This window comes from Carex rostrata, chromosome 19 (assembly GCF_964058835.1).
Source record: "Carex rostrata chromosome 19, lpCarRost1.2, whole genome shotgun sequence".
Lineage (NCBI taxonomy): Eukaryota > Viridiplantae > Streptophyta > Magnoliopsida > Poales > Cyperaceae > Carex > Carex rostrata.
In genome coordinates, this window is record NC_135936.1 from 1,286,268 (window position 1) to 1,430,446 (window position 144,179).

The 144,179-nt window shown below is 34.2% G+C and overlaps 9 protein-coding genes and 2 long non-coding RNA genes across 14 annotated transcripts; 5 read left to right on the top strand and 6 right to left on the bottom strand.

Annotated features, from left to right (window-relative positions):
• Nucleotides 1–6,541: 6,541 nt before the first annotated feature.
• LOC144571672 (uncharacterized) lies at nt 6,542–8,084 on the top strand. Its single transcript, XR_013517555.1, has 3 exons — nt 6,542–6,883; nt 7,328–7,467; nt 7,555–8,084. It is a non-coding gene; the product is annotated as an uncharacterized LOC144571672 (long non-coding RNA).
• A 16,378-nt stretch (nt 8,085–24,462) lies between these two features.
• LOC144572059 (stearoyl-[acyl-carrier-protein] 9-desaturase 5, chloroplastic-like) lies at nt 24,463–27,848 on the bottom strand. Its single transcript, XM_078321470.1, has 4 exons — nt 27,636–27,848; nt 25,618–26,119; nt 25,167–25,295; nt 24,463–24,927 (listed from the first exon to the last, which is right to left on the bottom strand). The coding sequence occupies exons 1-4, from the start codon at nt 27,752–27,754 to the stop codon at nt 24,496–24,498; spliced, it is 1,182 nt and encodes a 393-aa protein (XP_078177596.1). The 5' UTR covers nt 27,755–27,848; the 3' UTR covers nt 24,463–24,495.
• Nucleotides 27,849–39,577: 11,729 nt separating this feature from the next.
• On the top strand, nt 39,578–41,481 carry RABA5A (RAB GTPase homolog A5A). The gene is made up of 2 exons (XM_078321022.1): nt 39,578–40,102; nt 40,897–41,481. Exons 1-2 carry the CDS (start codon nt 39,745–39,747, stop codon nt 41,226–41,228), a joined length of 690 nt encoding a protein of 229 aa, XP_078177148.1. The 5' UTR covers nt 39,578–39,744; the 3' UTR covers nt 41,229–41,481.
• Nucleotides 41,482–43,806: 2,325 nt separating this feature from the next.
• On the top strand, nt 43,807–46,191 carry LOC144571834 (zinc finger BED domain-containing protein RICESLEEPER 3-like). The gene is made up of 2 exons (XM_078321213.1): nt 43,807–44,577; nt 46,117–46,191. The coding sequence occupies exons 1-2, from the start codon at nt 43,808–43,810 to the stop codon at nt 46,124–46,126; spliced, it is 780 nt and encodes a 259-aa protein (XP_078177339.1). The 5' UTR covers nt 43,807; the 3' UTR covers nt 46,127–46,191.
• A 7,798-nt stretch (nt 46,192–53,989) lies between these two features.
• LOC144571915 (uncharacterized) lies at nt 53,990–54,667 on the bottom strand. The gene has a single exon (XM_078321311.1). The coding sequence runs from the start codon at nt 54,665–54,667 to the stop codon at nt 53,990–53,992; it is 678 nt and encodes a 225-aa protein (XP_078177437.1).
• Nucleotides 54,668–55,954: 1,287 nt separating this feature from the next.
• LOC144571413 (TATA-box-binding protein 2-like) lies at nt 55,955–61,546 on the top strand. Its single transcript, XM_078320697.1, has 9 exons — nt 55,955–56,252; nt 56,454–56,541; nt 56,690–56,761; nt 57,194–57,244; nt 57,347–57,391; nt 57,841–57,936; nt 58,168–58,269; nt 59,807–59,873; nt 61,270–61,546. Exons 1-9 carry the CDS (start codon nt 56,206–56,208, stop codon nt 61,293–61,295), a joined length of 594 nt encoding a protein of 197 aa, XP_078176823.1. The 5' UTR covers nt 55,955–56,205; the 3' UTR covers nt 61,296–61,546.
• Nucleotides 61,547–64,332: 2,786 nt separating this feature from the next.
• On the top strand, nt 64,333–73,670 carry LOC144571278 (ABC transporter G family member 39). Its single transcript, XM_078320511.1, has 24 exons — nt 64,333–64,853; nt 64,961–65,081; nt 65,202–65,290; nt 65,386–65,470; nt 65,766–65,925; nt 66,162–66,238; nt 66,368–66,418; nt 66,506–66,596; nt 67,150–67,451; nt 67,550–67,831; nt 68,056–68,372; nt 68,503–68,663; nt 68,893–68,999; nt 69,312–69,477; nt 69,555–69,665; nt 69,795–69,907; nt 70,258–70,590; nt 70,718–71,008; nt 71,323–71,406; nt 71,494–71,627; nt 71,732–71,959; nt 72,380–72,551; nt 72,663–72,917; nt 73,167–73,670. The coding sequence occupies exons 1-24, from the start codon at nt 64,507–64,509 to the stop codon at nt 73,422–73,424; spliced, it is 4,335 nt and encodes a 1,444-aa protein (XP_078176637.1). The 5' UTR covers nt 64,333–64,506; the 3' UTR covers nt 73,425–73,670.
• Nucleotides 73,671–74,242: 572 nt separating this feature from the next.
• On the bottom strand, nt 74,243–80,267 carry DBP1 (DNA-binding protein phosphatase 1). 3 transcript variants are annotated; one of them, XM_078320745.1, is made up of 5 exons: nt 79,870–80,267; nt 77,596–77,811; nt 76,636–76,847; nt 75,219–75,602; nt 74,243–74,721 (listed from the first exon to the last, which is right to left on the bottom strand). In XM_078320745.1, the coding sequence occupies exons 1-5, from the start codon at nt 79,954–79,956 to the stop codon at nt 74,544–74,546; spliced, it is 1,077 nt and encodes a 358-aa protein (XP_078176871.1). In that variant the 5' UTR covers nt 79,957–80,267; the 3' UTR covers nt 74,243–74,543. The 3 variants fall into 3 exon arrangements, with proteins under 3 accessions (XP_078176871.1, XP_078176873.1, XP_078176874.1); XM_078320747.1 differs by having other exon boundaries at nt 77,596–77,808; nt 79,870–80,265; XM_078320748.1 differs by lacking the exon at nt 79,870–80,267 and having other exon boundaries at nt 77,547–77,680.
• Nucleotides 80,268–86,633: 6,366 nt separating this feature from the next.
• On the bottom strand, nt 86,634–88,242 carry LOC144571361 (uncharacterized). Its single transcript, XR_013517493.1, has 2 exons — nt 88,195–88,242; nt 86,634–86,810 (listed from the first exon to the last, which is right to left on the bottom strand). It is a non-coding gene; the product is annotated as an uncharacterized LOC144571361 (long non-coding RNA).
• Nucleotides 88,243–94,695: 6,453 nt separating this feature from the next.
• LOC144571414 (auxin-responsive protein IAA1-like) lies at nt 94,696–98,178 on the bottom strand. 2 transcript variants are annotated; one of them, XM_078320698.1, is made up of 5 exons: nt 97,798–98,178; nt 96,572–96,753; nt 95,921–96,035; nt 95,478–95,539; nt 94,696–95,152 (listed from the first exon to the last, which is right to left on the bottom strand). In XM_078320698.1, the coding sequence occupies exons 1-5, from the start codon at nt 98,064–98,066 to the stop codon at nt 95,133–95,135; spliced, it is 648 nt and encodes a 215-aa protein (XP_078176824.1). In that variant the 5' UTR covers nt 98,067–98,178; the 3' UTR covers nt 94,696–95,132. The 2 variants fall into 2 exon arrangements, with proteins under 2 accessions (XP_078176824.1, XP_078176825.1); XM_078320699.1 differs by lacking the exon at nt 95,478–95,539 and having other exon boundaries at nt 97,798–98,177.
• Nucleotides 98,179–111,691: 13,513 nt separating this feature from the next.
• On the bottom strand, nt 111,692–116,533 carry LOC144571345 (palmitoyl-acyl carrier protein thioesterase, chloroplastic-like). Its single transcript, XM_078320611.1, has 7 exons — nt 116,243–116,533; nt 115,133–115,638; nt 114,630–114,763; nt 114,150–114,263; nt 113,600–113,783; nt 113,099–113,167; nt 111,692–112,264 (listed from the first exon to the last, which is right to left on the bottom strand). Exons 2-7 carry the CDS (start codon nt 115,613–115,615, stop codon nt 111,992–111,994), a joined length of 1,257 nt encoding a protein of 418 aa, XP_078176737.1. The 5' UTR covers nt 115,616–115,638; nt 116,243–116,533; the 3' UTR covers nt 111,692–111,991.
• Nucleotides 116,534–144,179: the final 27,646 nt, after the last annotated feature.

The following is a 144,179-nucleotide window of genomic DNA, read 5'->3' on the forward strand; positions in this document are numbered from 1 at the left end:
CAGATTAATGAATGGTTGGAACTTGGAACTGTAGGGTCTGCTTTGAGATTTGTGTCACATAAAAAGAACGGTTCATATTTATGACTTTCACCTCAGGTACTGGGGTGATACGGATTCGGGATTTCTTTTTTCCTTGAGACCACGCAGTACACTTGTTAAATTAAATAAGAAAAACGACAAAGACATACAATAATTGAAAAGAGCCGACATTTTCATTTTTATCCATTTTTAAAAGGGACGTGATATGAGTACCCGCACTCTCATACCCCCATTATCCCCTCAATTTTATTTATTCAATCTCATCCACATTCTCATGATCTATAAGGAATTTTGCGAATCTAAAACCACGAACTTCTTCTACGCAATTTTATCTTTCAAATGAGATCCATGATGACATACTTTCGAGCTCGTCATCACACAAGTATTTATACCTCGTCATTTAAGTATTTATACCTAGTATTTTTCACATATGACACTGCTGACATTTAAAAGTATTAATATCAAGTATTACAAGTATTTATACCTATGCACGGAAGTATTTATACCTATGTGGTAAACTATTTTTGTTAGAGAAAGGTTGACGCAAGGACGATTAGGAAAATGTGATGCGGAGATGCGGGGTCCAAGATTGGGGATAAATACTTACAAATATATGTATAAATACTTGCACGATGAGGTATAAATACTTGCACAATGAGGTATAAATACTTGTGTGACGATAAATCCGAAAGTACGTCATCATGGATCTCATTTGAAAGATAAAATTGCGTAGAATACATTCGTGATTTTAGATTCGCAAAATTCCTCATAGAACGTGAGAAATGTGGAAGATATTGAAAAAAAGAAAAAAAAAACCATCTCTAAAAACGTGTCTGATTTTTCTCCCATGTAGTTTGAGTGGTCCCTCTATATAGTTATATCAAGTTAGACATGCAAGTATTAATATCTTAATTTGCAAGTATTAATTTATTATCTTCCAAGTATTTATACCCATGAATTTAATTAAACTTGAAAGATCACAGTGTTGTGAATAAATTTAATTAAACTAGTTAGTTAAGTTATTTTATGAGAAGTTAAAATCTGTTTAAGAGATGAGGGTACAATGCGGGTACTGGAGTGTGGGGATTGAAATAATTATTCTTTTTAAAAATATTTTAATAAAAATAACCAAGGTTCGATGAAAATTTTAAAAATCCTCTTCCCTGAATAAAAATTTGGAAGAGCGGAATAAATCTGTGTCCCCGAATAAAAATTCGGAAGAGCGGAATAAATCTACGGTCTGGCCCTTTTTAATCCGAAATTTTAAATGATTAAATAAATTTTTTAATTTAACGATCGTTCATAAATTATCTGACCGATTAAAACAAATCTAAAATTTCAAAATACATAATTAGTTATAAATAAAAAACTCATTACAATTCCATTGAATCATTTAGAAAAGAAATTTAAAATTTGATTTGTATTAATAAATAAATAATTGAATTCTAATTAAAAGTATAATTATACGAAATTATTCGTAAAATAAAATATAGAATTTATAAAACTCGTTCATTTAGGATATTTAGAGAATTAATTGAATATATATAATTATATAAAAGGAAATCGAATTATTAGAATCTTAAATTGAGAAATAAATATACGAATTATATGTACAAAGATATGATTTATTTAATTATTTACATAATTTTTTCTTATTTTTAATAGGTTAGAAATTTAAATAATTTTTTTTTTGTAATATGTATATGCCTTCAATATAGTTGCCGATTTTTTTATTTATATCCAAAATTTAAATTAAATTTTAAAAATTAACCGAACCGGATTTCAAATTTTAAAACTACCCAAACCGCTAAACGGTTAACTGGACCCTAGGTTCGGTTAACGGTTTAGCGGACCAAGGGTTCGGTTAACCGTTTAGCGGACCAAGGGTTCGGTTAACCGTTTAGCGGACCAAGGGTTTGGGTTCGGTTAACCGTTTAGCGGACCAAGGGTTCGGTTAACGGTTTAGCGGACCAACAGTATGGATTTGTTGGTTCGCTGAACCGTTAACCGAACCCAAATTTTTTTTTTTTTTTTTTTTTTTTTTTTACTTTTTTTTAAAACAGAAAATTTTGAATTTTTCTATTGAAAATATACATGAAAATTCGTATTTAGATTTATCAAATTTACACCAAAAATTTTTGTAAATCAAATATGAAATTTAAAATTATAGAAAAATACACATACACATACACATACACATACACATACACGTATACATATACATATACATATACATATACATAAATAATATACGGTTACCAATTTTTTTTTTTTTTTACTTGTTTTTAAAACAGAAAATTTTTAATTTTTTTATTTTTCTATTGAAAATATACATGAAAATTCGTATTTAGATTTATCAAATTTACACCAAAAAAATTTGTAAATCAAATATGAAATTTAAAATTATAGAAAAATACACATATACATATACATATACATCTACATATACATATACATATACATATACATATACATATTATATATGAAATTTAAAATAATATGTATATGAATATTTATATGTATATGTGTATGTGTATGTGTATTTTTCTATAATTTTAAATTTCATATTTGATTTACAAATTTTTTTGGTGTAAATTTGATAAATCTAAATACGAATTTTCATGTATATTTTCAATAGAAAAATTAAAAAATTAAAAATTTTATGTTTTAAAAAAAAGTAAAATAAAAAAAAATTGGTAACCGTATATTATTTATGTATATGTATATGTATATGTATATGTATACGTGTATGTATATGTGTATGTGTATGTGTATGTGTATGTGTATGTGTATGTGTATTTTTCTATAATTTTAAATTTCATATTTGATTTACAAAATTTTTTGGTGTAAATTTGATAAATCTAAATACGAATTTTCATGTATATTTTCAATAGAAAAATAAAAAAATTAAAAATTTTCTGTTTTAAAAAAAAGTAAAAAAAAAAAAATTGGTAACCGTATATTATTTATGTATATGTATATGTATATGTATATGTATATGTATACGTGTATGTGTATGTGTGTGTGTATGTGTATGTGTATTTGTATTTTTCTATAATTTTAAATTTCATATTTGATTTACAAAATTTTTTGGTGTAAATTTGATAAATCTAAATACGAATTTTCATGTATATTTTCAATAGAAAAAAAAAAAAAATTTCTGTTTTAAAAAAAAGTAAAAAAAGTAAAAAAAAAAAAAAAAAAAAAAAAAAAAATTGGGTTCGGTTAACGGTTCAGCGAACCAACGAATCCATACTGTTGGTCCGCTAAACCGTTAACCGAACCCTTGGTCCGCTAAACGGTTAACCGAACCCAAACCCTTGGTCCGCTAAACGGTTAACCGAACCCTTGGTCCGCTAAACCGTTAACCGAACCTAGGGTCCGGTTAACCGTTTAGCGGTTTGGGTAGTTTTAAAATTTGAAATCCGGTTCGGTTAATTTTTAAAATTTAATTTAAATTTTGGATATAAATAAAAAAATCGGATATAGTTGTGTTAGCAATTTGTAATGGTTAATCATAAGAAAAAATGTTGTTCAACAAAGACAAGTTCCATTTTAAATCAATTTATTTGTTTGTTGAATTTTGATTTTAATGAATTTATTATTGCCGGTTTGATTTATTTGTTTGTCGTATTGTTGTTTTCAAATTTATTTTGTTTTTTTGAACTAAAACTATAAAAACATAATAAAACATAACGAAACTAAAACTATAAAAACATAATAAAATATAACTAAACTAAAACTATAAAAAAAAACTATCTATCCTTGATCTTCTAGGCTGTCCCCTAGCCATCATGCGTTGAAACAAAAATTTAGACATACTATAATTGACTACAAAACGCTCATTGCAGTAAGGCGCAATGATGTGTTATTAGGTCATGTACCAAATTTAGTTTCGGATAAGAGAATATAATATATATTAGAGGCATGTTTATTTCTCAATATATATGCCAGTGTACTTACAGTATCTTATATTTAATATTAGATTATTATTAAAGTCTTTTCAATTCATTTTTAGTTCGAAAATTGAATTTCAAACCAATATATAATTTTTAATACGCAGGACAATGTCTGAATTATTAGACTAGACATAACCTGCATGAAGTCATATACTTTGGTTTTCATTTTACCAAGAATTTTTAAGGAAAAACTGAATGAAGTGAAATTTGATAGACTAGACTACTTTAGTTTTCATATACTTTTGTAACGAATTTTTGATTTATAACTAATTATGTATTTCGAAATTTTAGATTCGTTTTAATCGGTCAGATAATTTATGAACGATCGTTAAATTAAAAATTTAATTTAATCATTTAAAATTTTGGATTAAAAAGGGCTGGACTGCTGATTTATTCTGCTTTTCCGAATTTTTATTCGGGGACGCGGATTTATTCCGTTCTTCCGAATTTTTATCCGGGGATGCGGATTTTTTCCGCATTTTAGACATTTTTAAAATTTTCATCAGACCTTAGTTATTTTTATTAAAATATTTTTAAAAATGAATAAAAATAAAAATATCGGACTTAAGAGCATGCACTATAGATCGAAGTGTCATCCCTCGATGATTTGTCCATGCCACCACATAACCAGACAGCAACGTGGTCGATCAGCTTGGTAACAAAATTGGACACTTGCAGAATTTTATTTATTTATAGAAATTCGGTAAATATTATTTTGAAAACAAATTGATGACTTCTTATTTTTTATATTACAGACGAAACCGAATATTCAGACGTCTAAGACAATGCTGTACAATATGATGTGTTTATATATTTTGACATAATTTGGACCTCAAGCTCGCCGCTGCGATACTCGCTAATTAAAACCATGATAGATTTCGTCACTTATATGCGATTCGGTAAATATCCGCTTATGTGAAAAAGATCATCAACGTTTATAATCACGGGCGGAGTCTTGACTATAGTTGATGTCGTTTTCAAAGTAAGTCCACCTGCATACAATATGATGTCGTTTTCAAAGTAGGGGCTCATTTGGGAGAAAAATATATTAATTTTCTGTCTATAACACTTGCCAAAATCAGTCCCTTTGAGCAGCCACGTTTTTTCTTTTCCTTTGGCCGAAACTTTGAAGGGAGGCTCTCATCTCTCATCTCTCATCTCTTATCTCTTATTGCTAGGTGGTTGGATCTAAGTTCTAAACTTCACATCCATCTATTTAAGAGGTGTGCTAGTTTGTTGTTTAGGTTCAAGGTGAACCAAGAGGTGGAGAGGCGCTTCAATCGAAGAGGTTGTTTCCAAGAGGTCTAGAAAGGAAATCGACTTTCCTCTAATCAAGAGATTTGACAATCTCTTTAGGTATAAATTATTATCTCTTCTTGTATAAGAAATGAATAAATTTATTTATTTTTATTTAGTACACATTAGGTGCTTAATGAAACTATTAAGAAGTTTTTTGTTTGCTATTGTCATATAAATAACGTCATTTGTGTATTGAGTCAAGTGGTGATAGAAAAAATTTTAAATTCTCACCACATAGGCATACGCATGAAATTCTTACATGTACAGTCTTCCATTGTGTTCTATGGCCCCCACTGCATTTTGTCTCTGTGAAGCCGTGGCATATGCATGGAAATAGGCTGTGTTATTGTCTCCCTCAAGTTGCTACTTCGTTTTGGCTCTCTGTTTCCATAGCTCTTCTTCATACGCTGCTAGATTAGTGTATCTCCTTTTAATTAACGCTTTGGTTCTTTTTTCTATCTGTGTTGGAGACCGTCTCTCTTATACTTTGTCACACCAGCCTATGAAATCTCTGCATACACCAATCTGTCTCTTGATGTTTCCTATTCGATCTCTTGTCCATTTTGTTATTTGTGTCTGTATTTTCCCCAACTTCTGCATACAACTGGTGTATTAAATGCCTGTCGTTTATCATCAACTTCTGCATACAATATGATGTCGTCTTCAAAGTAAGTCGCAGGTGGACCCCGCATGCATCTTCGCATTGACCTTCCCCAATAGTTCATGCGTCAACCTTTCTCTAACAAAAATAGTTGACCATGTAGATATAAATACTTCAGTGCATAGGTATAAATACTTGTAATACTTGATATTAATACTTTTAAATATCAGCAGTGTCATATGTGTAAAATATTAGGTATAAATACTTAAATGATGAGGTATAAATACTTGCGTGATGACGAACTAGAAAGTATGTCATTATGGATCTCATTTGAAAGATAAAATTGCATAGAAGATGTTCGTCGTTTTAGATTCACAAAATTTCTTATAGATCATGAGAAATATGAACGAGATTGAACAAATAAAATTGAGAGAATAATGAAGAGATTGAGAGTAGGATGACAATTATCAAGGCCCCATTACCTAAGAATTCGGCTTTTTAGATTGGTTTTAACTTTTAATTCGTTTTTTTTGTTATTTTTCATTTGGCTGTGACGGTTGTAAACCGCAAAAAATATTTTGGCTGACTCAATTTTGTTCAGTGTGTACCGAACCTATGGACTGCCCAGACTTATTAGAGCATCTCTTAGATCTTCTGAATGAATCGTAAAATTTTAATAAATTTACATTTAAATTTTGATCAAATCCGATCATGGACAGCTCATCTTGTCTGATTCATCCTCTCTCCTTCCCGCCACCTACTCGGAGCGGTCCTCGTTCGGTCGTTCCCACTGTACACCAAACCCTAACCCTAGCCGCCTCACTAACCCCTCACTAGCCGTCTAGCCGCAACCTTAATCCCAGCCTTAACACTAGCTGTTATGCAATTAAAACCCTAACTGTAACCCTAGCTTTCGTCAAAGTGATGTCTCTTCTATGAAAGATCTAGAACGAGAGACTCCTAAGTGCGTGATTCGCAGTATGTGGTAAGATTAATTTGTTCCTTTTGAAATATTATTTCTATTCTGGTAATTATCGGAAATGTCAAAATGTATCTCACGCATGTCATGTGCATGCTCTTCTTGGAAGAGTTTATCTTGAAATGAATATATTAGGTCAGTCAGATAGGAATCCATCCAGGATAGTACTGAATCTTGCATATTATTTCAAAAGCGCACTAGTCTGGACTAGATTTTATTCCCCGTTAACAGGGAAGATTTCTATGCCATTTTGTTTCTTGCAATATTACTGTTGTTACATCAAGTGCTATGCCATGACTTCAATAAATCCTCGAAGAAGATGACAATATTGTTGGGAGTAGTTAAAGAAAGCACAAATAATACTTTGAATATATTTCCCGGTAAGTTTTTAGTATTATTTTTTGTATGAGCAAACATGCCAATACTGGGTTGCCAATCTCTTGTGAACAGGTTAAATAAGAAGAAATTTTTTTAAAGAAATGGTGTGAACACTTTCATCTTCACCTTGCAATTTACGAACAATGGTCATTCCGGTAAGTTGTGGGACCAGATCTCTGATGTAGTCGACTTGCCGGCAATCCCGATACAAGGTACATTTTCCTTCGTTCCTCAGCATTAATTATTGTATTAGCTGCAGACTTATCCCTGTGTAATACCTGCTTTTGTCCAACATTCAGGAACAACAAAATGAACCCGTGGCATTTTAAGAAGTTTAGAAGGGTGATTCAGATATAAATTTGGCATTATTGTAACTCAAATTCGTCTCAGCCTATTCATACTTAGATTTAAGATCTCATGTTCTTTCAAATATTCATGTTATTCACTGATTTTGTAGAAGCACTTTATCTCACATTACAAATTCAATTTACTTGATAGATGGCTTTCTATCATTTTAGGGAGCTTGTTGATTTTTGCAGTATCACCGAGCCAACCTTCCGAAACATTAGGCTGTGTAACAAATTTTTCAACATTTGCCAGAAATGCTACCGACAAAAAATGTAGATTATCTCAGAATTAAAAAATATGTAATGTAATAGTAATATGAAGTGTTTAAAATAACAAAATTGGAACCTTTTGGTTAAAATTCCCCCCATTTATTCTACACAAGTGCTGTTTTAAATTTGAAGTTTTTGATTTGATTTTTTTTTTTTAATTTTGTCATAGCCATATATATAAATATTTGGGTAAAAGGTGGAGCATTCTATGGTTTCGGCATCTCTCATGTATTTTTTATATGAAATAGGTTTGATCGATCCTCAACGTCCAAGTATCTTTTCCAAATGCACCTGCATGTAGATGGTTTCATGAGAGAAATTGGAATCATAATATTGATGCAATGATCCTAGTAGTTTTCATATCAAATGTGCTACTCATTGGCTCATTGCTACATGTGATTGTCTTAAATCTTTCAACCATCTTGGTAATATTTGTCAAACCCATACTTGCTTATTGAGTATCATCCTTATTCGGAAAAAAATAGCTTTTTTAGACTCAGTGCCTTGCTTTGAAATCACAAAACTTGTTTAGACCAAAATTGAGTCTTGTTGTGATATAATTGAAAGAGATCCAGACCAAAATTTCATGCAAAAGCTCTTCAACAATAACAATAAGACTAATACATGGCATTTATGCTGTAATCTTGCCAAAAGCAAGAAACCTATATAAGATCCAATTTTTCTCTTCACTTGGTTGTTCAACTAAGGCTTTTGTGACTAATTAAAAGCAAGAAACCTCTATAAGATCCAATTTGAAATGTCCTTGCTTTAAATATTCAAATTCTCTACATTCTGTACTAGTACCTTCTTTTCCTTGTACTGTTTAATACTTGAAATGTCTTCTTTTCTTAGTCCTTTCAGGTTCTTTGTATTGCTTCTTTGTTCTGTTTGATTGGATTTTATTCTTGCTTAGACCTGAAGGGAATTAAAGGAACATTGTAATTATTTATAACTCCTTGTGGGATATGCTTGGTAACACTTTGGATGCATGAGATAACACTATTCCTGGAATAAATATGCTATTACTGAACCTAAGGCAATCCAAACAAAGAAGTGCTATTGCGAGTAGCTCAGGAACTGTAATGTTCTTAGAGCATCTCCATCGGCTTTCAAATACAATTGCAAATCTGACGTGGCATGGATGTCACAATTGCAAAACCTGCTTTCACCGATGGAGAGGAACATCCAATTTTGCAAGCTTTCATAATTTGAAAGCTTGCAAAAGCCTTTCATTTCGCTGAATTCCACCTTGTCGCTCCATCCAATCTATCTTTCATCTCCCAGACTCCCCTCTTCCTCTCTCAGCTAAAATTAAAATTCACAGGTGCACACCTCCAAGAATTTCCTCTCCCCCTTCCTGGTCATGCCACCACCTCCAATCTCCCCCCCCCTCCGCATCGCCACCGCCTTCGCTCTTCCTCGTTCCCCGTTCCCCGCATCTGATTTTTCACTTCAGATTTATGCTCTTTTAATTTCTCAATTCGCATCCAAGTTCGGACATTACTTGTAAACGAACCCTACGAAATTATCCACTCCAGAAACAACGGGAACGAGCAAGCGCGAGACCGAGAGAGAGAGCGAGAGAGCGAGAGAGAGAGATGAACTACGAGATCTGAATTGCCGGGGATGCGTGATGCGGCTTTAGGTGCACTGGTTGTTGCAGCAGCACCTCCATCTGGCGGAGCCTACCGTATTGGTGGCGTCAGCTATGTTCAGGTATATCTAACTTTAGTCTTTTCAGTGGTGATTTTTTTTATTCATTAAAATTTCCAAGCAAGTATTTTATTGACACGCATGCTGCATGTGGACTCATCAATTTCTCAAGAAACCAAATTATGATGCTGGACAAGTAGATTGATCTAGCAAAGTTATTGTTACTTTATAAAGCAGATAATAAATCAAGAACTTTGGAAGTGTATTTTACTATTTTACTTTGGCCCTACCTGTTATATATAAATTGATCCATCAGCAATTATGTGTTGCTGAGATCAATTGGGATTAATATTCGTTTCTATGACTGACGATAAGTAAATCTTTGCCAGTACAAATTTATCAACCAGTCTTTCCCAATAATATGAATTCCTGAAACAATTGAAGAATGTCATATTTACACGAGAAATTACTTGGACCGTTGCAGCATATATTTTTATCAGTAACTTAAATTTATCAAACTGTCCCCACTCCCTTATTTATACTCTACAGTCGTACCAACAATGAATAAGTATTTTTCACCAATGGTTTTAAGATGTAAATAATGATGGTTTTAAGATGTAAAAAGACCCATAGCACAGCACTGACTGTGCTATGGCTTTTTGCTCATCCCTTTTTTTTATCGGTTCTCAGGTTTTCTATACATGTCATGATACTTATTTCATGCAGCTATATTCTAAAATGGATTTGCTACATGTTTCATAATTTTTTATGATTTTATGCATATTTAATTCACTTCTTTTAACGTTAGGTGTTCATTGTTTTTGCACAATGTTCACCATCTTACATACTTCACAATTTTAGTACAGCAAATTGGTTCTTTGTTTTTGAATGGAACTTCACAGCTTTACATTTTAGTATCAAGTATACTATGTAACAAAATATCAATATTTAATTCTATCTAACATTTGAGTTAACACCAATGCTAATAACAGCATAGATGTCCATTCACACTTCACAGATAATTTCAAAATATGAATTTTATTCTGGTCACACAATTGACTGTTTTCTGATATTTTTCAGATCCTAACTATTTTCATTACTCCTATTAATTAGTTTGTCCAAATAATCTATAAAAATTCTAATTCCCTTTCCAATCTTTTGTTCAGTTTTGCTGGTAAACAAGTTTATTTAAAAATTAGACAATTCGGTTGTACCGGGCACGATACTAAGCAGTGTCAATTGTCAATAGTAAAATAGTAAATGCAGAATTAATAATCAGTCCAGAAATGACTTCCTTGAAGCGTCAACCGTCAAACTGATCTTGTTTTTTTTTTCTCTGCAGAAATTCCCAAGAACTTATTTAACGTCAACCGTCGAATCTATTATGGTATTATGGTAAGTAATATCGCTTGTTAGTGGCACCAAATTCAAGCCTGACCTAAAGCAGCTTGAATCAAGCCCCTCCAGGTTTTTATTTAACTTTGATATATATTTTAGAAGGGTATTCTCATGCATGTGTGTTATACTACCATTCCTTTGAATGAGAAATTTAGAAATGAACTACTATTTTTAGGTGGAAAAGAAAGAGAAATCAATTGAAAGATTGAAATTGTTGATGTGTTACTATTTAAACAACTTATCAATTTCACTGTTCGTGTTGTTTAAATAGTGCTTTGGTTTAATATGGGAAATGCTGAGTGTGGTACCCTTTTAGATGTAAATATCCAAGATGTAAATACCCTTTTAGATGTAAATATCTAAACAATATATTTGATTTCCATATTGGTATGAGCTTATAATAATTCAATAGTTCTTACATGAGGTTCTAAACTTTACAAATTCTAACAAGGATTGAATCACTCTGTACTAAGACAGGATCATAAACCCGTCGGGTTTGGTACTGATACAGCCAGAGAGGAACTGGTACTGGTAGTTTTGAAACATTGGCATATAAATTTTGATGAATTAATTTATGGTACAAACTACAAAGCTGCCTGAGATTGGTCCAGTCCTTCAGAAGATGTCAAAGTGGCATTGAGAAACAGAAGACCTTCGGCACATCTTCATGCACACCGCTACCAGAAGTTCAGTCAAGATTATGGAAGTCAATTCCTGACCAATTAAGCTAAATTTTTTGTTCTTCTTTATTCCTTTATTTGTTGTAGTATTAATCTGTTGCACTTATCCTAAACTTTGTAATAAGCTCCAAATAAGTCGTTGATCTTAAATATGAATGGAATTGAAATCTAGTTATTTCAAATGCTGTTGTTGCTATTATCTGTTTTAGATGGAAGCATTGTATTTTGTCTGTTTCATGGAGAGGAGAGAGAGCGAGAATTGTTTTTTTTTTTTTTTTTTTTTTTTTTTTTTTTCTGTTTCATGGAGATCAGAGGAGAGAGAGAGTGAGGGAGAGGGAGAGTATCGTGGAGAGGAGAGAGAGAGGGAGGGAGAGGGAGAGCGTATCCTAGATAGGAAGGAGCTAGATATCTCAACTATTGTGGAGAGGAGAGAGAGGGAGGGGTTTTACGTTGTTTGATTTTAGTATCTCATCAGTAGACGAAAAAAAACGAAAATATCGTTGACGTGGCATAAATGCAATTGCATGGATGTAGAGAATTTGAAATTACGTTTGGAGTTAATTTCATTTGACAGTTATTTTTTATTTGCAATTACATCTCAATTACATGAATGGAGATGCTCTTACTAACTCTACCAAAAGCTGGAATATCAAAAGTTGTTTGCTCTTCCAGTAAATAAAAAATAAAAAAAGCGGACTTGGTGCAGATTCCCCGTTAATATTTACTTCATCTGCTTGGTTTATTTGCATCTGCCAAAATATAAACAAAAGCAAAAAAAGATGAAGAGGCTTGATTGATAAAAATTGAAATCATGAAATATGACACAAGCCGAAAATATAAGGAGGTCGAATCAATCAAAATTGGAATCATCAGAAGTACTAGACACGTTTAACAATATAAGAAAATTCCTTTTTATAATTCTATTGCAATACAATTGCATAAAAAATAAATTTCCTACAATTTTCTATTCACATAGAAATAATCCATTCGGAGAAGTAAGAAACAAAAAAATACAGCAGAAAAGTATCAGAAAATAAAGACACTTGTAAGAACACATCTGCTCTAAAGAGCTCACATATATTTTAAAGTAAAGATGTTGTCCTCTTGAATCTGTCTCTCTAATAACCTTCCTTTTTTGTTTCCTATGTGGTCAAAACCCACCCTCTTCAATCTTTTCTTAAAAAGAAAAAAAAAAATTAAACACAACTCAAAACCCACCCTCTTCAATCTTCTTTTAAAAAGAAAAACAAAATTCAACACAACTCAAAACCCACCCTGTTCTTCTCCTCTACTGCTCGCCACTAGCTATGCACGCCGACGGTTGTGATGGCGGTCGAGACCCGGCGAGGGGAGCGTGGTGCACTGTTGAGATCCGGCGAGGGGAGCGTGGTGCACCGTCGAGATCCGATGAGGAGAGCGTGATGCATCGTCGAGATCCGACGAGGAGAGAGTGGTGCATCGTCAAGATTCGGCAGGGAGAGCGTGGTGCACCATTTGAGGGGGTCCATGCTAACCCAGCGAAGGTTGTCACAGTGGAACATATGAATATTTTATTAGTTAGATATGAATACTTTATTTGTTAGATATGCATACTTCATATTAGATATAAATACTTCTTGGAAGAGGTGGGGTGAGAGAGATGAATCTGACTTTTGAATGTTGAATTGTATAAATTATTTCGAACATGTATGAATATATACTTCATTTGTTAGATATGAATACTTCGTTTGTTAGATATGCATTCATGTTATTAGATATGAATATTTCTTAGAAGAGGTGTTAAAGAAGAAGGGTCTGACTTTGAATTGTATAAATTATTTCAAACATGTATGAATACTTCATTTGTTAGATATGCATTCATGTTGTTAGATATGAATATTTCTTAGAAGAGGTGTTCAAGAAGAAGGGTCTAACTTTGAATTTTGAATTGTATAAATTATTTCAAACATGTATGAATACTTCGTAATCGTCAGTATGAATACTTCATTTGTTTAGATATGAATACTTCTTTAGTTAGATATGAATAATATATAGATTCGATGTAGTGGTCCCCAATCTTGGCAAATGTCGCTTTCAGACAGTTGCGGTCCCCAATCTAGGCTGTCACAAGACGTCAACGGTCCCCCTGGTCGTTACTGGTTCCCTCCAGCTTGTGTTTACATATGACGAATGGTTCTGATAATAAGTATGAATACTATACATTCGTAGGTATGAATACTATACGTTTTGACTATTAACTCAGAGTATAAATACCCCCATATCAGATGTTGAAGTCTGTTAGTGGTCCCCTGTCGAAAATTATTTGTCTTTTAGTGCGGAGGACGTTTAGGGGACTGATATGGGGTACTATTAGTCGTAACCTATATTTTATCATGTAAGCCTTTCGAAGGATCATATTTAGACCAAGTATAAAATTAAATGTTTAAGGCCATTGCACTGAGGCCCAATTAATTTATCGCCTATCTTTATGTCGAATATTGCGTCTCTGGGCTTTTTAAACTGGGTGCCTATAAACCTACTTTTAATTAAGAAAGAAAAAACAAACATGATTATGATTTGAGTAAACTTTTCTAGATTTACTAGTGAATAGCTGAAACTGAAAGCACAAGTGCGTAATCATTAGTTATTTCACTAGTTTCTTCAGTGTCATCATCCTCCCTCTAATAAATCTGATAAGGTTGTGATAGAAAAACAAGTTTGATAATAACCTTAATTAGCAGTAATTTAATGACATGTAAGACTCAACTGCACATTGAGCGATTCAAATCATTAATTCGTAACAATCATCTCGGTCAAAGTGTTTTTTTCTTCTGTCTTTTTTTTTTTGTCCTCCCGTTAATTGCGAGTGAAAATTTTCCTCTACTATTTCTAGGCAAGTTTTCTTTTGAAGAAAACCATGGAAATTTGGAATGTGCCTTCGGTTTATCTTCTCTTGCTTTTGAAATCGGATATGACATCCGAAAAAAAAAGAAAAAAAATTCGGATATGACCAATAATCCATGTCCAAGTGGCTGGCATTTATTGACAAGGAACAAATTAATAATTAAATAAGCTGCCGGGCCACAGAGTGAATCACACACTGGACAAAAATATCCGTGGATCATAGGAAAATATCTTGCATCTACAATTAAAAAAGAAAGAGCCATAAATGGTCTTTTTTCACTCTCTATTCCATTCTCCATTTCCTGAAGAATAAAACAACCACTATTTTGTTTCCGCAAAGGTAATACATGTACCATTTTAGCACCAAATCAGAAGACTTGAGTTTTAAACTGAACACACGTATATTCAGAAGTCCTATGTTCAATCAGCTTGTTTCAATACTAAAATTCTCTTTTAGTATTTTCTATTTGTATGAGCACACGAGTTTTGTATTATTGTTAAATTTATCCTACTTTAACGGGTATAATACTGACATACTGTTAAATTTTTTTAAGTAAAAATATTGTTGTTAATTTATTTTAAAATAGGAATAGAAAAAAATAATATCCGTTCACCGTCCAAATTTTATGGTAAAGACGGGGAGTCCTTTCATATATATATATGTGCCGGATTATATATTTTTGACATTTAGAGTTATTACATAACTGATTAAGATGATCTCCGGAGTATGCGTATCTAATTTTGCCATTGTACATTTATACTTCTCTCGGAAATAAAAGTCTCGAAGGTGGCCTCTTCTTTAAAATAGTTGTTGGGATAGTTAGACATCATTTAATAGAATATATACTGAAAAGAATATCTCAGAGTAATTAAGCTATTTAAAAAGAATCCATCACACCATCAGTATATCAGAGTAATTACTGGTTTTATTGGCTTGTATGTGCGCCAATAGTTAAAGGGGAAAATAGAACGACCAGTCTCTTTTCTTGTATGTCCAACATTTTCCAAATATTGTTCAAAAAAAGAAGCGGTTCCCCCACACACATACACACGCTAACTAAACATATATATAATATGCAGGGGCAGATGCAAGCCAAAGAGAGACCCCTAATTTTAATTATGTATACTATAATTTAATAGAATTTTAATATTTTTTATATAGTTAAGCTCCTCATAAAATGTTAAAAGTGTGTTTGTAGCTCAGTAATTAGAATTCTCCTTTGTAGTTGTATTCAAATTTTAACTGCCATACATTCAGTATCTTACATTTCAACCCTCCAATCTAAATTTTCTACTTAAACGGTTTCTACCCCGTTGGGAAAATGAAGTACAAACAACACTAATAGCACGTTTGGCGGTGAATAAGGCAAAAATGAAATTAGAAAATTCCAAAGGTTCTGCCACAATCAATTGGTCACATCACAGTGTGGGTTTGCTTGATGATCAATCAATGCTGTCTATAATGAAGTAGACAATTAATGCCGTTGCATCTTACTCTTCAAATAATGTAGTATAGACGATGAGACATACTGTCCTCAGCCTCTGTATATAATATAATAATTCTTGCAAAGAAAACGGATTTAAGACCCTGTAGGACCATTTGCCTCCATGACGGGTCTAAGTGGGTCCCAATCGTATAACCCAAAACGAGGAAGAAGTGGGTCTGTGAGTGGAGTGAGCATTGTTGGAATTAATTTCTTCATTTCTGTAATTAACACAAATGGTGTTGGTTTGAAGACAATTAACGGGTCCAGCCCGTTTTGCTTTTAGCATCGGCAGGAAACTCAAACCGTTGGCATTGATGCCTTTTGCTATCGGTAGAAAAAGTCAGCCGTTGGCTTTTGACTTTGATTGCTATCGGTAGAAGGAAACAAACCGATGGTAATTTGGTTCTAATTAAAGCTGCTGCCTCATTGCTATCGGAAATCAAAGTGAACCGAATCAACCGATGGTGCCTATTTCATAAGGCGCTTAATTGAAGCAGGTCTTTTTTTGGTATTTCTTATATCGGACAAGAATACCAAGCCGATGGTGATTTAATTGTTATGCTTTAATTAAAAAGGGTAAGCCGTAACTTCCAGAGACTGGGTCACTTCGTTGTTTTGAATTGAGCAGCTTCTGTTTGTCTTTGCCTCTCCGCTTAGTCTTATATCTAGGATTTGTTCTCTTCTTCTTAAAACTTGTAAGAGAGTGTATGAGAGAGTACTATTGAGAATTTCTAATCTTTTTATACTTGTAAGACTCTTTGATTTAGTGGATTTGTGCTGTGTGTTTCCGTAATTTTTTTTCGAAAGGGTTTCCACGTAAAATTTTGTGTCATCTCTAATTTCTTGTGCTTGCTTGCTTATTGTCTTAATTTCTTGTGTGATTTTTCATTTATTTGCTTACCTCATATTCTGTGTGTACTCAACAAGTGATATTAGAGCTTATTGAAGCTCAACAAGTGGTAATTATATAAGTTGAATCATATTCTGTGTGCACGATCGGACGGATGCCTCCACTGTCATGAATCATTATAACCATTTGTCCATTTGATTTGTAGTGCTAATTATATAAGTTGAAGACGTCTAAATCTATGATTTTCTTAGAAATTAAAAAAAAATCAAATGATTGTTTTTTCTTTTGAAAAATAGATGGAATCACGACATTTACCAATGGTGCTGTTCCACCAAGAAATCAAGCTGTTTTCGATTGGTCAAAAATAGTTTTCAAGCAATTATTGTGCCCAGGATGGAGTTTAATGGTCTGAAAAATACTGATGGATGTGGTTTCAGAAACCTTAAATATTTAATTTTCGATTGGCTTCACCTGGTGGAACCGTACATTGGTGCAGTTCCATTTATTTGAATCAAAGAGAAAAACAATAAATTTATTTTTCCGAAGAATTAAATATTTAATTTCTAAAAATAAAGATCCTAAATCTATACTCATTTTTACTTCCTGTTATATATTTTATGGTTATTTTCTTTTTTTCAAGGCTTTATATTGAGTAAATTAAGCTAGCGTGTACTATGCTTACCGAGAAGGCTTGATGAGAGTAAATATAAAATCTATCGGATTGACTTCAAACGACGAATTCAAACAGTTGAAACCGATCTACTTTATGAGTGATGCGTGTACATGCAAATTTTTCAAAATTTCAAATTTATTTAGTACAAAATCAAGTGATAAGAAAATGAAGGTGTATGAGTTATTTTGATGCATCAATTTTCATTATTTTTTTACTGCTTAACTTTGTATTACATGAATTTAAAATTTTTGGATCTATACCACACTCATAGAGTAGGTCAGTTTCAAGAATTTGAATTCATAATTTGAAGTCAATTCGATAGATTTGGAGTTATGCTCACCAAGTGATCTTCTTGTTGAGTGTAGTGCACTCTAGCCATACTCGCTTATATTTTATGGTTATTTTCATTGAATAAAAAGGATTAATCATTGATTAAGAAATTTTAGTTGTGTGTAGCACAACAGGTCTCCCAAAAATACAGTTCAATTAGGCTCCAACATTGATGATAACGAAGAGTTTACACATCACCCAAGTCTCAGATACCTAATAACTCAAATGTAGCAGTTAATGCACAGCCACGTTTGTAAGGTATTGGTTAGTTAATTCTGAGATTTGGAATACAGATAGTCCGTATCTTGATATAATTTCAATCTCTGATTCTATCGCGACCAAATCCTATCAAAAAAGCTACCAAATCTTACCTGAAATCAATAGAAACCCACATGATTTGTCAAGTGTCATGGTATGAATCAGAACAAATGCAGAAAGTAATTAAGCATGATATGGGGCCCCGTCTGTCCCCAGTACACCACGCAGAAGCAATTGCCTTCAATATCATCCAAGATGAAAGTTCCTATAGTTTCCCAAGAAAATTAAAATTATTTTTCTTCAGAACACCAATACCAAACATTATATAAATTGACTAGTTGTAAAATTATTTCTCTCTTCAGAACATCACAATACCATATATAAATTGACTAGTTGTAAAATACATGAAATTGCATCGAAATACAAAATATAATAAACCAGGCATGCAAGGGTATCAATTGTTTGGTCAATTGGAAAACGACATGTGCACTCAAGTGTAATGGGGGCATGGGCATTATGGACCTGGACCGCTAGAATGAAACCCTACTGCTGAAATGGATTTGGTGACTTCAACTTCACCCAGAAGGTCAATGGACTCAAATGCTAAGACTCCTGTATTGCATAACGGACGAGTTCAGCCTGACTCAGCAGGCTTCCGAATCTTTCTTCCTAAAGGACCTAGCACAACTTGTACTATTCTACACAAATTCACTCAGGGTGCAAGTAGGACAGCCGTTAAGAGTGTGGCGCTAGAACAATACAGGGTTGTTTACTTATCATCGACGTACTCGATACTACACAACACAGGGATTCAGTCTGTACACCACCGAGTGTTGTGGAAGCTCAAGGTACCAATAAAGGTCAGGGTATTTATATGATTACTGCTGATAGAGAGGATTCTTACTTAGGAGAACTTAATTATACGAGGCTATCAGATAAACATAGGGTGTAAGCTATGCAGCGGTGTCAATGTGGAGACATTGGGACATAACATGTGGTCCTGCCCATTCGCCAAGAGATTCTGGCAGGGACTATGTGCCCAAATTAATGTACCCACACGGATGGAGCAAAACGTTGAGGACGCATGGCTCCTGAGATGTATAACATTACAGGGAAGGACTAGGCATCGATGGGACATGGCCTGGGCGGGAGGATGTTGGACGCTATGGAAAGAAAGGAACATAAGAACTTTTCCTGGGCGGGAGGATGTTGGACGCTATGGAAAGAAAGAAAGGACTAGGCTATCCTTGATGAAGGAACACATGAAATGCAAACGGTCACTGAAGGAACAGAAGGCCAGAATGATTCTCTGCCGCCACAGAATTCTGACATGCACGCAGGAGAAGGTTCGGAGCATCCACCTCGAATCACATGCCAAATGCAATCGGGAAAGGGTCAAAAAAGACAAAATAGAACTCAGCCGCCTCAAACACGAGGCACCTCGCGTTGGGCTCGTTTTAACTCAGAGGGGAAAGTTGATGGGCTTCCGGCGCTTGGTCCAAAAACAGCTATAAAAAATAAAAGGAAATTAGTCCGTATGGGCCAACGACAGCTAGAGTTAATTAGAGAGACAACCTCTCAGGATTTAATTAATGGGCCTACAACATCTGGGCTATGTGCCCCTCCCAGACAGAAAAGAAGAATTGCGGCCCCTCGCAATAGAGCAAAGCAACCGAAACAGAGAGCAAGCATTAATCTTGATCCAGAGGGATTTGTTCAGGTAGAGGTTGACTATGAACACCGCTTGGCCATTGCTGCCGCCTGTGGCTCAAGCCTGACAATGGTGACAAGAGCTTTACAAGAAGATAATGAAAACAGAAGAATCCCAAGGAAAGAGAAACACCAGCTCAATGAATCCCAAGCCAATCTGACAGAACCGGAAAATATGGGCGACCTCCAATTCAGTTTTGATCCGAGCTCAAGCGATGAGCTCTCGGATAGTGAGTGTTAATTAACTGCTATCTGCAGTTTTTTAAAGTCGTGTTGTTTCCTTGTTTTCAATGAATTTTAAAAAATTCAAGTTACTTTCATGGAATGTAAGAGGTTTGGGGAATTTAGAAAAATGTTTGGTGGCAAGAAAAGTGCTTAGGGAAGCACGTGTAGATGTGGTTTGTATTCAAGAGACTAAATGGAATACATTTGATCTTAATTACGTTTCATCTCTTCTCCCTTCTTTCTTTGAAAGACGGTGTGTTTATTCCCGAGCTATTGGGTCGTCGGGAGGTTGTCTAATAACTTGGCGGAGGAGTTTTGCTTTAAGATCCTCCTGGGCTACAAGGCATACCATCACAGCAGTCCTGACAAATTTAAATTCGGGTCAGCAATTTGCAGTGACTAATGTGTATGGTCCCACTCCTGATGAAGAAAAAGGAGGTTTTATACAGGAAATAAAAAAACTTGCAGAATTGGTCAAGGACCCATGGTTGATGGCAGGCGACTTTAATCTTGTTAGGTGGTTAACTGATAGGAATGGAGATATGCGGGGGATCAGCCTAATGTGCGCTTTCAATGACGTAATTAGTGAATTAGCACTGTTTGATATCCCTCTGAAGAATAGACAGTTCACTTGGTCCAGTAAGCGACCGGTCCCTTCTTTCTCAAAACTAGACCGGGTTTTCGCAACACCTCACTGGACCTCACACTTCCCTCATCTTGTTGTAACTGCAATGGAAGTTATCATATCAGACCATGCACCTCTTATTTTAACATGCAAGCAAATTCAAAGAAGTGGCAAACCATATAGGCTTGAGACCTTTTGGTTTCGATTTGAAGAAGTAAGGCAGAAGATAAAAGAAATATGGGGAAAAGAAAGTCAAGGCCGAATGGGGGAAAATGGGAATTTCTCTAAAAAAATGAAGGTTATGCATAGAGAGCTTAGACAGTGGCACAATACCAACTACAGCCACATGGAGCAACAACTCCAAAATTGCAAGAAGTCAATCAGTTTTTTTGACCAACTAGAAGAGAAAAGAACTCTATCTAAGGAGGAATTCACTCTCAGACAACACATCAGAGAGAGGGCCTACTACCTCTCATCCTTGGCAGAGACTAAGTGGAGTCAAAGAGCGAGGTGTCGATGGTTGGCCGAGGGCGACAACAATACCCGTTTTTTTCACGGCTTTGCGTCTTCTAGAATGAGAAGGAATATGGTGCTATCTTTGATGCATAATGGGTCTACCATAACAGATCCAGAGGCAATCAAGACCACTTTTCTAGACCATATGCAAAGCCTGCTTGGTACCGAAGCCCCTGTGCAGGAGTTTGATCCAATAAAGTTATACCCATCTAGCGAGCACATTGCAGGTATACAATCTGATTTTTCATTGCAGGAAATAGAGGCTGCAGTTGCTCAGCTTGCCAAGAACAAGGCCTCAGGCCCAGACGGACTGCCAAATGAATTTGCACAGACCTATTGGCCCGAGATCAAGGAGGAAGTCGTCTACCTGGTTCAGGGCTTTGGCAAAGGAGAAGTCAACCTACAGCCCTATAACCAAGCCAACCTCATCATGATTCCGAAGAAGGAGACCATACAAGGGGTTCAAGATTTTCGCCCAATAAGCATCATAAATCTCATCCCAAAAATCATCTCTAAACTACTGGCCACAAGATTATCAAGGATTCTCCCTGAACTGATATCACCTCGACAAACAGCATTCATTAGGGGGCGACAAATTTCAGAAAATTTTGTCACAACAAGAGAGATGCTCCAACACATTGCTCACTCTAAGGCCCCGGCAGTTTTCCTCAAAATCGACTTTGCAAAAGCCTTCGATTCGATCAATTGGTCTTTCTTGCTAAAGGTGCTGCAAGCGCGAGGCTTTCCACCTAGATGGATAAAATGGATCAGTCAACTGCTCGAAACTGCCTCGTCAAGAGTGATAATAAATGGGGACTCAACAAGGTTCTTTCCTCACAAGCGGGGCCTACGTCAAGGGGACCCCCTTTCACCTTTGTTATTCATTCTAGCGGTTGATGTTTTGCAAAGTATGATACGATCAATTAATGAATCGTTACATGCGCAAATCACAACAAAGCTGCAGGAACCAATCATTGCTCTCCAATATGCCGACGATACGGCCATACTAGCAACAGCCGACCTTACCACCTTGATCTCTTTAAAATTGTTCCTTCGTATCTTTGCTGCAATTTCAGGTCTGAAAATCAACTATTCCAAAAGCTCTTTCATCCCCCTAAATCTCACATATGAGCAAAGGAAGATAGCTCAATGGGTACTTGGCTGTGAGCAAACTAAGTTTCCGATTAACTATTTGGGAATGCCATTAACAATCAAAAGGCTGACAAGAGGCGACTTCATGCCTCTCATAGAAAAAATTGAGAAAAGGCTACAAGGGTGGCAAGGCAAGCTTATCTCAAGAGGAGGTAGATTGCAGCTCATTAATTCGGTACTTGCTGCCATTCCGATTTACCATATGACGTGTTTTGTGCTACCAAAATGGGTTATCAACAGAATTGACCGAATCAGAAGAAGGTTTTTGTGGGGTAAATTAGAGGGTCAAGGCAGGGGCATTTCTCTAATCAATTGGGACCTAGTTTGCACCCCAAGGAGAGTGGGTGGTCTAGGGGCGCCTAACTTGGAGATTCGAAACATCTCTCTCGTTCTAAGGTGGTGGTGGAAGGCATACACAGACTTTGAACACCTCTGGGCTAATACAGTGAAGGGTCTCAGATTAATAGGCACTCAAACGGATGGTCCAAAAATCTGGATTGTTGGCGGCTCTTTTTTCTGGCAGCAATTGATCAAGCTATCCCACATTTTCATCTGGAGTACCAACTGGAAAGTAGGTACTGGTACGCAAATCTCCTTCTGGTACGATGCTTGGCAAGACACCCCACTGAGATGCCTAAAGGATGGCCTACCTAGACCGTTTTTTCAGAGAATTTCCTTAAGAGATGCAGAGCCCATAATCAATGATCTATCTCCCGAAACAATTCCATGGCAGACTTTCACAACAGAACCAGATACACTGCTGTGGAATTGGACAAATTCGGGCACCTATTCAGCAAGCTCATTCTATAGGGTACGCTCAATAGAAGCTTTGGTAACTTGGGAATTCAATGAAATCTGGCACAGTCACGTACCAGCAAAGGTCAGGTTCTTTGTATACCTCCTTTTGAATGATCGAATTCTGACTCATGAAATCATGCTCAGAAGACACATGAACTGCGAGGGGAAATGTGTGTTGTGTAATACATGCGATCTGAAGACTTCTGAACATCTTTTCTTTTCATGTTCCTATGCAACAAGAGTCTGGGAAGAGGTTGAAGAAAATATGGGACTCAAATTATTACGCAGGGGAGAATCTGTTTGTCAGACATGGGAGGCATCAAGAACAAATTGCAAAACATTAAGCAAAGGGGAATGGTCAGCAAGATTCATGAGTGTGATATGGGGGCTATGGAAACAACGAAACGAGAAAGTCTTTCGCAATAAGAATCTACCACCTAGACTGCTGGCTCAAAGGGTTATAGAAGAGGGATCCTTATGGATAAAATTTTGTAAAGGGGCTGTCAGAAAAACAGGGATAGGCTAACAGTTAGATGCTTCACTGCATACTGTGCTTGATAGAATTTAGAAAAGAAGGATCTTTTTGCTTAATTTACACGATAGAAGTGGTAATTTAGGCAATTTGATAAGAGATGTAATCGGGTCCTCCACTGCATATTGTGCATGGAGAGCATCAGTTCAATACACCACTTAGTAGCTTCTACTAAGTTTTTCAAAAAAAAAAAAAGAACTTTTCCTGGGACGAGTAAGACAATGGGAATATTAATAGATGAATCCACAATCGATTTGAACTAGGAACTATTTGTATAGAAACAGGAGTGTTAGAGGGTTGCTAGATTAGGCGAGAGCGTCTGTGCACTCCTTGCAGCGTTATTTACTAAATAGCTTAAATTTCAAATAGTTAAGGTGTATTGTAAATACTTTTTCTTAAATATATTTCGTTGCCGACAACTTCAAAAGAAAAATTGTCTAAAATGCAATAAATGATACAACAACATGATCAGGTCCATATTAATTAGGGTAATTGTTAGATATCACATTGTACTTCCACATTAAAAACAACAACAGACGTACAACATTTAAACACAAAAAATAAATGCTGATTAATAAATAATCAGTGGACTAGACTATTTTTTTTTTGAAAACTTGGTAGTAGCTACCAAGGTTCGTGAGAAGAAATCGAACTCTCGATCTTTGGATATAACAACTCTAGGACATTTTTCTAACCAATTGTACTACCTCCCCTTTCTCGACTATTTTGCACATGAAAATTACAACAAATTAACACATGATACAAACGCAAAATAAAAGTGCTGGTTATCTGCAAACCCTTTCGCCCTCTCTACTTTATATTTTATTTTATTTTTTTCCATTTTCTACTAGCTTCAGAGTACGACCTCTCTCCCATGAATCCAGCTAAACTGCACGGTCTTCCTCTCCTTGGCACGGCTCTGAGCCCTCTCCTCAAGCCTCCGAATCCTGGGGGCAAGGGTACACACATAATCCTGTGCTCTTCTGCCTTCACCAGAGAGGCCCACAAGGTCCCCGACCTCCCATTGCGCCACTAGGAATTCGAGAATATCGGCATGGTCCTTGGCAGTGTAGACTTGGAGGCGCTGCGCCACCATTGAGAAATGCTTGAAGAGGTCGTGGTCACGGCCATCGTGCATCAAGTGTGCTGGCATCACAATTTTCTTTTGCATCATGTTTGCCAGGGCTAGAATTGTGCTGTCAGGGTCAATCTCAAGCAGCTTCTTCACAATCTTTGTGTACGCTGTCTCATGACGCTTCTCGTCTGATGCAATTGTCCCACATATCTACAACAAAAGTTTGATTGATTTTATTTCATGAGCTGCTCACATAAATAAAATTATATAAGAACGGCACAATTGTATGTAAGGCTATTCATTCTACTTGTACTGGTACCTAATTGGGTACTGTGACAGTATTATTATTATTATATGTCGCAAACATGTACTAAAATGAAACTAGCGTGGCAATCAATGATCAGATGCCAAAAGAATATATATCTTAATTTACACATTTCAAATAGTACCTGAGCGAGCTTAAGGTCCCCATATTCTTTGGCACGGCGGGCAGTGTTGCTATGGGAAATGAATGTGGCTCTTTCTTGGAATGAGGTATATATAAAACCCAGGTATGGGTTGTGCTCTACCCTAAATGCCTGTGAAGCAAAACAATGTTGAGTATGTATGCATGGCTGCAGCTAAAAATACTTCCGCGTAAAATTCTGATGGTTCATTTAATCTTTTCTCACAATGGTTGGTTTTTGTTTATTGGCTTTCTTACTGGACTTATGTTTTATGTGTTCAATTTAATTTTCCAGGTTCTAACTATAAGCTTTTCATAAAGGACAGAGAACAAATTGCCATACCCATCAAAGTTTCACCAAATAAGCAATCAATACGCTACTGGTATGACCTATCCAGATCAATTCAAGATACTACAATTGTATGGAGATAATACAAAACCATGTAATTCTGTACCATTCCGGCACCAATCAGATATTGGATTGTCTTCTCAATCATCTTCATGTCCACACGGCCCGTTAGATACAGGTACTTATTCAACAAATCACCATGCCTGTTCTCCTCAGCAGACCAGCCACGGGACCAGATTGCCCAGGTCGTCGGGCTCACACCAGTATCATCCCTAACCGCATCCATGGTGTTCAGCAGTTTCTGGTAAGTTGGCAGTGCTTCCTCAGTTATCATGTTTCCAACCAGGCATACAAAATAATCATCTGGAATTTCTTTTGCCTGCATCTGAACCTCCCGCACTTCATCATAGAATTCGTCAGTGGAAGGCTCTGGAAGGAAGTCTTGTGGCTGCCAGCATTTTTCCACCGGCTTGAGAAGTGGCAAGATGTTTTCTCTGGCCCAGGGCTCGAGGTTATTGAAGATCTCGATCTTCTCTGGAGGCATGGAGTAAGAAACTTGCATGTGTACCTTCTGTGGAGAGCTCAACGGCTTTTCCCCAGTTTGAACCCTTGAAAAGGAAGAAGTTATTTTATAAGAACCAGTGGACTGAAATTTCTTTAGCCTCTCTTTTATTCTGTTATGTTATTTTTCTTAGCTCTTTAGTGTTCAATTGCAGTCTGAGGTATAATAACTAGCAAGGGTTGACTTAAGACAATTGGATCACTTGAGTCCCAAATTTTATGCAGTTGGCCTCAAACTGCAAGTAACCCATAAATTTTCTGCAACTATCACAAATTCTGACACCTAATTGACTAAAATATAGAGTTAATTGCTTTAAAATGTGGTAGTGAGGAAATAGATCTTTTTTTTTTCAAATAAGTTCCTAATATTTGAGGTATATAACTATATATGCAATGCACAGATAATAAACTTCCCCAAAATGAACTGGTGAAATATTAGACAGATGAACAACTCCAATTTTTGACACTAACGGGTGCTACTTATTAGATACTGTAAGATTCTAAATAAAGTATAGCTCGCCAAGACTTTTGAGTAATGGGAGTCAAAAATATAAAAATATATAAGAAAAATAAATTTCAATGACATAAATTTGTTTTAATAAATTAAATATTAATAATTTCAACATTTACATACTTCAAGTAGAAAAGTTTCAATAGTTCCAAGTTCTACACATTGTACAATGCTCATTTAAAAAAAAAAAAAAGAATGGGGGTCAAAAATATAAATCTTCATAAAAAATATGGGGTCAATTTATGGTACCCATAGCAATTTACTATAAAATATATAACAAAATTATATGGTGATAACTTATTTTTGAAAAAATATGGGGATCAATTGACCCCCTATTTGATTCATGTACCTCTGCCTCTGCTTGCCAGACAAATTAAACAAGGAGGCAATAAATATAACAAACTATCTCAGTTAATGCTACTAAGTGATCATAACGGCAAGCAGCTAGAAATAAATGATTTGATCATTCTTCAAATGTCTTGCTTTGTAAAAATTAAACATTACATATAAATACGTAAATAGAAGAAAATATCTTCTTTCAGGGTTCAATGTTGACCTGTTACTCAACTGAAGCCGAATTGTTATTCGGTATGATAAAAACATTTTTGTACTTTCCCCTCACTTCAGAAAATTTAGGTTATCCAATTCAAGTGAACAACTGGAAGTCTGGAACTACATTTATAAGAGAGAGATAGAGATTCACATTCTGATAAAGACGGATAATCAACAGACAACAGAAAAAATTATAATTTTAATGAACAACACCTCACCAGTCACCACCCCCTCCCCCTCCCACCACCACCACCACCACCACCAAAAAAAAAAAAGGAAGCCTATTAAAATCCAATGAAGTAACATTGAAAGTAAACTAGGGAGACAGACAACACTCCCGGATTGAAGTAACATTTCAGTAACCGCTAGTTGATGACATCCACATTAACAGAAGGACTAAAAAACAAACAAAAAAAAACTCACCAAAACCAAAACTGACGATGAACAATTAGCATTTAGCAACTGTAACATAGAAAGGAAAAAAAGGAAAGGGAGCTCACTTTGTAACTATATCCGCCATGGAAACCTTGAGAAGGCTGAATCTCCTTTTTTTGTAGCTTATGAGTGGTGGAGAGGAAAAGGAAATGAACAGCATTTTTGAAGCCACTTGAAACGCCATTGTTGGTGCTGCTCTGTTCTACAGACAGAGAGAGATGTAGAAAGAGGCAGTAGCCAGTAGATGGATTTAAATAATGGCATGAGCGCAGTATGGAGGCAAGTAGGGGTGAGTACATTGCTCATAACTCGCTCATTTATTAATTCGCTTAAACTCGCTCATTAACAACTCGAGCATGAGCATGCTCCAACTTGCTCATTTAGAATTTGCCACATCTAATCCCTGCCACATTCAATCCAAAGTAAATTTCTGCCACATTAGCCTTACCTCATTAAATTCTGTGTAATATTCATAATTTCTGCCATGATAGCTGTTGGATTTTTATTAGTGTTGTTGTTAGTTTCGGTTGGATTATTCTATTTTTGTAATATGTTGATTGTTGTCTATTGATGCTACTGTGAAAGTATTACACTTTGTTGGATGATATTATTGATTTTTGTTATATTCTATTGTTGTTTGTAGGACGATAGCTGTGAAAGTATCACTGTTGAAGTATTGATTATACTATTGATTTTTGTTGAATTTTTATTATATTTTATTTAAATGAATTATGACAATTTATTAAGTTTTAGTACTCATAACTCGTGAGCCGCTCACAACTCGCTCATTTCCGACTCGCTCATTTATCAACTCGGTTAAATTCGCTCATTTACTAAATGAGCATATTCTAACTCGCTCATGCTCGCTCATTAATCACCTCTAGAGGCAAGCCCAACTAAAATTCTAAAGGGAGAAATTACTGATTTGCCCTTGTATTTATCTTTTATATTTGAATATTTATTTTTCTTTTTAGATTTGTTTTTTTAGTGACAGTTCAAGAATGAGAGAAGAACCGAAACACAATTTTTCTTATTTGGTTTTCTACATCCAGCGCCAAAACCAAGTACATCAAGAAAATATATTAAAACATATGGTACCTACAGATAGTGGCTACAATTTTGCCTATCCCTTTGAAAATCATTAAGAAATATACTCATAGCCCATAGGAGATGCACTCATTGGGACACATAACACCGGGAATTTTTTTTTCATAGAAATTAAGAAAAAGGTAAAGAGAGAAACAGAAAGAGTGCATGGTTTGTAATACTGGTAGAAAGATCAGTATAGATTCTACCGATTCTAATAATCAAAACAGTTAGAATAGGTAGAAATTCTACCTATCTAAACTTCATTTCAAACAAATCTGTAGCAATTCCTGTTGCTGCGAACATATAGGAGAAATAAAAACAATAAGTTAGGATCGGTAGAATTTCTACCTATTCTAACTGTTTTGATAGTTTAGATAGGTAAAATTTCTACTTATCTTAACTATTTTGATTATTAGAATTGATAGAATCTGTACAGATCTTTCTACCAATATTACAAACAATGCACTCTTTTTGTTTCTCTCTCTTCCTTTTTTTTTTAATTTCTATGAAAAAAAAAATTCCCATAACACCTCAAGTGACTTCTTGCTTTTTGCCTTTTCTTTACCGTTGCATTTATTTTCATTTGTACTTCTTTACCGTTGAATTTCTTTCTACTTGAAGCATATAGTTCCACGTAGTGTATTAAAAACGGTCTGGTCCAAATTCGGTCGGGCCACGGGTTGGCGGGGTCACACAAGTCCGGTTTTTTGAGGTCAATCCAAATCCGTGCTCAACCGTTGGTTTTCACGCTTCACTGTTCGGTACGGTCCATTTTTTTTTTAAAAAAAAAAAAATCTGGTTTGGTGTGTGTGTGTGTGTTTTTTTTTTTTTTGGGGGGGTGGGCGGAATAAGTAGTCATTTTTTTCAAAAAGAATTTGAATTCTAGGGGTGGGGGTTGGAGAAGGTTTAGCACAGGTTGGGGTGGGTTGGAAGGAGTTAGGTCCGGTTTGGAGCGGGTTTAGTCCGGTCCGGTCCGGGTTCGGTCCACGGGTTGGCTCAAAAAACTTAAACCGAGTCCTTCCTAAATCCATACCTAGCAAAGGAACGGTCCAATCCGGTCCGGTACAGATCCGGTTCACAGATTGAATTGGCCAGTTCAGTCCTGGACCGGGCGGGTTTTATCACAACACTAGTTCCACGGCTTGTTAGTCCAAGAATGTATATATATAGATATACCTTTGTAATATGTAATGTAAGATATATGAGATACATTTTCATCAATAATACAATTCATTCAATTATTCCATTATTTCATAATACTTACTTTTAGATGAATAACACAACTATCCCGGTTTTCAAATATTTGACAAGACTATATCTAGTTTTTGAAATCTTGTTTTCAGAATTTTGATTAAACTTATGCGTTCAGATAACAGAAAAAGAAAAACCGATACGAATGCATTCCGATTATCGGATCTGTTTCTTCGTCCTGTTCTTAGAAAAGAAATTCAAACACGCATGAGTTGATCAGTCAAAATTACCGAATGGATGAGTTTAGTTCTTAGGCATAGTCTTGTCAAACTTTCAAAAAACAAGCTGATAGTTGTGTTATTCATTTAAAACTTTCAGTATTTAATTCTACAGTGTTAGTGTTAGGATCTATTGTAGTGGTAGTGTAATTCACTTCCAATCTTGACAAGTAACACAAGCAAATAATTACATACATAACACATATATGATGTTGTGAGAACTTATGAAATGTGGTGAATGCATATATAATAGAATTTGGCTAGTATAACATTAGTGTCATTTCAATCTATATAACACTAATTTTAAAACCTATCAAATTGACTTCAAACGGTGAATCCAAATCGTTCAAACCGATCTACTTCATTAGTTGTGCGTTTACATGCAAAGTTTATAACTTTTTGAATTTATTTAGTATTAAGTCAAGCGGTCAAATGTGTGAGTTTTTAAGTTAATTTTAATACATTAATTTTTCAATATTTTTACCGCTTAATTTGATACTAAAATAACTCAAAAATATAAAAAATTTGTATGTAAACGCATAACTCATAATGTAAATCGGTTTGAACGGTTTGAATTAGTCGTTCGAAGTCGATTTGATAGGTTTTAGAGTTGGTGTTATATAGGCTGAAATGACACTGATGTTATACTAGCCAAACTCTATATAATACTAACGAAATGACTTGAACAGTTGAACTGCTTGTATAATTTAATGACCTTTCATAAAAATATATAATAATAGTCGAGTTACATTAATATTAATAAAGAAGCAGTCTATATATCTAACAACACAAGCATATTTTTATTTTGGTGTTGTCTTGGCAACGTTGATCATTGAAAAATAAGGTCAACATGTTGAACAGGGTCAGCTAAGTATAGTCGATCCGATCCTGATAGGTACGAATTAGGATTGGCCATAAGTCTGATCCTGATTACCCGTTCTTTCAGTATTGTCTGCCAGACTGCCACTCAAATCCGATTCTGATGACTTCATTTAATTTGACTGATTGCTAACTATTTCTCCACTAGTGGTTTTGTTTTGGGATTCTGATCGTTAGTAATGCAATATTTTGCTTGAAACATAACTTTATTAGATGGTCCAAAATCTCTTTCAAATTGTGATTTTGTATCTATTTTAAAAAATAGTAATTTTTTTTTTAAAATATAAAATTTGGTCTCCAAGCATATTTTATTATGAAGATCATGTTGAGCGGTTCGGATCGACTGTTCAGACTTTGAAAATTGAGATAAAAGATATAGTTCATGTGAAGCATATTGGAGCATCAAAATGCTCAACGTCCCTTATCTTTATTAGCCTAAAATAAGATTTACTTTATTCACCCTGTTAAGTACGAAATATGAAATGATAAAAGGAAATGGGAGTCGGAGAAACTTTCCGGGATATGTTTCAAAAACAAAGATACAAGTTGATGGAACTTTCATAGGATTGCCTCTGAACAACCAGTATAAGACATAGGTAAAAGATGTCAATGACACCCTTGTATTTGTTTGTTAGACCCATATCGTATTCGATAAGACAGAATGGGTAACTTTTTTTTTTCATTAGTTTATCGGATATGAATAAAAATAATTTTTTTTAGATAATTTAATGAGTAGAAATATAAAAATACTTTCATCTAGGACTGGGCAAAAGAGCTCGAACTCGTAACTCGCTCATTTACATCTCGCTTTAACTCACTCATTTACAACTCGAGTTGGCCAACTCGTTTAATAAATGATCTGAGTTCGAGTTGGCCCCAACTCGCTCATTTATAACTCGAGTTACATAAAGTTACATGGTATTGGTCACAATAAATCTCAAAATAATCAAACTCGAATCTCTAGACTGTTATTTGTGCTTTGAGATTAGTGCAAAATATGTTTGAACTTGTGTTGTAATACTATCATTAGTTAAACGAGTTGTGAGCAATGGCGAAACCAAGGGGGTGCGAGCAGGGGCCAGGCACCCCCCATAAAATCTGATTTGCTTAATTAAAATATTGTGCACCAAAGAAGTAATGTTCATGTGGCACCCCCCAAACTTATCAAATGAATGCCTCTTGATTCTGCCCCTGCTTGTGAGTCAACTCGAGTTGATAACGAGCTGAGTTCGAGTTGGCTCTACAACTCATTATTATCATCTCAACTTGAATTGGCTCGCTTGTTTATTAAACAAGCCGAGTTCGAGTTGAAAGTAACTCGCTCAAACTCAGCTCATTTAGAGCCCTACTTTCATCCAACCTCGTTGACACCCCTATAATAGGAATCCTTCATTAATTCTTCCTTCTCACTAAGAGGACCAGCTGCCATTACTTAAATCTGAAAAAGGCTAGTCTCACAATAAAATGTAGGATCAGCTTCACTAATTAGGTAATTAATACTCCTTGTAAACCTATAGTTAATTAACTCTCTGTTTGACACTTCACGTACCATGGTTATTGGGGTGTCAATGAAATGAGTAGTGTAAGTAAGAAAAAAAAGGTCGTTAATTTATCATGTAAGGATAAGAGTTATTTATTGTCCGTTATCGATAATTGATCAATATTAAATTACATATGATAATTTATTTATTTATACATATAACTATATAATTTTTTATTATTGTGATTAGATGGAATTATATAACATATATAAATATTGCTTATGTAGCATGATAAAGTTGATTTGTCCAAAATTTATATTATTTTATTTGATTAATAATTTATAATTTTAAAATAATGGGATAAAATATCATAATTTTAAGATTTTATGATATTAAAGTATCTCCATTAGTGCAAGAATTTGCAATTGCAAAACAATTATTAAAATAAATTTCAGTTCTTAATTGCATAACTTCCATAACCGTGCAATTGCAAATCCAATTTTTTTTCACTCCAAATCAATGAATTTAATGAAGTTTGACCGAAAGCTTGCCCTTTGACCAGAACTGAACACCTCCAAATCCAACATTAATGACTAAATCCAAAATCTATAACACCAAGAAAACAGAAACATGCGTAAATGACTATTAACTCATTATACTGTATAATGAACAGTAATCAACCAAGAAATTTTGGAATCGTGCTTAAACAAATAAATTGAAGAAGAAAAAAAGGGGAGGCCGAAATGCAGTAATACTGTTTTCATCATATAGAAGCACAGAATGTAAAATTGAAAATAAAATAATACTCATTAAGGTGCTTAAAAGTAGACTACAAGTAACAAAGAATCCTAAAATTATAACCATATAGCAACAGATCTCCAACAATTTTCTTCCCTGTTCGAACCAATGTGAAGAAGATTGAAGATGCCCATATCACTATCTTTCAAGTATGCAAATAGCAAGTATTCCCTGCCAGTGGCGTAGCCAGGATTTTAATCAGGGGTAGACAAAAAAACTCTACAAACAACGTTACCAGTTCCGCAACTTGCAATTATTCTTTCTCTATTGTTTTTTTTCTTAAATTATGAGAAAAATAAATACCAGAAAGAAGAAAGGAGTGTGGGAAAACACAATGTACTGGCTAGGATTTACGACAAAGCGCTAGAGCTGATCACAGACTGTAACGTAAATATCAAATGCCTAGAATTATAGTTTTGAAAATTGGAATCGATATTGGTAAGTCAATTATGGAATTGAAATCGGATGAATTAGTATAAATCGGCCAAATCGGATCAGTAACTCGTATTTTTTTTAAACAAGCTTGTTTTTATACTCATAAATAGAAAAATAATTATATAAAATTATTTTTCAAAAAAATTATGTTTTAACCTAAGAAGTTACACTTAGATAATCCTCTAATTTAATATCATTTACTTTTTTCCAAACAATTTTTTTCCTATTTATTATTTATTTAACTTTTCTTTTGATAAATTTGACTTGGTTGTATCTAATAGTGACCCTTTTTACCTATGCCTCCCATTCAAGAGTGTTCTATTGGTGCTTGAAACCTGTCCATTTACCCATGGAGCTCTAACAGCAATGAACCTTATTAGACACGCCACATAATTTATCCACTCAAATTCCTCTCTCCAGTCACATATATAGTTTTTTTAATGTTCTCTTTTTAAGGCCCAGAAAAGTCAAGCCAGAAGCCCATAATGGTCCCACTTGATCAGAATCACCTTCTTTGTTCGTTCAGTTCGTTCTTTTCTCTTTGAAACAATGGATCAACACCAGTAATGAAATATGGATGCGAGTTTTTTACAGGGGTTGGCAACAGATCTTCTCTGGAGTAGACAACGATTCTTATCTTGAATAGAAAAACGAGTCAATTCTATATAATCAATATAGTTTTTTAAAATCCAGGGGTAGGCAGTTGCCTACCCCTGGATCACTGTAGCTCCACCACTGTTCCCTGCTAAACAAAAACTAGAAATCAATTAAGACTTTACAAAATAAATTATAATCAGAAAATACAAGAATTTTTGCATAATTTTTTTTCAAATAAGACATGTGTTCCAAAAGGACAATTCTTCATCATTCTTTTAAAATTTCAAGGATCAAAATCTATTTTAATTTATCTTAGACAACTCAGCTCGAAAGATAAAATTTGCAGAAAGGTGCATATACATAATACATAATGGAATTCTTACTTTTAATTAAATCTACTGATCTAATTTTAATAATTTCAACTTAACCGAAATGCATTTTAATCGATTACATAACTTCCAACATTACATTACAAAGTTACCAAGAAATTTTTAGCTTGCAATTTTCATATTTTTCATATTATATTTTGGATATTGGATATTTACATCTAAAAGGGTATTCATATCTAAGAAATACTCAACTTAACTTACTACGGGATCAAGCATGTAAAACATAAAACAAAGTGCATAGAGTTTCATGAAATGAAAGACATGGTTATTCAAAAGTCAATAATCCTTAATTATGCCATAATAAGTTAGTCTTATTTACCTAACTGTTTACGAAGATATTTGGAGAAGCTGAAACCCAGCTAGCCGAACTGCTATTCTGATGGCACGTAGAATCCGAGCTGTTTTAATAATCACATCATTAGAACTAGTACATATATTTTAGCATACTTTACAAATAGTTTTAATAATCAACCTGACTGGTGTGCAACCAGACTGAATTGCTCCCCTATGTGGGCCCATTGTGAACAACACAACAGTTAAGCCCAAATTAACACTTGATTGCTCAATGTAGCTTTGTTAAATACAATATAATAATATTTTCAAATAGCAATGAAGACGAGATCTAAAATCAAGGATTACCTGAAGCCGACGTGCATGAGTCCTGAGCTGCTGAACTGCACCTGACCTGAAGGTATCGCAAGCCGCAAGCGTGACGCTCACAACATGCTGCACCTGACCTGAAGGTATTGCAAGCCATGCCATGCCATCCGTAAATATTAATTCTTACCTAACCGATCACCAGAAAAGCATTACAATATCCAGGATAGAGCATAGAGCAACTGTCGGATATATTGATAAGTGATGTCGTAATTCTTTATAACTTTAACTTGATTTGACAGCTGAATATCAGAAGTCTAAAAATAATACTAATTAAGGACTTGACTTTGATTCTTAATAATTTATTTTATTCAAATATACATAAGAAAATATAGTTAGATTGCTTCAATGATGTCAACTACATAAATATAACCATAATTCATGAAAAACATCAACAAAAAAAAGTTTATAACAAGATTGTGAAATATAAGAGAAGACGGTTTTGAATTTTGAAAATAAATAAAAATTACCGTGTAAATGACATATATTGAACAATCATAGATAATTTCAATGATCTTTGAATAATAAATAAAACCGTAATACATTAAAAAATAAACAAACACACACAATAAATAGTAAATGCATTTTAAAGTTATGGTCGTTGAGAAAGCATAGGTGCGTCATCGATGTTTTTACTGTTGGCTTTGGGAGCCCTCGACTTATCCGTTTGACTGGATTTGTAAAACATACATAAATTGCATTTTACAGTTTTTCTTCTTGAGACATTGTGCAGGTTCATGACAACTAAAGGGTCAATAAATACACATCGATGATGAATTAATGAACTGCAATACAACATCAATGATGTAGTCATGAAGCACAAGACATTGGATACCAAAAGCATTAACTCGAGATTAAGGATAATTAATCTGTAAAATTGATAAAATAAGCTTGATATTGACCTAAGTCAGGTCTACCGTTGCAATGGAATAAATAAATCATCAGTAAAGTCTGTGGCGCATAAAATCAGTTTTAGCATCACATAACGCTAAACAATCCAAAGGATTACCATTGGCGGAACCATTGCACTCCAAATCATTTAGATTACCATACCGTTGTAACGGTCCCTGTACTGTTGCAACGGTCAGCACCAATTACTTCATTTTTATTAGCTCTCTATAAATAGAAGTTATACCAAGGTTTGGATAATCACTCTAGTCACCCTCAACTTCAATATTTCGTATTTTACAGATCTAGAGAAAACCATCGTTAATTTCTATAATTTGAAAATTTAACTCTGTTCATGCTTTAGGTGTGCTATATCCTTCTCCCTCCTTAATAATAGCAGTTTTGGATTTTGTTTCGGTCCGCTGATGCTCTTCTCAGTTTCTCGATCTGACGTATATCGGCAAAAACAGATGCTCTTCTCACTTCTGAGTTTTGATCGAGTCTTTTATCAACCCTGTATATTATTTATGCGAAATTCTCTGAGATCTTCTGTGTCGTGAAATTATTGTCAAAGGTGTCATGGGTTAAATCGAGTAGAGACTAGAGAGTAACTGGGTCAAATGTGATTTCCTTTTCGGCTTTTCACATGACTACAGCAATCAAAGAGGTAGAGGGCACAGTAAGGATAAGGTGGCGGGGCCTACCTTTCGTCTGTATGTCTGTATGTCAGTATGGCTGGAAGCGACGGATTTTAAAGCAAATTTTATCATATCAATAGTTTTGTTAACTTTTTCATTGATTTTTAAGAAAATTATCATATCAATAGACAATAGTTGATCTCTATGTTTTGCTATAATATTCCATTCTAACACTCACACTTACAAAATAATAAGTAATTTAATAATTATATAATTTCAGTACGTCCTTCAAAAATTATAAAATATTAAATATTTTTCCCTCTAAAATCTACAATAAAAAATAACATATTATATCCTCCTAAATTACAATAACTCACGTATTTACTTAATTCATCATCTTTTCATTCTCAATCCATCATTTTATAAATTCATAATTTTCATTTTTATATAAGAATAAAATATAAATCGATGCACTTACCCATTGTACAAATCAAACATATCAGATCATAATTATAATTATTAGACAAATGTAACAATCATATGACAAAAATCGAACAAGCATATATATAACTATTATTTGTATTTGATATTGCAGGATATTGTACGATTTTGACTTCTTACTTCGATATACTTTTAGATAGCGCACGTATACTCAAAATTTGTCGAATGAAGGAGATCTGGAGGAGGATACCCTGATAGTGGCTTGAGGAAAATTAGAAAAGAGCAAAAATATTATCATAATTTGAGGAACTTATTCGATTGTAAGGGACTTCAACTCAACTTTTATTTAAATCTCGAATATACTCTTTTTTCAATGTTATATTCAACAAATAAACAAGTTGATTTCAAGAAAAGTGGATGGAAGGAATGAAAGCAAGAGCTATCAAGAGAAGATGAGTTTCGGAGACGAGAATAACGGGATCAAAGAGAAATTTGATACATTATTTGAGAATGAGAGGTGGAAAAAAGAGGAAGGGTAAATTGTTCTATATATTGATTATGTGTTTTATTATATATTTAAAATTATAAATTAATATGTAATATATATATATATATATATAGAGGAGGGATCAAGTTACAACACTTGAAAGTTACAACAAAGTTACAACATCATTTTTTTTCATTTTCAAAGTCCAAATCATCGATCCAAACCGTTAGATATTCAATCTATATTAAAATGTGCTTGTAGACCAAATTTTATATTTTTTGAAATTTTTTTGCTATTTATTAAGATGGGTACAAAATCGCTGTTTTTATTAAAATTCTGCACCATTAAAAACAGCAATTTTGTACCCATCTTAATAAATAGCAAAAAAATTTCAAAAAATGTAAAATTTGGTCTGTAAGCACATTTTAATATAGATTGAATATCTAACGGTTTGGATCGACGATTTGGACTTTGAAAATGAAAAAAAATGATGTTGTAACTTGATCCCTCCTCATATATATATATATTTTATATATATATGCAGAACTGTAAAATTGTGAGAGAAAATCGAACTCAAAATATTGAGTAATCAATAGTTTTAGAATTTTTTTCTAGCTTGCTATAGTACCCATACTTTCTTTAAAATATTTTAATATATATATTAAAATTATATTTAATAAAAACGTAGATCATTGAAATTTAAAATGATAAATATATTATTATAAATTTTAAAGAAAATTTTAATATTTTGTGTAATATTTAATTAGTAAATAGTTAAATCTCGGCGTAAAAGCCCTCAATATTTTTTTGCACCCACTCAAGGCCGTGATTTTTATTGATAGGAAAATATTAAAAACGAGAATGGGTCTGTAGAAATTTTAAAAACAGGAAGGGATACGTGGCCCATGGCGTCCCTGAGGGACGCCATGCCAATCTCCAGTCCGTCAGAAAAAAAAAAAAAAAAAAAATCTGGACATGGGACGGCATGCCATATATTCATCCCATGGGACGCCATGAGTTGTATTCATCCCTGGGACGCCATGCCAAGATTAGGATTCAAATCTTAAAAAAAAAAAAAAAAAAAAAAAAAAAAAAAAAATTATTAAATAATAGGGACGCCATGGCATACCCAATTCCATATACAAGCCTCACAAAAGCTCTTTTTTCAGCTGAAAATTGCTAAGTAAAGCTTCGTTTTCATTTTTTTTTTCTACGGACCCAAGCATTGGCATGGCATCCTAGTTTTCCGAAATTGTTTTTTTTTTTTTTTCCCCATTGAACCAGACATTGCCATGGCATCCCATGGCTTTTTAATTTTTTTTTTTTTTCCGTCGGACTGGAGTTTGGTATGGCGTCCCTAAGGGACGCCATGGGCCGCGTACTCCTTCCTGTTTTTCAAATTTCTACGAATCCATTCTTGTTTTTAATATTTTGTTTTTAAATTTTCCTATGAATAAAAATCACGGCACTCAAGGTAGTAGACACGTGTCACCTTTATGCGAAAATGGTTTACTGGACTTTCTGTGACAATGTATATATAGATGTTGAAAATCAACGGATGTACTTGCATCAAAATTGGAGAGCGATATATTGAGGAACGGCATTCCTATCAGTTAAGTTGAGGAATCTCTGAATTATTTATCAGAAAACTCCCCACTGAAAACCCATAAATTTAATCAATCGTTTTTTACTGATTTGTCTGTAACCTTGTAATTTGTTTAATTAAATTCTATTAAAAAAAAGTCTGCTGATTGTTCTCATTCAATTCCAGAGGGAAGAGAAGAGGAAGCGCACAGTAATAACAGACCCGTCGTCACGAAGCGGAAGAAAACCGTACACCGCACCCCCACGAAAACAGCAAAAAAACAACATAATTAAAAAAAAAAACAAAAACAAAAGAAAAAAAAAAAGTAAAAAGAAACAAGAATGGCGAGCGAGGGGGAGGAGGAGAGCTCGCAGTCGGAGAGTGGGAGCCAGGATTACCTGTTCAAGATCGTGATGATCGGAGACTCGTCGGTGGGGAAGTCGAACCTGCTGGCGCGGTTTGCTCGCAACGAGTTCTACCCCAATTCCAAGTCGACCATCGGCGTTGAGTTCCAGACTCAGAAGCTCCTCATCGACGGCAAGGAGGTCAAGGCCCAGATCTGGGACACCGCCGGCCAGGAACGCTTCCGAGCTGTTACCTCCGCCTATTATCGGGGCGCTGTCGGTGCTCTCCTCGTTTACGACATCAGCCGCCGCACCACCTTCGACAGCGTCGGCCGCTGGCTCAATGAGCTCCACAGTACCCTTCGCTTCCCTCCCTCTCTCCCCTCTCTTTTATTGTTTTAGTTATTTTTATCAATTTTGCGGGGGAGGGGTCTGGATCTGATTAGATGAGAGTCACAATTGGCAAATCCATTGGTGCATTGCTGAACCTGATTATGCCGGGAGGTCTGAAGGGTTGAACTGAAATATTGGTAGGCTGTATTGCTCAATGCTGCTTGATGATAAAAACCAAACTACATTTGGATTAGGGCGTTTTAGATATATGAATTAGAAACATATATGTAATAATTAATCACTGGGGGTGTAAACTAGCCTTTTGGTTTTTACCTTTTGTAAATAGGGAGGGGTTGATTTGGTTAAAGATTACTGTACGAGGCTTTCTGTCTTGGTGCAAATTACTTTTAACAAAGCCACAAAAGAAGGATACCAGATCTGAGGATTTCCTAGTTCAATTTAATCAACAGGCCACAAAATGATTCTGGAAATTACAATAAAGTCTTTGAGTCTTATATGCAATGCAGCTCCACATTCTCACCCTACTCATTTTATCCTGGAAATCACTGTACCACAATTGCAATTCTGGAACAATGTTATGAAAATGTATCATTTACCAGTTGGTTTGTTCCTGTAATACTGTTGGTTAGCTCTTTTGTAAACTGGTCTTGTACTTTTTCAATTCTCTTTACATGTTAAACACGGTAAGTATGCACGTCACACATATAAAGTGTCTTCAGAAACGATGATTGTAAAACAGAGTTAACCCAAAACAATCACAATTTCACATTCTGACATTGGTTTTTGATGCAACAGCGCATTCTGACATGAATGTGGTGACTATCCTGGTGGGCAACAAGAGCGACCTAAAAGACATCAGAGAAGTCCCCACGTCTGAGGGAAAGGCTCTTGCCGAGGCACAAGGCCTCTTCTTCATGGAGACGTCCGCACTCGACTCATCTAATGTGACCGAAGCCTTCTATACAGTGGTTAGGGAAATATATAGTATTCTCAGCCGAAAAGTTTTTCAGTCCCAAGAACAGAGGAAAGGTGAACTGGCGTCTCTGAGCAACGGCAAGACGGTGGTGATCCAAGGTCAACCTGACGAGCCAGAAAGTGTGACCAAGGGTGGATGCTGTTCCTCGTAGTGCATTGTTAATATTTTATTTTTGTTATTTTTTTTCGGCGTTTTCTTTTTTGGATTGGGTAAGTAGAATGATACTCATGTTGTAGTGGCAGTTTCTTTTTGTAAAGGGATGTGTGTTGCGTTAGGTTCTTTTGATTTTGATCACATAATCACGATGATATCTTGGTCTCTGGTATCTCCTCACTGCATTTTGTGCATCCTTGATATTTAGTCGTTCCAGGTTTATTGAGGTTGGTGTAAATTCTATTTTGTTACTTTCTTTCGGTTATGCGGCAGAGAAGCCGATCTGTCTTGTGAATTTGCAGGAGTTTGTATAATTGAATAGGTTCCAGAAAACTTCATAGTTGTCATGTAATTTTTTATGTTGTCAAAGTAAAAACAATGGATTTGGCTAATATGCTATGGGTTGCATAGAGGCCTTCCGTGCTACGGTTTAATATTCGAGTTTTCAAAATTCTAACAGTCGATCCGAACCGTTCATCTTGTTCTCCATATTAATATGTGTTTGGAGACCAAATTTTACATTTTTTGGAAATTTTTTACTATTTTTTTAGATTTATTGAATATCGCTGTTTTTTATGGTCCAGATTTGTCTGAAAAGCAACGATTTTCAATAAATCTAAAAAAATAGTAAAAAATTTCAAAAATATGTAAAATTTGGTCTCCAAACACATATTAATATGGAGAACAAGATGAACGGTTCGGATCGACCGTTAGGATTTTAAAAATTCGAATATTAAGCCGTAGCACAGGAGACCTCTATGCAACCCATAGCACCGTAACCAAGTCCAAAAACAATAATCAACTCCGAAGCTAAGACATAATAAACTTATTACTCTAATATGAGCAAATGCATTTATAAGATTTACATTTTTCACCATTTTCAATATTTGCGGGTTTTGAGAAATTTGGGCCAGGTCCAGAAATAAGGATTAAGCAGTCTTTATATGGAACTTCTCCGTTTAGAAATTGAAATTGAGTCACCAGTTTCCTTGGGCAATGAGTAGGGATGGCAAAAAAGCCCATTCGGCCCGACGGCCCGGTCATACCTGCCTGGCCCGCCCATTACCTGGTCGGCCCGGCACTGTGATGGGCCAGGTAGGGTCAGGCATAGAGACAGGCCAGGCCAGGGTTGGGATTTTATCATAGCCCAAAGGCTACCTGATGGGCCTCTCTTTTTATAATATATGTGACTTCTAAAATATTTAGCGCAGCCCAACCCAATTCCAAAAATTAGAAATTTTATGTCTCCCCGTCTCTAAACTCTGAGTATGACCTAAACCTAGCCGCTATTTCTCTCTTTCTAAAAATCAAAAACCATCTCATTCACCAGTTCCCACCTGCGCGGCTGCGCCTTCCTCTGAGACTCCAAGTTCCGAAAATCAAAAACTGCCGATCTGCGCCTTTCTCCGACAAGCTTCACCACCGATCTTCTTATTTACTTCCGAGAGCCACCGATCTGCCCCGCCTCCAGTCATGCCCAATCCCGACTAACTACTCCGCCTCAGCCACACTAGCAGTCGCCGGATAATAGGTGTGCTTTTTGTTTCTTTTTCTTTTGTTTTCAATTTTATGAATTTTCCTCCTGTTATTGTGTTTTCCTCTTCACTGAGGTTGTCAGATATGAAGGATGGGTTTTTTTACAAGGAGCCCCTCCACTCTTTCTTTGGTTCACATATCGACCAGAAGGATAGTTGTTTTTAGTGTAGGGGTATTTAGGAATTTCAGTGGTGTTTTTTAAATTTCATAACTTATGCTTTTATTTATTTCCCTTTGAAAGATTCTGTAATTGAAAAATTAGATGAAGCAATAGAAGATACTTTTTAATATTGCTTTGGTATGTACCAGTTAATACTGGTACGCAACTGTTTGGTCATATGCAAATGTTTGTTATGTATCAGTTAGTATGTTCTTTAGTTCAATTCTCTTTTTTTTTTTCTTTTTTTTTTCATAGATAAAGGAGTCTCTGATCTGTAACATCTGTTATTAGATCTTTATATGATGTGCATTGAGCATGTAGAATAAGTAATTTTAGAAGCTAATTCATGATTTTTATAATCCTTCTTCTAGTAAGTTTCATTTCTTTTTATTTTCATCACTTAATTAGTTAAGTTTCATTGCCTTTTATTTTCACCACTTAATTAGTTAGTAAGAATAGCATCTGCACTTCTTAGTAATAAAAATTTATAGAATTTTGATAACTATAGGGGCTTAACTGAATGCTTCCTGACATATTCTTGTCAGATCCAGTTCCTACTAATGAACAATAAAAATTGATAAAAAGACAAGGATATGAATCCCTTAATATAGTTCATCTTTTTTATAAAAAATAATAGCTTTTGTTCTTTCCCATTTTCAACAGTCTTGCTGTTCATTGATTAGGAGAATGCCCTTTATTTCCATGATGTGTCCAGATGTTTAAGAGAATGCCCTTTAATCAGATTGTATCCTGCCTTGTGTAATCATGGTGCATATCTGAAATTTTTTAGGTTGTTGCTCATCAGTTCTTTTATTATTATTTAGTCTAATTTAATTACACATAATATAATCTGATTAAATACTCTTATTTTAGTAGGTAAAATGGCAACCCCACAAGAACAAGAGGCACCGGATATTGTAATGGCAACCATGCAAGAACCCACTGATCAAGAGGACGCAAACACTTCCCCTAGAGAGGGCTCTGCTGCAACACCCGTAGCAAGTGTCGGGACAAATGCGACACCGACAACAAGTGAGACACCGACCTCAAGTGCCCCTAATCAGCCTACTGTTGTGGACACATCTAGGCTAAAATCTGATGTGTGGGGGCATATGACAAAGAAGTGTATTGATGGAAAATACAAGGCGGTATGTAATTATTGTGGTGACAAACTTGCAGCAAACTCAAATAGTGGTACACGACACCTCAAATTCCACATAGAATCTTGTTTAAGAAAAAAACAGCAAACATTCCCAGTAGCTTTCCAAAAAATGTTAGTTACTAAAAAACTAGAGGGGAAAACTACCATAGCAAATTACACTTTTGATCAAGAAGCATGTAGAAGAACACTTGTGGAGATGGTAGTGTTGCACGAGCACCCTCTCTCAATTGTTGACCAAGTGGGATTCAAGGCTTTTGTCAACACCTTGCAGCCATTATTCAATTGTCCAACCCGTAATACTGTGAGAAGCGATGTTTTAAAACTATACAAGGAACGAATGAAGAAGACTATGGCCTTATTGGAGAGCAATCAAGGGAGAGTGGCTATTACAACCGACATGTGGACGGCAGACAATCAAAAGAAGTCCTATATGGCGGTGACGGCACATTTTGTAGATGATTCATGGAATCTACAACAACGATTATTAAGGTACTGAAATTAAGTGCTTTTAAATTTGTTGAATTCGCTGCTGAATTGTTAGGTGCTGAATTAGCTATTGAATTATTAGGTGCTGAATTAGTTATTGAATTATTAGGTGCTGAATTGTTAGGTGCTAAATTAGCTATTGAATTGTTAGGTGCTGAATTGTTATGCATAGTTAGGTGCTGAATTTATGTGCTGAAATTTAATTGTAGGTTCCAACACTTACCTTCTCCCCACACCATAGATGTACTTGCGGAACAATTGATGAATGTTTTTTTAGATTGGAATATAGATAGTAAATTGTCTACAATAACTGTAGATAATTGTAGTACTAATGATGGAGTTATTGAAAGTTTAGTCCATAAACTAGACGTTCAACAGCTCTTGCTAGGTGGGTCAGTTTTGCACATGCGTTGTTGCGCACATATCTTGAACTTAATCGTAAAGGATGGGTTAGATGTAATTACTCCAAGTTTAGAAAAAATCCGTGCTAGTTGTGTATATTGGTCCTCTACTCCTAAAAAAATTGAAAAATTTGAAGAGGCGACGCGGCAATTGCGTATTATCAATACCAAAAAATTGTGTTATGATGTGAAAACACGATGGAATTCAACCTATAATATGTTACAAATAGCTTTAACATATAAGGATGTTTTCTCTCGTGTGAAAATACGTGATACGCAATACAAAACCGTGCCTTCTGAGGCTGATTGGGAGAATGCCAAGAATATTAGTGAAAAATTAAAGATTTTTTATACTACAACAGAATTATTTTCGGGGACAAAATACACAACAGCCAACCATTATTTTCCAAACATTTGTGAAATAAGATTAGCTTTGCGAACTTGGTTGCAAGATACTAACCCAACTATTGCGAATATGGCATCAAGAATGATTGAGAAATTTGATAAATATTGGAGTAACATACACGTTATCATGGGTGTTGCCGCACTTTTGGATCCAAGGTGTAAGATGGCTGTCATAATCTATTACTATAAGTTAATTTATGGTAATGATTTTGAGAGCGAAGTTGGAAAAGTTGTTGAAATGAGCCGTCAATTGTTTCGCGAGTATCAAAGAAGAGTTGAGAAACCCCAAGATGAGGAACCACAAATGGAAGGGAAACAAGGTGGCGACCTCCCAATTGGTTTTCAGAGATTTGCCCACACTATGAAGAAAATAAAATTTGATAATACCACAGAGTTGGAACTTTACTTGGAAGAAGCATTGCTTCCAAGTGGGCCAGCATCCTTTGACGTGCTAGCTTGGTGGAAGTCTAATGGAAACAAATTTCCAACTTTGGGAACAATTGCTAAAGACATACGCGATACCTGTTTCAACTGTTGCCTCTGAATCAGCTTTTAGTATGGGCGGGCGAATAGTTAGTCGACAAAGAAATAGACTTCATCCTTCACTTGTTGAAGCTCTAGCATGTGCACAAAATTGGTTAAGGACTGAATTTGAAGGTATAAATATTGTAGTTTCATTTTGTAGTATTTTAATTATATATGTTCGTATTTTAACTCTTAGTCGTTGTTTTTTCAGATCTGAGTAATGGTAATCCATTTAAGACATATTGTGATGATTTAGATGAAGGTGAAGATGGATGTGAAAATGCAACCGAAAGTGAGAGCTTGGCTACGGATAGTAATGTTGTGGTATATATTTTTCTCTATTTTTTGTATAGTATGATTTTGTAATTTTATAATGGATTATCAATTGATCAATTGCAGGTAGAGGCTATCAGCTCTTGAAGTGAAGGTATCTGTTTTTGCTGCTGAATTAGTTGCTGAATTGGCTGTTATATTGGCTGCTATATTTGCTATATTTGCTATATTTGCTATATTTTGTAATTTGAATGTTATATTTGCTGAATTAGCTGTTATTGGTTGTTATATTTGCTATATTTGTTATATTTGCTGAATTGGGTGTTATATTTGCTATATATTTGTTGAATTAGGTGTTATATTTGCTAAATTGGGTGTTATATTTGCTATATTTGCTGAATTGGCTGTTAAATTTGCTGAATTGGCTGTTATAATCGATTGTTAAATTGCTGTTGTGAATATTTGAATGTTAAATTGTTGTTGGGGATATTTGGGGATATTAAATGAGACCAGGCATGGTTGGGCCAGGTCGGGTAAGGCAGCCCATGGGCTATGGCAGAGAACAGGTATGGTCGGGCCAGGCCGGGTAAGGCAGCCCATGGGCTGCGGCAGGCAGGCACAGGCAGGTGCAGGTTTGCAGAAAATGCCCACAGGCAGGCCGGGTATCAATTTCTAGGCCCATTATAATGGGCCAGGCAGGTCAGGTATAGAATTTTATCAGGCAGGCCGGGTATGGGATTGGTAAAATACCTGTGGGCTCGGCCCATTGCCATCCCTAGCAATGAGCGAGTTTATCCCTGGGCTGGTTGTCATAAATCCTAGTTTATGAATAATAAATCGTAGTGTTCGAATGACATTAACAGAAACCGAAATGGTCATAATTTTTTACCATCTAAAACCCTGTTGCTCATGTCTAAGGCGCAAAATATCTAATTGATGGTTATATTGTTATATATGTTGTAAAATAAATATAAGAAAAAGAATGTATAAGATGGCTATTTTTCATTTATAAGCTTTTCTTTTTAATATCTCTTTTACATGAGAGGGAGAGAAGAATATATAGAGAAATAAAATAACAATCGTAGAAACAATCTTCTAAGAAAATAAGGAAACAATCTTATGAACATCCACATAAATCATAATTAATTTGATTTACAACACTTCTCCTTGGATGTTCATTATTCATTATACGTTGTTAATATGATACTTCAGGATCGATATTAACATGATATTTCAGGATCAACATGATGTTTCAAGATCATGTACTGCCTCATTAAAAACCTTACCAAGAAAAACCCATTGGGATAAAAACTCGGTTAAGGGAAAAAGAGTATAGTGCGTATAATGCTTCCCCTCATTTTGATATTATTGAATATTCTTCAATCGATGTAGACCTATCTTCTTTGTGAGTTGTACAAAAATTTTTGTCAGTAAAATTTTTGTGAATAGGTCTACCAGATTGTCGATTGATCGGACTTAACAAACATCTATTATGCCTTCCTATTGTAGGTCATGTGTCGAAAAGAACTTTGATACGATATGTTTAGTTCGGTCTCCTTTGATATATCATTCTTTGATTTGTGCAATGCATGCCGCATTATCTTCATGTTCAGCGTGATTTGAAGATGTAGCCGTAAGAGTTTGTTTTGTCGATCGCCATGAAATTGTAGCTCCACAATAGGTGAATACATATCCCGATTGGGATCGTGCTTTATGTGGATCCGACAAATATCCAGCATCTGCATATCCAATTAAATTGGATTTTCTATCATTTTGATAGTATAACCCCATATCTCTTGTTCCGTAGAGATACCGAAATACTTGTTTACTTCCATTCCAATGTCTTCTGGTTGGTTTGGAATTATATCTCGCTAACACATTTACTGCAAATGCGATATCGGGTCTTGTATTATTTGCAAGATATAATAATGCCCCAATTGCGCTTAAGTATGGTACTTCAGGACCAAGCACTTTTTCATTATTTTCTTGCGGGCGAAAGAAATCATTTTATGTATTTAGCGATCGTACGACCATTGGTGTGCTTAAAGGATGAGCTTTATCCACATTAAATCTTTTTAATACTTTTCCAACATAATTTGATTGATGGATAAATATTCCATTCTTTAGATGTTCGATCTGCAGGCCGAGACAAAATTTTGTTACACTAAGGTCTTTCATCTCAAACTCATTCTTCAACAATTTTGCAGTATTCTCAATCTCTTCAGGAGATCCAATAATGTTTAAATCATCAACATACACTGCAATGATTGTAAAACCTATATTTGATCTTTTAATATAAACACACGGACTAATTATATTATTTTTATATCCTTCTTTTAGAAGGTACTCACTCAGTCGATTATACCACATTCAACCTGATTGTTTTAGTCCGTATAAAGATCTTCTTAATTTTATAGAGTACATCTCTCTAGGTTTTGACTTATATGCTTCAGGCATTTTCAATCATTCAGGGATTTTCATGTATATGTCACTGTCAAGTGAACCATATAAATATGTTGTTACAACATCCATAAGTCGCATTTTTAGATTTTCTGTAACTGTGAGACTTATTAGAAACCTGAGAGTTATCGCATCAACTACATGTGAATACGTTTCTTCATAATCGACTCCAAGTCTTTGTGTAAATCCTTGCGCCACTAGTCTTGCTTTATATCTCACAATCTCATTTTTCTCATTTCTTTTTATGACAAATACTCATTTGTAACCTATAGGGTTAACATCTTTGGGCGTTTGGACTACAGGTCTAAATACTTGTCGTTTGTCTAATGAACTTAATTCTGCTTGTATGACATCTTTCCATTTAGGCCAATCATTTCTATGTCTACACTCTTCTAGAGTTTTTGGCACATTATCTTCTTCGTTTATAACATTGCTTGCTATAGCGAATGCAAAGATTTCATCAACATGTGTTGCATTTTTATTTAATATAGTACTATTTATTACATAATTTATAGAAATCTCATAATCATTTGGTACTTGAGTTTCTTCTGGAATTTCATCAACCTCTTCTGCGATTTTATTGATTTCTTCAGAAGTTTTACCATTAATCTCTTCTGGAATTTTATCTACTTCTTCAGGAATTTTACTATCAATCTCTTTTGGAGTTTTATTGACTTCTTCATGAGTTTTACCATCAACCTCTTATGGGATTGGACCAACTGCTTTATTCTACTCTTTCTTTTTACGTGGATTTATATCCTTAGAACCAAGTGGTCTTTCACGTTTTCTACGCACATTAGATTCGTTAGATATTTTGTAATGTCAATTTGAGCAGGTGCATTTATAGTGGAATATGTGATTTAGTAACTCTATTCGTATCTGTGAATGCATCAGGTAATTCATTTGCAATTCTTTGCAAATTTATGATCTTTTGAACTTTGAGTTCACATTAACCACTTCGGGGATCAAGATAAGATAACGATGAATTCTAAGTTACTTGTGATATCACCTTATTAGACCTATTATTTCGACTTGCTTCCATACAAAAAATCTATGTTTTGAACCAACAAATAGTACATTTTACATTGAATATCCATAGAATGTGGTACTGCTATGTTTTGGTTCTTACTTTGCAGGAATTAGGCGAAATCGGGCAGAATCAGGCAAATGGCAGACTTCAGGAAGATCTGATGCGAGTTGCATCACCCATGATGCGGGTCGCATCAAAGTCCAAAGCGACCTGCGATGCGACCCTCACTCCTCACTTGAAGACCGGATGATGCGAGTCGCATCCACCTGAGGCGAGTCGCATCACGTGTTGTCGCCCAATTCAAATTGAACCCGATAAGCCCCAAGTCAGATCCGTTGCCTATAAAAGCAGGTCCTATGCCAGAATTTCGGGAGCTTTTTCCCCCTTTACATTCCAGATCACTTAGAGAGCAGAGATCAAGAGAGAAGAGGGAGATTGGAGTTTGCTTGAAGAAGAAGAGAAGAGAAGATTGCAAGATCCTCTCCAATCCACCTTGGATCTTCGAGCTTCATCATGATCTGCCTATTCTCCCTCTCTTTTATGCGTTCTTTTACCATGTTTGTGTAGAACTTTAGTTCCTAGGGTTAGGATGTAGTCTCTAAACTTTGTCTTTGAGTTCCATGTTGTTTTGATCTAAGTTTGAACTTGTGTGATTCTTTGTTTGAGTATTCATTGATTGCTTGATTTTGATTGCTTGATTGATTCTTGATTGTCTACTGTTAGATGTCTATAGCATCTCTTCTAGTAATTTGACATTGATGTTTCTTGCAATTGTGATTGAGTATGTGAGGTAGATCTAAGATCAATAGTAGCCGAGAGGTGAACTTTCCATTATCGAAAGGTTATGGATACTTCTAGCAAACCAGACAATCAATTTAGGTTAGATACCAGTAGGTGAGAGCTACAGGTTGAAGCCTCGCACAAGAAATCAACTTAGATATGAACATATGTCAGCTCAGCTCGAGGGCTAAGCGACCCTCATCAGAGATGATGCGAGTCGCATCATACGGGTCGCATCAGAGATGATGCGAGTCGGATGATAAGTCCAGAGAGGGCAAAGTTTGGGATGAAACCTGAAACCCTGGGAATGTCTTTTATCATTGTTCAAAACCAAAACCTTTAATTGCTTTCATTTACTGTCAATTGAATCGTCACTTGAAGTTAGGAAATATAAACAAACCAAACCCAATTCTTTACACTTCTAGTACCTAACTCAGATTAGTAAGAATTTAGAGTCGAATTATACCGTCCCTGAGGATCGATACCTTATTATACTATACGGATAGGATTGTGCACTTGCAGTCTTAGACGAGAGTTGATTCAAGGTTTAAACTGGTACAACTAGCTGTACTTGAGACTTTGTAGCATACTTTTATGCAAACAACTTGTTTATCCAGCTTTTGTTTTTCTTTCCCTAAATTTGGGAATATTGATTCATTAAAATGACAATCAGCAAATCTTGCTGTAAAAACATCTCTTGTTAATAGTTCTAAATATTTAATAATAAAAAGAGAGTTAAAACCAATATAAATTTCCAATCTTCTTTGAGGTCTCATTTTTGTGCGTTGTGGAGGAGAAATTGAAACATATACTGCACAACCAAATACCTTTAGATGGGACAAATTTGGTTCTCTTCCAGAGACTGTTGTTTGAGCAATAATTTTTTTCGTCTATTTGACTAATTTGCAAAACATATAATTATTGAATTTTATGATTTCTTCTATTTAGAATTATGTAGATTCAAGCCGAATTGGAATTGCAATGTAGAATGCTTGAACTGAAGAAATCATGAAAATATTTATCAAGAATTTAATTTGTAATATTTTAAAGTTGGTAAAGTATTTTTGATGTTGTTTCAACAGGATAAAAACGTTTGTAACATTTGTAAAACGTTATAACGATTATATCTTAAGAAAATGCTGTGAAACAACTCGATTAAAGTAAAAAAACATCAAAAACGTTGCTGTAACATTTTAAAAATTTATAACGTTTTCTGTAACGTTTTAAAAAGTTATAACGTTTGTGGAAAAAGTTATAAGGTTTGTGAAAAAAGTTGTAACGTTTTAAAAAGTTGGTAACGTTTTAATTAATTTTCACACTTCAGAAATTCCTGATTTTGATCAAGTTTTTACAGTGCAAAACGTTATGTAACGTTTTACTAAGCTTTCAGACAATTTGAAAACTTAAAATCGCAAAGGAAAAATGTTGTAACGTTTTAGCTCAATTAGCTCATTTTTTAGTTGACTCTATAAATAGGGGATTGGGGTCTCTTCTCAACTCTAACCTAGCCGTCCCTAATTGCAAAAGAGGCGATTTTCTATGAGCTTGGTTCCACCATTGTTGATTGAGCTTAAAACTTCAATATCTCTCAAACAACCTCAAATCTACTTCACTAATCTCAAGTTAGATTAGGTTAGAGTGATCTATTGAGTGTTTCTCTTATTCATTTAGACTTTGAGACTTCGTTCTCACCTCGAGTAGCTCGTATGACTTCCCTTGGTTGTAAAGGCTCGCCGGCGCTCATCTCAAGTAGCTTGTGTGACTTCCTTTGGTTGTAAGGGCTCGCCGGTGCTCATCTTTTGTTGGCCGTGTGACTTTCCTTTGTTGTAAGGGCTCGCCGGTTCACAAGTTGTAATCATTTCTTATTGGGTAATAGAAAAGCGCACCACTTGAGGTTGCGAAGCCCTGGAGACGTAGGCCTTTGTTTTGTCGAACTCCGTTAACATCTCGCGTGTCAAATTTCTCTAAACTCATCTATTTACTTTTAATTGTAATTTAATTTCAGTTTTTGTTCAATTAGAGGTGCACTTAGTATAACATAGACCAATTGTAACTGGGAATACTTATGATCAGCAGTTGGCCTTAATCTAATGAGTGCAGCAGCATGTAATATGGCATATCCCCATGCGGAAGATGGTAAACTAGACCTCATAAGTAATGGTTTAGCAATTAATTGTAATCTTTTAATCAACGATTCTGCCAAACCGTTTTGTGTATGAACATGGGTCACTAGATGTTCTACCGCAATTCCAATAGACATGCAATAATCATTAAAAGTTTGAGAAGTGAAATCACCTGCATTATCAAGCCGGATTCTTCTGATTTGATAATCCAGAAAATTAGCTCTCAATTGGACAACATTTCTTGTTGCTAACAAACTCACATGTGACCAACATGTTGATGCATCAATTAACACCATAAAATATCTAAACATTCCACATGGAGGTGTAATAGGTCCATATATATCTCCTTGAATTCTTTCTAAAAATGAAGGAGCTTCAGGTCCAACTTTATTTGGAGATGGCCTAATAATTAGTTTTTCAAGAGAGCATGCTTCGCATGTCATATCTTTTGATAATAGGATCTTCAGGTCTTTTAGGAGATATGCCCATTTGCACTTTCAATTATTCTCCTCATCATTATATTTCCTGGATGACCCAATCTGTCATGCCACAATGTAAATAACTTTGGATCAACTAACTTTTGGTTAGTAACCATATTTGATTCTGTTGTACTTATATAAGTACCATATAGTCCAGAGGACATTGCTTGCATCTTTTCCATTATAATTTTTTGGCCACTCTTAATAGATGTGATATGAAGATATTCGTAATTTCTCTCATTCATAGTTTCAATATGATAACCATTCTTTCGAATATCTTTAAAACTTAGTAGATTTCTTCTAGATCTACTTGAATATAATGCATCATCTATTATTAATTTTGTTCATTCAGGTAACAAAATACAAGCTCTTCCGAAGCCTTCAATTTAATTACTTGTGCCAGATATAGTGTGAATATTAGTCTCACCAAGATGCAATTGTGAAAATATTATTTTTCAATATGGTATTTGTTGTTCCGCTATCTACTAGACATGGATCTTCTTTACTTACCATTGCGTTAGTCATTTTTCTTTAAAATAAAAGAATACAAAAACAAATTAAAATAAACTATATTTATTCATTAACTTTATTTGCATATAATATAAAAATTAAAACATAAACATAAACTTCTACATTTTATTTTCTCCTTTAGTAAAAGTGTCAATTTCTTCATCAACATTTTGGAAGAAATCTGATATATCAAGATGTGTATCTATATGGCATTCATTTTCGGGATCATTTTCAGTAAGGTTAGTTTCCACATTTTTTTCTTTTTTTCTTGAGTGAGGCTTGATAAAGCTCTACTAGATGCTTTGGCGTATGGCAGGTACGTGACCAATAATTTTCCATCCCACATCTGTAACAAACATCTTCATGATGTTTTCCTTTCTCATTTTTCACTGCATTATTCTCCTTTGTTTTGTTGTATTGACCATCATGTCACCAAACATTGTTTCGACCACGTCCACGGAAATTGCTGCGACCGTGGCCATGTCCTTTCTTAGATGAAGTCGCATTCGCTTCAAGGAATGGACTTGCACCGGTAGGTGGTCGTGCTTGGTGATTCTTCATTAAAGGCTCATTATTTTTTTCCGCAACGAGAAGACATGATATTAACTCGGAGTACTTCTGAAAACTCCGCTCTCGATATTGCTGCTGTAGGAGCAAATTCGAGGCATGAAATGTAGAGAATGTTTTTTCCAACATGTCTTTTTCTGTTATCGTTTCACCACATAGTTTGAGTTCGGAAGTTATCCGAAACATTGCGGAATTATACTCACTAACAGATTTAAAATCTTGTAATCTTAAATGAATCCATTGGTAACGAGCATTTGGTGAAAGAACAAGTTTTTGATGGTCATATCTCTCCTTTAAACTCTTCCAGAGTTCTAACGGATCTTTCACCGTTAAATATTCAATTTTCAAATCCTCATGGAGATGGTGACGAAGGAAAATCATAGCTTTAGCGCGCTCTTGCGGGGAGGCAGTATTTGCTTCTTTAATAGTTTTTTCCAAGTCCTTTGCAGTGAGGTGGATCTCGACATCAAGAGTCCATAGGAGATAATTCTTGCCCGAAATTTCAAGAGCAGCAAATTCAAGCTTTGTGAGATTTGACATATGTACTACACAATAGATACATATTAACTTCAAGTTATTAATATCATAACTTCAGATTATAAATATCATAACTTCAAATTATGAATATCATAACTTCAAATTATGATAAATAAAAGTAAATAAAAGAATATGTAAATTAATAAATAAATTTAAATATATTAATAACTTTAGGTTATTAATAAAATATTTATTTAATAACTTCCGGTTATTAAATTGTTTGACTGCGCAATGTAGAATTTAATTTGAAATAACTTCAGGTTATTTTTGTCCAATGACCTATAATAACTTCTGATTATTATATTAATTTTATATGAAAATTTCTAATAAACTTCAAGTTTTTAATTGGGAATAACTTCAAGTTATTATTCATCCAGTGGTTTATAATAACTGCTGGTTATTATATTAATTTTATACTAAAAATTATAATAGAACTTCAGGTTCTAAACAGAAACAGTTTCTGGCCAAAATAGATAGTTCCTGGCAGACACAGAAAGTGCAGAAAAACAGTGTATTATGCCAAGGCTGAAACAGACAGTTCCTAGCCGAAACTGAGGCCAAAACAAAGTATTACTTTGCAACTCGTGCTGATAACGTGTTGTAAAATAAATATAAGAAAAAATGTACAAGATATTGAGAATGTATAAGATGGCTATCTTTCATTCATAAGTTTTTTCTTTTTAATATCTCTTTTACATGAGAGGGAGATAAAAATATATAGAGAAAGAGAATAACAATCTTCTAAGAAAATTAGAAAACAATCTTATGAACAATCACATAAATTATAATTAATTTGATTTACAACAATATACTTATATTTGTCAAATTTAAAAAAAAAAAAAAAAAAAAAAAAACAGAGGATACAGTTTTATTCAATTCGAATCATTCAATATTAATCGAATGGATTGAATCTAACAATATCACTTTTCATCGCAAGAATGACTATATCTTTTACAGATGTAAACTTTTCATTCGCAGCAACTATATCTTTTACTGAATAATTGTGTATCTTACGCATTAATTTGAAAATCCGCTTGGCTTGGTTCAATGCACCTATCCGACCACAGGTCCACAGCGGAACCACAAGACCATCGGTGTACCCACTTATTCCGGTTTAATTGATACCGCAGAACCGAACCGGAATCTATCCCGGTTAAATAAGAGTGCTGATCTGAGTTCCGGTTCTTAGTCTCTCGCCCCCACAATAAATAAACAAATCCAATTTCTTGTTCCCTTCTCAGATCGAGGTATAAAACACCTCCCCTTTCGAACTCTTTTCCCTCTCCTCTTAAACCCCAGCCCACCGACATTCTCCCTTAAATCCTATCTACAACTGCAGAAATTGAAATTTTCTTCTCATTTTTTAGGTTTATAGCAATAGTGCTTATCCTTTAACGAACCATCGTTCTTAGCCCGGTCTTTTTTCTCTCAAAATGTTCCCTAATATGCTCTTCCATGTTGATTAAATCAAAGATTGAAAGCACAAGAGAGATTTGGCGGGTGTTAGAAGTAGGAAGATCGTTTCTTTGGCTTGAAGTTCAATGAAACCAACGGCGAATCATCCTTCTGGAATTATTCCGACTCTTCAGTGAGCCTGAGCCTCATCCCAAAACTCAAATTTCAGGGATACCATTGGTCGAACAATTTCTAATTGAATGGAAAAAGAACTAGAGATGTTTAATTTGGAAAATCTGTGTTTGTGTATAACTGCTTATGCTAATAATTAAACCCTAAAAACCTAAATTCTAAAACCCCCAACCCTTAATTATATTCTACCTACTTGTTTCAGGAACGTTGTTTCAACTGTGAATTTGAACTGTAGCTTGGACCTAAAATCAATAGCTCTTCAAGCCCGCAATGCTGAATATAATCCCAAGGTATCTCTATAATTGCATCAGTGCAATCTTTGATGGAGCAAGATTTTAGTTGTCCAGATTTGTTACTTTGACTTTTAAGAATAGTAGAAAATAGAAAAATATCATGTATTCTAAATCGGGAAACTTGTATCCCTTTTTTTTTTCATAGCGTTTTTCAGCAGTTGTGATGAGAATAAGAGAGCCCAAAACTACTGCTTTGATCTTTGCTTCAGGGAAGATGGTCAGTAATTTATTTTGGTTTAAGAAAATGTACATTATACAGGAAAACTATATGGCTAGCCACAACGTTGGATGATTTTTTAAAGGTATTACTGCAAAAATGCTAAATACAAATTACAAAGGCTGCATTAATCAGAACAATTAATGTGTGTTAGGTTGACGGTGTTGTTATTTATAATAATACATGTTGTGCATATGAGTAATTTATTTCTTATCTTATTAACCTGATATAAACGGTGAAAAGAGAGATATTGCCCGGCAAAGCTCTATCTAGAGAGGCGTACTGTATGGACACAAAAACGGCATATCACATCAAAATATGTAGCTAGTCAGAACAACATTCTAGATCAGAAGTGATATGTCAAATTAATTAAGATTTGAATACTTGTTAATTAATATGCTTCATATTTACTCTGCAATTTTGGATATTCAGGTCTGTACAGGAGCAAAAACTGAAGATGCATCCAAGCTAGCAGCTAGAAAGGCATAATTAGTTCTGATTTTGATGTTCGAAGTCTTAAAACTTGAATTGTTAATTGTCCACAGCAACCTTTGACAGATATTATTATTATTTTCAAACTTGCAGTTTGCTAGAATTGTTCAAAAGCTTGGTTTTTCTGCCCAATTTAAGGTACTTCCATATATATGGAACATGTACATATGGAGTTATAAAAATCATAATATACTATGTAAGTCATACAGGATGAGAAATATTTTGTACCAGTTAAAAACATGCAATATATAACACATGCAAGTGCCTTCTAATTACTTTTTGTTAGAAATGCTCAAATGAATTTTCAAAAAAAAAGAAATGCTCAAATGAGCTTTTCTTTATTTTTTTACGAAAAAAAGTTATTGTAAGAACATTTTGAATTAAATGGGTAATTAGGGATGATTACATTTTATTGTGATATTTCATACTTTTCTAGGGTTATACTTAATATTTGACATTATACAGTCCTTTGGAGAATTTCCATTAATAGTTAACAATTAAGTCTTCAGATCAGACGACACTCATTTATGCTTCATGTTTTTAATTTGATAATTCGAAGCACAAATGCAAATTTTGTTTTTTCTTAGGAGTTCAAGATTCAGAACATGGTTGCCTCATGTGGTGTTGATTTCTCAGTAAATCTGTTCCGGCTTGCAGTTTCCAGCCATGGTGTCTTTATAAGTGTAAGTTGATGGCTGATTTGTTTAGTTATCTAATTTATTTAGCGGGCAACACTACAAAGAATAAATAATATTTGCAATTTTGCAAAACAAAATAAAGGAATAAACTATAATATGAGGCTTATTTTCATAAAGATTTTAGTATCCTGCTTCCTTTTGGGGTTCTCTTCACTGCTTCCAAGAGTTCCATTCTTTATGTATTTATTTTTGTCTCTGTGTTGCTTGACTCTGCAGTACGAGCCAGAGGTTTTTCCTGGTCTGATCTATCGCATGAGGCAACCAAAACTTGTTCTACTCATTTTCCAGTCTGGCAAGATAGTAATTACAGGTGCAAAGGTACTTTCTTTTCTCAAAAATATATATATATATGAGGTTGGCTATTCTACTTCCATAAGTATATGAGAGCATATGCTTATAACTCGTTTTTGTGTTTTCAATGTCTAAATGGTTGATTTAAAGCGCTCAACATGTTCTCCATATTAATATGTGTTTGGAGACCAAATTTTACATTTTTTTACTAATTTTTCAGAATTTTTCAAAACAGGATTTTTCATATTTTTTTTAATGTTTTTTATGACTGTTTGAAAAAATTCTGAAAAAATAGTAAAAAAATTCCAAAAAATATAAAATTTGGTCTCCAAGCACATATTAATATGGAGAACATGTTGAGCGTTTCAGATCAACCATTTGGACATTGGAATCCCAAAAACGAGTTATAAGCATATGCCCACATATGCTTATGGAAGTAGAATAGCCAACCTCATATATATATATATATTCAGTTGCTTTGTATTTCAGGAATAAGCATCATAATTGTAGCAATGGTAATAATAATGGCTCATAGTTATTAAGAAAATTACTAGTAATTGCAACAGTAATAATAAAAATAGTGAAATCAGTATGAATGACCTTTTTGAGTCATCAGAGCCAAAAGTGAAAGGGCGTGCATGTTTTACATAACAGTATAGAATCTATACTCTTATGTAAAACAGAGTAGAACTAGGGTGTTCTTAAGCTCACCAAGCCCTCTTGGTGAGTTTAGCTCCAAAACCTATCGGAAGGCTTAAAATGATGAATCCAAACCGTTGGAACTGATCTACTTCACGAGTGATGTGTTTACATGTCAAATTTAAAATAATTCAAATTAATTTAGTATAAAGTCAAGCGGTTAAAAAATGATGAGAAATGAATGTATTGAAATTAACTCATAAATCTTCTCTTTTTGACCACTTGACTTTCCATTAAATTAATTTGAATATTTATAAATTTGATATGCATATGCATCACTCGTGAAGTAAATCGGTTTCAACGGTTTTGATTCGTCATTCTGATAGGTTTTGGAGTTAAGCTCACCAATCCTTTGGTGAGCTTAAGAACATCCTAGTTCTACTCTGTAAAACATACACACCCTTAATTCACTTTTGTTTCATACAAGTACCAAAGCGCTTGAATAGTCAACATAAGTTGATGAATATAGTGAATTGTTTTTTTAACCCTCTCAAAACTATCAAAATACTGTCCTGGTAATGGGATCTTTTAAGCATGCATAGAAGTAATAGGGTTGAATTTGTCATTTGGGAAACCAACTTTCTGGTGTTAGATGCTTACAGTTTTATAAATGCTTTCTCACAGAAAGTAGCAATAACAATAACAAAAAGAACAATGTTATTTTCATCCAAAATATAAGATGCTTCTAACGAAATCTGAATTCCCATCATAAAAAATAGAAGGGGACTTTGTCATTTGGGGAGAATGATTGAATAGTGTTGCTCGTGAGAAAAAAGAAAGATAGAGGCTCTAGAGGCTCCGCACAGTCTTTAAATGAATGCATTTTAAGTATTTGATAAATAATAATGAAGTTCTGATGTTTCAGAAAACAGATGAGATTCATTCTGCCTTCAGTAACATCTTTCCTGTGCTTCCCGATTTCCGTGCTCCAGGTAATGTCTAATATGAATCCAATAATTATTCAACTGTGGTGCTTCTTATTAAATGCAATATCCACAAGCTTATCATATTTGTAAGAAGCTCCAAAATAAATAAAATACATCCATTGCGCACCAAAACATTCTACCTTTACTGTTGGGACCACATATTGCTAAGCCCAAATTAACCTATGAGCTAATTAAGGAAATTTTAAGCTGACAAGAAATATCCACCTTTTTTTTTTCTTCCAGTAATATAGGAACAGAGGCAATGAAAATGGAACCTGAAATTGGAAAGTTTAAAATGAGAAAGATCGCATAAATTATGTGCAATCCTTCCTTTGGTTCGCAAACTTTATTTGCGACCCATAATGTCGAGATCACAAATATTCTTTGCAAACCAAAAAGAGGATCGCAGATGTTGTGTGTGATTTTTTTGAAAATATCAGATTTTGGTTCTGTTCTCTAGGCTTCATTTTTCTATTAGGGGGAATTTCATGTATACCCCTCAAAAACTTCAAAATTACGTATTTCCTCCTCTAAATTTTGAAGTTACATATTTTCCCCTCTAAACTTCAAAAACTCACATATTTACTCATTTTATTGTCTTTTATATTAAAACTCATTCTAAATTTATAAAATACTTATTTTACCCTTCATTAAAAGTATAAAACACTATCAAAATCAAATTTGAATCTGGAGGTTCCTCTACCATCCGATCTGCGGGTATCACAATAAGATTATTGCGTGTTCGCTTCAAGATTTGTGCTAATCTAGTATGCACGGATCTCAAAGCAATTTTATATGCATACATCGCATTAAGATCTGTGCATATTGCTTCAATATTCATGTGTGTTTGCTTTAAGATTTGTGCTGATCTAGCGCACACAGATCTTAAAGCAATTCGGACGGTAGAGGAACCTTTAGATTCAAATTGGAATCAGATGGATGTTTTATGTTTTTTAATAAAAGGGTAAAATAGGTATTTTATAAATTTAGAATGTGTTTTAATATAAAAAACAATAAAATGGTTAAATATGTGAGTTTTTGAAGTTTAGGGGAAATAAATAATTTCAAAATTTAGAGGGAGAAATACGTAATTTTGAAGTTTTTGAGAGGTATACGTGAAATTCCCCCTTTTGATTACCAAAATAAAAAAGGTGGAAGTAGTGGAGGTGGCTAGATTTTTTTTTTTTTTAGTTTAACCTCATATCTCACGGTTAATGTTTGCTTCAATATCCAAAAGCTGATGATTTGTTTTTCAATTGCAAGGATGACAAATGTTTGGTATTTTATTTTACTGCTGTATAATCTGGGTATACATTTCAGAAAGCCTTTTCCTAATTTCTTTTTTACTTCTTTAAATGACCTAAATAGCTCTCTTGGCTGTTGTTTATACTATAAAACAGAGAGAAAAACAAGTGCCTAGGAGGATAAGCTTTCGAGCTTAGGATGCGAAAAATAATATTAGTATTCACTTATTCTATGGCTCTTTCCTAAACGCAATGTCAAACAAATTCTTGCGTTTTGGAGCTGAGGAATTATCGACAAAGTTTAACTGTTATAGTTTTATATCTCAAATTGATAATTTCTGCATTAAGAGCTGTCTAGTTGAATGCAGCATGAAGACTGTCTAGCTTCTCTCTGTTTTCTTCTGAATTCCTTTTGGCAAATAAAGAGAAGGAATCAAATATGTAATTTTAGTTGAATAACTGTTCTTTAGGATAAACAGATTAAAAAACATTTCATATATAATGGGAATGATTTCATTCAATGCATAAGCACCAATATCAGATACAACGTAGAAAGAAGCTTGTTACAGCTTCTCTAGTTCTAGTCTGGTAACATTGTATTTATTTCTGCATTTCCATATATGTTAATATTTTGTGGAAAATATTTTTCATTGGAACAGAAAATGACAAAAAAGGTCGCCAGTTTAGAAACTTTGAAGAGACTTTTTCAAGTTTCCAATGCTTAATCAACACAGTCGTATGTTTCTTTCTTCACTAAATTAATGTGCTACACCGCTAGTTTCTAATACTAGAAGAAACATTGACTTTTTACCAAGGAACTTATCATTGTTGTTGACCTTTTCTTTGAAAGAGGGCCAAAATCGAACTTCGGTGCGCGCTTTTAATTTCTATTGAAACATTTGTACATTAGGATTAGGTGAGGCAGTGAACTAAATTTGAAATTTAATGCAAATTATGTTTATACTTCAAAAACTCGGTTCACAGACAGATTTTCGTGTTTTGTTATCAGATTAATGCACATATAGGATCTAATTAAGCTAGGCATATTATTATTATTATTATTATTATTATATTTCCCAACTCTAATATTTATATATGTCAAATTAATATGTTGGCTATAATCATAACACAAGTATTAGTTTCAGATAGAAAAATTAGATAATATTCCTCGGTATCAATTATTGCTTACATATATTACGATTTTTATTCACCGACAGAGAGTATGTCCGTACTACACATTATGATACGTAATTAATCAGAAAATAATATATATATATATAGGGTCTGTCTAAATTGCTGCTGGCAGCATTTCAGCAGAGGTGCTGCCGGGGCTATATTTAGCCGTGTGATGTCCAAACAACAAATCCAAACCATTAGATGTTTAATCTATATTATAATCTACTTGGTGACCAAATTTTACATTTTTTGGAATTTTTTTACTATATATTAAGCTGGTTTGAAAACCGCTGATTTTAGTAAATTTTTGCAGCATTGAAATCAGCGGTTTTCAAACCAGCTTAATATATAGTAAAAAAATTCCAAAAAATATAAAATTTGGTCTCCAAGTAGATTATAATATAGATTAAACATCTAACGGTTTAGATTTGTCGTTTGAACAACAAAAAATAGAAAAAACAGTGGCAGCACCGCCGGCAGAAATGCTGCCGGCAGCAAATTAGCCACAGCCTATATATATATATATATATTAGCATTTGAGTTGGAGCCACGTACCAAATATATTCCCAATTATACAAACTCTAAAATGTTCATTTGGCCACCTCTACGGCACTATTATTTATCAAATATATTCTCAAATTTGAAAATTTAAAGCAACTTAATTTTAATTTGTTTATTTTTCATTATTTTCTTACAGTTTAACTTTATACTAAATTAAGTTTGAAATTTATTATTTTTTTCATATAAATGCATTACTCATAAAGTAAATCAATTTCAACAATTTATATTTACTGTTTAAAATTATTCCGATAAATTTTTAAATTAAGCTCACCAAAACACTTAATAACCTTTAAAACAAAACACTTAATAAGCTTTAAAACATCCAAATTCTATTCTCTATAAAATACTTTCAAGTCTTAAATTACATCTGAATTCAAGCGATCCGCAATTTCTCCGAGTATCATCTGACCACAGATTGAATCAAGTTCACTCAATTTGCACCTCTGATGTCAGATGTTGCCGACGGTGAATTTGGGTTCATAATTGCATCAATTAGAAAATATGACATGACACGGGGTCTAATCTGCATAAAGCCAGTCGCATTAATGCATTCCGTCTCCAATACGTCCGATTTCAAAAAGTCAAAAAGTCAAGCACAAAACCAGTCTTGCACTCTCCCGCTTTTTCTTTATTTAATTGACACTCTGTAGTCCTCGTTTGCTGGCCAGAGATACCGTTAAGCGGTCAAATTTTATGGCTTTTAAAAAAAGTGATAATGATTTTTTAATTGTTTGATTCCGATTAAATTAATTATCGATTTGAACCCCTACAAAGTTGGAATTTTAATTTACTACTCACGATATAAAAAATACTAAGAATTAATTATTCTATTAGCATAATAATTAATTTTTGCAGTTATTTTTAAAAAATAATATAAAATAACTTAACTGAAAAAATTCACATTGTTTAAGCATAGCTAAGAGTTTACACATTATATTAAAAGAAAGCTAACCAGTATAGAAATAACTTTTAAAATAAATGTACTAATAATTACGATCATGTATTTTTTTTAGTTCTGCATAATGTAGGGATCGTTTTGGTAATTTTATACTCAAACACATAAATCATCATATCTTCAAACTTCTTAAAATTAAGTCTTCTTTTTTTAATGCATTTTATTTATTTTTTCTGCATCTAAATCCATTTTAAATAACGTATTATAAAATTATAACCGAATTTTAAGAGCCCCAGTTACTATACATGTATACGGTTTCTAAATTAATATTGTAGGACTTGGAAGGCTACAGCTATAAATACTGCTTATTAAGGGGGTCTCAGTGTTAATTACGCACAAGCCATCAAAAAAGCACTTATCCGCTAGCCAACCCAATTAATTAATCATCAAGTCTCAACGGTCAAAGTTTTTGATGCAATATTCTTTTCAGGATAAGAAAAGAGGCAGCACCCCTCTCTTGACTTCAGACTGTGTCAAACCTTTACTGGAAGAAAGTATATAACCCCTATCTCCACCCCCCCCTAATCAAAACCAAACAGGGCTGAACCCAAGTGTACGGCACAACAGAGAGCTAAAAGATTCAAATCCGACCCTTCAACCATTGCACTGCTTTGAAATTACATTCTGAGACTTCAACAATTGTCCTGCTTTGAAATTACATTCTGAGACTACAACAATTGCACTGCTTTGAAACTACAAAAAGATGATGGAGATCGGCAGGGTAGGCAGCCTCGCCGGCAGCATGCGAGACAGTGTATCACGAAGCATGTCATCGTGGCGTGGCGGGTCAAGTGGGAGTAACATATTTGGTCGGTCGGTCAGAGAGGAGGATGATGAGGAGGCACTGAAATGGGCCGCTATAGAGAAGCTCCCGACATATGATAGGATGAGGAAAGGTATGCTTCTGACTGATGACAACGGAGTGCCCCATGAGGTCGACATAGATGGACTCAGCATGCAAGAGAGGAAAACCCTTTTAGAAAGGCTGATAAGGACAGCAGAGGAGGATAACGAGAGGTTCCTTTTGAAGCTGCGGAACCGTATGGAACGGTTAGTTTTTACTCGAATTGTCGATCATTTGGTGCAGTCTTGAAATACCATTTATGAAATTTTAACTGCGAGATTTTGACAGTTTGTTCCTCTATTTCTTTTTGCAGTGTTGGGATTGATAACCCAACAATTGAGGTGCGTTTTGAGAATCTAAACATAGATGCTGAGGCTTATGTCGGCAATCGTGGAATTCCAACCTTCACAAATTTCTTCACCAACACTGTGATGGTAAATTTCCAATAGTACCTTGATAAGAAGTTAACTAAAAATTTTTGAACAATGCAAATTTCAAGTACAAAATACAGCTTCTGAATTTCAATTTATGACATTATTCCTGTTTATGAACAGGATGTGTTGAGCTACCTCCGTATAGTTCCGAGCGGTAAGAAGCCGATCTCGATTCTCAATGACATAAGTGGAGTTATTAAACCTTGCAGGTTAAGTAAAAAACAAATCTTTTTCTACTTATACTTCGTTCTGTCCAATTTGTATATTTTTGAATTTTTTATTGATGAATTTTGAATAATTGCAGGATGACTCTGCTTTTAGGACCCCCTGCATCGGGGAAAACTACCTTACTGCTAGCTCTGGCTGGAAAGCTTGATTCAGAACTTAAGGTACAATTATAAATGTAGTCAACCTCATGCATGTCCCTTTCTACTTCACAAATCAATTTTAGATGTTACCGTATGAACCGTAAAATCCCAAAATTTGTTTATGTACACAAAAAAAGATCACATTTGTTCCAAGAAAACAGAGGAATCTCCGCTGCATCATTTCAAAAGAAGAAAATTTTGAACATATAATTCCTTTTCAACCTTTGTTTGAAATGATTCTGAAACTTTTTTAAAACTCAATACATAATCAAACACATTATTGTTTCTAATTTTCTGTTGAAAACAACGCACACAGGTGTCGGGAAGAGTTACATACAATGGCCACGACATGGATGAGTTTGTACCGCAGAGAACCTCAGCTTATATCGGCCAGAATGATCTTCATATTGGAGAAATGACAGTTAGAGAAACCTTGACTTTTTCAGCACGGTGCCAAGGAGTTGGGACCCGTTATGGTATTGTTTCAATATATAAAATAAAACTTCGAAATTGCTTATGAACAGATTAATTTAGTTCCCATTTTCCAACAAACATGTATGCCAACATGGACAAACACTGTACAGAGGAATGGTTAACCTTTTATTTCTTTTTTATATTTTTTCAGTCAATTTTGATGTTTAGTTGAGTAGTTAAGAAATTGCAATCCTCAATATCTGATGATGTAATATGATTCGTTATATGACATATTCAGATATGTTGACTGAGCTTTCAAGAAGAGAAAAGGAAGCAAAGATTATACCAGATCCGGATATTGATGTGTACATGAAGGTATAAAATCATTTCTTTCTTTTATAAAAAAAAAAAAAAAAGAGTTGTCAATTTTCATGTCCTTGAATGGCGAGATGTATCACCGGTAACCTCAGAATCTGATGTCATGTGTACTTTTGATGCAAACAGGCGATATCTGTGGAAGGCCAGGAAATTGTTATCACCGATTACATCCTTAAGGTGAGCATTTGACTCAATGCATATTATGAGTAAAACTTTACGAGTATTAAGTTGGAAGCATAATTTAACTCAATAATAATTTGGTAGATTTTGGGTCTGGATATCTGTGCCGATACAATGGTAGGCGACTCGATGATTCGGGGCATTTCCGGCGGACAGAAGAAACGTGTCACAACAGGTACATGATTATGCAGAAGATAAATTTCAAGTTTAGTTCAACAAACTTGCGGAGAACAGGGAACAAAGGTGTTGGGCTTTTCTAACTTAGAGCCCAGCCCAAAGAGGATCAGGTACTCTGGGCCTCTTTTAGTTTTCAGATCCAAATTCAAATATTGAGTTGCGGATCCGGACCCGGGGGGAGGTTTTGGTTTCCTCTCTTACGCCTTGTACCAAATCCATCGGTATGGTCATGCTAGCATGAGTTTGTCATTCTGTGGGGAAGAGATGGGACATTTAGTACTCGTCCTCTATGGTGGCACTGGTATAGTAGAGAAGATTTGAACAGCTATGGAGGGTTTTTGGGCCAGAATGCCTTCACCGACTAAAACATGCTTTCTTAAAAAATATCCCAGTGGGATCTGTTTCTGTGTATACGAGGTGTTCGACACAATGTCCAAGTGATAGTTCTGTTGGCTCACTGAGACAACAACACGAGATATGTTAAAAACTTGAGATCAACATTCAGGATTACATAAATGAGTTAAAATTAATACTATGTAATGCATCTGCAGGTGAAATGCTTGTGGGGCCAGCTAAGGCACTTTTCATGGACGAAATATCAACTGGGCTTGACAGCTCCACCACGTACCAGATTGTGAACTCTCTGAGGCAATCGGTACACATTCTCGGGGGTACAGCAGTCATTGCACTGCTTCAACCAGCACCAGAGACATATGACCTCTTTGATGACATTTTGCTTTTGTCTGAGGGGAAAATTGTGTATCAAGGCCCACGTGAGCATGTTCTAGAGTTCTTTGAGTCGATGGGGTTTAAATGTCCTGAAAGAAAAGGTGTTGCTGATTTTTTGCAAGAAGTAAGTTTCATTTCTTTTTTTTAAGAACTTTTCATCATGAGATAATTATGTACAGTCTTTTGTCTCACACTGACAATATACTTTGTGTGTATTAACAGGTTACATCAAGGAAAGACCAACATCAGTATTGGGCCCACAGGGACGTACCATACCGGTATATTTCTGTGAATGAATTTTCTGAAGCCTACAAATCATTCCACATTGGCCGTAAATTGGGACAGGAGATGAGTGCACCATTTGATAGGAGCAGGAACCATCCTGCAGCTCTCACCACATCAAAGTATGGTATTAGCATGATGGAGCTATTGAAAGTTAACATCGATAGAGAATGGCTCCTAATGAAGAGAAACTCTTTTGTCTATATCTTCAAAGTAGTCCAAGTGAGTACACCCCGAAAGTTTCTGTTTTTTTTTATTATTTTATTTTTTTGGGTTCAGTTGCACTTTACCACATATACAACAACTTCCCATTTTTTAGTTATCTACAAGTAACCTTGGCAATTATACTGCAAATGTTGTGAACTATTGTCCGGTCAAATTAGTACAAATGGATAATTAGTTTTATTTTTAAATAACTAAAGCTTTTTTTTCTTTGCATCATATAGCTTATAATTCTCGGTTCAATTGCCATGACCGTGTTCCTGCGCACAAAAATGCCCCGAAACACAGTAGAGGATGGCGTGATCTTCTTGGGTGCCATGTTCCTTGGACTTGTTACACATTTATTCAATGGATTCGCGGAACTCGCCATGAGCATTGCAAAGCTGCCCATTTTTTACAAGCAAAGAGACCTCCTCTTCTATCCCTCATGGATATATGCGCTTCCAACATGGATCCTTAAGATACCTATTTCGTTCCTTGAATGTGCAGTTTGGATCGGTTTAACATATTATGTGATTGGGTTTGATCCAGATATTGAAAGGTTAGACATGCACTTAAATATTTAGCAATCTGTATGTAATATACAGTGTGGTAGCTGACAATACTTCATTTACATATATATAGATGATTCAGACAACCAAATTTAGAAGAATATTTTCCTTCTGTTGCAGATTTTTCAGGCATTATTTATTACTTGTGTTGATAAGTCAGATGGCATCTGGTCTCTTTCGACTTCTTGCTGCTGTAGGTAGAGAGATGGTTGTGGCTGATACCTTTGGTTCTTTTGCACAATTAATTCTCCTAATCCTCGGTGGTTTCTTGATATCACGAGGTATGAAATTAATTTTATATGAACTAATTATGACTTGTTTTGTGAAAGAATTTTGGTAATCTTACTGTACTTTTCCTGGAATCAACCCATTTATGGTAATGGCTTTGTTTTTACTTCTTCTTTTTTTTTCCCCAATTTTTATGCTTGGGTCTGGTCATGCAATGGGCTTTCAACCTATAATTATCTGGTGTGATTGATATTGACTTTAGTTGCTGTTTTTTACTTCCAGAAAATATAAAAAAATGGTGGATTTGGGGATACTGGTCATCTCCATTGATGTACGCACAAAATGCTATTGCTGTCAACGAGTTCCTTGGGCATAGCTGGAACAAGATGGTATTTTCTCAATTAAGACATCTAATTTTCATTGAGACATGTAATTTTACGAGAAGGATGTAAAAAACCTCAATTTTAGCTGTGGTTTCTATAATAAACTTCTACTTCAGTATTGCTAGGCACTCTGATCCCTGAGATTTTTGATAAGTTTGGCTTCTCTTTTCTGGAAATTACTACTTTTCCAGCACATGTGAAACTGAACCTTATTGATACAGCATTAAATTATCATAATTCCGGCTCTTGATTGATTGCAAAGCAACCTGATTGAGCTACTAAAATAATCTAAAAATTTAATGATTTTGCTTCTTGCAGGTTAATTTAACAGAAGGTGTCGGTGTTGAGAGACTTGGTACACAAGTTTTACAAGTGCGTGGAATCTTTGTGGATGCCAACTGGTACTGGATTGGAGTTGGTGCATTGCTTGGATACATTTTCCTGTTCAACATTCTCTTTGTCTTCTTCCTTGACTGGCTTGGCCGTAAGTTTCTATACAATTTAAAAATGTGATTTTTATTATTTATTTGGATTTTAAATAACCATTGTTTACCAATTCAGCACTTAACAAAGGCCATACTGTAATATCCGAGGAGGCACTCAAGGAGAAGCAAGCAAACCGTACTGGTCAAGTTGTTGAGCTTCGCCAACTCCTAGATGAATCTTCAAAAGGTTAATTTAAACATTGTAAATTGAGGCTAACAAGGGTTAAACTGGGGATGGCTAATCTGAATTGCAAGATTGAAGGAATTTTGAATTGTATTATCATCTTGTGCTGACGTATGCACAAAAAATATGCAGGGAGAAATGATGAAGTTATTGAATTACAAAACAAGAAAAAGGGGATGGTACTGCCTTTTGCACCTTTATCGATCACCTTCGATGACATCAGATACTCTGTAGATATGCCTCAGGTACTGCAAAAATTATAATATTGAAATCAATATCAATTTTGTCAACTAATGGCATTTCGCCAGGTAACCTTCAAAAATTGTTGTCAGCTAATATATTAAGACTAAATCATCATATGTTCCTATGTTGTTAAGTTGAAGCAAATGTTAATTTTTATTCTTAAAGTTCCAAAATTAAATAAAAAAACCTTAATTGCTTAAACAAATTCGTTCATAGTTGTTAGTATGGAGTAGTAACTGTAATTTTATTGCTGAAATGGAGAAGGCTCGAAGTCCCGTATTCATCTTTCCACTTCTGTGGAGTAATAACTGTTGAAATGCAACAAGTCATGATACTTTTTATCTTCGTACAGGAAATGAAAGACAAAGGCATAACTGATGACCGACTACTGCTTCTAAAAGGTGTAAGTGGTGCGTTTAGACCTGGTGTTCTTACCGCATTGATGGGTGTAAGTGGAGCAGGAAAGACTACATTAATGGATGTGCTAGCTGGGAGGAAAACTGGAGGATACATAGAGGGAGATATTTGCATTTCAGGTTACCCGAAAAAGCAAGAGACATTTGCACGCATTTCTGGTTACTGCGAGCAGAATGATATCCACTCACCGCATGTCACAGTCTATGAGTCACTCCTGTACTCCGCTTGGCTTCGGCTGCCCCATGAAGTAGACTCTGAAGCAAGAAAGGTTTGTAAATTTGTCACCTAGATTTGTACTGGGAGAAAAATCCTGGTCTGCAGTTATTTATATCTTCAACACAGATTTACATTAATGATTTTTATCGCTAATACGAACATAACTACTCTTGATGTAGATGTTCATTGAGGAGGTAATGGAGTTGGTGGAGCTTACATCTCTAAGGGGAGCGCTTGTTGGTTTACCGGGTGTAAACGGGCTATCTACTGAGCAGAGGAAGAGGTTGACGATAGCTGTTGAGTTGGTCGCTAACCCATCTATCATATTCATGGACGAGCCAACATCTGGCCTGGATGCAAGAGCTGCAGCTATAGTAATGAGGACAGTGCGAAATACAGTTGATACGGGACGGACAGTTGTTTGTACCATTCATCAGCCTAGTATTGACATATTTGAAGCATTCGATGAGGTCGGTCAACTAATTTAATTTGGGAATCATATTTATATATATGTATATGGGGTTTGCTTGCAGCTAGAGGACAACTGAAGAGTGAGTTGAGTCTTACTAATGGTAAACATAGACCCCATTATGCAACTGAGGTCATAGTTTGTTAGTATAGAGCTTCTATTGCTGATTGGAAGACCAGAACCATATCCATATGAAACATTAGAATCTAGTACTTTCAGTCACAATTGGTTCCAATAATCAAACAAATATTGTTAATTTTTGGGTAAATTTTTTTTTGTATGGTGATTGATCTCTTTATTGTTGCTTCTCTGTAGCTTTTTCTCATGAAAAGAGGTGGTGAGGAAATTTATGTCGGTCCATTGGGGCGTAACTCATGCGATCTCATTAATTACTTTGAGGTGAGTCTCAGTAATATAAATATTTCCTATTTCCATAATTAAATTGGATAAAATATTATATTAACCATTCCTTTTCCTTCTTTGTAGAGTGTTGATGGAGTTAAGAAGATAAAAGCTGGTTATAACCCGGCAACATGGATGTTAGAGGTGAGCACTTTGGCCCAAGAAGACATTCTAGGAATCAACTTTGCAGAAATTTACAAGAACTCAGATCTCTATCGGTAAGCAATTTGCAATATATGCATGATAAACAAACATCTAAGACATACTCACAGGGCATCAGTAAAAGATGATTTTTAACATTGCTCAATTAACATTTTTCCAGGAGAAACAAAGCTTTGATAAGTGATTTGAGCACGCCTCCAGCAGGATCAAAAGACCTATTCTTCCCAACTACATATTCTCAATCATTCCTTACACAATGCATGGCTTGCCTGTGGAAGCAGCACAAATCGTACTGGCGCAACCCATCATACACTGCCACTCGGATTTTCTTCACGACTGTCATTGCATTTATTTTTGGTACCATCTTTTGGAGACTCGGCAAGAAAGTGTAAGTAACTAATGATTGACTAGTTGGGTATTCTATGCCAATTAAACTAAATAGGCAAAAATCTATGTTGACTTGGGCTTCTATAATTGAAATGAAGTCAACCCTCAAATGTGCAACTAAGGCCGATATCAACCTGCCTTGCATCAACTAACTAAACCCTCATTGTACTTAAATGCATAACTAAGTTTGACCGGATTTGGCCTTAGTGTCCTCCAATCATACAATAGTATCCAGAATAAGAGAATTGAGAAAGAAGACCAGTAAAGTTTTGGTCAAATGATTACAACTACCAAAAGATTCATGAAGATTCATGAGAATCAAGAATCTTATTATTTTTGAAGTAGAGATTAAGAATTTTATTATTTCTATTATAGAATTTCACAAGTCTAATATATATACATTATTTGTTGTTTCCAATAGTACTACACAACAAGATTTGCTCAACTCACTGGGGTGTATGTATGCCTCTGTGCTTTTCATTGGTATACAAAATGGGCAAACAGTACAGCCTATTGTAGACGTAGAGCGTACTGTATTCTACAGAGAGAAAGCTGCTGGGATGTACTCGGCTCTACCTTATGCGTTTGCACAGGTAAAGCAAAATATCCACTAGAGCAATATATTAGCCAATTTTTATTCAAAAAATATATATATCAGCAAATTTGAGAGGCTAATTTTTTTTCTTTTGCCTAATTTGTTATAGGTTTTGATCGAAATACCACACATATTCCTTCAAACTATTATATATGGCCTCATTGTGTATAGTCTAATTGACTTTGACTGGACGGTTGCGAAGTTCTTGTGGTATCTTTTCTTCATGTACTTCACATTCATGTACTTCACATTTTACGGGATGATGGCTGTTGCAATGACACCGAATAGTGATATTGCTGCAATCGTCTCTACGGCTTTCTACGCTATATGGAATATCTTTGCAGGCTTTTTGGTTCCACGGCCGGTAATTAATTAACTCTAGCAAAATAGCCTCTTTAAGAAATCAAATAACATAGAACCGGAAAGAAAAAAAAATAACTCACTGTTTAAGGAAAAACAACTAGTACTAACCTCAATTGAGTCCGAAGTATTCTTTGTGCTGTCATTTTTTGGAATTAGCAACTAGCTCGACCTATATGTATCAAATATATTAAATTCTATATCCACGCATGAAGCATACCTACTTTTTTTTAATTCATATCTATTTTTGCAGAGGATCCCAGTATGGTGGAGATGGTACACTTGGGCCTGCCCAGTCGCATGGACACTCTACGGGCTTGTGGCTTCGCAATATGGAGACATTCCTACTATGATGGTTGAAGGTGAACGGGTGCAAGACTTTGTCAGGCGGTTCTACGGGTTTAGGCATGATTTCTTGGGTTATGTGGCTGCGGCTGTGGTTGGTTTCGCATTATTATTTGCTTTTGTGTTTGCCTTTGCGATCAAGAACCTTAATTTCCAGAGAAGATAAGGGGTCAGTGGAAGCACCCTCCTTGATTGTCATGGTTTGGTTTGCTTTGTTAGTTATGATGAGATGTGTAGATATATGTTCGTATTTGTTCTTTAAAATCTGTTTTTATTGTGATAGGCGCATTTATTTGATTTTATCATGTAATTATTTAAAAGATTTTCCATAACAGAGCTCAAAGAATGAATTCGAGATATGTATGGCGATGTACTTTTTGCATTCATATTGGCTAACCGTGTTGCGTTAAAAGTATATTGCAAATTGCAACCAATGCCATTAGAAAATAAAGTTTCCATTATTAGAACTAACATCTAATATGTTGTATAATTTATTAATTTGCAAAAAAAAAAAAAAAAAAAGACACGAAGCAGTTTAGAATAGGTATGGATATATGCATATTTACCATGCTTATGTTAGTTCATTTGAATTAAAGAGGGCTTGTCACTGGAAGGCATAATCATCCACGCTATGTTTGCTTCATCACGGAAACGTCAATTTGTAAATGAAGATACTAATCCAATGTGCACTATGCATTATAATTCAAGAAAACTTGTGTGGATAATAATTCATTTAATTAGAGAAAACTTGTGTGGATAATAATTCGACAATTAGCTAATTTTAGATAATAATTCAAGAAAAGACACGCTTAAAACAAAACATGCACATAATTCGTGTATCTTATTATCATGGGTAAAATGAGCTTTTTGCAATCACCGAGTATTACATAGCACAAAAATCATTTTTTTCAATTCGCATGTAACAGCCTTTTCAAAGATCATCAGGAAGCAGCAATACTACTCTAATTGGGCAAAAATGTATATTATAACTAAAAAGACCTAGATTGACCATAATCAATTGTTACACAAATTCTTTTCAACAATTTCTCAACTCCCAAGCAAAGAAAAAATCACCATACAATTAGAAGCAATTAGCCGCCGGATATATTACAACTCCGAACCACTCAACAGGAAAGGTATTAACTAAAACAAACTAACTAATCTTTCAGCAAACAATTTATGCCTAAAATTAAAATGCTACAAACAATAAGCCAAGAAAGAGGTAGCAGCAGAGACAGGATGAGAAGCAACAAAAGGATCTCATCCTCTCTTACCTCTTCAAATATCAATTCGACAAGCTATCCAAGAAGCCCTGGAGCTCCTTAAGACCCTCAGCTGAGATGCTCCTGTGCACTCTGGGCCGGGGGGATGTCAGAACAGGTGGTGGCTTCTGATTGAAACACACCACCACCACGGACAGGTTGTCACCGCTCTTCCTCTTCAGCGCTTCATCCACCAATTCTCTGCCAATGTAAAAAGAGTTAAAACATACCAAAATCATTGATGAACAGCATCAAATAGTACTGGTCAAATTAACTATGAAATCACAAGTAGCCAGGTGTTTCACAATATCAAAATTCAAGGATTTTGTAGAACTTGCACGAACCACTGCTGCTATTATGTGATGAATTGATGGTACTTGACGTAAAACATATACTAGATTTAGTTGTCTGTTGTCTAATTTCTATTCCGGCTCGATAGAATATTTGACAAGCCAACGATTTTTTTTCCGTGTTTCATCATATGGTTAACGAACATGTTAACGGCTCAACTACGACAAAATGGATCAAATTTTGCAGCTTTTTTTTTTTTTGCAGGACCTCGACGTGACAGCATGAAAGATGTTCCTTTTCTTACTAGTTTTACAGAATTGCACATGCGAGGTTTAGTTTAAGCTTAGCTATCATAAATCTAAGTTTGATTTGAAATCTCGTGCCACAACAAATCTATAAACTCGTACCTACAACAGATGGCAGGGTTGTTGTGCACCTGGAGATTCCTGCGTGCAAAATCAACCGCGTTTTGGCTTCGAAAAACATCCCACAAACCATCGCATCCCATGATCAAGAACTCATCCTCCTCTGTCAGTCTAGTAACAATAACCTCAGGCTCTGCACTAAGGGGCCCGCATGGGCCCTTCAGGCCCTCCATGTGCCAGTCACCAAGGGCACGTGCCACGCTGAGCTGGCCATTAAGGTAGCCATCATAAACATAACCACCTAAAGCCTCAATCCGCAGGCGCTCACTGCTGCAGGAAGGCTTGTGGTCCCGCGACATCTCAATGGCCTTTCCACGCCTACAAAGCACAGCCCGGCAGTCTCCAGCATTTGCAACAATCAATGACCTGACAAGAAAGAGCAAAGATACAGTGAGATTAGTGGTTACTAGGTACATTAATTGCTCTGGTGTTTGTGTCTAAGGGAGGGAGGGAGATAGATCATGGATTCTCCTATAACATAAGCCTACCTTATTGCAATTGGTATTTTGTACATACTGATATGGACCCTGCTCACACAAACAGAACAATTAGGCAAACCTTATCCATTTAGTTAATTTGACTTAGACTTGGTGCTCACCCACGATTGAGAGAAACCAATGGAGCGACCAAAAATGACCATCACTGTGGTGCGTTAAAATTAACTCAACTTAAAACTGAAATTGGTCCCCGTCCTGATCAAAATCTAAAAAACCAGATTTCAAATGAAAAGAGAAAGCTGCCACAACTAGAAACCAATCTTGCCAGGAGACAAACTCTTGAGTCAGCCGACCTAAATGGACCAAACCAAATCACTCAACCCGACCGAATCTGACCCAAAACCAATGAGACCAATCTGACCCAAACCAAAATGAGGTTGCCAACTTGATAATCTAATCAGCCAGTACATTCTATTACAGGATCTGACCAAATCAATACTGACATCCAGCACCTATTCATGCACCCTTTGATTGCATTAAATGGCTGATGCCACCAAACAGGGATCAACAAAGCACAAATAAATTGGAATCCGTATCACCCAGGTACCTGAGGTGTAAGTGATACATCCGGACCATTCTTTAACTTGGCACAAATCTCAAAGCAGCCCCCCTATAGTTTCAATAAGCACCGGATTGAGTTTGGCCCGGCTGGGATTAATCTGGGTCGTCCTTTTTTAAATTGCACCTCAGGTACCTGGGGGTGACAAGGACTCAATAAATTGGCCATAGAGGCAGCAGTGGAAGCAGGTTGGCCCCCACAAAATTACATATAAGCACATTGAGATATCATGCACCAAATTACCCATCCCATTAGAAGTACCAACAAAAATCACAGAAAAAAATAAAAATAAAAATAAAAAATAAAAAAAAGAAAGAGGAAGAGGGTTGAAAGACGACATTACCTTCCGACAACAAGGGCAGCAAGCACAGTAGTGCCAGATTCCATTGAGCAGTTGTCAGAGCATGCCTCTGCAAAGGCAGAGTCTGTCTGGAGGAAAGCTGAAGAGATCACCTTCTCTATGTCCATTGGAAAATCCACATCTTGCAATATGTATTTCAGCAAATTGCTGCAAGCAAAATCGGCTGCATGCTTTCCTCCATGTCCATCAAACACCTACACATTGCATTGAATTTAAGTATACAGGCAAAGCATTTTGCAAACTGAACTACCAGCTTTCACAAAAAAGGTAGCAGCTTCAACCTGGGGTGTATTTGGTGGTTGGGTAATTCTTCCAAAATAAAAGCAGACCAATACTACAAACAAAATAAAAGTCGTCCTTTACTATATGCTTCCTTTTTGGCATTTTCTTGTATCATTTCTTACACCACCTCAAAACCATCAGTTTTTAAAGGTATTGGAAACAATACTTGCAAAAATCAGACATATTAGAGGACATAGACTCGAAGAAAGATCTAAGTTAACTAAATTAATCATAACTTGGAAGAGTGCAGTTAGCTTGATACAGAACTAGTTAACCAAAAATAATTAGTTTCTGACAAAATCTTCAACCCATAGCAAGACAAGTAAAGCTCTAACCTACTTTTGCCTCCATTGACCCAGAATTGCATTATTCAAGCCTAAATTGCACCAAGTATGAGTAGTCAAGTCTAAATTGAACCCAGAAATGTATTAACTTAAACCAACTTTACACCAAGGTATATTCAACAGGCGCGTCTAAATTGAACCCAGAATTGTATTAACTTAAACCAACTTTACACCAAGGTATATTCAACAGTACAAGTGCCGCATAATCCAAAGAAACTACAAAATGGAATCAACAGAAAGTTCAAGCATGCACAGGTCAGCACCTACTGGGTTGTGGTATGGAAACTCAGTATAGTAATCCTCAAACAGCACATACCCCATAGAAAGCACTAGGCTCCTCATCGAAATTCTTAACCCCATAATGTTTTGTAAAATCATCGCAACAGAAGTAAACATCCTCCATGCTATGCCTTGATCCTATATCAGCACAAGCACCCGATCTCACAACTGGCACATAGCCGTTTCCACAACTTTCTGTGGTGCTCTTCTCAGGCTCAGGAGGAGCCACATTGCTTTCTCTTGACCGAACCTGCTAACAAAACACAATCAATCTATTATCATGCAGATCAGAGTTTGACCCCAAAAAATGTCTCCTATTTGAGCAACCAGCATACCCAGAACTAAAATAATTGCAAAAACATACTTGCAGAATTATACTTGTAGTCAAAAATAATTATAAAAATAAGCTTCCCTTCCAAAATAATTACAAAATTATGCATCAGCACCATGAATTTTTGCGCTACCCTGCACTCTATGCATGCTATACCCCTAAGAGCAACAGTCAAGCCCAATATAGCGTGTAGCTCCCTAGCCCATAAAAGAAAGAGCTTTTCAAAAAAAAAAAATCCTATGTCTGGAAATAACCTTTCCTTTGGTGAAAAATGATCCTGCTGCTATTGAGACAGTAGTAAAGGAACAATAATTGAGAATGTTTTAGTACTCATAAATCTCTAATATGTTACAAATCCAAAAAATTGGAACGGAACAAATAAGAGTGAACTCATATAAAAATGCCATTTCATTTGATGAAAAACAAGCCCTGCTACTATTTGACATGGTAGTAAAAGAACAAGTATGGTCTCTAAAATATTTTAGGATAGTCAAGGATCTCTAATATGTTTCAAACCACAGGACTAAAATGAAACAAGAAATATACTCTACTGTATAACCACATTGCAGAATGGACAGACAATGATACTGCACTGCACATCCAGGGGCGGATGCAGAAATTTTTCGTTGGGGGTTCAATGTTAGCAGGCTTTCAAAATGAAGCAGAAACTATAATATAAGGGTCGACAGTGGATGCAATTAGTAAATAATATGGGGGTCAATCATGGTTGAAACTATAATATTTTCCCAAAAAATTATAAGATAACACATAGAAGCACAATATTTGAGATATAAATGGGAGTCAATTGACCCCCATTCCTCTCAACTAGATCCGCCTCTGTGCACATCATTTAGAAATAAGGCACCAAAAGGCAAAAGCTATAAAATTTTGGTTCCATCTCACCAAAAAAGACAACCAACATGTTTTACAAAGTACATCATGGTACAAGAACAAAGCACATGCAATTAGTGGACCAAGAACCCAACTCTCTGCATCTAAGATTTTGGTTACATCCCACAAAAAAAAGACGACCAGCATGTTTAACAAAGTACATGTTGTATAAGAACTAAGCACATGCAATAAATGCATCAACAACCCAACTTTCTACATCATTCTTTTATTCATTTTTCATAAAAACACATCAACTCACCACTTAATAATCAGTAAGATTAAAAAGTCAAATAATTAGGTTAATGGAACAGTAAAAGAGCACCAACGTTTGGTTTGTGCTCTTATATGGAAGTAGAGAGCCTAACTAGTCTCATACCAATATAAACAGTAATCTCTCTTATCTGTATTCCTCACCAACCAAAAGTACAATCAATAAAAACCAAAATGCGCAAGAAAAAAAAAACAGCTGATACCAGAATTGGGACGGTAAGGTACAAGAAAGGCTCTTACTGGTACCTTTAACATAACAGCACGGACCTCCCTTTCTAGGCACGTGATTAGATTTTATTCTAGAGCAATTCTCAGTTGACATAAAGTTCAGTAATGGTACAATTTCACCTAAAGCTGGATTTATTTCTCTTTAGAGTACATAATATCAGCAAAAGGACAACAAACATTAAAAATTAAATTCAACAATCAATTAAGAACTGACAGTCACAAGACTAAGAAAGGCTGAAATTTAAGAATCTCCATCATTTGCAACGACCGATGTCAACACTTGGAAAAATATTTCAATAGTCACAACTTTCCACAGTTTAATAATTAACATGAACAAAAGATCAAACAGGAAAGGGAAAAGAGATGATCTTACCTAAATCGATCTATCATTTACAGAATAGTACTCTACTAAGTTCGTAAATGTCACTATTATAAAGAAGGAAAGTAATTTTAAAAGCTAAATTATTTGAAAACTCAATCTTTCCAACAAAATCATCAAAATAAACAATCAAAACTTAACCATGGCTAACAAAGCCTACCTACCAAAAAATTTCAAATAAATAAACGAAAGAGTCATAAAAGAATACTCACAAAAGAACTATGGCGAGCAAGCACTGGTTTGCTGAGAGGAGGCCTCCCATCGCGGCTAGGCCCCCCATTTCGCCTTTCTCCTTCCATTTTCTCTTTCTGTCTCTGTGTGTGTGTGTGTCTCTCTCTCTCTTTTTCTCGCTGCTGTCAAAAACCGCCAATCAGAGAACCCCACAGACCGACACAACGCATTTTCAGTAAAACCCAGAAAAATTGGTATGAGGAAGAAAAGACAGAGTTGGGCTCTTCTAAGTTATAACCCTTTATCCAAGAGAGAAAGGGGATTGTTTTAAGGACACGTCTCTGTTTTATCCGTGCAAGAAAAGGCCACTGGATCTCTTCTCTGCTCTCTCTCTCTCTCTTAAGTTTTCTCTCTCCTAGGGTTTGTTCCGTGTTTGTAAGAAGTTACCTGCGTGCCAGAAAAGTGAACAGTAACTGCGACGAAAAAAACGGACGCATTCTTCAATTCGGTTAATCGTATAATATAATTATTCGTAAATCACGGATTACGGACAGATTTGAAGGATTAGGTTATGATTTGGTCGGTACGCTAACTGCCACTGATTGGAACTGACTAACCAGGAAGTCTATTTTGTTTATGTTGGGAAAAACAGTGGTAGGTACAGTTACCTTGTACCTAATAGTAAATTTTAATCAGGTGCATGAGTGCATCGTCTGCCAACTTTCGTATATTAAATTTAACCAGAGTAAAAGGCCACATTTTAGAACTAACTTTACACGAATCTCAAAGTCCAAATAGTACTGCTCCTGCGCTAGTCCGAAAGCGTTGAAACTTGAAAGTAAATCTCTAAAGTGTTTTATCCAAAGTAATTTTGTATCTATCTTAGAAAATAGAAAATAAATTTAAAAAATGTAAATTTTTATCTATAGGTACATTTTTATATGAAATTACATTGAACATTTCATATTGGTTATTTGAATTTTGTAATAGATATGTTAATCCATATTATAAACCAATATGTGTTATACATAATACTGTAGCCTCACTCGTGATTCTATATATAGAGAGAGTAAGGCTATGCTACTTCGTGAATTAATGTGGGTGTTTTAATTCGTTGTTTTTATTAAAATTATGCACCATTAAAAAATAGCGATTTTCAAACCATCTTAATAAATAGTAAAAAAGTTCCAAAAAATATAAAATTTGGTCTCTAAGCACATTTTAATATAGATTAAACATCTAACTGTTTGAATCGACTATTTGGACTTCGAAACTAGAGATATGAGTGCGAATTAAAATACCCCCATTAATTCACGAAGTAGCGTAGCATTACTCTCTCTCTCTCTCTCTCTCTCTATATATATATATATATATATATAGAGAGAGAGAGAGAGAGTATGGCTAAATTGCTACCGGTAGCACTTCGACCTAAGTGTTTACGGGGTCAAATTTTAGTATTTGATGTTCAAACAACAAATCCAAACCGTTAGATTTTCAATCTATATTAAAATGTGCTTGGAGACCAAATTTTACATTTTTTGAAATTTTTTTACTATTTATTAAGCTGGTTTGAAAACCGTTGTTTTTCAATGCTGCAGAAATTTAATCAAAACAACGGTTTTCAAACCATCTTAATAAATAGTAATAAAATTCCAAAAAATATAAAACTTGGTCTCCAAGCACATTTTAATATAGATTGAACATCTAACGGTTTGAATTTGTTGTTTGAACATCAAATACTAAAATTTGACCCCGTAAGCACTTAGGTCGAAGTGCTACCGGTAGCAATTTAGCCATACTGTATCTATATATATGGGTAAGGCTAAGGTGCTATAGGTTGCATAGAGGGTTACGGTGCTACGGCTCAATATTCGAGTTTTTAAAATCCAAATGGTTGATCCAAACCGTTCATCTTGTTCTCCATATTAATATGTGTTTGGAGACCAAATTTTACATTTTTTGGAAATTTTTTACTATTTTTTTAGATAGGTAGAAAATCAAATATCTGAATGGTGCAGAATTTTTTAGATCAATTGATTTTCTACCTATCTAAAAAATAGTAAAAAAATTCCAAAAAATGCAAAATTTGGTCTCCAAACACATATTAATATGGAGAACAAGATGAACGGTTCGGATCAACCGTTTGAATTTTAAAAACTCGAATATTGAGCCATAGCACCGTAGCCCTCTATGCAACCCATAGCACCTTAGCCTTACTCTATATATATATAGAGAGAGAGAGAGTGACTAATATGCATTCGGTAGCATATGAGCCGATATGTAGACAGTCCAAATTTGAAATTTTAAAATCCAAAAAGTCAATCTGAACCGTTCATCTTTGTTCTCCATATTAATATGTGCTTGGAGACCAAATTTTACATTTTTCTGAATTTTTTTAATTAAGCCACTTTGAAAATTGTTGATCCAACAGTGGCTTAACAAAACAATAAAATCAGCAGCCACCATTGGATCAGCAATTTTTAAAGTGGCTTAATAAATAGCAAAAAAATTCAGAAAAATGTAAAATTTGGTCTCCAAGCACATATTAATATGGAGAACAAGATGATATTTTTGTAGGCGTAATATGCAGATAATATAGATTATACTTATAATTTTGAACGTTAATTTTAAATTTAATTTTTAAAAATTGTTAAGATTATTAAAATAAAAGCTTAATTCCAGAATAAAACCCTTGGTTGACAAACCAAGAATATGTTTAGTTAACTAGAAGGGGACCAAAAGATTTAATTTCCTCAACAGAGAATTAATTAGGGAAAAATTTCATGTACCCTCCTTATTTAATTATGTCATAACGAAGCAGGAAACTGTCACTTCTGTATTAAGTCACAACCACTGTTTCTAATTTAATGTAATCGTATTCATTGCAAGGATCATATTACAACTCAATCATGTAACTTTTCTTATCCTAGACATTCATTACATACATTGTCTACGGCCAGTGCATGCTCCCATATCCATAGTAGCAATTTAAAAGTACAGAAACAACAGGCACCATTAGTTTGGCATGTAGAGTTGACATTCCAACTTCCAGTGACCACCGAATAAGGACCCACCAAATTTATTTATTTTTTCAAAAAAATAAAGTACGATATTTCAAAATTAAATATTATGGACTGCGAAAGAATTAGTATCATACATAATTATTTAGAGTGGAAAAAAATCATAAGAAGGGCCGGGAAACTTGTGCTTCTCTACCCTCTACTCCTGTTTGCATGGGGAGAATAAAAATATTAAGATACGCGAAATTGAATAAATAAGTATTATACTATTATGTAATTTTATTTTATAAGAGTTGCTAACAGTATAATTTTTGTAAAAAAATTAAAAATTGAAAAAACAATGAATGGCAAAACTAAATAAATAGCAAAAAAAACTTCAGAAAAAATGTAAAATTTGATCTCCAAGCACATATTAATATGGAGAACAAGATGAACGGTTCGGATCGACCGTTTGAATTTTGAAATGTCAAATTTGGACCGTTTGAATTTTGAAATGTCAAATTTGGTCTCCAAGCACATATACATTTGAATGCACATTAGTCACTCTATATATATAGAGAGAGAGTAAGGCTACCATACATTGCAATGCATAGGCATTTTTGTGCATTGGACTATAAATCACCAGATTCAAAGTCCAAATGACCGATCCAAACTGTTCATCTTGTTCTCCATATTAATATGTGCTTGGAGACCAAATTTTACATTTTTTGGATTTTTTTTTTTTACTATTTATTAAGCCACTTTGAAAATCTTTGATCCAATGGTAACAGTAAAATCAAAAGGCACCGTTAGATCAGCGATTTTCAAAGTGGCTTAATAAATAGTAAAAAAATTCCAAAAAATGTAAAATTTGGTCTCCAAACACATATTAATATGGAGAACAAGATTAACGGTTTGGATCGGTCATTTGAACTTTGAATATGGTGATTTATGTCGAATGCACAAAAATGCCTATGCATTACAATGTATGGTAGCCTTGCTCTATATATATATATAGGAATATGCTAGCATGCTACGCGTAGCAAAGAGGCCCTCCGTGCAACGGCTCAATATTTGACTTTTTAAAATCCTAATGGTCGATCCGAACCGTTCATCTTGTTCTCCATATTAATATGTGTTTGGAGACCAAATTTTACATTTTTTTGAAAATTTTTTACTATTTTTTTAGATTTATTGAAAATCGTTGTTTTCAGCAAATCTGGACCATAAAAAAACAACGATTTTCAATAAATCTAAAAAAATAGTAAAAAAATCCAAAAAAATATAAAATTTGGTCTCCAAATACATATTAATATGGAGAACAAGATGAATGGTTCGGATCGACCGTTAGGATTTTGAAAAGTCGAATATTGAGCCGTTGCACGGAGGGCCTCTATGCTACACGTAGCACCGTGATAGGTTCCTATATATATATATATATTTGTTATTCACCCGCTAGTTTTAACGGGTATGAGTAGGGTAGGATAAGACATATTCTTAATGAGTTTGGATAGGATATGGGCAAGGTCAATTCTTAGTAAGTATGGGTGAAAATGATTCCACCCTACCTATATCGTATCCATTGACACTCCTATTGGCAACCGATGTCATCTCTCTTGCTATAATTTGCTTATAAAAAAAAATAGAGAGAAATAGAGGTGAAAACGGAGCGGATAATGCTGATACCATATCCGCATCCGTCGGATAATGAACGGATACGAATACGGATAACAAAATTCAAAACCAAATCCGCCTTAAACGGATACGGATACGGAACGGATAATCCACGGATACGGATTCGAATACGGATATAAAACGAATAATGGTCAGATAATTAAGATATATGAACTTCTAAGATACAAATATTAATTAAAACATTAAATATTAATATTAATGAACTTGTAAGAGATGGGAGATAATCTATTCATATAATATATATATATATATATATATATATATATATATATCAAATAAGTGTATGGTAACAAAAGATGTTGTGGTGTAGTGGTTTGAAGCTTAGTCTAAAGGCATTGAGATGGGAGGACATGGGTTCAAATCTCACCTATAGCAAATATTTATTCCTCTTTTATATGGGTCCGGCCAAACTATCTGAATCCGGATAATTCGGATATCCGCTCCGTTTAGGACTCCGCATCCGAATCCGTATCCTAATCCGGATCTTTTATGGATTTCTGAAAATTATCCGAATCCGGATCTTTTATCAAATTTTTCTATTATATCCGGATACGGAGCGGATATCCGCCAGATAATCCGGCTCCGTTTTCACCCCTAGAGAGAAATCATCTAGTTTTCATCTCTAGTCTAACAAAAATCTTCCAACTCACTTTCTTTTTTTGAACTTTCATAATTTTTTCTTTTTACCAAGTTTAACTTCCATTTTTATATTTTGAGCTCACACTTGGTATGCTAGATATAAAAATTTGATATGTTATCAACACTTGCACACATAGATATCAACAGTAACATTATAAATAGAAAAAAAAAATTCTCACCCCTCACTCATCTTTTACACATTTTTAGATGAGATTTTTTTCCTATCCTTTCAATCTCACCTATATTTCCAACGAATTGTGAGGAATTTTGAGATTCTAAAGATACGAACATCTTGTACTCGATTTTTTTTTCAATGATATTCATATTGAAGTACTTTCGGATTCTATTTGCTCCGCTGTTTTTTTTCTTCTTCTTGATATGTAATGTATAAATACTTAATGAGCGATACTTAATATATTAGATATAAATGCTTGGTATGATATGTACAAATATTTGATATGTTATATATAAATACTTATATTTCTTTGAGCATGATAAAAACTTTTAAATCAATTATTTTTAAATTAGAACTCAACTAACACCAATTGTACAATCTTAATAAAGAGCTAATATGTCAGTCTTTAAAAAAACTTAATACGTTATATATCAATACTTCATACTTATATACATCCTTATATACATTGATATCAAAACTTGCATGTATGATTTGTCAATTTACATAGGTTCTAAATTTCAAGCCTTTACATTGGAGAAAAGGTAATGTTCCCCGGGCTACAGTCTCCCGAAAATTCCCGCGTATAAAAACCTTCCCTTTTTAGCTTAGTTCCGATGCGCTTTCAACTACCATATTTACAAGTACAATATGTATGTTCACAGGATAATATGTGTATGTTCACAGGATTCTATGTGTATGTTCACAGAAGGTGGTTCCCAACAGCTGTCACGCGTTTTCAACAGCTGTCACGCGTTTTCCATCTGGGACGACGCGGTTTCATCTGCAGAACACCCATTGAACTTGTTTATAGGATTGTTTTCATAGTATTATAGGATCTAATGAACTTGTTTATAGGATTAGTGTAAAATGTTCAGAGATTTTCAAAGGACTGTGGACCGGAGACTGGTAGCTGCTTCCTTATCAAATTAAAGTGTTGTTGGCCAGTGCCACCGTGGAGTCCTGAATGCCGAAATAGTTGACTTTTATTAGACACTTTTTAGCCATAGTTGCGAATACGATAGTACAGATAATTGGAATTGGAATTTTAGATCAGACATCGGACGGATGTCGGTCCGATACCCGTTGAAAATCCCGCTCCCTTGTTAGAGGCACAAAACATGCAGTGCACAATTTTTTTTTCCCTCAATTGACCAGCCCATTAGCCCAAATTAGGCCCAACGATGGGCCTATATAATTTATCGGCCTTTATTATGAACACAGAACACATCATCTCGAATCATCATGGTATATAAATATGTGCGCGCGGGCTGTAATGGAGATTCCAATAAAACAGTAGTGAAATCAAAGGTATCAGTTAACATTCAACAAATTTAGGGAATAGCATGTAAACAACTAAACATGAAATATATAATTCTTCACTGGAAATGCAGCTTAGTCGCCACAGTAGCAGATGCACTCCAAGCAATTCTGAAATATCTCATAGCAGCAGAAGCAGCAGCAGATTAAAAACAGGCTATACCACAAAAACAATGAAGTCTGAGAATATGTACTTTATAAACTGTATGCCAAGTAGATGCTAAATTTGTAAGAATCTTGGTGGACTTCATATATAGTATAAAGTTTCAAAAAAAATCCAAAAATTGCAATGTTTATGCGCATGAAAACTTCCCATCAAGAATCTCATTAATCATCATGTCATGTAATTAATCTAGTGATATTGCTAAGTCATTACCATATTATTTTCTATGAATCGTACTTCGATACACCGGTGGTATAAGCATGCAATCGCATTCCTGTGAAATGACAACATATTTGGGTTCTTTGACATAAAAAATTTAATCAATCGGGAAACATGTTATAGATATATTCCGCTTGTTCGACAATCCTCTTTAAGGGATGGAGGATTAAAAATGTGATTCTTGCTCAGGATTATGTGTTTGAATTTTGAAAAGATATGAAAATTTAAAACAAAAACTTAATTATATGAATAAAATATATTTGTTGTATGTAAAGACTATCTTACTCTTACATTATTCTTGTATGATTTTTCTATTTTTAAACCTCTGACAATCTCAAATTATAATTTTCACCAATGAGAAATGTATTACAATTACTCTTTAATTTATCCATCAAAAAAATTATGACATCATGAGAAAACAACACAGGGGCTAGTACTAGCAGTATCACTGAACAATTGTGTAAACCACACCTTTTTACTACTAGAACAACCAAACAAAAGCCAAAACAACCACTTTTGCTAGTACTGAATGGTATTAGATGTTGTTACGATCGAATAGCGCAATCGAGTTAAACTCAAACTCCACAAGGGGAAAAATCTAAATACAGGTAAGAGAAAGAAGCAAGGTAAAGAGAGCTCACAAATAACAAAGCAATCAATACAACAACGTAAAGGATCAACAACATCTATTAAGTCTCTATGAGCCAATAATAACTGAACACAAAACCTCAAAATCAACAAAGAAGGAAAAATAAAATAAGTTACATCAGATTTCCAACAGAACCAGCAACATAGAGAGGGAAATCATAAAAAGATATAGGCTGGAAGTCTGGAACTTTACAAGAACCATCACATTCATCTCAATCAAATAATTTCCTTTCTAAAAAAAAATCAATAAAAGAATTTCGAGAACAAAAATGGGAACTATCAAAATGGATCATCGAATTTTGTCATTCGTAAATCGTTAATTTAGATCAAAGAGAAAGAGGAGATTTTTTTTTTTTTTTTTTTGTAAACCTAGAGAATCGTTCAACAAGAGAAAGAAAATAGAAAATGAAAAGAAGATTTGAGGAACAATACGATTGGAGGGTAAACAACTAACATGTCTATTGATCAGTTTAGCATTGTTAAGTAGAGCAGTTAGAGAGGAGATAGAGACCATGCATATAGGCATCCTTCCTCCACATGGCGCTTCTTAACATCCTTCCTTCACATGGTATATATGCTCAGCTTCCTCTGCTCGTCCCTGGTTTTTTCTCTATTGCACTGTGTCCACATTCGAGAAAGACAAAATGCCTTTTGCATTTGTTAGCCTTTGGTATTCGAATTTTTTTTTTTTTGACTTGGGTATTCGAATTAATAGATGAGATAAACGAACCAATACTTGTATATATGCAAGTTCAAAGAGAACATATTAGGTGCATGCTTAATATTTAGTTTATATTATCTATAAAGTTCAAATACCCGATCAGGGGTGGAGATAATAAATGTTATGATTGAATTTCGGGTATTTGAACTTTAAATGTTTTATCTATAAAGTTCAAATACCGGATATTAAATATTTAGATTGAATTTTTTTATATTTTTTAAAATAAATGTTATGAATTTTTATATAGTTTAAAATAAAATGTTATAAGTACAGTAAAATTATATGAATTTTTTATATAGTTTAGAATAAAATGTTATGAGTAATGTGATAATTATGTTTTTTTTGAAAATTTTGTATGATTGACCTCCTAATATTTGTTTGATTATTATAATCTTGAATTTGTGTTCTGCCCATGTGTCCGATTATTTTTTAAAATTTATTATGTTAACACGACTTCTTTATTTTTATGATTTTCTTTTTATCTAAGATAAAAAGAGAATGTTTTTAATATATCTGGAGTGCAAACAAAAAAAAATTAATATAATGAAATTTTCTTGTGTTCGTCTCTACAAGATTAATTTATCGTGCAATTTATCGTGTTATTTGCATATATATTACATTTTTTTTTCATTTTACAATCATTAGTAATTTAAAAAATATATAATTGGTGTTCAAAGATTTATAATGCGAATTCATTTAAATATTGTAATATTTTAAGAATTCGTCTTTCTCTTTATTAAATGTTTTTTTTCAATGCCAAAATCCTGAATAATACACTTATGTCAAATGAAAAAAAATATTCCTAAAAGGGTAAATTGTAATATTATAATTTGTGGATAAATATTCGTTCTATTGTGTATACAGTCCTACAGATGTAAATAAATGGGAAAATTTGCGGTGTGTCCATTCAAACTTTTAAAATAGCTAATTTTTTCATTAACACATCATAATAGCCAATTTTTCCATATAAGCTAAAATTTCTTTCTTCTATATCCTTCTATTTATTTAACTTTTTATTTAATTATTTTAATAAATAAATTGACAAATATACCCTTTCATTTTAAATGGAGGGTCTTTTAACTCAATTGAACAAGAAATAACAGTAGAAGACCAAGCTTGAACTCTAGCTATGGCTAACAGGTCCGAATTTGATTATTGGATCCTATTTTATTTTGAATACCAAAAGAGGTTATCGAAATAAAACACCTTAGATAGAGATTTTGGATAGTTCCGAACGTTGTGATGATTGATATCCGGTCATTTTATTGGCATGTGTTATAAATAGGATCCAATAGTCAAATTCGGGCCCGTTAGCAATGGCTAGAGTTCAAGCTTGGTCTTCTATTGTTATTTTTTATTCAATTGAGGTAAAAAACCCACCATTTAAAATGGAAGGGTATATTTTTCAATTTATTTATTAAAATAATTAAATAAGAAGTTAAATAAATAGAAGGGTATAGAAGAAAGAAATTTAAGTTTATACGAGAAAATTGGTTATTATGATGTGTTAATGGGAGAATTAGCTATTTTGAAAGTTTGAATGGGCACACTGGAGATTTTCTCTAAATAAATAATTATTTCATACTGCCCGGATAATTTCTATTAATTATTTTATACTGAATAATTATTTCACACTGGAGATTTTTAGGGTTGTCAAAAAAGCTCGCGGCTCGTGGCTCGCTCGCTAACAGCTCGCTTGGTAGTGGACCGAGCTGTTAACGAGCCAGCTCGGCTCGGGCTCGGGCCAAAATAAATGAGCTGAGCCAGGGGTCAGCTCGGCTCGTTAAGCTACATTTGATTTAGGGTTTAGCCCCATATAATTTTAAGTCCAGTTCCATTTTCAAATGCGCAATTATGCAAAATTGATGTATTTTTGGTCTGAGAAGAATGGATATGGGCTTCAGTTGCTTGAAGATGTGCCTGCTGAACGATTTCTTAAATTTTTTGAATGAGTTTTCTTATTTTTATATTTTTGAATTTGTATAATAGCACCCCAATAAGCCTAGCGAGCTAGTTCGGGCTGGCTTGTCACGAGCAAGCCAGGGGTTTTTGGCTCGAATGACCTAGGTCCAGCTCGCTCGGTCCAGGCTCGGGCCAAAATAAACGAGCCAAGCTAAGGCCCAGCTCGTTTACACCCCTAGATATTTTCATTAATTAAGAAACGCCGCGCATCTCAGGACATATATATTAAACGAAAATAACGTAAATCTTTTTGTTTGTTTTTTTTAAGAATATGGGATTAAAGCACCCGATTTCATTCATATTGGAACCATATCCAAAAATTTGACTTATTTCATTTTTTTTCAGCAAATCGGGTGATTTCAATTATTTCATTTTTTTTATAATATATATATATATATAGGAATATGCTAGCATGTTATGCATAACATAGAGCCCCTCCATACAACGTCTTGGATTTCGACTTTTCAAAATCCTAACGGCCGATCTGAATCGTTCATCTTGTTCTCCATATTAATATGTGTTTGGGGACCAAATTTTACATTTTTTTGAAATTTGTTTACTATTTTTTTAGATTTATTGAAAATCGCTGTTTTTAGCAAATCTGGATCATAAAAAAACAGCGATTTTCAATAAATCTAAAGAAATATGGATTAGAACTAACCAGAAGTCAAGAATTTGAAATTCTTTATGTTCTCCAATATATGGATTAGAACTAACTAGGACATATCTTATGTGAAGTATTTCCGGTCAAGCGCATTGTTGAAATGAACCAAAATTAAAAGGATCGGTTATCTTTTCTTCCGTAGCAATTTCTTATTTTGTTTTCAGACTATTTAGGACCACTAACTACTTAGAAGACCGTCTAATATTTAAAATATTTTATAATTAACGCGCGCAAATATAAGTATATATCTATATGCGTAAGTATTAATATATAATATATCAAGTATTCATAACTAAAATATTAAGTATTTTGAAAAAAATAACAGAACATATCAACTTTCTTTTATGCATTTTTAGAGGTGGATTTTGTTTTTCTCAATTCAATCTCATCCATATTTCTGACAATTTGTGAGGATTTTTGCGAATCTAAAATCACGAACGTCTTCCACGCAATTTTCTCTTTCAATAAGATCCATGATGACATACTTTCAAATTATCTGTCGCGCAAGTATTTATACCTCATCATGCAAATGCGAATAGTCCACGTATCAAGTGTTTGTATCCTATTGATTCTATCATTTTTTTTCTTTTGGCATTGGATGACATTTGAAAGTATCCATACATCGTCATGTAAATGTGAATAGTTCATATATTAAGTATTTGTATCTGTTGGGTTTCGAAGGTGCCAAAATATGTTTAGGCTTAAGCTGCAGAAAGACCGTAAAACAAAAAAAATTACTTCTAACTCAAGCCGTGGATTAAAGGGATATGCCGGAAAGACCACCGAGAGTGTCCCTCTCCAGTCTCTCATTGCAAGGACCCTTTAATCCTTTACAGATCTACTCCATGATTGATTTCTAAAAATTAAATTTATTTAACAATTAAATAAATTAATTTAACATTTATACCTCATTTTCAAATTCATATTGGAATACAAACCGAGCGAGAAGAGCGACTCAGGTAATGACTCGTCTCGGAGCATCAGACATCTGATGCCTCTATCGGTTATCCACCAGGACTAACTGGAGGACAGTTTATTTCTTTTGCCAGAAATATCATAAACCGCGGGATTCTGCAAAAATATTATTCACCGACAAAAGATGAAAACACATAAACACGAATCTGTAGTTATTCAGATTCACTAATAAGCAAAACTGAAATACCTCAAAATTTGAAAAAACACTATTCACCAATCCCGCAAATATACTTCTCAACAACCCGCAAGATTATAGGTGGATTACATATAACTTCCTTTTCTAACCCAAAACACGATTTGGGAGATAAAATACTGATTCGATTCGACACGAAACGATACGAGTGAATTAGTGGTTTCTCTCTCTACCCCTCCACCCTTATTTATAGGCATTTGTGGCGGTTGCCAAGTTAGCAAAATACCCTCATGAATAGTAAGGAGGTTCCAATGTGAAAATACCAAAATGTCCTCGATGGATAAGGATGATGACATGTCATGTGGATAAGGATGACATATGAAAAGACCAAAATGCCCTTAGCCCGAATTCAATTAATATCCATATAATTATATTTATTGCGGTTGTTGTTTCGATAACTTTTATACAACATACCGAGTACATTTATAAATTAACCTTTTTGTTTTTGCTTTGCCATTTTTACATGACATTTATAATTTAATTATATCACGTATAATTAATTATGATCATCTTATTATTAATCATAATCAATTTATAATTAATCAATAAGATTCTCCGAGTAGCTCATATACGGTGTGACCCAATAGGATCTGTGTTATGTTGGTAAATAGAATTAAAATTGTTCTAACTTCTATAATCATATGAGGCACCTGGCATAATGCACTATGACCATCCAATTACACATATGATGATGTACTGTACAATACCACGATCCAGTAAACTATTTTACTCGTGTTAATTCTTTGTCTCATAGCTATCGGATCAGTTTCAAGGTAGGTGTGTGTCATCCTTGCAAACTTAATTTTTTCTTAATCTTGTGCAGATTAACAAATATGAGTACTCTTGTAATCATACCACTAGCAGATAATCCTTACTCTATCAAGGAGCCTAGTAATACTATAACTCGTACAGAAATACGAGGGACAATAGTACTTTTGGTAAACCATCACTTCCTCAGCATAAGCTATGTATACCGAAGAGCTACCGTTATAGCTACTTTTTACGAATAGCATTAAGTAACAATCACACATACACATATCTTAGTAGGAAAGATGAATACCTCATACTGTATAACTTAACACTGAATAAAAACATTAATGACACGAACACAATTCCATTTAATGTTTCATTTGAGGTCTGTCAAATACCATGTTCCTGGAACATGTACTTATGTGATTAAAATGACATCTCTTGTCAATAGTTTGTAAAACTTAACCATCTTTTAATCCACATACTAATCTTGTAACGGTTAATTAGGGTTCCTGCTAATTACCTCGGTTAAAGACTTTTAAGATATATATCATCTATATTATGGAGATTCACAATTCCAGTCATAAATTCGAAATTATCCATAAATACAATAATACTCAAGGTAACAAAATGATATTTTATTAATTATTCAATTCATGAACAAAATATATATGATAAACGAGTTTGGCTAATATAACATCAGTGTCATTTTAGTCTATCTAACACCAACTCTAAAATCTATCAAATCAACTTCGAATGACTAATCCAAACCGTTCAAACCGATTTACATTATGAGTGATGCGTTTACATACAATTTTTTTTTATATTTTCGAGTTATTTTAGTATCAAATCAAGTGGTAAAAATATTGAAAAATGAATGTATTAAAATTAACTTAAAAACTCACACATTTGACCGCTTGACTTAATACTAAATAAATTCGAAAAATTATAAATTTTGCATGTAAACGCACAACTAATGAAGTAGATCGGTTTGAACGGTTTGGATTCACCGTTTGAAGTCGATTTGATAGGTTTTAGAGTTTGTGTTATATAGGTTGAAATAACACTGATGTTATACTAGCCAAAGTCATGATAAACTTATCGTATTATTGACTTCTAAATTATTACTAAGTAACAGTATTTAACATATTCTATTTTTTCTTATGACATTTGAAATTATTAATATCATGTATTGCAAGTATTTATACCTCATCAATCAAATGTAAATAGTTCTTATATCAAGTATTTGTATCTAACATATTCTATAATTTTTTATATGACACTAATAATGTCTGAAAATTTTAATATAAAGTATTACAATTACTTGTACATTATCATGCAAGTGTAAATAGTTTTGTATCAAGTGTTTATAGCTAATATATCTATCAATATTTGTTTCCTTGTTCCTAGTCTAGCGTAGTTGAACGTTTAAAATCATTCCCCATTTCCTTTCAAGGCCCCATGCACAAATAAACTCAAAAGATTGGTCTTCACCGTCATGGGAATATAGGATAATAATAACAAAAAGCTCAAAAGATTGGTCTTCACTTTCAAAAAACAAAACAAAACTTACAATTGGCTTATCAAGTTCCAGATTCTCTACACGAAATTCTAATAGCATTCACTCATGCATAAAAACAGTCTCATATATAGGTCTCCTAAAACACATGAAAAGCAATGCGAGAGAGACAAAACCAAGTAAAAACTTGAACAATGACAGAAAAAAAATTAGGCCACTCAATGCAAAAATCGGGCCAACTAAGTAAAACTGAGCTTATTACTAAGAGACGAGCTATTTTAACGTATACGCTTTGTTTCACAGTAAAAACTAAACAACAAGGCATGTGGGGGAAAAAAAACAAAAAAAATGTGAAATAAATAGACCTTCAAGTCAAAGACACTTTTCTTTCTAGTCCTAGAAGTTTAAGATATCTTTTAGTCCTATCAGAGATATACGACAGACCACCAAAGTAAATTTCAAGAACCAAAATGATGACATCTTTTTAAACTTCAAGGACCAAAAATCAGAATCACCCAAAACTTGAAGGATTGTTTATATAATTTATCAAGCAAAACCTAGGAGGACTTTTGCAGGCTGCAAGTCACAAGCACCAAATCAGGACTCGAGAGGAGTCACTGACGAACTATACACTACACTGGTATGTTGGCTCTTCTACCAAATTACTAGTGCTGCGCTCTTGGTGCTGCAATTAAGAGAAATAAATAAATTAGAGCATGCAGATGAGACCGGGTTATTCAATTATACACCTCTGTTAACTCCTTACTTTCCTCTAGCTTGGTTAACTTTTATCTACTAGTGATTCTGTGCTATAATGTACTTATCTACAGCTTTAATGGTGCATACATAGATGGTGGTTAACTTCTATTACCTGATATTCTGTCTAAATTTTCATGAGCAATTACCAAGGGTAATAAGATGAAACCGAAAAGACAACTTGATGCTTTTCTCTTTCCCATATTCAAGTTGCACAAGGTACCTAGGAGGTCATAATATTATGCAATTGTTACCTAGGTTGACAGCCTCGGAGCTTTTCATCAAACGGAGGCGCTTGCAGGATTCCACAAACATTCTACAACATATTAATAAGTTCTTGAGTTAAATAGGATCCAACAGTACATTTCAACTGAATATTATTGTGCTAAAGCTTCATAGTTTCCATTTCGGCCCCTTAGCAGTCAAATGTTTGGCATTGTTGTCCATGACAGCATGCCAACATTTCTCAATAGAATAGGCAATTTCCCTAGTCGACACTGATGGATAATGATATTTTGTATAACCTCCAATACTTTTCACATGACAAAAACAAGAAACATATGATACACTAAGCATTGTGTAATTTAAGATTAAAACAAAAATATAAGAGAAATAGGGATTAAGATGCAATGCCATGCTATTTGAAGATGATGATCAATATGCTCTTTATTAAAAAAATGAAGATACATATTCTTACTTCCAAGGTACATCACCAACAAGCATCCAGTCACCCTCCTTGTCCTCATAAGTCGGTACGTATTCTGTCCCGTTCACTGGATCAACCAATTTCCTCTCCTCGTCAGGATAGTTCCCTGACATTCCAAAAATATATACAAGTAAATTAAAAGGACCTTTATTGAAGTTAGATTCCCCTTTTAGAGACAAAATTATAATATAACACAGACAGTGCAAAGTAAAAAAGGCAATGTCCAAAAGCACGAATTGTTTTGATTTAAGCTGACAATTTCAAAGCCATCATGTTTAATTCATATCTCCCATGAAAGTGAATGGGTTGATTATCATCTGGACTTCGTTCATGTTTTAGGAATATGAAAAACATAATTCACTCTACCGAGAATTTCAGTTTAGCACGTAAATAACAACATTTGACTTCCTCTCTTTTCAAACTTCTAGTGATTCTTTAAGCTACAGCGTGTCTAACCTATGCCCAAACTGAACCAAAAACAGAATATCGATAACGAAAGAAGTGTCATCTAAGCAGGAACCCCAGTCATTATATCACAAGCTGCTTAAGCTTTTAGTATCACCAATATGCGCAAGGACAACAGGATCTGTGTGGGACACAGATAGTGAGGGAGTGAGAGAGAGAGAGAGAGAGAGAGAGTACGGATAGTGAAGCAGGAGAACATCTCTTGAAGGGCAGTAAGGAGCTGATTGTAGCCCGTGTAGGCCTCCAGGTCAACCTTGCGAAGATATGGTGCCCCATCAACAGCCACTTTCACCAGCTTGCAGCTCTTCATCACATTCTTCCTGAACGACCGTACCGGCGGCCATCCCACTACTCGAGCTCTACATCATTACATTACAAGCAAAATTCAAGAATCAGTATTTCCGACTAAGAATGCAGTTACTTTAAATGCACAAGTAATGCCAATAAATAGTCAAAAATCTAATTTTAGAGAAATGGAAATGGAAACTCGAGTACAATATTTAAAAGTTCTATTATTTCCACTACAAATATGGTTACTTTATTTGCACAAGTAATTGAATGTCAATATGCCCATAAAGAGTCAAAAGTCCAAAAGGAAATAGACGACTCCTTTAAAGGATTTAAAAGTTTGATTCTTTCATGTATTTCAAGAGTGGATATTATGACTCAAATACAATATAACAGAACTTAATCACAGAGATTAAATAACTGCTGTACTACAGCACTAGTGCTATTTTTTTCCTTTAAATTGCCTTGCTGGGTAATTTTGGTTTTCAGTTGAAACTGTTTTTTTGCTCCCCCTCTATCTGCATATATTGAGTACAAGCAGTTTAGGGTACTTTTTACTTTGCCTGATTTTGACAAAGCAGTTCTCTCAAGCATAATGAGCAATCTGAGCTGCACTTCTGATATAGATAGAAACCTCAATTTGCCACAAAAGAGAACATCATAAACCATAAAATTGGCACCCAAAAGTATGGATCTGGCACATGATGGACCAGCATACCACTCATAAATTAATTTGCAACAGATCTGGCCTACTGGTAAGAGAACCTCTATGCACAGAGTCACAGACGATCTACAACTTTCTCTAATCTATCATAGGTGTTCTATACATAAAAGAGCACCAGTAAGCTCAGGATGATCACAATTGCCTTTTAAGAAGACATTTAACACAAAAACTAAACTCATCTTGTTTCAAACCCATCTCCATACACATCCCAATTTTGATTTAACAAGACTGATATATTCTAAAAACTTCAATAGTTGGCGTCTCAAGGTCTCCTGCTACTCAATTTTTTTTTTGTTCAGTTGAACTCTCAGTTTGTCAGATAACAAATTTTTCAAATTAATTATCAATTTATCATATTACTTCAAGGCTAAGACGAATTTTTTTCGCTTACTTTGGCGCAGGTGGCTTCTCAGCAACTGATGCTTGTGATTCAGGAGACTCATCGGACTGATCACCAGCAGAGGACCCGCCGCATGTCTCCATCCGAGCGCCATTGCCCAGACCAAGCTCAACGGTCTCGGAGAAGCCACGTTTCCTGTCAGGCTCCGATCCGGCAGCTCGTGATGTGCCACCTGGCAGTCGGAGCGTCAGCGCCGTCTCTTCATAGTCCAGCCCCGACACCTCCGACTCCGTCGAGCTCCTCTCCGTTTCAACTGACATTTTTTTTCTCTCTTTCCAACTAGGGTTACGGTATCGTGGTTGTCTTTTCTATCTCTCCCTTTAATTTATTTCTCCTTTCCTCTCTCTGACTAGAGTTTTGAGACTTGGATTCTGAGTTTTTTTGTCGCTTTCTTTCAGTCCCTTATAGATGGATGTGAGATTTTTACGATGTTACTCGATGGTGTTGGTGTATGTTAATTGAGAGATAGATAGAAAGAGAGATTGTCGAGGTTCACGAAGAACAAGCATAGTAAGTGAAAGTTTTGGTCGTGGGGGTGGGCAGACCATCAACCAGCCACATGATGACACGTAGCCTTTAAGGAACATCCTGTCTCCCGGTGCTGTCTCCCTCAGAAGAAGAAATTTATTAGATGCGCCTGGAGTATAGTTTGGACTGTGTATGATAATGATCCGAACAAATAAATATTTCGAGCTACCAAAATGGTGCATCCGACACCAAACCGATTTTCTCTTGCCGCAAATGGTGATAACTTAATGGCTACTTGGACCTAATTTTAAAATGCTTCGGGAAGATATTATTGGGAAGATTTGAATAATACACTGGATCACCAACTCGTTTATAAATTACGCGTACATTTTCTTATGCTTGTTTAATGAAAGACGACAGCACAGATATAGGTACAAAGAACCAATATTATCAAAAACTGCAAAGAAAGTTTACTTCTTGATAGTTATACTATTGAATCCTAGGCGTCTTTATTTGATTTATTCAAATTAAGTGTTTTATAATTACCTCAAATGTTGAACATGTGTTCAACTTCGTCATATACTATAAAAAATGGAATAGTATCCGCGAAAGTAAAAATTGACTATCCGTGAGAGTATACTGACAAAAAGGTGTTTTTTCTATTAGTGACTGGAGCATCCGTGAGTGTATATCGATAATATCCCTCACAGTCACAGATATTGTCTCATTCTTGTATGTATATATACATACACACATAGATACTGGAGGAGGAAGAGGTCTCCATTCAAGCTCTTGGAGCTGGCAACCCCCCAGATCATATGTCTGGAGACGTTATGTCGGATGAGGATCTCTTGGATTACTAGTCTCCTATGATATGATTACTTTTTGAGACTTTTACTTTTTTTTTCCAGTTTAGCTTTTGATGTGGTACTATCTCTCCTTGTATGCTTTTATGTTTGTTGATGATGACTTGATGTATGACTTTTCATATTTGATTTTGGTACCTATTTTAGGTACCATATCAGGTATGCTTTGATTTCTATGAAATCAGTGGTAATACCACTATTTTTCAAAAAATATATACATACACACATATTCATGTCGTGCTTGACTAAAATATAAACAACTTTCTTCTAATTGGATAAGTTCTATATTTTTATATTTCAAAATACATTTACTTTTCATTTGCTTCGAATGCTTATATGTAAGATCTGTTTAAAATGTATTCAATTGACATCGAAAAATAAATAAAGATAAATTATAATTAAGTCAAACTGCATTCTAGTTATTTAACATGATTTGCATATTTTCACTCATAAACTTTTTAATGAATCTCTCTGCCAACAATCTAAATTGGCAGATACAACTTATATGTCAAGGTGGGCAAGTGATACATGGTTTTAAGTACCTAAATTTAAAATTTACCACAATAGTCATTATTTTAATTGTATGTCTGTAGACTGTAGTAGAGAGAGAGAGACTTATTTAACTAAGAATATATTTCGGACTTATTAAAAAGAAATTTAAATTTTAAAATTAAGACAGAATCTATTTAATTGAATGCAACATAAAATAATTTATAGAAACTTCGACATATGAACATAACAATATAATTAATTTCACACATTGAAGTATGTGTGTGTGTGTGTGTATTACACATTAATTGATAAACATTTAATTTAACATCAATCAATGAAATAAGACTAATGTGATGATAATTTAACGCAAGGAAAAGAGAGCGAGAAAACCCTGAGATTTCTCTAGTGAAAAGAAAAGAGGGAAGAGAGCCAGGGAGTTGGATTTTAATAAGGGGCTGCTTTGAGATTCGTGCATAATAAACTTTGTGCGGTTGAGATCTTTCAAAGATTAGAAGGATTTTAATTTAGTAATTGTTATTTTATATGAGGGATCCGATTACACTCTTTTTTGGTGACACCGGATTACACCCTATGTTTATAAAGTCCAAATAGTCGATCTAAACCGTTCAACTTGTTGGATATGTTAAAATATGCTTGCATATCAAATTTTACATTTTTCTGAATTTTTTTACTATTTATTAAGATGGATACAAAAATTCAACGGTATGAATATAGCGATTTTGTTAAATACTTAATAAATAGTAAAAAAATTTCAAAAAATGTAAAATTTGATCTACAAGCACATTTTAACATATCCAACAAGTTGAATGGTTTTGATCGACTGTTTGGACTTTGAAAACTTTGAAAATGGAGAGTGTAATTCGGTGTCACCAAAAAAGAGTGTAATTGGATCCCTCCTCATTTTATATTTTACATATATAATTCTCACACAAATTTTTTATCACAAATCTACAACAATGATTAAATTTTTCATTAACCTTCTAAATTTTAATCAACTAAACAAAAAATACGACAGAAAAAAAATTTAATATATTTTTTCTCATTAATTATCTAAATACAAAAAAATTAAATATATTTGATTGGGCACAAATCTTCTTTTATGTTCCATTTCATTCTCTTCCTCTACTCTACATACAAACGGGTATTAAAATGGAAATTTGAAACCATTTATCCGTCCTCCCACACTCCCAGAAAGATCGAAATGCGAGTCGTGGTCCAGGTGCAGCTACCGATCACCCTCTCTTTCTTTCTCCAAAATTCTCAACCATTAAGATCTGGAATCAACGGTAGATGGTAAACAAATAGAAAGATCGGTATCAAGTGGGTGTGTGACCACCACAACGGAGACATGTGCTACTGTTGGAGCTGTCGGCAACTTGTCTCCTTTACCCCCACCATGCTTTCAACCGACAGCTGTCCGTTCCCTCTGGCTCGGGGCATGCGTGCTCGCCTGCTCGGTGCTCTTTGCCTCAACCGGTTACCCTACAGAATTTATGGGTCTCCCATTAATTGCCCATTTAGCAAATTCTTTAGCCTCCAGGCTCCAGGCCTCCAGTCCTCCAGGTAAAATATTAATTACCAGCTTTTACCATGTTATTTTCTTATCTGATTCCCTGAGGCGAGTATCGATATACGATAGCGTTGCCTCCAATAGTGTACGATTCAGTAGCAATAATTCACAGTACCAAGTCAAAATCAATAACTTTTTAATTGTCTATCACGGTATCACCGGTTTTTAAAACAAGTAGCATCAATATCTCCGTTTCAAAATTAGACAACATTTGCTCAATTTTTAAATGCATGGTACAGAGTTTAAGATGAAAAGAATCTAAGTACCTGATGAAGAACGAACTTAAACACACATGTTCAGGTCCGTTCGATGCATACATGCATGTTCAGTCAGAATTGTTGAGTTTCTTTTAAAACTGATATATGAATGCAACTTCTTTTAACCAAGAATTTGATATGAACTCTTTTTTGTCTGGTTATAGGGAAGGAAAAAAAAAGTGAGATGACGTGACGTGATGTGACTATCATGTCGAGATTTGATCACATCACATTATGTGACTAAAATTTATTTTTACGTGATGTGATGTGACTAAAATAGTAGATAACAGTCAAATTACACGAATAATCATGTCACGTGTGGTTATACCGTCTTGACTTAGTTACATCACAATGTCAGCGTGATTAAAATTTATTTAAATGTGAAGTGTTTAAGATAGTGTAGGATAGTTGACATGACCACACGCGACGTGACTGATCGTGTTTAATTATTATTTTCGAATTTAACTTAGTTAAAAATAATAATAATAAAATGTACCAAAAAAAATAAGAAATTGTTACAAAATAAATGATTAAAAAAATATTGAAAAAAGTTAGTCACGTAATATGTCACATGACGTGACGTGATGTGACTAAAATAGTAGAGAACAGTCACAATACTACTTATCGGTACGACGATACATGTAATATAACGTGATGTGATATGACGTAATCAGTATGGACATGACTAATTTCTTTTTACATAGATGATAATTTTTTTCTCGAAAGTAGAAACACAGGAATTCTTTTGATTTACAAAACAATAAATAATTCTTATCAGAATGCGCGTACATTTCTATTCCCGTTATTTTACAGTACCTTGCCGAAAGCAGGAAGAAGCTGGATAGAGAGAGGAAAGCAATGAGTGCTTTATTGTATGAATATTTTAAGGAGATATTAGTTGATATGATGGTCGGGGAAAGGTCGACCTACTAATGCCAACTTAATTAATTGCTTAAACGCACCTTACAAGTTACAATCCAAAAAAAAAAAAGCTAGAATCCTATGTGCCAGTGTACTGTATACCAGGTGTTAACTGCCACATTATGTAGCAAGTTACTGGGCATTTCTATTTACTTAGTGGGATCAGTCGCATGGCCCATGTGTCAGGAACAACAAACACGGCATACCATATTGATATCAATCCAGAGAATCTGAGGTTATAGAAAGATTTCCACCAATTGCTTTGCAAATTGCAATTTGTATACTGGTCAACTCATCTCCTTTCACAAGGCTTCCAGAAGAAGAGAAGGCACACTGTTTTAATTTGGCGGGAACAGAATTAAGAGATCTAGGTCAAAAGTAATTCTTTTTGTTGTAGTACAGTGAGAATAATTTAATTATTTTACAACTGTACTGTTTATTGGTTTTTGGTCTATGTATTCCAAATTTCCAATAGTAGCAACCTAAATTTACTCCTGATATGATCAAGGACTAATAATCAAATTGGAAACCAATAGAATTATTCTGGTGGCCTATATGATGCAAGACTACATATTTTGTCGGAAATGATTTCAAGCGTTGAATCTTTAGGTATTTAGTATTGCTTAAAACTGTTCATTTAATTTATTTTGTTGGTATATAAATGAGCAGCAAATTCAACTTAATAAACGTTGAATCTTACCGAATAATTAATTAACTAAAATCAAAAGGATAAATCTAAAATTTATAAAATTATCAAACATAAAAAAAAAAATTAACAAGAAACAGACCAGTTAATATTAATAACAAGAAACAGACAGTGAAACGAACACTTAAGATATAAAATTAACATGTTTTTCCATAAACTATAGACTATGGTCAACCCAAGTGATAACATGGGAAATAACATGGCTACCAACAGTTCGAGCATTAATCTAAACATGAATTGTGTTTTCAACTTTGCCAGCTGTATATTATAATTAATGGCTGCCGAGAGTGAGGGCATTAATTTAAGCTTGATTCGTTTCGTCTGCAAAATCTAACCTCCCAATTCGGAATTCGGAAACATCCATCCAGCTGTCCAGCATTTTCTTTTAGTTTTCCAAATTCGAACCATAAAAAAATAAAAATAAATAAAAAACCCGAAAATTCAAAGTTATTATCTCAATTTATTAAATTCTGACCTTACCAGCGGCATTTTGGAAATTCAAAAGTTACCATCTATGCTGATCTGCATTGAAGATCTCCATCCATGCAGATCCAATATACGCAAAACTATTTATTATTATTTTATAATAATTCTGCACAGATTCTATCTACATAAAGCCAACTTTAAAAAATAGTTAATTCACGGAAAATGGTATGAAATGAAAAAAGAAAAAGAAAATCCTCAAATGTCAATACTTAATTTCAAGATATTAGTTACTGTCAACCTAAATATTCTAATAAACATTTAATTGTTTTTAGTTGAAATAAAAAGAAATACATAATTATCAAGGATTAGAAACTTTAACTGAAGTTTTGAGACTTAAACGGTGTTTTTTGGTAATTATGATTGCGCCGGTTTCTTTGATGCCCTGGGGCTTTAGCCAAGCTCATCAAGCTTTTCGTCTCTTCATGAGTTTTTCAAATTGTGGTTAAACTCTCAAATTAGAGTTTTCAATCAAATGTTATGGTTATTTAAAGTTTAGAAACAATATATCGATGTTTCATTATAAAAATATTATCCAGATATTTTATACACTCGTAAATTCTAACAGTGGTGTATCGATATTTCATTACAAAATATAAACATGACACAAATATTTTACACTCTATACTGATTCTGTTCTAGAATTAATCATTTAAAAATATATATATATATATATATAGTTACACTCACAGATTCAATATGCGTGGATGGAACTTATTAATTTTGCAAAAAATGTTGGTAAGGTCAGAATTTAAAAATATTAAGATGGTAACAAAAAAAGCTCGGAAAACCAACACATGCCACCAATCTGCCATAGAAATTTGTACATTCTTGTTTAATTTGAATTTCAAATGAATATATGAAGCTCTGAAAGACCAATATTTTTATTAATATCCAACTTAAAATATAAATTAATAATTATGTCCACAAAATCTAGATTTTTTTAAAAATACTCAAACCAACCACTAAATAGCCGGTTTGGAATAAAAATGGCCGGTTTCGAATTTTTATTTCAAACCGGAACCGAATCTCATCCTAATAATTTGTTTCTCGATTTAAATTTAGAGTAAGGCTTGGGTGCTATGGATAGCATAGAGGGCTACGGTGCTACGGCTCAATATTTGAATTTTCAAAATCCTAACGGTCGATCCGAACCGTTTATCTTGTTCTCTATATTAATATGTGTTTGGAGACCAAATTTTATATTTTTTGAAAATTTTGTACTATTTTTTAGCTAGGTAGAAAATCACTTGATCTAAAAAATTCTGCACCATTCAAATATTTGATTTTCTACCTATCTAAAAAAATAGTAAAAAATTTCCAAAAAATGTAAAATTTGGTCTCCAAACACATATTAATATGGAGAACAAGATGAACGGTTCGGATCGACCGTTAGGATTTTGAAAACTCCAATATTGAGCCGTAGCACCATAGCACCCATGCCACCCAAGCCTTACTCTTAAATTCTGTGTTGGGGAATGAAATCTGCTCCTTTTCTTGAGAAAAAGGAGGACCCTCCTATTCTCCAATCCGAACCGTTTAAAATCGATCAAACGGCTTCAATTACATCTGATTTATTTTAATAGATTGTATTGATATAAAAGAAAAAAGTAATTGAAGCCGTTTAATCGATGTTGAACGGTTCGGATTGGAGAATAGGAGGTCCTCCTTTTCTCTAGAAAAGGAGCAGATTGGCTTCCCTGTGTTGGTATCTACCTGAAGGCCTTTCCGGGCATGCAATATCCTATCCAATTCCACCGTCTTAATGGCTTAGCCCACTTACATGGGCCTTGAGGCCCATAAAAATAAGTTCAAAATTAAGTCGATTAGAATGAGGGAGATTTTTATCTATTATCACCCAAGTTACCTCAAACGGCGAGTCTGAATCTGATCTTTTCGTTATGTATTGACACGAATATCAAAGGACTTCCGTCCATTACATGCTTGAGTCTAATTCTAATCTGACGGTCTGGATTTAAACTCTCAGAACAAATGTGAGCTGGTTAATTCGAATGCTTTTTTTAATTTTTGTCATTAAACTTTCATCCGCACTCATACAGAATCTACCAAACCGGTTAACAAAATCCAAAGCAGCTGCTGGAAAAAAATCATAAACAGTGGCGAACAAAATTTGGGGCCGGGTCATACATCGCAAAAATTATATTGTAATTATCATGAAATAAAGAGTCATCTAAGTTATCGTGCAACCAATGAATGACACCAAGGTACAGCTGTAAACAAAAAGGGAAAACTATGACTAGATCTCGTGAATAAGCTTAAAATCTTTTTTGTGAATTGGTTCATGCATGAATGCATTTAAATTTTATTTTCATCGTGCTTTTTTTTTTTCAGAACTTTAATAAATCAAAATCTGAAACATAAATATCAAAATAAAACTTACACATAATTTATGTCATTTTTTTTATATACAGATATACAATATTTACTACATTTTAACTTTCTTTTAATTACTAATATTATAATTTATGACCGCTGATTTCAAGTTTAATTTCCATCATTGTAAAGTTAAAGGATTCTAATAACAGTCTCTGCACTCCTGTCTCCGTACCATAACTACCATAACTGTTTGAGAGAATCGTTAAAACTTCAACGTTGTTTTTTTTTTTTTCTAAAGTATTAATACCTATGAACAAAAGTATTTATATCTATGAGGTGAACAATTTTACGTAAATAATGGTCTCCAACCAAATCCCCCAAACGTCCCCGCACTGTACACGATAACTACCATAATTATTTGGGGCCGGGGACCGAAAAACCTCCAACGTTGAATTGTTTTTAAAAGTATTAATATATATGCACAAAAGTATCTACACATATACACAAAAGTGTTTATACCTATGAGGTGAACAAGTTTTACATAAATAATTATTCCTCCAACCAAATCTTTCAAACACCCCCGCACCATAAATATATGTGGAGGACCACTCAAATTAGAAATTGGGGGGGGGGGGGGGGGGGGGGGCGTACACGTTTCTAAAAATATTAATATTACCATAACTATCTAGGGGGCCACAAAACTTTATATTTTTTTACGTATTGCGCTGAATGATGTCTGAAAGTATTAATATCAAGTATTGCAAGTATTTATATGTATATATAGTACAAAGTTTATTTTTCAGGCGTTATATCATATTAAGTTACACATCAAGTATTAATATATTATGTTGCAAGTACTTATACGTATGCACTGAAGTGTTTATTCCTATGAAAATAACTATTTTTGTTAGAGGAAGGTTGACGCGGGAACGATTGGGGAAGGTTGATGCGGGGATACGAGGTTACCGCTACTTCATTAGAGAAAGGTTCACGTGGAGACCATTGGGAAATTGAAAAATGGATGATCATAACAAGTTACACATCAAAGTATTAATATCTTATTTTTTAAGTATTAATATCTCATCTTTCAAGTATTTATATATTCGAAGGTTAACGCGAGAACGAGTGTGGGACTGAGAAATGAGAGACCATCTAATTAGTGGGATCATAGTACAACCTTCATATGTTGTTGCTGCAGGGACCGAAAGGAAACTGAGAAAGGGTGATTCATATAATTATTTAAAAGTTAAAATGTTGTAATTTTTTTAAAAAAAAGGCTGTTAAGCCCATTTCATTACTGAAATAGTTAATTACATCACCACAATCAGCCAAATGGTTGAGAAATATTTAAAGGTATCATTAGCACAAAAGTAAAACCAACCAGTAAACTACAAATAAGCCAACACCGAGTTATGGCAAGGGACCAAAAGTATATTAAAGAAGCTAAACATAAGTCACCTAACAAAGGGCTGAGGATTATGTTAACTACAAAATGTTCTTGGAAATGCTTCATCCAAAAGTATCCATGTCACCAGGGGCCACATATGGCACGATCTCCATGTTGGGTGGTATGATGTTCAGGGGAATGACATCCTCAATCACTGACATCGAGGAATGTGCAGCTTTTTTTGTTTTTTTTGCTTTTTTTTCTTCATCTTACCTGACTAGTATTCAATCATAGATTTTATTAGAAAAATTAGGGTTCTAGCAGTTTTAAGTGCACAGTCATTAAAACACATGTCATTTCTATGTTTCCACAATATCTAACAAACATCACTAAGAACAACTAACAACCCTATGCTATCACACTTGGATAGTGAGATTGCATATTGAAAAATGTCTTCCTAAGTATGCCATTGTGGCAGTAATATTTGACTTTTACCTAACCAAAACCAAACTTGTTGTGCCAGGGAGCAGTTAAGAAAAATGTGATCTCTGGTTTCATGTTCTAAACAAAATTGGCATTGTTTATTACCTACCCAATTTTTTCTGGTTAAAGTGTCTTTGATCAAATTTTTTTGATGCATTGTAAGCCACTTGAAGATTCTAATTTTTTGGTGGGACTGATAAGGTCCACCAAATTAAAGGGTATCTAGCCAGAACCCCTCTATGATTAAGCAGTTTATAAATTGATTGGGTAGAGAACTTCTCTGAAACTTCTCATCTCCAATTGAGGGTATCTAAGGAAGAGGGAAACTGTGTGGTGCTGCCAATGTAAAGGATGTTGGACCAGTCAACCTGATTAGCTCCAATCAGAGCCCTTCTAAAGTGTATAGCCCCTGTGAAGTAATTACCTCTGACAGTAATATGTCTTTATTTGTACATAATTGATACACATGAGGGAATATGGTTGCTAAAGAACAATTCTGGTAACTATAAAAAAAATGTTGTAATTTGAATGTACATATAAAAAAAAGCAGTAAAGATCATTTGTAGAGGTTACATTTCAGCCGTTGTAGATTATTTTTAATTGCATTTGAAAAAATAAATGTGCGATGGATGAATTACCAATTTCGACGTTGAGAAGAGTCAAAGGGACTGCTGAAAAAGACCCTTCCTAAAATTGAATTCATATCATCTCAGGTACCTTAGAATGTGAAATACTTCGAGCCTAGCCAAAAACCAATTTGTTAAATATAATAAGGAATTTATTTTGAGATTCGTACCAGATTAAAACCAACGACTCAAGTCTTTCTACACGGCCGAGTATTGCACTGGATCGGAATTCCTCCTAAACGGCTGAGCATGCAAGTCAGTATCAAAGTGTAGCAGGGCTTACAAAAAAATGTACCTGGCACACTATACCGGACCATGTCTAAAATTAATCTTGCACCATGCAGCCTGAAAACAAAAAATACTTCAGATCGGATGTCTCTTTTGTTTCTATATTTTCTTTTATTAAAATAGTATGTGCCTGGTATATTGATTTGTAAGATGCAAATAATTTTATTAAAGCTGTACATTTTTCGGCTTTTGCAACTTATCATTATTATTTTTATGTTGTGTATATAGGTCTTTAGCATTTTGAAAACGAAATTAATTTGTCTCAAATTGTTGAACGCAAATTTTTTTATACAAATTATCTTATTTTAAAAATTGCCTTTTAGAATATAATATTATCTTTCGGGCAAAACAAAGAAAGTAAAGGAAATCCAGTAAATAAAGACATTGCAACAAATAAAAAATAACGTAGTAATACACTGTGGTGTTTAACAATAACAAAACAAAATCTACCACATATGCTGTCACAAGCATGACAAAACTATTGCATTAAATTGTTATGCGTTAAAAAATTATTAATTTTATTGTAACTTTTAGTGCAAGCTTTCGCCCTTTTTGTCTAGAGTAATATTTTGGATAATTCCAAAACTCAAACTCTAGCGCAACCCTCCTTCCAATCTCCAACCTAGTCCGCTTCTCTCATTCTTTCTAGGTCTCACCTCCGACACAACACACTAGTGAAGAGAAGAATGAGAAAGAGGGAAGGGACCGAAGCCGAGCATAACAGATCAGAATCGAGAGTGCGGTTTCATTGGAGATCATAGTGTAGAGTCTCTACCCTCCCATTTTGATCGGAGCGTGACGGTAAGTAGATCTGATCATCGAAGCGCGACTGCAGTTGTAGAAAAACGGATATGATTGCGGAGAGAGATGTGGATCAAGGTATTAAGATGATTAAGAGTGTATATAGGTAGGATTAGAATATTAAAGTAGTTTAGAGGATTTTGTTAGAATAAAAGAGTAGATCTAAGAATTATGATTATTTAACTCATTGTAAATATATATATTTTTTTTATCAATAAAATCATCAATAAATATTTAAAGCCACTAACTTAGAAAAATTCCACTTAAAATTTAGAAGTGTCCAAACAAACAATTTATTATTTCTAAATTACATACTATAATTGTAGATGTTACATCATACCCAAAAAATGTGACTATTATTAGCACTTAAGACAAATGTTACAAATTTATGGTTGATGATTTAAAATTATCTTTTTAATAAAACTTAAAAATCAAATCATTCAATTATTTAACTCCTCATATTCTCATTCTGATTAAATATTATTTCAACTCGTATGTCGTAGATGCTACATCATATTAAATATACTGACATCTAGAATATTACATCATATTTAATTGACTCGTAAATGATTGAATACAGCGAAATCTGGTACTATTAACTATTATGAGACGGTAGCGTACTCGTTTCATTGTGTAATCTTGAAATAGACCAGCAAATGACTTCTCAGCATCAATTGACGACCTCATGGTGGTGTAAACAGTTTGTTAGGTTATCATTCCTTTTCAAAGTGTTTGGCATAGCGCTCCCCTCCAATTTTGTTGGAAACCTTGCTCTCTCTTCTAAGAGAGAACAACAGTTTGACTCTATCACTTTTCACAAATAAATGCTACAGAAATGGTACAGTACGAATTAATTACACAATTGACACAGTGGAACAGAATCATTGCTTGAAATTAAAGGGTTATTAATGCCTAAGTACTAAACATCCGAATTATGGGAAAAATTAGTTTTTGACTGCAATTAAGTACTGCTATCTTAATTAGTTACAAGAGTAGGTTTATATGCATTCAATTTTTATGTCTCCATCGTACTTTTATTTTTAAAATATTTAATAATTTAAAAGTTAAAATAAAACCGTTAGATATAATCTACATCATTTTATCTATACGTGTAAAAATAAATATTAATACTTTAGCTTGTAAAAATGTATTGATGTGAATAATTTTTAAACATTCATTTTTCAACTTATTGATTCACGTAAAAACCAAATTTTATGTGATAACTTTTTATGAGCATCTAGTGAAAGTTATATAGATTACATCTAACGGTTTTATTTTGACGTTTATATTTTAAATTTTGAGTTATTAATGTTTTTAAAAAAAATAGAGATATGGGAGATGCACCAAGAGGCATTTGAACCCTTGTTTTATTCTTTTCTTTTCAAATTTCATGCCTTCAGGCAATTACTATTAGCCCTCAATTTTGAAGAAAAAAGGTCGTGCAATCCAGCTAAAGAGTTGATAAAAGGCAAATGTAGTTTGACACGATTCAGATGTGTTTGACTGAATTTTTCTAAGCAAGATAGGTGCGATTAGATCATCTACCCACTGCTTCAGAAACCTATACAAGTAAACAAAGAAAATGATATATAAATCAAAATTTTCAACTTATATTTTGACAGCTTACAATACGGAAAATATAAAATTATAAGTTCCAACCAAAGAAGAGAGATGCTAATACAGCGCTGGAAGGTTCAATCGTTCAAGTAACCTAGTAGTGTTTAAGTAAGCTCCATAAGAAAGTGACTAATAAGCACAAGTTGCAAAATAGACTAGCAACGATACATTATCACATGTACCCTTCCAAAATCTTTAATATCTTCTTCAATAGTCTGTAAAATTGTGTTGAGTTTTGTGCACTTTTCCAAGTAACATCAACATATCAGTATTTTTCATGCATTGAAAAAGTGTTCGCTTAGTAATTTCCTCGCATTTTACTTCGTTTCATTAGAAATTAAGACGCTCGCGAAATCAATTGGCGTAATGGAATATGGCGCATCAACCCTTGCAAAACTTATCAGAATCTAGGAGATGATTTTCGCTTGCATGTAAAGGAGGAGAAGTTGATTAGAATACAATGGTTTTAATTCTTGATTTGGTACTCAATTTTTGTTTAACATGGTGCGATGCTAGTGATAAGTACCTCGCTTTTATAATATCAAAATAGTACGCAGCATTTAATCCATGAGAAGATTTTATTAAATGAGAAGATTAATTTCTGAGAAAGGTCGGATGCAAACAGAGGCAGTGGTCACAAGGTAACCTACAAAGCAACTGCATTCCCATTCATTAATTACACATATATATAACACATATCCACTATTAACCCTCATAATGCCACAAGCAAAGAACGGCGCAAAAGAAAAAATAAAATAAAATAATCCCCCTGCCCTGAGAGAAGCTGCCTTGACCCCTTGCACTGTCTACAAACATATTTTTCCCAAGCAAACCCAGTCCACATTTCTGCTGTGAACCAGGTCTAAGAATGGGCTGACGAGATGGTACCAGCAATTCCCTGGTTCTGGGCCTGCTTAGGCCGCCAGGCAGTGCGGCCTTTGACAATGTTGGCACCAGACTCAAGGCTGAGAAGGTGCTCACAATGGATGGATACAGAATCCTGCCTAGCAGAGTCAGCGCAATCAGAGTAGACAGTGGTGAGGGATTGCACAACGCTATCCCTCCCGCACTCACGACGGTACTCTAGTGTCATCCCTGCCAGCTCGTGCTTCTCCAGTATGGCCATTGGAGCACTCTGTTGTATGGAAGTAACTTGTCATTTTACTAATTTGTAAAAAAACTTAGATGCAAATGCAGAAAATGGGATTGTAAAATCCTACCTTTTTCTAGTTAAGGTTTGTGATGTAATATGAGATTGAATTGGATCGAGAAGCATGACTATACAAATGATGGTTTCAAACAGCAGGGGGGTAATGGGGACTTAATAGAAGTTCAATTTACAATCTTGGGTAGTCACCACATATTATAATAGCAATAGATAGCAAGCAACAAAATTTGCAACATCATTTGGTAGGTAGGTATAATTACATAGTATACAGGGGTGTGTGTGCGCGAGAGAGTGGGGGATGGACAAGGTAAACGCGTCAGGTATAACAGCTTAGCAAAGTTAGAATACGTCATGTTGGAAATGTTTAATTTGGTAATAAATCCAACCCAAACCAGAAGAGAGAGAAAGAGGGGCAAAAATTGGTATATTCCCATGGGTCCATGTAAACCATGTGCTCCTCTAATAATTGAACCATCCAAAAGGAGGGGGCATAGTGTGAGATAAGCTTTATCCATAATCAGCCATTATAAATAATATTATTTTTAGGAGTCAGCATACAACTGAGTTATAACAACAGCTATAATGGTAGTAACAATAGTAAGATAATAATACCCACAGAAGCAGCATCATGAGGAACAATACACTAGAGAACCCCCCCCCCCCCCCCCCCAAATCAATTTTAGTGGCTAATACCATGAGGTCTTTATCCTACCTGGTTCCAAAAGATTCACAAATAAAATGGAGATGATTTTGCAAGAAAAGGAATTCCTACATGAGAAAAAGTAGTTGAACAGTACATACCTCAAGTATCCATCCAATGTACTTGACATTATTCACGTGCTGATTCACATCGAGGTCGCCCCATCTAGGCTGCAAAATTATTTTACAAGAAGTTAACATTTGAAGTACTATATTAGACATTAAATGCTGGGAAAAAATGCGGTGTATTGCAATGTGATCCAGATTATAATCAACCCCCATATTGGTTCTTGGAGTTAAAAAATGTATAATATCTGCAATAAACTTAGTAATATCTACATCTTCATCCTTTTGCTAGCTTACAAGAAAATAACAAGGCTTGTAAATTTTGTTTTGGTGAAAAGATACATACACAAGGAAACGTACAAATTACTCGTCAAATGTAACCATTTGTAAAAAGCCCAATGAAAGGACCAAAATCAAAATAAAATGCCCATTAATATAACTTCAATTTACATGATAAAACCAACATTCGCATAACATGTGGTCATTTAAGTAACTTGCAAAAAATAACGCGAGTTTTCTATCATTAGTGAAACTCACAGTTAGGCCCTTGCGAAGGTGCTTCTCGGCATTGTTAGCACTAAGCTCCTCAAGTTTTGGAAGCTTACGGTTATCTTCATCTACAATGGCCATCCGCTCGACAAAGTAAGGACTAATCTGATCTCTAACCTCATCAGGTATTTTTGCAAGTCTACGCGTCAGCTTGTTCATCAGTACCCATAAACTGCAAGTAGGGGACCATTTTTAACAGATATGCAAGCCATTTGATAGTTTGATCTATAAACAAGTGAGAGGTTAATACATGCACAGCCCCCATGTCCTCCAGGAACACCAGTATGTACCGACAGACATGTGATGGGCAACTGTTTCTGACAGATCCTACGTTTTGGGATTAAAATGAAGAATGCAGCCTGAATAAAGTTTTGAGGTTGAACTGAGGACAACGAGTGAGGTTTGATTCAGAACTGAGGATAAACCTTGGTAACACATGAGACAGGTGGCAACTGCAACTCGCAGACCCAACAATTCGTTAATTGAAAACAAATACATAGATGTAATATAAAAGACGTAGAATGAGTGAGTTTCATGCCTAGTCGCTCGTAATATTGTCTGCCCACTATTATAGTCTCGTATATGCCAATCTCTTCGCATTCCATTTTTACCATGTGACCCAATCCATGTGTCCACTTCAATAATATCTCCCCTTCAAGATCAGAAACATAGTATCAGGAAAATTAAAAGAATGTTTAAACCAATATAATTAAAGAATGATTTTTGAACAGCCCTTGATGCCCACAAATATAACACATTTGAATAAAATGCCTTCCTTCTTCCCTTGCGCAGCCATGAATTTTGTGGATATGATGTGTCATTAGGTTATCTTTGGAATAAGAAAGGGAGGCAAGATGTATGAAGTTTTTTTTTTTTTTTCTACTTATTTTGCAGTCTATGCAAGACACTTCCCCTTGTGATTTGTGCAGGACATGAATAAAATTTCTGATTGCCATGGACAGTAGAAATTAACCCTTTTAAAAATAAAGATTTGATATTGGAGAGTATAAACATGTACCAAGTTGGATAGTGATCAACAAGCACTTGCATTTTGCTAACAACCCAGATGAGGTTTTTTTTACTCATCTCGGGTGTGCAACCAAATCCATCTCCCAGCAAACCAGCACTCCTCGCATGATTCAATGCTGATTCCTAAAATCAATAAGAACCCAAAAATTAACTAAATTTCAAACTTAAAACAAACAATTTAATTTAACATCAGCCCCGGAGTTGATTTGTAAGTATTTTCATCAACGAGTCATGGCCCAGTCCAATATCTTATGACCACATCAGAAGTTGACAACACATGCCCGCCTTCCAAAATTTGCAAATCATACTAATCAATTCAGTATTTAAAGCCTCTATTTTAATTAAATTGTTGGTGTTATCGTTATATGTCATATGCATATATAAAGTTGCCAAGACAACATCTTTATTTATTATTTACTATCAAACAATATCAGTATTATGTTTAAATTGCAAAATCCAAAAAAAAAAAAGCAAGCTATTTCCAGTACGCACCTGGAGATGGTTCATGAGGGTTTCAATAGATGCCGTTCGATCAGCCCCTATCTCATAGGATCGAATCAGGAAATTCTGCTTAAAAACAAGCCCATCCTGCACAATCCTCCCAAAGCCAAATGCATCAGCAAGCATATCAGGCCTTTTTTGTCTCCAATCAGGCAGCGTAAAGTGCTTCTCAGCCGCAAGAATAAGTGTGGTTATAGCTGCCAGCCAGAAGCTCAGGTCGGGCAATTGATTATAAAATGTGCGTGGGGCAGGAGATGAGGTGGGAGGCGGGGCCACTACATCAGGCTCAGCCGTCGCCGCATAGCCATCAACCTTTGAAACAGCCTTGATTCCAGATTTTGCACGGGTTGATTGGGATGGGGTGGTGGTGTTTGGGGAAAAGTTAACAGTTTTGGGGGTTTCAATGGAGCTGTTCGCAGCTATCTTCCCTGATGAGGCCGGGAAGAAAGCCGATGTGGCTATCGAGGCCACCATGGTCAGAGCCGGAGAACTTTAGGCTGGAAAAATACGGTTAGAACAAGGAATTAGTATTTTTTTTTCTTTTATCGTTTTAACCTCTTTGAATTTTTTGACTAGTGCAAAAAAAAAAAAAAAAAAAGAGATTTGGAGAGCTGGATTCCCATAAAATAAAACCCATAGAATTTTGTGTTGTGGAGGGGAACTACAATAATTTAAACATAATAATTCATTAATCTTAAACAAAATACAAAAGGAAAGAACAGATCTAAATCTGAGGTTCGAATAGGAGTTATTGCAGGGGCATATTCAAATTGGACGCAATAAATGGAGGCCTTTTTCTATTTACAGAACTGGAGATAAAACAGCGGCTCCAGCTGTAAAGGTCTGTTCTTTCCACAAGAAGTCAATAAATTAAAACAAATCAAACCAAAAGAACAGCAAAATTTTATCATGAGAGACGCCCCGCTTATAAACATCCCAGCGCAATTCAATTCGAACAAATCAAAATGATAAAATGATAAAAAAAGAAAATTGCAGTACTTTCCGATCTATCCAGAAAAACATACGACAGTAGAAAGTAGTCGAAAATGGCAATATATCAACAACGGAAATAGAATAAGAAGAGGAAGAAAAGGAACCTACCTCTAGCTTTGCTTGGTAGACTACAAAGAAGAAATGGGAAGAAGGCTACAGCTCACGAACTAATCCCCATCAACACGGCATTTTTCTCTTCTTCTAGGGTTAGGGTTCGCCTCCTCAATGAACAGAGAGAGAAAGGGACCTGAAAGGTGGGAATTTTCTCTGCTTTGTTGTTTTAGGATTTCAGGCTATGGAACTTTTATTCTTCTCTCAAATTATTTTCCCTTTGACGACTGATGTCTGAAAGTCTGATGACTCTCTCTGCTTACTCCCACGCCTTATATATTTAAAAAACGGGAAATACGATCATTAACGGAGAGGCCCCTTCTTTTATATCTAATTAGAAAATAAAGTAGGAAAAAAACAACCCGTGGAAAAAGCGCTCCAATTGGCGCCACTCGACAGCCCAGCGGGAAAGCACTGCAGCCCCCTGGCTTGGGAATTTGGTCATATAACCGTGTCGTGTACTCGTGTGCATCTATCTATTTGGAAATTTGGATAGCAGATTACGTGAAAGAATTCGTTTCCTGTAATTGCACCCATTTTGTGCATTCGGTTCGATAGCTAGTCAGATTCAGCCCAAGTATTTAATGGATCGGACTGAATCGGGTCTTTTGACAGACTGAGTCGATAGTAAAATCCGGATCCCTTTGTCCTAGGTGGCAAAAAAATTCATAGTTTGTGATGCGATTTGAGTTTGATTTGAATTTGATTTGAGTTTAGTTTGATTCGAAATTAGTTTGTTCTGAAACAAATCAAATTAGTTCGATTCGAATTTTATTCAAATCAAACCAAACTAGATATAATTTGTTCGAAATTGATTCGCGAACTATTTAAGTTCGAATCTCAAATAATACAACTAATGGATTCAACCATTAATCTTTAATAATACTGTAACCAAACTTATCACAGCTCAAAATTGTTAATATAATGATAACTTATAATAGAAAAATGTTTTAGCAGTGTAACAAATTAACAATAGAATAAGTTTTATTTGACTAGTTTCATGCCTTCATTTTAATCAATTCAGCAGCATTAAAGGTAAGAAAATCTTAAATTGATCCATAATCTATTTGTGTGAATTCGTGAAAGGTAATAGAAAACCATGTGAATTTTGTTCTGCGAGAAGAAAACTAATGTATAAACTACCGATATAACTAGGGTTGCCAAAAAAAATTGTAGTTCGTAATTCGATTGACTTCAAATCGAAAAATATGTAGTTTGCAATTAACTCGATTCGAAACAAATTAAATTCAATTCGATTCAAATCTTATTCAAACTCAAATTCAAACTAGAATAATTTTGATTCGGTTTGATTCGTTACCACCCCTACTTTGTCCAGTGTGATCTAGTATAATTACTATTTAAACATGTAATTTATTTAATATATTGTATGGATTTAGATGTAGTAAATTAGTATTGATGCGGAATTTGTATTATAAATTTTGTGTCCGTACCGTGGTAAGGTTAGATTTATAATGACGTATCCAAATGTGATTCACGGCTAATTTTTTTTTTATAATTTAAGTTAGTTTATTCAAGATTTATCATTCAATTAAGATTTAACGATCTTGATTATACGTGAGTCGTGTGACCACGTGTTGTGATCAAATCTTTCGTATGTTGTGCCATATCAAACTTTCAAAAGATAATCACATAACGTAAATTTTCACAACACGAAACACACAAATTACAGCATGTAAACAATACACATATCGTGCCATGACGAAATCACACCATATTATGACATATTTAGATACACCGTGACTTTTTTACAACCTTAGTTGTTCGACACTATCCTATCTTCTTAAGATTCTTTCAAATCTTGCGTTCTCTTATTCCCTTGGAAATAAATTTCTTAGATTGAATAAAAGATACTTCTTCGAGAGCATCATTAACATTATTTTTATTTTTATAGACAACAGGAATCCTGCAAAGTAGTTTTTTAGCGTTAGTGGATTATTTATTACTTTTATTCTTCTTCATCTTTTTTTTTTTTTTTCTTTTGAGTAGATTTCTTCTTCTTCTATTGCACATGTTGCCTAATACGGAAACGACAACAAAAAAGCTCCCTTTCTTTTAACTTGTAAGAGTTTACTAGTCCAGTCGAGCTGTTATTAGAACCGAATAGAACATCAACCCATAAAACTTCAATAATTAACTTCTTGTTGGTGAGTCAACAGATCCAACTGGAGATGAAAACGGTATGAATAATATCTGATCTATATTTGATATTCGAATATTCGAGTGGATAAGAATACTGATATGATTTTCCGTTTCAATTATCTGTATTCAAAATAGTAGATATATACTATATATTTTAATATATATTATGAAAAAAAAATGGTAGTCAACATTATAATTATAATTAGATAAATATTATGAACTTTAACATTTTTTTTATTATTTTAATAAATATCCGATCTGATCTGGTTTCGTATCTGTATCTGTCTGATATCCACTCCGTATCCGTATCTGAAAAATAAAAAATAAAAAATAAAAATATAATTTTATCACTATCCGCTCTGTTTTCACCCCTGAATCCACCGTTATGTTTTTACTTATAGGTGTTTACACACACTAATTAATATACTATATAGTTGAAGTTAAGAAAAAAAGAAGAACAAAAAAAGAAACACATATAACCTAATAAAATAGAACTTGTAAAGCCGAAAAAAAAAGATGCATCCTTAATAAATTGCCATGTTGATTTCTCAAGTGAAGTCTGTTGGTAAAATATTAAAATTCACTTTATCAAAAAGAATAGATTATAGCATAACATAAAATGGATATTACACACAAAATTTAATGACATAGTTGTTAAATTAGATAAATAACAAGAATATGACATGAAAATTTGTGCAATGATCATTCATTCAAAAATACAACTGGAAAAAGAGAAATAGAAGCAATAAAAAAGATTACCGATATCATAAGACACAAGTAGTCATAACTAAGAATAACTTCCGTTAAATTTATGTTATGATATTACACACAAAATTTAATGTCATAGTTGTTAAATTAGATAAATAACAAGAATGTGAGATGAAAATTTGTGTAATTATCATTCATTCAAAAATACAACTGAAAAAGGAGAAATAAAAGCAATAAAAAAGATTACCGGTAGCATAAGACCTGATGTGTCATAACTAAGAATGACTTCTGCTAAGTTTCTTGGTAAAGAAACACAATTCAGAAAATTAAATAATGCCACGAAATTCGAAGTCAACATCCAAAAACTAATTCTTGATCGACGTGAGCTATTTAACAAGGATTAAAATCTTAGATCTTCGACTTCGAATCAACCTGTATGACTAAAATATTTGTTGTTATTTAGTAATATTCAATTTGAATTTAAAATATATAGTTGAAAATTATATACAAACATACAGAAAAAAATATATAATGAATTCAAAAATATTTGTTTATTGTTAATCATGTTTTCAATGTTACAGCCATTAAATACATGTAATTAGTTCAGACCTATTGTTTTTTTTTTTGAATGAATAGTGATTTGTAGATAAAATAATAATTTTCAAATTAGTATGAAAATAATATTAATGTGATGCTATTTGAATTAATAAAAATATTTTTTGAATTGTACATTTAAAATAGTGAATAATTATAATCTACTTTGCGAGAGAGATAACAAAGGGTTGAGGAAGAGAAAAGATATATAAGTGGGTTTTAAACGAAATATTATAGCGTGGAGATGACAGAAGCAGCATCTACTTCGTCAAATCGGATTGTATCAGTGAAAATTCAAATAAAACTGATCGTAAACTGATCATCCGATTTTATCTGAATCTGATAAAAGGATGAATTTAGATATTCAGAACCAGATATCGTCCGATTTTATCTTGATCTGAAAAAGGATGAATTTGAATAATCAGAACCGGATTCGAATAAAACTTGAACCACTTTGCTAGTATCTAAGCCCTATGCCAGCTGAAGATACGACAAGAATTTGTGGTGCAAACAACTTTGGACTATATAACACCCTTCTATTATTTATGGTTTTCTTGTGGAACTAAAAAGTATCAAAAATATTTTTGTTCTTTTTATATACGATCCTCGTTATCACGTTTTGAACAGCTCTAACCCGGGGTTCGCTATCTGGCACGCAGAATCTGACAAACGTTGGATCCTATATTTCTCCCATCCCATTAGGCCATCACTGCCCAATTAATTTGAAGTTGCAGAGCGCGAACAAGATAAAGGACACACGCTGATATAAATATATATATATAGAGTTAGGCTGGGGTGCTATGGATAGCATAGTGGCCTCTATGCTACGGCTCAATATTCGAGTTTTCAAAATCCAAACGGTCGATCCGAACCGTTCATCTTATTCTCCATATTAATATCTGCTTGGAGACCAAATTTTATAATTTTCTGAATTTTTTTACTATTTATTAAGCCACTTTGAAAATCGCTAATCCAACGGTTTTACTGTTTTGTGCAGCCACCGTTGGATCAACAATTTCGTAAAATACTTAATAAATAGTAAAAAAATTCAGAAAAATGTAAAATTTGGTCTCCAAGCAGATATTAATATGGAGAATAAGATGAACGGTTCGGATCGACCGTTTGAATTTTGAAAACTCAAATATTGAGCCGTAGCATAGAGGCCACTATGCTATCCATAGCACCCCAGCCTAACTCTATATATATATATATATATATATTTTTTTTTTTTAAATTTAGAAGAAGTCATATCTCATCTCATATGCTTCCATAAGAAGGGGACCACCTTTGTGTTTTTTAGAAAAACATCTCCACCGTATCAATGGAAGAGTATTTTTCCACTGCACAAAGACTAGAAGAACACCTTAATTTCCATCTTTCACCGTATCAATAGAGTTGGTTTTCCGAAAAATCTATACATCTGAGCTGTTTTTGTTTGAATCGAATTTGTTTTTTTTCTAAATAAATAAAACTCCACGCACTGCACACTCTATTTGAAGATTGACGTATGACCTAAGAACAAATACCTTGAATAATGTCAATGGATTTTGCTATTATTGTAAATTATGGTACCAACATTATTTATCAATCATTAAAAATAAAAACCAACATTATTTATCCGGCCTACATTTCTATTTTCGCGAAACAATTTAAATTACCAACATTATTTGTAATTATTTTGTTATATTTATATCCATATTTGTATTCATTCGATATCTAATTCATATTTATATCCGGTTAACATTCGAGACTATCTGTATTTGTATATGTATCTAAAAAATTATAACATATATAGGTACAATTTGGTCACTATTTGTCTATATCGATCCGATCCGTTTTGATCCTTACTCTTCACACACGAGAATAGCTTGGGTCCGATGGCCATTGGACCCAAAGTGGTTTCAATGAGTTCGCTCACCATTGGATCTGCTTTAGGATTCGTGCTCACACTTTTGCGTATGCTTTAAAATTCGTGCGCACGAATCCTAAAACAGATCCGATGATGAGCGAACTCATTGAAACCACTTTGGGTCCAACGGCCATCGGACCCAAGCTGAAGTCTTCACACACAAGGGAATGACCGCTATTCCGAACTTCACAAGGAACATTGAATTAGCCGGATTAGTAGCCATTCAAAATTAGCTTTTTTGTAGTTTGAATTGCTTTGAATCGGAAATAGTTGTAATATTCGGAATAATAATTATTCTGGAGACATCCAAACGCAAAGGCGTGTACTATGTTCTACTTTGTGCAGCTAGCCGATTAGTCAATCTGAAATAAAAACAAGATAAAAATATATAGTAAGAAAAAAAAATGGTCCTAGCAAAATTCGAATTTTAACGATTTTGACGTGATCGATCACAACAATCCGCAGCTAAATTCTGGTCCAAATTCGAATTCGATGATCACCTCATGTCGTCATCATTTGACCAGTGAGAACAAGAAATCGTATCCTCTGCATTAATTCAAAAGGGAATTTTTTTAGTTAATACATTTCGACTATTTGATCTGTTTTGAGATTCGTATGAATTAAATTTATATTAATATTAAGAGAAATTTGGTTATTTGCCACTTCAAAATTTTCAAATTTGAAAAATGTCATTCTAAAATTAGAAATTGTAATAATGTCACTCTAAACTTACTTAATTTTTAATTTTGCCACTCCAAATAATTAATGACTAAAATACCCTCCTCCTCTATTACAGTCTGAAATTAGAACCCTCTATGCTTGTGCAGTCTGAAATTAGAACCCTCTATGCTTGTGCAGTCTGAAATCAGGACAAGTGACTTGGTGTTAGGTAGTAATCTAGCAGTCAATCATAATTGTACTTTGTTTATGAATTTGATGATTAATATATATCATTTTGTTCCATGAGTTTTATTGCCTTTATGAATCATTTTAAGTTCATGACTGAAATTGTAAAACTTCATAATATAGATGATAAATACTCTAAATAGTCACTAACTGTGATAATTAGCAGGAACACTAATTAGCCATTATAAGGTTAGTATGTGGATTAAATGATGGTGAAGTTTCACAGACCATAGACAAATTGTTGTCATTTAATCACATAAATACATATTAAGAACATGGTATTTGACTGACCCTAAATGAGACGTTAAATGGTAATGTGTTTGTATCATTAATGGTTTCATTTCAGTGTTAAGTTCTACAGTATGAGGTGTGGTATTTCCTATATGAGAAATGTGTATTCATAAGTGTTATCAAACGTTGTCTGTAAAAGGTAGTTATAAAGATGACATTTCAGTACACATGACTTGTGCGGAGGAAGAGATGCTCACCAAAAGTAATATCATTCATCGTATTATCATACGAGTGATAGTAACACTGGGCCCCTTGATAGGAGTAGGATTATATGTATACGAAATGATTAATAGAGATTAATCATATAAAATAATATACTCAAAGATCAATAAAAGATTAGGTTTGCAGGGATGACACATACCTACCCTGAACCTGATCTGTTGCTATGAGACGAAAGAATTAACACAAGTAAATTAATAAGTTTACTGTAGGATCGTGATATTGTACTGGACAGCCTTATCTGTGTAATTGGGGGTCACAGTGCACTGTCAGGTGCCAACTATGATCTATAGAAATTAAAACAGTTTTTAATTTTATTGCCAACATAACACAGATCCTATCGGGTCACACCATATAGGAACCGGATCAGAAAATCTTATTATTAATTATAAATAGTTATAATTAATAAATAAGATGATAAAACATTAATTATAAATGTTATAATTAATAAATAAGATGACAAAACATTAATTATAAATGTTATAATTAATATAGAAATATCATAAAGATGATAGGCTTAAACAGATTAAAATTACAAGCGTGTATGACACGTTGTGTAATTATTGTTACAACCGCAGATGAAATATAATTGTTCAGAAAAATTATTTATATGGAATAGTATATTGTTAGTTTGTAATAATCTAGAAGTCAATAATACGATAGTTTATCATAAAGCTTTGTTCATGAATTGAATGTTTATTTATATAGCATTTTGTTGCCTTGAGTATTATTGAATTTATGGATCATTTCGAGTTCATGACTGAAATTGTGAAACTCCATAATATAGATGATATATACTCTTAAAAGGTCACTGACCAAGGTAATTAGCAGGAACACTAATTACCGCGATAAGGTTAGTATGTGGATTAAAAGATGGTTAAGTTTTACAAACCACCTGACACGAGATGTCATTTTAATCACATAGATACATGTTTTAGAAACATGGTATTTGACAGACCCCGAATGAAACATTAAATAGAATTGTGTTCGTGTCATTTATGTTTTCATTCAGTGTCACGTTCTACAGTATGAGGTATTTATCGTTCCCACTGAGAAATATGTATGTGTGATTGTTATCCACCGCTGTCCGTAAAAAGCAGTCATAACGGTAGCTTTTCCATATGTATAGCTTAGCTGAGGAAGTGATAGTTTACCAAGAATACTATTTGTCCCTCGTATCTCTATACGAGCTATAGCATCACTGGGCCCCTTGATAGAGTAAGATTATCTGCTAGCGGTATAATTACAAGAGTAATTATATTTGATAATCTGCTCAAGATCAAGAAAAGATTAAGTTAGCAAGGATGACACACATCTACCTTGAAACTAATCTGATAGCTATGAGACAGAAGAACAGACACAAGTAAATTGTTTACTGGATCGTGATATTGTACAGTACAGCATCATCTGTGTAATTGGATGGTCATGATGTGTTGCCAGATGCCACCCATGACTAACAGAAGTTAAAACAGTTTTAACTCTGTTTACCAACATAACACAGATCCTATTGGGTCACACCATATAAGAGCTACTCGGAGAATCTTACTGATTAATTATAAATTGATTATAATTAATATTAAGATGGTTATAATTAATTATACGTGTTATAATTAAATTATAAATGTTATGTAAAAATAACAAGCAAAAACATTGGTTAATTTATAAACGTGTATGACACGTTGTATAAAAGTTAACCGGTTAATTTATAAATGTGCAGGACACATTGTATAAATTATCGAAACAACAAATAACCGCAAGAAAAATATATATAATTATTCAGAATAATTATACGAATATTATTTGTGTTCGGGCCGAGGGCATTCGAGTCTTTTCAGATTCGTCCTTATCCGCATGACACGTCATCGATCCTATCCAGATGACACGTCATCGATACCGAAACAAATAACCGAAAGAAAAATATATATATAATTGTTCAGAATAATTATACGAATATTATTTGTGTTCGGGCCGAGGGCATTCGGGTCTTTTCAGATTCGTGCTTATCCGCATGACACGTCATTGATCCTATCCAGATGACATGTCATCAATCCTATCCACAAGGGCAAAATGGTCATTTCACACCTATGCCACCTTGCATGTGTAGAAGCATGGAGAAGAATGTGGAAGGGTGTGGAAGGGGTATTTTGGTCATTTCACATATAAAAGGATGAGGTGTCAATGACATATCTTGTAAATAGGCCGAACTTGGAGGGCATTTTGGTCTTTTGCAACCGAATCTAAACACTATAAATAGGGGTGGAGGGGTAGAGAGAAAAAGATATATTCACATATATACATATGCACATTCACATGTATCTTTTCGTGCAGAAACGAATCGGTATTTTCTCTCTTTCTCGGTTTCTCTCCCAAATAGTGTTTCGGTTGAGAAAAGAAAGTTATACGTAGTTGACGTATAATCTTGCGGGTTGTTGTGGAGAATATTTACGGGATCGATGAATAGTGTTTTACCGAATTTAGCGGTATGTCAGTTTTGCATATTGATGAAACTGAGCAACCGAAAATTCGTGTTTACGGGTTTTCGTCTTTTCCCCGTGAATAGTGTTTTTGCAGAATTCCGCGGTTTACGGTATTTCTGGCAGAAGAAATAAACCGCTCTCCGGTTAGTCTTGGTGGATAACCGATAGAGGCATCAGACGTCTGATGCTCCGTTCCGAGTCGATTCCTTCCCTGGTGAGGCTCTACTCGCTCGGTCTGCATTCCAACTGTGATTTGGAAACAAGGTATAAATATGTTATATTAATCTATTTAATTTGTAAGTAGATTAAAGTTTTAGAAATCAATCATGGAGTAGATCTGTAAAATGATTAAATTGGGTTTTGATGCCAAAGGAATACTGAAGGTGGACCGCCTTGGAAAGTTTCCTGACATACCCCGTTTAATCCTGAGCTTAAGTTGGCCGTAGAAATTTTTGTTCTACGGTCATTCCGCAACTTAAGCCTAAAAGGGGTTTTGGTTATACCACCCCGAAACCCCAACAGTGGTATCAGAGCACAAGGCTCTCCCGCTGATTGATTTTCTAAAAGTTATAACTTATGCAAATTAGGTGCATATACCGCATATCAGTTTAATTCTTACATTTGCAGCTTAAGTCCAAAACCGATTAGAAATGAGATTTTCTTAGATCGGTTCTACCGACTAAGAAAGTTAAATTAGATTTAATCTTTCTTTATGCTTTCTTATGAAATGTAAACTTTTACATTTCTTGGATCGGTTTTCCGACCGAGAAAGATAAAATAGGATTTTATGCTTTCTTTATGTTTTCGTTTTCAAAACTTTCAACTGCATTTGAGTATATCTAAGAATGTGATGAAGCAATAAAGTACCCAAGTAAGAACTGCTAATCTCCACCCGTAAACGACAAGGTTAATGACAAGAAAAGTCTCGGCTTTTCGTCTAACCCTCGTTTACGTGTCCTGATAGCTGGCCCAAAGGGGACTTTGTCACGTTGCCAAATTACTCTATGCTTTTGAAATGGCAAAATTTAGTGTAAGTTTTTCGCCTTTTCGAAAACCTTCGGATAAGTAAAGTTCATCGAAGAATGTGATGAAGCAATAAAGTACCTGAGTAAGAGCTGTCATTTCCACACAAGAAAGAGATGGTTCTGTCTAGGAAAGATTGAGTCTTAGCGGTCCTTGTGACCCCGATCTTTCCTGGGAGCCCCTTTCACGTGTCCTAATGACTGGCCCAAAAGGAACTTTGTCACGTTACCAAATTGCTTTATGGACCGAAAAGAATATCTGATTTTAAAACATATAAATTGTTTATGTGCTTTAAATGGTATAAATAAGAACTGAGCATAGCTGCAAAATAAAGAATTGGTAACTGATAGATTATATACCCGACTTGGTCCTGTATATAAGTAAATTAGATTTACAGCTTATAGTAAATTAGATTTACTGCTTTAAAATGAAAAATGAGTAAAATTAGATTTACCGTCTTTCTAAGGAACCGTGAAAGAAAACTTTCTTTGAAGAAAAATATGAATGTGATATCACATTTGACATTGTTTCTTTCTGACTTCCTTTCCACGACTGCTTGCTGAAGCATATGAAAGAGGTCTTTTAGGAAAATGTAAATGAGATCATATTCTCTATTCTTTCTGTCTGACTTCCTTTCCACGACTGCTTAGTGAAGCATATGAAAGAGGTCTTTGAGGAAGATAGGAATTGGATCACAATCGATATTTTTCTGACAAGCAACTTTCACGTGTCCGTAACGCTGACCAAGGTCAACATTACGAACTGAAAGAAATATACGTGACTCGGTCACATATATAGGTAAATCAGATTTACTGCTATCATATAAAAACGTATAGATTAGATTTACCGTTTTTATAAGAAACCATATAAACTACCTCTACAAGATAGACGGTAGCTAAAGTCAGTTACAAGAACTGACTGCTTAACAAAGCTAAGCGTATCAAAGAGGTACTGATAAGAACATAAACTAATGGAGATCACATTTCGTATTCAAGACTTCCTTTCCACGACTGCTTAATGAAGCATATGAAAGAGGTCGTTATAAAGATACGAATAGAATCACATTTAGTCATTCTTACATATGCTGAGAAAAGAAAGTAATGGGGATCACATTCGATATTTTAGACTTCCTTTCCACGACTGCTTAATGAAGCATATGAAAGAGGTCGCTATAAAGATACGAATAGAATCACATTAATCGTTCTTTCTGACATAAGATAAGAAAAGAAATGGAGATCACATTCAGTATTCAAGACTTCATTTCCATAATTGCTTAATGAAGCATATGAAAGAAGTCGCTATAAATATACGAATAGAATCACATTAGTCGTTCTTTCTCACATTCCCCTTTGGAGATTGCTGGCACTGTTAAGCATAAACACCAACCCATTAAATATTAAGTAGTATGCCCTTCCCACTCTATCCTCCTCAAACCATTGTTCATTGGTTGATGATTAAACTACTCAGTAGACATCGCCTTTTACCTTTGGTGGTCGAGGGTTATGTCCGACATATCAAACCAAATAGAGTGAGGTTACTTACCGATGATTTCCAAAACAGTTTTGGGCTCGGGGCAAAGTCTTCGTTAAATACACGTGATATTTTAACGAAACTAAGAATCACAAAGAGTTGTGATTAACATGTTTGCTTACCTAAGATAACTGATAGCCATGATATGCATACACTGCCTTGGTTATTGGTGAAAACATGGATCTTGGTCCTACTGCAAACGGGAATAGAACAAATTTGCAGTGGGAGTTTTATTATTGGAATAAAACATTACATGAACAAAGCTAAAATCTTTACTTTAAACGTTGTAGAAATATGGCTAAAGAAACGTCTTTCTCTTTACGCTCTCTATTCGAAAGGTAGACATACGTGAGAAAAAAAGAATATATCCTAAATACACCGGTCCCTGCTGAAATAGTAGAGAGCAGCTTTGTCAGTACTCACACGCTTCGTATGACAAGCGATGATGAGAAACTGTAAAAGCTTAACTGTCTGTGGAGCCACGAGTTGGCCACGGAAGTTATCCTGAACTCATTTCCTCCCAGTTATTCGGAGTTCATTGTGAACTCCCATAAGCAAGAGTTGGATAAGAGCTTGCAGGAGCCCCAAGGGATGCTGAGGATCACTGATAAAGACATCGAGAATAGCTCTCATGTCCTCATGATCCAAGAAGGTGGGAGGAAGATCAAGAAAGCAAAAGGGAAAAACGGCGATTAAGTACAAAGACAAAGGGAAGTTGGTTCCAGGAACGAACTCTCCCAAGATAAATGTTTCTGCTAACTCTGGCTGCTATTTTAGCAATAGCAAAGGTCACTGGAAGAGAAACTGCCCGGAGTATCTTGGAGATATGAAGTTTGAGAATGTCTCAAAAGTCTCAGTCTCAAGTATTTATGTTATTGAAATTAATGTTGCGAACTCTCTTAATGATTGGGTACTGGATACCGAATCATGTGCTCATATTTGCACGAATATGCACTCACTAAGAGGAAGTTACGCAATAAGGAAGTACAACTCCGAGTTGGAAACGGAGCACAAGTTGCAGCCGTTACAGTCGGTAGGATAGAATTGTACTTGCCTAGCGGGTTTATTCTGGAACTAGAAAATGTCTATTTTGTTCCTACCATTTCTAGAAATATCATATCAATCTCGTGTTTAGAGATGAATGGTTTCTCGTTTGTTATAAAGGACAATAGATGTTCTATTTATAAAAATGAGACATATTATGGATCATCTTACTTGTTAAATGGTCTTTATATGCTAGAAATGGAAAATCCCGTGTTCAACATCAATAACAAAAGACTCAAAACGTTTCATGAAAGTATTGACTTACATGAGACATAAGTCTGAATCCTTTGACGAGTTCAAGGAATTTAAGACTAAAGTAGAAAATCAACTGAACAAAAGTATTAAGGCATTACGGTAGGACCGTGGAGGCGAATACTTGAGTTATGGTTTTCAAAACGTACTTAAAGGAATGTGAGATAGTCTCACAACTCACACCTCTAGGAACACCGCAATGTTACAGTGTTGCCAAGAAAATGAAACAAACCATGTTGGACATGATTCGTTCCATGATGAGTGACGCCACCCTTCCAAAATCATTTTGGGGACACGCACTAGATACTGCCGCACTAACGATAAATATGGTTCCATCCAAGTCAGTTGAAAAGACTCCATATGAGTTATGGTTTGGAAAATCCCAAATATGTCTTATCTTAAAAATGGGGTTGCGAAGTATTTGTCAAACGCCTGACGTCTGACAAACTTGGTCCCAAATCTGACAAGTGCTTTTTCGTAGGGTATCCTAAGGAAACGAAAGGATATTACTTCTATTACCAGTCCGAGAACAAATTAGTTGTTGCTCGTCATGGTATACTTTTGGAGAACGAGTTTCTTGCAAAAGGAAGTAGTGGGAGTAATGTAATACTTGAAGAAATTCGAGATGCATTACACAATACAATATCTGAACTAGATCAGATTAACCCACCTCTTGATTTTTCGGCTGATGAGCATCTGGAAGAACCAAATCCACAAGTAGCTGTGGAAGAGGTTCTAGTCCTGAGCTCAAGTGCTTCAACACAAGTTGAAGAAGAACTAAATCCGCACACTGTTGCGGATGAAGTTCGACAGCCAGAAAAACAAGTGCTACGTAGGTCAACAAGAACAGTCCATGCACCCGAGAGGTACTTGGGACTACACGAGATCTCAATTTTTGACACTGAAGATCCTCTGACCTATGCGGAAGCAATGGATAGGCCTGACTCTGATAAATGGCTGGAGGCCATGAGATCTGAAATATAGTCCATGTATGACAACACGGTCTGGAACCTAGTTGTACCACTTGATGGGGTGAAACCCATAGCTAACAAGTGGGTTTTCAAAAGGAAAACAGACATGGATGACAATATGACTATTTACAAAGCACGGCTAGTAGCGAAAAAGTTTCAAACAAATTCTGGGAATTGATGAAACTTTTTCACCGGTGGCTATGTTTAAGTCAATTCGGATACTCCTAGCAATTGTCGCATTTCATGATGATGAAATATGGCAAATGGATGTCAAAACCGCCTTCTTAAATGAAAATTTAAGAAGAGGATGTGTACATGACACAGCCGACGGGTTTTGAAGATCCAGAGAATGTTGGGAATGTATGCAAGCTTCTTGAATCCATTTATGGATTGAAGCATGCATCACGGAGTTGGAATCTTCGATTTGGCGAAGAAGTCAAAAAGCTTGACTTCGTCAGATGCGAAGAAGAATATTATGTGTACAGAAAAACTAGTGAGAGTGCCATCGCCTTTCTTAAATCTTATATGTAGATAACATACTCTTAATAGGAAACGATATTCCTCTATTGCAATTAGCCAAGTCTTCATTAAAGAAAAGTTTTCTCGATGAAGGACTTGGGCGAGGATGTCTATATACTAGGCATAAAGATCTACTGAGGTAGATCAAAGAGACTTATAGGATTAAGTCAAAGCACGTACATTGACAAAGTGCTGAATCGGTTCAGCATGCAGGATTCTAAGAGAGAATTCCTGCCAATGAATCATGGTGCACTGCTTAGCAAGACTCAGTTTCCTTCGACAACTGATGAGCAAAGCACTATGAGTAGAGTACCATACGCTTCGGCTACTGGCTCTATCATATATGCCATGTTGTGCACTCGCCCAGATGTCTCGTATGCTTTGAGTATGACGAATAGATATCAGGCTAATCCAGGCATAAAGCACTAGAATGCTGTAAAGAATATCCTTAAGTTCTTGAGGAGAACTAAGGATATGTTTCTCGTCTACAACGTTATCACCTAATACGAGAGATCGTAAACATCATAAGATGCTTATAATTAATTATAAAAGATATAATTAATATAAAGGTGATGTAAAGATAAGTAGAGTTGACACAGTCAGCAACACAGCTGATCCACTCACAAAATCTCTTCCTCAAGCCAAGCACGAGATGCTTAATGCTTCTATGGGTCTGGAACACATAGAAGATTGGCTGTGTGATTTTCTCAGGATCTACGAGATCTTAGAGAATAAAGAATTTTGTATATAAGTAGGGCCTACGATGATTGGCTCCTAGCTTAAGTGGGAGATTGTTAGTTTGTAATAATCTAGAAGTCAATAATACGATAGTTTATCATAAAGCTTTGTTCATGAATTGAATGTTTATTTATATAGCATTTTGTTGCCTTGAGTATTATTGAATTTATGGATCATTTCGAGTTCATGACTGAAATTGTGAAACTCCATAATATAGATGATATATACTCTTAAAAGGTCACTGACCAAGGTAATTAGCAGGAACACTAATTACCGCGATAAGGTTAGTATGTGGATTAAAAGATGGTTAAGTTTTACAAACCACCTGACACGAGATGTCATTTTAATCACATAGATACATGTTTTAGAAACATGGTATTTGACAGACCCCGAATGAAACATTAAATAGAATTGTGTTCGTGTCATTTATGTTTTCATTCAGTGTCACGTTCTACAGTATGAGGTATTTATCGTTCCCACTGAGAAATATGTATGTGTGATTGTTATCCACCGCTGTCCGTAAAAAGCAGTCATAACGGTAGCTTTTCCATATGTATAGCTTAGCTGAGGAAGTGATAGTTTACCAAGAATACTATTTGTCCCTCGTATCTCTATACGAGCTATAGCATCACTGGGCCCCTTGATAGAGTAAGATTATCTGCTAGCGGTATAATTACAAGAGTAATTATATTTGATAATCTGCTCAAGATCAAAAAAAGATTAAGTTAGCAAGGATGACACACATCTACCTTGAAACTAATCTGATAGCTATGAGACAGAAGAACAGACACAAGTAAATTGTTTACTGGATCGTGATATTGTACAGTACAGCATCATCTGTGTAATTGGATGGTCATGATGTGTTGCCAGATGCCACCCATGACTAACAGAAGTTAAAACAGTTTTAACTCTGTTTACCAACATAACACAGATCCTATTGGGTCACACCATATAGGAGCTACTCGGAGAATCTTACTGATTAATTATAAATTGATTATAATTAATATTAAGATGGTTATAATTAATTATACGTGTTATAATTAAATTATAAATGTTATGTAAAAATAACAAGCAAAAACATTGGTTAATTTATAAACGTGTATGACACGTTGTATAAAAGTTAACCGGTTAATTTATAAATGTGCAGGACACATTGTATAAATTATCGAAACAACAAATAACCGCAAGAAAAATATATATAATTATTCAGAATAATTATACGAATATTATTTGTGTTCGGGCCGAGGGCATTCGAGTCTTTTCAGATTCGTCCTTATCCGCATGACACGTCATCGATCCTATCCAGATGACACGTCATCGATACCGAAACAAATAACCGAAAGAAAAATATATATATAATTGTTCAGAATAATTATACGAATATTATTTGTGTTCGGACCGAGGGCATTCGGGTCTTTTCAGATTCGTGCTTATCCGCATGACACGTCATTGATCCTATCCAGATGACATGTCATCAATCCTATCCACAAGGGCAAAATGGTCATTTCACACCTATGCCACCTTGCATGTGTAGAAGCATGGAGAAGAATGTGGAAGGGTGTGGAAGGGGTATTTTGGTCATTTCACATATAAAAGGATGAGGTGTCAATGGCATATCTTGTAAATAGGCCGAACTTGGAGGGCATTTTGGTCTTTTGCAACCGAATCTAAACACTATAAATAGGGGTGGAGGGGTAGAGAGAAAAAGATATATTCACATATATACATATGCACATTCACATGTATCTTTTCGTGCAGAAACGAATCGGTATTTTCTCTCTTTCTCGGTTTCTCTCCCAAATAGTGTTTCGGTTGAGAAAAGAAAGTTATACGTAGTTGACGTATAATCTTGCGGGTTGTTGTGGAGAATATTTACGGGATCGATGAATAGTGTTTTACCGAATTTAGCGGTATGTCAGTTTTGCATATTGATGAAACTGAGCAACCGAAAATTCGTGTTTACGGGTTTTCGTCTTTTCCCCGTGAATAGTGTTTTTGCAGAATTCCGCGGTTTACGGTATTTCTGGCAGAAGAAATAAACCGCTCTCCGGTTAGTCTTGGTGGATAACCGATAGAGGCATCAGACGTCTGATGCTCCGTTCCGAGTCGATTCCTTCCCTGGTGAGGCTCTACTCGCTCGGTCTGCATTCCAACTGTGATTTGGAAACAAGGTATAAATATGTTATATTAATCTATTTAATTTGTAAGTAGATTAAAGTTTTAGAAATCAATCATGGAGTAGATCTGTAAAATGATTAAATTGGGTTTTGATGCCAAAGGAATACTGAAGGTGGACCGCCTTGGAAAGTTTCCTGACATACCCCGTTTAATCCTGAGCTTAAGTTGGCCGTAGAAATTTTTGTTCTACGGTCATTCCGCAACTTAAGCCTAAAAGGGGTTTTGGTTATACCACCCCGAAACCCCAACATATATTTGGGCTCAGAAAGTCCAGGTCTGATACTATTCATTCTGGGCCTTATACTATTCAGTCTAGGCCATTTTGGGCCCTTGTACTATTCATATTGGGCCCAAATCAAAGCCTAAAATATCCAAGCCCAATAACCATTTATTCCGAGCCTTGAACTATTTATTTTGGACTTTTGTAATTAGTTTATTGGGCCAGGGGCATTTTGGTCATTTCACCCATGCCAAAACCGACTTTGTTAGCCACCATACAAGGCTATATAAAGGGGTGGAGGGGTGAGAAGGCATACCATTTCCATTTTCAAGTTTGAGTGGAAACCTGACTGAACGTCTGCGGAAGCCAGGTTCCTCACATTCTCGGAATCCCTCTCAAATAGTGATTGTGTGAGGTTATAAATATATACGTATAGACATATATATTTGAGTGGTAAGCGGTTGTAATCTTGCGTAGTCAACGGTAACTCTGCTTTTACACATAAGTTGTGAATCAGGGTATCTGCAAAGCGCGAGACAACTTGTTTAGCTGAGTGCTGCGAGTATAGTATTTCTGGCAGGAGAAATACTTGCTCCCTGATCATTCCTGGTGTACTACTGATAGAGGCATTAGATATCTGGTGTTGTTGTCCGAGGAGCAGCAGCAATGAGGCGCGCATCAGCAGTTCCAGTTCGAATTTGGAACCAAGGTATAATTTTATATTAATTTATTTAATTGTTAAATAAATTTAGTTTTAGAAATCAAACATGGAGATAGGTCCTCGGCTTAAATTAGACGTAATTTTTTTTGTTTTTCGATCTTTTTTTGCACTTAAGTCAGTACAAGGGTAGCAACAAAACCCAACACTTAGATCCAAGTAGCCACTCAAGGTGTAGCAAATTGGGTCTGATGCGAGAGTTGAGGCCAGTGCAAAGGAGGTTGGGGTCGCGGCATATGAGATTAATGAGTTGGGCGTGAGAGTAGCCGTAGTTGAGGTAGAAGTCCAGCTTGGGCTCGATCCTTTTCTCTGGCTCAGTAGTGAGAAACCAAGGGCTCTTGCGTATTATTTTTTGGGCTTGAGCAGCCGAGAAGCCGTAACTACAGAAGGCAGAGGAGAGAATGCTGATATTTGGACAAGTGGAGCCGATTCGCTTGAAGAAAGGGAATTGACGGAGGGCGGAGGGCGGAGGGTTCGGTGGTTGGGATGAAGTGAAGATAAGTGGAGATTGGATAGTGAAGGAGGAGCATTGTCGCCTCAGCTGACCTGAGGATGTGAATTCCTTTTTAAATAAACTGTAGAGGAGGAGAGTATTTTAGTTATTAATTATTTGGAGTGACAAAATTAAAAATTAAGTAAGTTTAGAGTGACATTATTATAATTTCTAATTTCAGGATGATATTTTTTAAATTCGAAGATTTTGAAGTGACAAATAACTAATTTTCTCTAATATTAAAGGTTTCTTATATGTTATATGTTATAGATAAAAATCGAATTGACTCCGTTTAAAATTAGACGGTTGAAATTAATTAACTCAAAAAATTTCGTTTTGAGTTAATGCAGAGGATACGCATTCGTGAGAACAAACCCACAGGCCACAGGTGAAAACAAAAGGTAACTTTTTTTTTTATTGTTATTGGAAGCGAGCGAAGCGTCCTGAACAATTCAGTTTGAATTCTTTGATTTTCTTTTACTGACCGTTCTTATACCATTAAATGTAAGCCATTGAAAAGTGGGTTGAATTCAAAATTTCACGGTTGTCGATGTTGGTCAGAAATAGCGGACTCCGCTGGCCATTAAATATAATTTCCTTATGAAAATATAAAGATTAAATTTTATATTCTTCTTAGAATTTATTTACTATTTTATTAGATAGATAGAAAATCACAACTTTTGATGGTCCAAAATTTTCAAATTTAGATTAGCTGAAATCCCATATGCGTGAATAGTACCCCTGAAATTCTGAATCCAACCGTTGAACTGTTTCGAGATGCGTGCACAGAAAAACCAGCTATTCCGAGATACGTGAACAAAAAAAGTTGGACGGCTGGATTCAAAATTCCAGGAATTTCAAGGGTACTGTTCACGCATATGGGATTTTAGCTGATTTGAATCCAAATTTTTCAGATCAAGTAATTTTCTACCTATATAAAAAATAGTAAAAATGTTCTAAAAAACATAGTATTTGAAAAGATATTAATAAAGTTTGAAAAAAATATAAAATTTGGTCTTCAAATATATTTTCATGTGGATATCATATTTGATATTTACTGTTTTTGAGCTTCAAAAATAGAGATATGAATCTATAGCATGGGACGGTTAACATAGCCTCACTCTTATGACAAGCTAATTAACTTGATGGTCCCGATAATAAAATAGCTAATAATTTTGAATCTCAATGCTTGAAATGTGTCATATAATATTATAATGTATATAAATTACAAAGAGGAATGATTACTTGACAATTTATACAGACAATCATATCAATCTTCAAAGTAAAATTTAAATTTAAAATCCAATACATGATCTATATGATACACGCTCATGTATATAAGATGATGAGATTTAATATATATTTATTATGCATCAAGTGATATAAAGTTGCAACAGATTAAAATTAAATTCTTAACGCACTATCAAAGGATACACAAATCGTATAAAATTTGATTGTCGGACTACTATGTATGAAATAATATACTTATAAATTAACCTTTTAATTTTAAGCTTATTTAAATTAAATTAAAAATGATTATCAAAATAATCATTGTTTAAGGGAGCAATTATTATTCTAAATTTCCATAAATATCTCTTGTACCTTCCCGTTATGCATTAATTTATGAGATGAAGTGTCCATAAAATTTGAGCACGCATAGTGACGACAAAATACAGATCATAAAGTCGGAAGTTTCGAGTGACACATCGCTCTCTAAGTTTCCATCCGGGAAGAGCCACATAAATTCATTCAATTTAGGCGCTCGCTCGAATTAGCGCTAGCTCTGTCCGGGCAATTGCATTATTAGATACTAATATACTATCCTGTATTAGAAATGAGCTCCCCATTCAGATCGTCGATCTTAGATCAGACGGACAGAGCATTGACTGAATCTGTTCTGACGTAATGGCTTTGAAAAGGATTTCTCTAATATTAATTATCACTTTAATGGATTTGGTTAGTGGCAGTTGGATTAAGAGATATATCCGTTCACTAGTTTCAGTAGTTGAAAGTTGAAACATCATAAATATTCTATTCATTATAACAGTATTGCAGTTGCCATCAGTTTCTCGTACTTGTGCTATTTTAATTTTAATCCGATATTTGTCTTTGTTTGCGATGGGATACCAAAATAAATATTCAATTCAATGACCTGCACAATGTAGTTTTAAAAGCCTAACCATTCTAAGCTCTGACTAGAACAATTTGATTTTCGATCGTTCAAACTTCAAATTCTTTTAAATTAACGAAAAAATTATCTCACGGTGGTTAAGTTGTTCACGGATCAATATAATGAAGATTTTCGTATTATTTTTTTATTTTTTTAATTTAAATTTGAATATGAATACATGTAAAACATATATTGTAACTAATTATTAATAAATATATGATGATTGTTTATTGAGAGTAGTTATAGGAAAAATATTGAATTGAGACATAGAACGAAGCTGATAACCTCAAATATGAACACTGCATTAGTGCATTGTTACCAAAATTTGTATAATACATATTGGCTTATTTTAGCAAAAAAGAAAAAAAAAAAAATCTGATACTCTGATAGTCATCGTGCTTTTTTTTTTATGCACGTTAAAATATATTTTAACAGCTACCAGTACTTATTTTAATCTTTCGGACTCATATGGAATTTTCAAAATACATGCTTGACTATCTCACAATGCACACTCGATTATTGGCTTATTGCGCAATTGAAATTAACATGGATATTGTATAATGCACGTTTGCTATTTTAAACATGCATATCTATTGTCCGGATCATCCTAAAATAATGCACAGTTGCTTGTTGTAAAATATATATTTGATTGGTGTAAAATACACACTTCGGCTTCGCTATTGCGTAATAAAAACTTGTTTATTTATTTTTTTAAAATAGGCCAAAAACATTTATGGAGTGTATATGGGTGTGAAACTTAGGAGTAAGTATATCATTTCAATATAGAAATTTAATTCTTAGTTTACGTTCAATAATACATTGAAGAATATAAAAAGTAACTTAAAAATGATTTTTCAAAATTTCAAAGTTCGCTTCGTTATGGCACTATACATAGCACGGAATGATCCGTAAATCGTACCATAGATCAATATCTTCATTTTCAAAGTTTAATAGTCGATCTGAACTGTTTAAAGCGATATAAACTTTTATTTTTTTTTATTTTACTTCACTTGTCTTTTTTTTTGAAAACCTTCGCAGAGGCATGTCCAAACGGTCAGGAAAAGAACATAGACTTAAAGTTTTTTTTTTGAAAATTTTCACAGAAGCTGCGAAGTGTGAGGAAGAATTCCATGCTTTCAAATATTATTCGGACGCTAGAGGTAATAATTAAAATATTTGTAAGGTCCAAGATAGAAGAATTTCCGGCCCAATTGGTTTGCGTTGCTATCATGATTTGGGCTTCTTATTTCCTATATTACCTGTTATTTTCCTCGTTGCAAAAATATTCCAAAAATAAAATGGTGTCTGCTGCACGCAGATTCTCTTTTAATAATGCAATATTATTTTTGCAAGAAATCAATATTCTGGTTCTAACACGTCATTGTCTGTATCCATATATAATAGCTACAGGCAATAATACATAGAAAATGCTATAATTTTAAAAAGTCTTCATCTGAATTGTTCGGAAACAAATCTGCTGGAATCCTCATAAATTTCAGGAATTCTGGAATTCTCAATTCAACCATTCATATGTTTCGAGATTTGTGTATAAAAACTGTCTGCTTAGAGATTCGTGCATGAAAAAATTTAAATGGTTGGATTTTGAATTTCAGGAACCTGAAATCCTCAAGAATTTCAGCAGATTTAATTCCGAATTGTTCAATTCAGTTTTTGTAATACTGGCATCTCTCCGATTTTTTTATTTATATTCAAAACATAAATCAAATTACAAAAAATAGCCACTTGGACGTTGAATTTGCAAAACTACCCAATCCGGTTACCCAGTAATCGGATTTTTTTTTCTTTTCGGTTACCCAATTCCCGGAATTGAGAAAAATGTCCGGTTATTGGATAACCGGAAAAATGAGAAGGGTCCGGTTATTTGTTAACCGGATATAGGGTGGGTACAGGAAATATAGGATTTGGCCTTTTTTTTTTTTTTTTTTTACAAAACAGAATTTTTTTTAATTTTTTGTATTGAAATATTAGAAATGTTGAATATATTTCTTTGAAAATAGATGGAATACAATATAATTTGATTTATTAGAAAGACTGCAACAAATAACCCAGATCAATATTTTTCAGACCGGGTTTTTCGCGACTGTAAAAAAAATTAATATATTTCTTTATGTGTTATTGGAAAAAAATAAAAATGCTTGGATTGTGAGTTATTGAGCCCGGTTCAAAAGTCACTTCTAGGTAATCCAGAAAATATTATGATCTTTCTAGTACATTTAATTTATAAAAAGTTGTATCTATTTTGAGAATTCTTTTTTAATAACAATCATTAAATAAATTAAAGGTTTTATTTTTTTTCAAAAATAGATACAATTTTTTATAAATTAAATGTACTAGAAGGATCACAATATTTTCTGGATTACCTAGAAGTGACTTTTGAACCGGGATCAATAACTCACAATCCAAGCATTTTTATTTTTTTCCAATAACACAAAGAAATATATTAATTTTTCTTACAGCCGCGAAAAACCCGGTCTGAAAAATATTGATCCGGGTTATTTGTTGCAGTCTTTCTAATAAATCAAATTATATTGTATTCCATCTATTTTCAAAGAAATATATTCAACATTTCTAATATTTCAATACAAAAAATAAAAAAATTTCTGTTTTGTAAAAAAAAAAAAGGCCAAATCCTATATTTCCTGTACCCACCCTATATCTGGTTAACAAATAACCGGACCCTTCTCATTTTTCCGGTTATCCAATAACCGGACATTTTTCCCAATTCCGGGAATTGGGTAACCGGAAAGAAAAAAAAAATCCGGTTACACAGTAACCGGATTGGGTAGTTTTGCAAATTCAACGTCCAAGTGGTTATTTTTTGTAATTTGATTTATGTTTTGGATATAAATAAAAAAATCGGGGCATCTCTTCTTTCCAGATCTATTTGTTTAATCACTCTTCTCTTTCAAAAAAAAATGTGGGTTTTTATTAATATTAATATAATTCGAATATAGTTTTTTTTTTGTATGATGAAGATAAATATATTTTAAAATTATAATGTCTTTAAAGAGATGATATATTTGTATAAGTATTTCGGAGATAACTATAAATAATAATTTAAGATGAAAATGGAGGTCAAATATTTCAATTTTAAATATCCACAAAAGAACTTTCTGTCGCATTTCGAAAATTCGAATCCAACAGAAATATTGATTTATTAATTTAACCGCTAGATTAAAGATTGGTTATGAAACTAACGCAACATCAAATATTTCACGAATAATTCAATACAAAGTTTTTTTACACCCCTAGTTATAATCACAAGATATTTTAACCTTAAAAAATAATAAGGGTTTGAAAAAAAATATTAGTTGACTTAATCACCACTCCTTTAATTCAGAAAAAAAGAAGAAGCAAAATTTACGGTCTCAGCGCATGGACCAAGAGATTAACATGTTCTTTCACATGGTTTTTCCAGTTGCAATTTATATATCTTTGGTGTTTCGGAGAAAATATTGAATATCTAACTTTGTTTACCAAATTCTCTCTCTTTTTAAAAAAAAAAAAAAGATCATGGACAAAGTCCAATGAACAATTCTAGTTACTGTAATTTTGCTTCAATGTATTTGAAATGAAAAACGTCGTATTATATTTATAGTATTTTTTTTTTTCAACATTTCTTACTTGTATCTGTTTTATAGTTTTAGCCCCTTTAAAAAAAATAATGAATTAAACAAATTATTCCCATGTTTTCATCTAGTACGAACAATATGTGGTTTATATACCTGCATCATTTGCAAAACAATATGTGTTTTCATCTTCATATTACATTTAAATTAAAAAAAAAAAACAAATTTCATCAAATTATTCTCAAATTTTATATCTAAAAGCACCTCCTCAAAAGACATAAAAGAGTTCATGTAGTTTGTGCATTAAATTGAAGTTCCTAATGTATCAAGTTTCAACTATCAACTGTATTTTGATTGTAAAATTGTCGCCAACCGGTATCCCTAATGCATCAATTATCAACTAGAAACTGTATTTTTATTGTAAAATTGTCGCCAAATGGCCTATTCAATTCAATTAAGTTATTAATACGACAGCTACCAGTATATCTGATGTTCCAACTTCCAACTAGAAACTGTACTTTTAATTTTTTATTATGAAATTATAAGATTGTACATGTAGATAAGTGCTTGAAATTTCAGCTCCCAAGAACCAATATTAATGCAATGTAGATATTATTTTTATTTTTCTATATATTTATCCCGGGGATAAATATAAATTATAATATATCTTCTGTGAAGCTTCTGGCAATGGCTGATTTCGTCTCTTTTCGTCCAATAGGTGAATCAAATTGCTGAAGGCGTGAAGCTAACTCCAATGAGTTTGTATCCTCTGCATTACCTCATATTTTGTATTTCAAATCTTGACTGTCCCATCAAAATTCGGACCAATCTGATCTAAGCATATACGAGATTCTTTAATATTCATGCTAATACATTTTTAACTGAACACACAGTTCAGATTCATTATGCAGAAATCATTTTTTTAAGAAAGAAATTTAAAATTTAAGTTACTGCACATGATATGAATTCCACTCAAATCGTCAAATCCAATTGTTGAGTCATAATATATAATATAATTATAAATTGTATATTGTCATATATATAATTGTTATACTTAAATGTTATAATATGAAGTTAAAATATTAGATAATTTATGTATTCAATAGGGTGGTTTTCATAAATGTGTAGAAAAATCAAAACAAAGTTCATATTTATTGATGGACTGATTGTGTGATTTGTAATTTAGAATAACCAATAAATATGGAAAGTTAGTTCTTGTCTAAATTTGGATGTCCATATTTAGACGTCTAAATCTAATTCGTCAGAATTAGAGTTACCCTATATAAGAATTGATCTTCAAATCATAAGATATAACGACAAACTCAAATTTTGAAAAGAAGTTATTCTCTGCAAAAAATACAGATCCGTGTGTCTTATTTTCTTCTTTCACCATCAAAAAATAGAGAAGAGAGATTCATTAAGAAAATTGAATATGATCTCGCAAGGACCAAATCTTGTTGTTTTAGAAGACCTATTTCTATGATCATATGACAAACGGACAAGGACTTATTGCCATTAGAGTCTAGTCTCGCGCTCATGGAGACGGTTGGTGATCTCTCAAAGGTTTGAGTTATTTCATGGAAACATTTATGGAATTAGATATTATGTTCTGCACTTAAGATTTATGTTTTATGAGTCAACTTTAGTATATAATGGTCTTTAGAATTAAGGTGGAGAACTGTTTCTCATTTTCCAGAGTGTAAGTGTTTGATTTTTAAGATAAGATGTAATTGTCTGACCTCTCCAACACCAATAACATCAATAAATATGTGGGTATCAGGGGCGGACCTAGAGTAGACCAGGGGGACAGCCACCCCCCCTAGATTTCGAGTTTTAGTGGTGATCTATCGGTACCGATCGACTTTGCCCTTCCCTGAAATTTTTTTTGCCTCTCTCTGGATGTTTGATTTGTAATTCAAGTTAAATTTAGTGTTAAAATTAAAATAAATTTCTTGAATTATTATTGATATTAGAATTATAAGTTAAATGATAAGAAATTATAAGTCAGAACATTGGAAAATATAAGTCAAAACATTATTTTTTTATCGAGTACTCAATTAGTTAATGTATTTAAATTCAATAAGTTATTTAAACCCGATTCGATATTTTTTTTATCCTCTCCCCTCTTCTCCGATGAAAATTCTGAATCCGCCCCTGATAGGTTCCACCAAACTGATCTTTACATGATGTATTGTAACAACATTGGCTAAATGGTGCGGGGTGGTTTCTCCTCGAATTCGGATCACCCCACGTACCTGACTCAAGCAAATTACAAACGGACGGTTCAGATTAGTTTTCTTTAACTTGGCATGAATCTCAAAGTGGAGCCCCGATAATTTTTGTGGACACCGGATTGACTTCGGCCCGTTGGAATAAATATGGGCCGTCCGTTTGTAATTTGCTTGAATTAGGTAACTGGGAGGATACGGATTCGTTTCTCCTCACCATCCGTTTAAATGACAATGTGCTTCGACGACTCTGCTATTGAATTAGGTAATTTGCTTTTTGCGAACGGGGTGTAAATGTGGAATTAAAACTTGTTTTTATTCATACAAACTTTTAATTAAAACTTATTTTTTTAAAATAGTTATTTTTTAATTATTTTGAAAGACACAACAACAACAATCAGCACGTAATTTTTTCAGTCATAACAACAAATGATATGTATTTTTCAAAATTAAAAAAAATAAGTAAAGGAAAATATAAAAGTTAAACGCAGGTGATTAGGTCTGAGTTTTATCTCAGAGTGAAACGCAAATTCTGTGTTTTTTCTGTGTTTCAAATATTTCCAACTTGCTTGCTACTTTGAGAATTTTATTATTATATAACGTTACAAATGAAAAATTCGGTCAAACAAAATACATCTTTTCTGTTCAATAACATATCACAGGATATCACAACTGCTACTAGATACCCTACGTGTATTATACTCCCTCGGCCTCTCCCTCTCCCTCTTTTTTTTTTTTTTTTTTTTTTTCAAATTGTGTTTTCTCTTTTCAGTAGTGCCTTTTATCGTTTTTTCTATTGCCTTTTGATTTTAGCCATATTTTGGGCCTATTTAGGTATTTTCAAACAAAAATCTACGAAAAAGTCAAGTTCTCCATCAACCGTGGCCTAGCAGGTTCGAAACCAAACTAGTAAGAAGCCTGAGGCCTTTTATATGTCATTAGAAAGGCTTAAAGAGTTCTACGGAACTTTTATCGCACTGAACGGATACCGCAAGA

Coding starts and splice junctions, on each gene's coding strand:
- DBP1 (XM_078320745.1), bottom strand. CDS start 79,956: ATGGAAGGAGAAAGGCGAAATGGGGGGCCTAGCCGCGATGGGAGGCCT. Junction 76,848..77,595: donor AGCCTAGTGCTTTCTATGGG/GTATGTGCTGTT, acceptor TGCAATGTGTAG/GTGTTTGATGGACATGGAGG. Junction 75,603..76,635: donor GCTGCCCTTGTTGTCGGAAG/GTAATGTCGTCT, acceptor CTTTCTTGTCAG/GTCATTGATTGTTGCAAATG.
- LOC144571414 (XM_078320698.1), bottom strand. CDS start 98,066: ATGTCAGTTGAAACGGAGAGGAGCTCGACGGAGTCGGAGGTGTCGGGG. Junction 95,540..95,920: donor GTTGGTGATGTACCTTGGAA/GTAAGAATATGT, acceptor AATATGTTGTAG/AATGTTTGTGGAATCCTGCA. Junction 95,153..95,477: donor CTCCGAGGCTGTCAACCTAG/GTAACAATTGCA, acceptor TCTTAATTGCAG/CACCAAGAGCGCAGCACTAG.
- LOC144571413 (XM_078320697.1), top strand. CDS start 56,206: ATGAAACCAACGGCGAATCATCCTTCTGGAATTATTCCGACTCTTCA. Junction 56,542..56,689: donor ATGCTGAATATAATCCCAAG/GTATCTCTATAA, acceptor TTTTTTTCATAG/CGTTTTTCAGCAGTTGTGAT. Junction 58,270..59,806: donor TAGTAATTACAGGTGCAAAG/GTACTTTCTTTT, acceptor CTGATGTTTCAG/AAAACAGATGAGATTCATTC.
- RABA5A (XM_078321022.1), top strand. CDS start 39,745: ATGGCGAGCGAGGGGGAGGAGGAGAGCTCGCAGTCGGAGAGTGGGAGC. Junction 40,103..40,896: donor CTGGCTCAATGAGCTCCACA/GTACCCTTCGCT, acceptor TTGATGCAACAG/CGCATTCTGACATGAATGTG.
- LOC144571915 (XM_078321311.1), bottom strand. CDS start 54,667: ATGTCAAATCTCACAAAGCTTGAATTTGCTGCTCTTGAAATTTCGGGC.
- LOC144571834 (XM_078321213.1), top strand. CDS start 43,808: ATGGCAACCCCACAAGAACAAGAGGCACCGGATATTGTAATGGCAACC.
- LOC144571345 (XM_078320611.1), bottom strand. CDS start 115,615: ATGGTGGCCTCGATAGCCACATCGGCTTTCTTCCCGGCCTCATCAGGG. Junction 113,168..113,599: donor ACCTTCGCAAGGGCCTAACT/GTGAGTTTCACT, acceptor ATAATTTTGCAG/CCTAGATGGGGCGACCTCGA. Junction 112,265..113,098: donor ACATTGGATGGATACTTGAG/GTATGTACTGTT, acceptor TCCATACAACAG/AGTGCTCCAATGGCCATACT.
- LOC144572059 (XM_078321470.1), bottom strand. CDS start 27,754: ATGGCGTTTCAAGTGGCTTCAAAAATGCTGTTCATTTCCTTTTCCTCT. Junction 26,120..27,635: donor ATGGCGGATATAGTTACAAA/GTGAGCTCCCTT, acceptor TTCCTTTTCAAG/GGTTCAAACTGGGGAAAAGC. Junction 25,296..25,617: donor ATCTGATTGGTGCCGGAATG/GTACAGAATTAC, acceptor TTTGCTTCACAG/GCATTTAGGGTAGAGCACAA.
- LOC144571278 (XM_078320511.1), top strand. CDS start 64,507: ATGATGGAGATCGGCAGGGTAGGCAGCCTCGCCGGCAGCATGCGAGAC. Junction 69,000..69,311: donor GGCATAGCTGGAACAAGATG/GTATTTTCTCAA, acceptor TGCTTCTTGCAG/GTTAATTTAACAGAAGGTGT. Junction 71,628..71,731: donor AAGAACTCAGATCTCTATCG/GTAAGCAATTTG, acceptor ACATTTTTCCAG/GAGAAACAAAGCTTTGATAA.